Here is a 144179-nt window from a genome sequence, read left to right as displayed (position 1 = left end):
AATTTGCATTTCCTCTGAACATGGTGTGGATGATAAAAGTTCTACCCATTTTGACTTCAGTTCAAACATGGGAAGAATACATTGAAGCACTACTAAATTGCGTAAATGTTGCCTCGCTACTTTTATGTTTGAGATTTTCATATTTATTTCATGTTGGTCTTTTTTCTGATGCAGGACCAGTCTGCTACGGGGAATGGTCTCCCTGGTTTAATGAAAATACACCAACAATTTCCAACCCGAAAGATGTGGAACTTTTGGTCGCTATAAAGGATTGGTTGTGTCCTAATTCTGAAGATGTTGGAAACATTCAGTGTCAATATGTTGGTTACCCTGAGAAGCCAATAAGTGAATCAGCAGATCATGTGATTTGTGAAAGTGATCTAGGACTGGTGTGTAGAGTCTCAAAAGGATCTCCACAGAAAGTTTGTGATGACTACAAAATTCGCTTTTGCTGCAAAGCACCTGTGTTAGGGGCACCAACTACAATCAGTGAAACTACAGAGTCCGTTTTAACATCCGGTAAGGATGATGCTTTTACATGAGAAGATCTTTTTTGAGTAATTTGTCTATTTGATGACTCAATGTAGTATTCCTGCTTTCTCTCACTTCCCCTAAGTGCCTTTCAAATTTAAGAAATGATCTGTCACTTTTTTGAATGTATTCCATCATTTGGCGACCACAGCCTTCTGTGATATAAAATTCCATGAATTGAATTTATCAGTCACTCAAAAAACAGGAAACAGAGAGTGGAAATAAATATTTCCTTCAAAGTGGCAGGCAGTGACTGGTGAGATACCACAAGGGTCAGTGCTATAGCCTGGCAATTGGTGCCATAAGATGAAAGAAAGGTAAGTCAGTGTAATCTGACCCAACCCATTGGGCTGCTGTCTTGTTAGAGAGAAATCTGGTTGTAGTTTTACCAGAGGATCAACATGCCTCGCGAATTGGGGGAGGTAACCTGAGCCAGTACAGGAATTGAACCCATGCTGTTGGCAGTTTTGAGCACTGGCAGATGAGGTAACTTATTCATGATGTATATATTTTATTTGGATGAGGGAATCAAATGCAGCATTTCCAAATTTACTGGTGATAGGATTTTGTGCAGGATTATGAATTGTGAAATCATTGTGAGAAGGCTTCAAAGTATTGTAGACAAGGGAGCAGGCAAAGACATGGCAGATGCAGTACAGCATGTACACCTGTAAGGCTGTGCTCTTTGGTGTGGAAGCTGTACACATATATATGATTAACAGAACTGAAGAATATTGTTTAAATGGTGACATATTAGGATGTTTGGATGGACAAAGGGTTCTGGATGTGCTTGTACACCCTTCCATGAAAGTAGACAGGAAGAGCAGCAAGACATTCGGAAGTTAAATGGTATTTTGACTTTATGGCATGTAAATTTGATTTCAGAAGTATGGCTGCCTTTTTGGATTACATGGGTCCTTGTTGAGACCATGTCTGGAGTAATGTGTGGAGCTTTAGCTTCCCGATGTAGTAAAGGATACACTTGTTATAGACGGTGTGCATCACGGTTTCTCTGAGGTTGATTCGGATGATGACAGGCCTGTTCGAGGAAAAGTGATTTGTTTGCTACTCAATTTATTGAGCAGACATTGGAAGAATGTAAGTGAATCTGAATAACTGTATAAAATTCAAACAAGTGAGCTGGTAGTTTCCCTACATCTCTGCCAGGAGGACTCAGTTCCAAGTTAATCTCCTCCAGGGATGTGTAACCACATGACAGAACAGATTAATTAGAAAAGATCCAAAATTCCAGCAGGATCAGACATGCTATATGCAGGGCAGATATTTTGTGGAACTAGGGGCTTCCTGAATCAATTTCAATCCATGAAGGATAAAAATTGGGGAAAAGAGAAACCCTCACTTGGAAAGGGAAAGGTAGATCTCAGTGAAGATCATAAGGAGAACTTACCACAAGTTAAAAAGAATACTCTTGAAGGGGACAAAGAAGTTTAAAAAAGCTCCAATGTTTTCATTGTAATAACATAGGCCCCATGAAATCAGAGTATTGGTGGGCTAGGAGAAGCACAGGAAAGCCAGATGTAAGAAAGCAGGATAAGCCTGGATGGTTTGTTGGAATGGTAACAGAAAGCACAGTGGAATCTAGAAAGCTGCATCAGAGTGCACAAGCTGATCGGAGGCTATTTAAGGCGGAAGTGCCAGATCTACTTAAATAGTATCCATTCAAAGGTAAAGCTTATTCAAATAAGCCAGGAGTCGCAGGTAAAGAGTTTACAATAATAAAGGACACAGGACCCTCTTAGTCTGTGATGCTGAAGGATGAGGGGATATGTACTCCTGAAGGACTATTGCCAGAAATAGTGGCAGGAATTCATGGTGAGACAAAAAGTGTCCATTTATGTAAAGTGAGATTAGAGTATCCAGAAGAGAGTGGAGAATTTGTGGTAGGAGTACTGCACAAACTCTCAGCTCCAAGAATACAATTTGTCCTTGTGAATGATATAGCTGATTCATCGGTAGGCCTGCTGCCCACCCACCGCAGTTGAAAAGCCCGTTGGAGACTCAGGCAACTGAAGCAATGCAGGATTCTCATCCAGGAATCTTCACTGATTGTGTCACAATAAGGTCACAGAGTCACCAGTTGAACGAGGAGAGATTGAGGAGTACAGAAAGCACAGTGGTTGAGATCTTTCAAGAGTCACTGGAGTCAGGAAAGGTCTCGGATGATTGGAAGATGGCTGTAGTAACCCCCTTGTTCAAGAAAGGATCAAGGCAAAAGATGGAAAATTATAGGCCAATCAGCTTAACCTCGGTTGTTGGTAAAATTCTAGAATCCATCATTAAGGATGAGGTTTCTAAATTCTTGGAAGAGCAGAGTCTGATTAGAACAAGTCAACATGGATTTAGTAAAGGGAGGTCATGCCTCACAAACCTGTTGGAATTTTTTGAAGAGGTAACAAGTAGGTTAGACCAGGGAAACCCAGTGGATGTGGTCTATCTAGACTTTCAAAAGGCCTTTGATAAGGTGCCACACGGGAGGCTGCTGAGCAAGGTGAGGGCCCATGGTGTTCGAGGTGAGCTGCTGGGATGGATTGAGGATTGGCTATCTAACAGAAGGCAGAGAGTTGGGATAAAAGGTTCTTTTTCAGAATGGCAGCCGGTGACGAGCGGTGTCCCGCAGGGTTCGGTGCTGGGGCCACAGCTGTTCGCATTATATATTAATGATTTGGATGAGGGAACCGGGGCATTCTAGCGAAGTTTGCCGATGATACGAAGTTAGGTGGACAGGCAGGTAGTACTGAGGAAGTGGGGAGGCTACAGAAGGATCTAGACAGGTTGGGAGAGTGGTCCAGGAAATGGCTGATGGAATTTAACGTGAGCAAGTGCGAGGTCTTGCACTTTGGCAAAAAGAATAAAAGCATGGACTACTTTCAAAATGGTGAGAAACTTAATAAAGCCAAAGCACAAAGGGATCTGGGAGTGCTAGTCGAGGATTCTCTAAAGGTAAACATGCAGGTTGAGTCTGTGATTAAGAAAGCGAATGCAATGTTGTCTCTTATCTCAAGAGGGTTGGAATATAAAAGCAGAGATGTACTACTAAGACTTTATAAAGCTCTGGTTAGGCCCCATTTGGAGTACTGTGTCCAGTTTTGGTCCCCACACCTCAGGAAGGACATACTTGCACTGGAACGTGTCCAGCGGAGATTCACACGGATGATCCCTGGAATGACAGGTCTAGCATATGAGGAACGGCTGAGGATACTGGGATTGTATTCGTTGGAGTTTAGAAGATTAAGGGGAGATCTAATAGAGACGTACAAAATAATACATGGCTTTGAAAAGGTGGATGCTAGAAAATTGTTTTTGTTAGGTGAGGAGACTAGGACCCGTGGACACAGCCTTAGAATTAGAGGGGGTCATTTCAGAACGGAAATGCGGAGACATTTCTTCAGCCAGAGAGTGGTGGGCCTGTGGAATTCATTGCCACGGAGTGCAGTGGAAGCCGGGACGCTAAATGTCTTCAAGGCCGAGATTGATAGGTTCTTGTTGTCTAGAGGAATTAAGGGCTACGGGGAGAACGCTGGCAAGTGGAGCTGAAATGCGCATCAGCCATGATTGAATGGCGGAGTGGACACGATGGGCTGAATGGCCTTACTTCCACTCCTATGTCTTATGGTCTTATGGTCTTATAGATAAGGAAGCTGAAGTGACAATAGCAGAGACTGTGTTTAATCAGATAGTTTGGACAAAGCAAGACTAAACAAATAATCATACAAATATCTTTACCTCTGCAAAACCCATTGAGTTGCAGAAGAAAGATGAAAATTTAAAGCAGTTGTATTAAAAGACATCTCTCGAGAAGGAGTTTGAATGTAGTCCTGTGTGTTATTACCTGATAAATGGTGTCTTAATGAGGAAATGGAGACCATTATATACTCAAGCAGATGAGAAATGGGCAGAAATTCATCAAATTGTATTGCTAGTTGGGTATAGAAAAGAGGTGTTGCCAGTGGCACATGAGTTACCACATGGAGGTTGTTTAGGAGTGAGGAAAAAAACAGGCTAAAATACAAAGACATTTTTAATGGTCTGGACTGCACAAGGATGTGGTTGAATTTTGCCAGACGTGTCATATATGTCAGGTAATTGGAAAACCACTGGCAGTAATAAAAGCTGCACCTTTAATAATGATACCAGCATTTTAGGAACCTTGTATAAGAATCTTAATTGATTGCATAGGAACCCTACCTCAATAAAAAAGTGAGAATCAGTATTTGTTAACAATAATGGATGTATTGACGAGATTTCCAGAGGTCATCCCATTACACAATATCACAGCTAAAAGGATTGTAGAGACATTACGGAAATGTTTTTCTAGATACGGATTACCAATAAAGATATAGTCAGATCAAGGGTCAAACTTCACATCCAAACAATTCAAGAAAGTTATGGGCAGTTTAGGCATAAAACAATTCAAGTCCGCTGTGTACCATCCCAAATTGCAGGGAGCACTACAAAGATGTCATCAAACACTAAAGGCCATGTTGAAGGCTTATAGTCAGGATTATCCAGATGATTGGGGTAAGGGAATTCCATTTGTACTTTTTTCAATAAGAGTTGCACCAAAGGAATTGACTAAATTCCGTCCAATTCAATTAGTTTTAGGGCATGAAGTGAGAAGACCATTAAAATTGATTAAGGAGATATTTGTAAATCAGAATTCAGAGATCACACATTTGGATTATGGTTCAAATTTTAGAGAATTATTAAATACAGCTGAGGAGTTGGCTAGACAGCATTTAAAGGTATCGCAGCATGTAATTAAATAGGAAGCGGATAATAAATCAAAAATTTGCAATTTTGCTATGGGGGATAAATTATTAGTGTTACTTCTAGTAAGAGGCAAACCTTTAAAAGCCAGGTTCAGTGGACCTTATCAAATCAAAAGGAAATTGGGCAAGGTGAACTATTTGATAGGGACTCCAGACAGGAAGAAATCTCAGAGTGTGTCATCTGAATACGCTCAAAAGGTATTTTGGCAGGGAAGGAAAACAAGAGGAGAAGGTGTTGATGATTACAGCACAGAAGGAAAAAACAAATTCAGAGGATTCTGAATTGGACATTCCTCAAATCAAATTGGACAATGAGGACATTGTCAAAAATTGGGATAAATTATTGAGTTTTCTTCCTGAGAAAAATTGAAATGAGCTGAAAGAGTTATTAATATCACATGGGTAGATATCCAGAAATAAACTGGGAAGTACTAACCTAATTGTGCGTGATGTAATATAGGAGATTCTATTCCGATTAAGCAACATCCTCATAGGCATAACCCTTGAAAGTTGTCAGAGGTTCAGAAGGAGATAGAACACATGCTCCAAGATGGCATAATGAAGTAAGTTACAGTGACTGGAGCTCACCCATAGTAATAGTGCCAAAGCCAGATGTTACCCCACAGTTATGTGTGTACTATCACAAAGTCAATGCAGTTACAAGGACTGATGCATATCCAATTGGCGGGTGGAAGACTGTATTGAAAAGGTGGGACAAGCAACTTACATTCCTAAGTTGGACTTGTAGAGAGGCTACTGGCTGGTGCCTCTGTCAGAAAGAGCAAAGGAATTTGTTAAGGCCAAGTCACCTTCCTGGACCATGTCATTGAACATGGACAAATGACAACACAGGATGTGAAAATGAAAGCAATTGGAGAATTTCGCATACCATTGACAAAAAGAGCAGTATTACGGTTTCTAGGATTTAGTAGATTTTATGTAAAGTTTGTGCCAAATTTTAGCAGAGTGGCTGCTCCACTCACTGAATTGCTAAAGAAAGACAAGAAGTTTCAGTTTACCACGGACTGTCATGAGGCGTTAGACAACCCGAAAACTGTGTTCAGCATTACCTTGGTATTAGCCACACCTAATTGTACAAAGCCTTTCAAGGTAGCTATCGATGCGAGTGATGTGGGTGTTGGTGCTGTGCTCCTGCAGGAAGACGATGAGAAGATAGAAAGACCAATTGGGTATTTCTCCAGGAAATTGAATGTTCATCAGCAGAAATATTCAACAGTTGTGAAGGAGACTTTAAGCTTGGCATTAGCACTACAACATTTCAGTGTTTCCATTACAAGCAATGCATCTGAGACAATCGTGTACTGTGATCATAACCCATTGGAAAAGCACAGCAGATCACACAGCATCCGAGGAGCAGGAAAATCGAGAGATATCTCTCCACTCTGAAGGCTCCCTGCCTTCATTCCTGAAGAAGGGCTTTTGCCCAAAACTTCGATATTCCTGCTCCTCGGATGCTAATTGACACTGATGTCAAGTTATTTTTCACTCAATAAATGAATGATCAATATTGGTTGACAGACAGAGAACAGAGGGGGGAAATAAAAGTTTTTCCAAGTTGCAGGCAGTTACTGGTGGAATACAGTTACGTTTGGTAAATGTTGCCTTGCTAATTTTATGTTTTATCTTTTCATATTTAGTTCATGTAGGCCTCATATATCATCCATTTTTCCGCTACAGAGACAGTCTGCCATGGTGAGTGGTCTCCCTGGTTTAATCAAAATACACCAACAATTTCCAAACCGAAAGATGTGGAACTTTTGTTACAGATAAAGGATAAGTTATGTTCTCGCCCTGAATATGTTGGAGACATTCAGTGCCAATCTGTTGGTTACCCTGGGAAGCCATTAAGTGAATCAGAAGATGACGTGATTTGTGAAAAAGAGTTCGGACTGGTCTGTACAGTCTCTAAAGGTTCTTCAAGGAAATTTTGTGATGACTACAAAATTCGCGTTTGCTGCCAAACACATATGACATCAGCACCAACAACAATCAGTGGAATGATGAGGTCAGGTGAAACATCCACATCTGGTAAGAATAATGTTTACATATATGAAGATGTTTTTTAATCACCTTGTCTAATTGATAGAAGTGTCATGTTATGTTTCACTCAAACAATAAATGATCAATATTGGTAGGCAGATATGAAATAGAGAGTGGAAATATATCTTTTACCAAATGGCAGGCAGTGACTGGTGAGATACCATAAAGGTCAGTGTTTCAGCCAAATTATTCATGGTACAATATTTTTAAAAAGCTGTTGTGGATATATCACCACACCTTATTTTGAAAAAGTACCAACGATCATGTACTGTAACAATGATTTAAACTTTATTGCATGTAGCAACCAAAATAAGACCCTCAAGTAAGCAAGTTAACCTTGTAATTAAACTTTGTGTATTGCTTGATTAATGATGGAACAGAGTTATGATTCCAACCAACAGTGTCCATCTCTGGAAGTGTCCAGAGTTATATTGCTGTGAGTGTTGTTCTTTGAAGTTCTGCTGTTGAATTGTTCTTATACTGGATTTTTATACAAATTTCACTCTTTCAAGTTTGTGGTGTGACATAATTGATGATTCATTAGATCCTTTCGTCCTCAACATTGATTACACTTCTGGAGACCTCACGTCTAAATCTTGCCTTCTTATCAGAGGTAGTTCCTCTGTTCCTTGTTAACTTTTACCCTTCACTGTCTGTTTGAATCAGGATATTCCATCAGAAAGAAGTCTTAATTTTCCATTGGTAATGAGGCAACAGGTTATGAAGCCATGTAATTTCCTCTCTCCTCTGAAATAGCTTGTTCATGTTGCTTCATCCGAAGAATGGTTAACTCATGTGTTGCTTTTAATTTCTGTATAATACCTTTTTCCTGTTCCTTTCTTCTCAAGAAACAGTTTATATCAGGAAGTGTTATTGCTGAGTCTTTCAGTCCATGAAATTATCAAAGTATTGAGGTTTATATTGTCCCAAAGGCAAAATCAATATAGTCCTGCTGGAACATTGCATTTCAGCCTCATTAGAGAGGGACAACTGGTGATAGTTTAACCTGAGGACCACCATGCCTCAGGCGAGGGGAGAGGTAACCTCATCCAGGAATTGAACCCATGTTGTTGGCATGTTCTGCATCAGAACCTGGCTATTCAGGTATCTGAGGCAACTGATTCATGATGTATATAAATTACCCAGATGGGGGAACTAAAAGCAGCATTTCAAGTTTTCTGATTACACTAACCTGTGCGGAATTGTGAGTTGTGAGAACATTGCAAGGAGGGTCAAAGTGACATAGACAAATTGAGTGAATGGGCAAACTCATGGCAGAGATAGTACAAAATGCCGAACTGTTAGGTTATATACTTCTGTGTGAAAATGATACACTTTGATCTGAAAAATTGAAAGGAAGAGTTGTGCTTTTGTGTTGTGATTCTTGTGAGGAAACTGGGTGGCACGGTGGCTCAGTGGTTAGCACTGCTGCCTCACAGTGCCAGGGACCTGGGTTCAATTACAACCTCGGGCAACTGTCTGTGTGGAGTTTGCACATTCTCCCAGTTTGCTCCAGGTGCTCTGTTTTCCTCCCACAATCCAAAGATGTGCAGGTTAGGTGAATTGGCCATGCTAAATTATCCATTGTGTTAGGTGGGTCTGGGTGGGTTACTTTTTGCAGGGTTGGTGTGGCCTTGTTGGGCCAAAAGGCCTGTTTCCATACTGTAAGGAATCTAATCTAAGCCTAATCACTATTTTTGTGTAACTCTAACCCTCCAATCCCAGAAACATCCTTAAAAGTCTTCTCTGAACCCTTTCAAGTTGAACAACATCTTTCATATAGCAGGGAGACCAGAATTAACACAATGTTCTAAAAGTGCCCTCACAGTTGTCCCGTGCAGTCATAAAATGATGTCCGTTTTGCTGTACTCTCTATCCCAGTTCAGAGGAAGGATCACTGGACCTGGAATGTTCACTCTGATTTCTCTCCATGCTGGCAGACAGGCTGAGCTTTTCCAGCAATTTCTTTTTTTTGTTTCTAATTTCCAGCATCTGCATTTCTTTCAGTTTTTATCCTATACTCAGTGCACTGACCATTGAAGGCAAATGTGCCAAACATCACCCTCACCACCCTGACTACCCGCAATTCCACTTCCAAAGAAATCTGCATCTGCACCCTTAGCTCTCCTTGTTTGTTAAATGCTTCCCAGAGCCTTACCATTAACTGTAAATGTCTTGCCCTGGTATGGCTTATCAAAATGCAACACTTCACATTTATCTAAATTAAACTCCATCTGCCACTACTGGGCCTGTTGGCTGATGTGATCAAGGTCCTGTTCTACCCTGAGGTAATCTTTTTTCACTGTCCACTACATCTCCAATTTTCGTATCAACTGAAAATTTACTAATCGTACCTCCAGTAAAAATGAAATCCCTTCCATTCAATTCCTCCTCCTCTGCCGTATCTGCTCCCTGCAGGAGCAATTCCACTCCAGGACTTTCCAGATGGCTTCCTAGTTCAGGGACCGCAGTTTCCCCTCCCACATGATCAACAATGCCCTCCAGCGCATCTCCTCCACTCCCTGCATCTCCATCCTCAAACCCCATGCCTCCAACCTCAACAAGGGTAGGACACCCCCTCCCACCCCAGTTCTCACTTTACACCCCACTAATTTCCAATGCAGCGTATTATCCTCCACCATTTAGATCACCTACAGACAGTCCCCACCACCGATGATATATTTCCCTCCCCATCCCCATCAGCAACTCCTGTGTTAGGTTCACGCCCCCCAGCAGTTTCCTTTACCACCGCAGGAGATGTGAAACACGCACCTACACCATGCCTCTCACCTCTGTCCAAGGCCCCAAAGAGTCTTTTCACATCTGGCAGCAATTTTCCTGCACATTCACCTATGTCGTCTACTGTGTCCATTGCTCTCGATGTGGTCTCGTCTACGTTGGAGAGACAGGACACCAACTGTAGGAGCATTTCAGGAAACATCTCTGGGACACATGCACTAACAACTCCACTGCTCTGTGGCTGACCATTTCAATTCCTCCTCCCACTCCCACAAGGACATGCATGTCCTGGGCCGCCTCCTCCACCAAATTAAATCCTCCACCAACTGGCAGAAGAGCATCTCATCTTCTACCTTGGCACTCTTCAACCACAGGGCATCAACATCAACTTCACTAGATACCAAATTTCCCCTCCGTCTTCTTCATCCCAGATACAACCCTCCAACACGGCACTGCCCTCTTGACCTGTCCTACCCATCCATCCTCCTTCCCACATATCTGCTCCACCTTAACCACTGACCTATCACAATTAACTCCCACCTGCATTCACCTATTACATTCCCATCTACCTTCCCCCAGCCCTGCCTCAATCTCCCTATTTATCTCTCATTGCCATTCCCCCTCCACATTCCTGATAAAAGGCTTATGCCTGAAACATCAACTGTCCTGCTCCTTGGATGCTGCCTGACCTGCCGTGCTTTTCCAGGACCACCTTTTCCAACACAAAAATAATTGATTATCAAGCTTTACCAGATTGGTTGAGGACTTTAATCACTGTTGGAATCCAAGACAGACCTGTGTTGTAAAATGTTGAAAGGTTAGGCATTAGGAACAGAATATGCTCAAGTAGAAAATGTTGATTTTTCTGATTTGAAAGTTTTAAGTATCTTTGCTATATTTTTCTGAGTGTCTGGGTATCGTCAGGACCTCCTGAATTTTTTCCACCTGAACTGACTTTTATGGTGTTCAGTTGTGAAAACTGGTGCTGATTCCTGTCTCACTTGACCCAAACATGTTAAGATAGAAATGTAAAATATATTAATTACCAAATAAAAGCCATGTTGAAATTCTTGCTGAACGAAGGCAAAAGCTTGAAAGTAAACATCATAATAGAAACCAGGGATGACATGAAGGTGCAGTTCAAACCTTGAAATCTTTCCAGGTGAGGCAAAGTGAAGATCACTTAGTGTAACAGTACATCAACATGAGCATTGACGTGGATGTATTATGAATCAAGATATGTATGGGAGCAAAATCATTGATGTGTCTCTCAACAAGAAATCAATGCAATTGAAAATCTCCACTTGTGTTAGAAAATAGAAATATTGAGACATAAATTAAAAATATAATTTTAAAATGTCCAAAGTGATCATTCCAGCCTGCTGTGAATTAATAAATTATTTGCTTTTGTGAGCTAACTTGGGTAAACAGCAGCAAGATCAAACACTTCCCAGATCACCATCAATGGTGAGCATTGTTTGTCTCCTTGTCAAGTATAAACAATGATTTTTTGCAAAACCTGCATTAAAATTCCATAAATTTCCTCTGCTAATTATAATGTTCACCAAATACAATGACAGACATATTGGTTTTTTCTGCACCATCTGTACTGGTAAATAAATCTCACTTCACATCAACACATGTGGTCAATGGAATGCAATGTCAAAACTCTGTACTACTGATAATGTTCTTTGGTGTAGCTAGCCAATCCAGGACTAGTAATCATGTTACTCAGGTTAGTGGTGAGTAATAGTTTTCTCTTTATCACGAGCAATTTGTTGTCAAGTGCAAGAGCAGCAAGCTTCCGACTCTCAAGGGAAAACAGCCCCAGCCTGATCAGCCTCTCCCTACAGAACAAATCCTCCAACCCTGGCAACATTATTGTAAATCTTTTCTGAATCCTTTCAAGTTTCACAACTTCTTTCCTGTCATGTACATTGGTCCATCCTTGTGGAAAGGAATAAGGTATCTGCTCAGGAGAAGATCTCCATTGTTGTTTGTAAGCATATTGTTGATTGTGCATCTTGTGTCCTGAGTCCTGACATTATTTTCTGATGGGAAAGAAATGGAATGATAGAATGACTGTTAAAAGTGAATACTTGATAACATGCATCAAGGCATTCTCTGTGCCATATGGTATAAACTGTGCACACACAATACTGTATTGGTTTTACCTCACTTCATGTCTTATGTAAGTACGTGTGATACAAAAAATTGAAAGGTCAGTATAGCAGAGTTTTGCGATATTGACTTTTGGCTGACCTTCTATATTCCAAGCCCAATCATAATTGACTCTGTTGTTCTGCTGAAATTTGCAATCTGCATTTCCTCTAAACATGGTGTGATGATACAAGTTCTGCCCATTTCGACTTTGGTCGAAACATTTGGGAAGAACTCTTTGAAACACTACTAAATTCTGTAAGCGTTGCCTTGTTAGTTTTGTTTTACATTTTCACATTTACCTCAGGTGGGTCTCATAAATTGTCCTTTTTCCTGTTACAGTGCCAGTCTGCTCTGGTGAATGGTCTCCCTGGTTTAATCAGCATACGCCAACAATTTCCAAACCAAAAGATGTGGAACTTTTGTTCCATATGAGGAATAAGGTGTGTCGTCATCCTGAAGATGTTGGAGACATTCAATGCCAATATGTTCATTATCCTGAGAAACCATTAAGTGAATCAGCAGACATAGTGTTTTGTGATAAAGCTCTAGGACTGGTGTGTAAAGTCCGTAAAGGTTCTTCACGGAAAGTTTGTGCTGACTACCAAATTCGCGTTTGCTGCAAACCACATATGATAGGGACAGCAACAACAATCAGTGGAACTAGAAAATCTGTTAAAACAACCGTATCCGGTAAGGGTGATGTTTATATAAGACCTTTTTTGATTAATTTGTTAAATGGACACCAGTGTCAAGTTATGTTATCACTCAAACAATGAATGATTAATATTGGTTGACAGATTGGAATGTAAATATTTTTTTCCAAGTAGCAGGCTAAGACTGTTGGGATACCACAGGCCAGTGTTTCAGCCCAAATATTCATGATATAAGATGAAAGAGAAATGATAACCCAATATAGTCCAACCGAACGGTTGGGCTGCTCTCTCATTGGAGTATAACCTGGGTCATGTAACCGTAGGATCACTATTGCACAGCTGTGGAGAGGTTACCTCAGCCCGTGCAGGCATTGTTGTGCATTGCAACCTGGCTGTTCAAGCAGCTGACCTCAAGGATTCATGGTGTGTATAAGTAGACAAGGTAAGGAGACAAAGACTTTTCCCCAGTTCGGGGAGTCTAGAACTAGAGAGTATAGGTTTAAGGTGAGACAATAAAGATTTGAAAGGGTCCTGATGGGCAATGTTTTCACACAGAGTGTTGTACATATATATCATGAGCTGCCAGAGGAGTGATTAGTACAATTACAACACTCAAAAGGCATCTGGATGGGTACATGAATAGGAAGGGTGTAGAGGGATATGGGCCAAATGCTGGCAAAGGGAACAAGATTAATGTAGGATATCTGAATGGCATGGATGAGTTGGAACACAGGGTCTGCTCCCATGCTCTATGACATCTCTCTGACACTAAAATTCTTAAGGTGGTGGTTTCTAACAAGTTCTTGAAATGTTTGCTGTTAAGATTTTAATTTTGTTTTTCCTGCTTGCAGTCTAATTGGAATATGCAGGCAACTTCAGCCATGAATTCTTTCTCATGCTGACCATTGCATTGACTACGTATGGATTCCAATGCTAATTTGTGTGCACTTTGGGAATCTTCAAATGTTTATGAGCATATTAAAAAATTGTTTGTTCACACGGATCAATTGATGTAAATAGGTGAAACATGCCCAGAATGATCACACCAGCCTGGCATAAATTGGTAGTTTATAAACTTTTCTGTTTATTAACTTCACTCTGTTGTTCTGCTGAAACTTACAATTTGCATTTCCTCTGAACATGGTGTGGATGATAAAAGTTCTACCCATTTTGACTTCAGTTCAAACATGGGAAGAATGCATTGAAGCACTACTAAATTGCGTAAATGTTGCCTCGCTACTTTTATGTTTGAGATTTTCATATTTATTTCATGTTGGTCTTTTTTCTGATGCAGGACCAGTCTGCTACGGGGAATGGTCTCCCTGGTTTAATGAAAATACACCAACAATTTCCAACCCGAAAGATGTGGAACTTTTGGTCGCTATAAAGGATTGGTTGTGTCCTAATTCTGAAGATGTTGGAAACATTCAGTGTCAATATGTTGGTTACCCTGAGAAGCCAATAAGTGAATCAGCAGATCATGTGATTTGTGAAAGTGATCTAGGACTGGTGTGTAGAGTCTCAAAAGGATCTCCACAGAAAGTTTGTGATGACTACAAAATTCGCTTTTGCTGCAAAGCACCTGTGTTAGGGGCACCAACTACAATCAGTGAAACTACAGAGTCCGTTTTAACATCCGGTAAGGATGATGCTTTTACATGAGAAGATCTTTTTTGAGTAATTTGTCTATTTGATGACTCAATGTAGTATTCCTGCTTTCTCTCACTTCCCCTAAGTGCCTTTCAAATTTAAGAAATGATCTGTCACTTTTTTGAATGTATTCCATCATTTGGCGACCACAGCCTTCTGTGATATAAAATTCCATGAATTGAATTTATCAGTCACTCAAAAAACAGGAAACAGAGAGTGGAAATAAATATTTCCTTCAAAGTGGCAGGCAGTGACTGGTGAGATACCACAAGGGTCAGTGCTATAGCCTGGCAATTGGTGCCATAAGATGAAAGAAAGGTAAGTCAGTGTAATCTGACCCAACCCATTGGGCTGCTGTCTTGTTAGAGAGAAATCTGGTTGTAGTTTTACCAGAGGATCAACATGCCTCGCGAATTGGGGGAGGTAACCTGAGCCAGTACAGGAATTGAACCCATGCTGTTGGCAGTTTTGAGCACTGGCAGATGAGGTAACTTATTCATGATGTATATATTTTATTTGGATGAGGGAATCAAATGCAGCATTTCCAAATTTACTGGTGATAGGATTTTGTGCAGGATTATGAATTGTGAAATCATTGTGAGAAGGCTTCAAAGTATTGTAGACAAGGGAGCAGGCAAAGACATGGCAGATGCAGTACAGCATGTACACCTGTAAGGCTGTGCTCTTTGGTGTGGAAGCTGTACACATATATATGATTAACAGAACTGAAGAATATTGTTTAAATGGTGACATATTAGGATGTTTGGATGGACAAAGGGTTCTGGATGTGCTTGTACACCCTTCCATGAAAGTAGACAGGAAGAGCAGCAAGACATTCGGAAGTTAAATGGTATTTTGACTTTATGGCATGTAAATTTGATTTCAGAAGTATGGCTGCCTTTTTGGATTACATGGGTCCTTGTTGAGACCATGTCTGGAGTAATGTGTGGAGCTTTAGCTTCCCGATGTAGTAAAGGATACACTTGTTATAGACGGTGTGCATCACGGTTTCTCTGAGGTTGATTCGGATGATGACAGGCCTGTTCTAGGAAAAGTGATTTGTTTGCTACTCAATTTATTGAGCAGACATTGGAAGAATGTAAGTGAATCTGAATAACTGTATAAAATTCAAACAAGTGAGCTGGTAGTTTCCCTACATCTCTGCCAGGAGGACTCAATTCCAAGTTAATCTCCTCCAGGGATGTGTAACCACATGACAGAACAGATTAATTAGAAAAGATCCAAAATTCCAGCAGGATCAGACATGCTATATGCAGGGCAGATATTTTGTGGAACTAGGGGCTTCCTGAATCAATTTCAATCCATGAAGGATAAAAATTGGGGAAAAGAGAAACCCTCACTTGGAAAGGGAAAGGTAGATCTCAGTGAAGATCATAAGGAGAACTTACCACAAGTTAAAAAGAATACTCTTGAAGGGGACAAAGAAGTTTAAAAAAGCTCCAATGTTTTCATTGTAATAACATAGGCCCCATGAAATCAGAGTATTGGTGGGCTAGGAGAAGCACAGGAAAGCCAGATGTAAGAAAGCAGGATAAGCCTGGATGGTTTGTTGGAATGGTAACAGAAAGCACAGTGGAATCTAGAAAGCTGCATCAGAGTGCACAAGCTGATCGGAGGCTATTTAAGGCGGAAGTGCCAGATCTACTTAAATAGTATCCATTCAAAGGTAAAGCTTATTCAAATAAGCCAGGAGTCGCAGGTAAAGAGTTTACAATAATAAAGGACACAGGACCCTCTTAGTCTGTGATGCTGAAGGATGAGGGGATATGTACTCCTGAAGGACTATTGCCAGAAATAGTGGCAGGAATTCATGGTGAGACAAAAAGTGTCCATTTATGTAAAGTGAGATTAGAGTATTCAGAAGAGAGTGGAGAATTTGTGGTAGGAGTACTGGACAAACCCTCAGCTCCAAGAATACAATTTGTCCTTGTGAATGATATAGCTGATTCATCGGTAGGCCTGCTGCCCACCCACCGCAGTTGAAAAGCCCGTTGGAGACTCAGGCAACTGAAGCAATGCAGGATTCTCATCCAGGAATCTTCACTGATTGTGTCACAATAAGGTCACAGAGTCACCAGTTGAACGAGGAGAGATTGAGGAGTACAGAAAGCACAGTGGTTGAGATCTTTCAAGAGTCACTGGAGTCAGGAAAGGTCTCGGATGATTGGAAGATGGCTGTAGTAACCCCCTTGTTCAAGAAAGGATCAAGGCAAAAGATGGAAAATTATAGGCCAATCAGCTTAACCTCGGTTGTTGGTAAAATTCTAGAATCCATCATTAAGGATGAGGTTTCTAAATTCTTGGAAGAGCAGAGTCTGATTAGAACAAGTCAACATGGATTTAGTAAAGGGAGGTCATGCCTCACAAACCTGTTGGAATTTTTTGAAGAGGTAACAAGTAGGTTAGACCAGGGAAACCCAGTGGATGTGGTCTATCTAGACTTTCAAAAGGCCTTTGATAAGGTGCCACACGGGAGGCTGCTGAGCAAGGTGAGGGCCCATGGTGTTCGAGGTGAGCTGCTGGGATGGATTGAGGATTGGCTATCTAACAGAAGGCAGAGAGTTGGGATAAAAGGTTCTTTTTCAGAATGGCAGCCGGTGACGAGCGGTGTCCCGCAGGGTTCGGTGCTGGGGCCACAGCTGTTCGCATTATATATTAATGATTTGGATGAGGGAACCGGGGCATTCTAGCGAAGTTTGCCGATGGTACGAAGTTAGGTGGACAGGCAAGTAGTACTGAGGAAGTGGGGAGGCTACAGAAGGATCTAGACAGGTTGGGAGAGTGGTCCAGGAAATGGCTGATGGAATTTAACGTGAGCAAGTGCGAGGTCTTGCACTTTGGCAAAAAGAATAAAAGCATGGACTACTTTCAAAATGGTGAGAAACTTAATAAAGCCAAAGCACAAAGGGATCTGGGAGTGCTAGTCGAGGATTCTCTAAAGGTAAACATGCAGGTTGAGTCTGTGATTAAGAAAGCGAATGCAATGTTGTCTCTTATCTCAAGAGGGTTGGAATATAAAAGCAGAGATGTACTACTAAGACTTTATAAAGCTCTGGTTAGGCCCCATTTGGAGTACTGTGTCCAGTTTTGGTCCCCACACCTCAGGAAGGACATACTTGCACTGGAACGTGTCCAGCGGAGATTCACACGGATGATCCCTGGAATGACAGGTCTAGCATATGAGGAACGGCTGAGGATACTGGGATTGTATTCGTTGGAGTTTAGAAGATTAAGGGGAGATCTAATAGAGACGTACAAAATAATACATGGCTTTGAAAAGGTGGATGCTAGAAAATTGTTTCTGTTAGGTGAGGAGACTAGGACCCGTGGACACAGCCTTAGAATTAGAGGGGGTCATTTCAGAACGGAAATGCGGAGACATTTCTTCAGCCAGAGAGTGGTGGGCCTGTGGAATTCATTGCCACGGAGTGCAGTGGAAGCCGGGACGCTAAATGTCTTCAAGGCCGAGATTGATAGGTTCTTGTTGTCTAGAGGAATTAAGGGCTACGGGGAGAACGCTGGCAAGTGGAGCTGAAATGCGCATCAGCCATGATTGAATGGCGGAGTGGACACGATGGGCTGAATGGCCTTACTTCCACTCCTATGTCTTATGGTCTTATGGTCTTATAGATAAGGAAGCTGAAGTGACAATGGCAGAGACTGTGTTTAATCAGATAGTTTGGACAAAGCAAGACTAAACAAATAATCATACAAATATCTTTACCTCTGCAAAACCCATTGAGTTGCAGAAGAAAGATGAAAATTTAAAGCAGTTGTATTAAAAGACATCTCTCGAGAAGGAGTTTGAATGTAGTCCTGTGTGTTATTACCTGATAAATGGTGTCTTAATGAGGAAATGGAGACCATTATATACTCAAGCAGATGAGAAATGGGCAGAAATTCATCAAATTGTATTGCTAGTTGGGTATAGAAAAGAGGTGTTGCCAGTGGCACATGAGTTACCACATGGAGGTTGTTTAGGAGTGAGGAAAAAAACAGGCTAAAATACAAAGACATTTTTAATGGTCTGGCCTGCACAAGGATGTGGTTGAATTTTGCCAGACGTGTCATATATGTCAGTTAATTGGAAAACCACTAGCAGTAATAAAAGCTGCACCTTTAATAATGATACCAGCATTTTAGGAACCTTGTATAAGAATCTTAATTGATTGCATAGGAACCCTACCTCAATAAAAAAGTGAGAATCAGTATTTGTTAACAATAATGGATGTATTGACGAGATTTCCAGAGGTCATCCCATTACACAATATCACAGCTAAAAGGATTGTAGAGACATTACGGAAATGTTTTTCTAGATACGGATTACCAATAAAGATATAGTCAGATCAAGGGTCAAACTTCACATCCAAACAATTCAAGAAAGTTATGGGCAGTTTAGGCATAAAACAATTCAAGTCCGCTGTGTACCATCCCAAATTGCAGGGAGCACTACAAAGATGTCATCAAACACTAAAGGCCATGTTGAAGGCTTATAGTCAGGATTATCCAGATGATTGGGGTAAGGGAATTCCATTTGTACTTTTTTCAATAAGAGTTGCACCAAAGGAATTGACTAAATTCCGTCCAATTCAATTAGTTTTAGGGCATGAAGTGAGAAGACCATTAAAATTGATTAAGGAGATATTTGTAAATCAGAATTCAGAGATCACACATTTGGATTATGGTTCAAATTTTAGAGAATTATTAAATACAGCTGAGGAGTTGGCTAGACAGCATTTAAAGGTATCGCAGCATGTAATTAAATAGGAAGCGGATAATAAATCAAAAATTTGCAATTTTGCTATGGGGGATAAATTATTAGTGTTACTTCTAGTAATAGGCAAACCTTTAAAAGCCAGGTTCAGTGGACCTTATCAAATCAAAAGGAAATTGGGCAAGGTGAACTATTTGATAGGGACTCCAGACAGGAAGAAATCTCAGAGTGTGTCATCTGAATACGCTCAAAAGGTATTTTGGCAGGGAAGGAAAACAAGAGGAGAAGGTGTTGATGATTACAGCACAGAAGGAAAAAACAAATTCAGAGGATTCTGAATTGGACATTCCTCAAATCAAATTGGACAATGAGGACATTGTCAAAAATTGGGATAAATTATTGAGTTTTCTTCCTGAGAAAAATTGAAATGAGCTGAAAGAGTTATTAATATCACATGGGTAGATATCCAGAAATAAACTGGGAAGTACTAACCTAATTGTGCGTGATGTAATATAGGAGATTCTATTCCGATTAAGCAACATCCTCATAGGCATAACCCTTGAAAGTTGTCAGAGGTTCAGAAGGAGATAGAACACATGCTCCAAGATGGCATAATGAAGTAAGTTACAGTGACTGGAGCTCACCCATAGTAATAGTGCCAAAGCCAGATGTTACCCCACAGTTATGTGTGTACTATCACAAAGTCAATGCAGTTACAAGGACTGATGCATATCCAATTGGCGGGTGGAAGACTGTATTGAAAAGGTGGGACAAGCAACTTACATTCCTAAGTTGGACTTGTAGAGAGGCTACTGGCTGGTGCCTCTGTCAGAAAGAGCAAAGGAATTTGTTAAGGCCAAGTCACCTTCCTGGACCATGTCATTGAACATGGACAAATGACAACACAGGATGTGAAAATGAAAGCAATTGGAGAATTTCGCATACCATTGACAAAAAGAGCAGTATTACGGTTTCTAGGATTTAGTAGATTTTATGTAAAGTTTGTGCCAAATTTTAGCAGAGTGGCTGCTCCACTCACTGAATTGCTAAAGAAAGACAAGAAGTTTCAGTTTACCACGGACTGTCATGAGGCGTTAGACAACCCGAAAACTGTGTTCAGCATTACCTTGGTATTAGCCACACCTAATTGTACAAAGCCTTTCAAGGTAGCTATCGATGCGAGTGATGTGGGTGTTGGTGCTGTGCTCCTGCAGGAAGACGATGAGAAGATAGAAAGACCAATTGGGTATTTCTCCAGGAAATTGAATGTTCATCAGCAGAAATATTCAACAGTTGTGAAGGAGACTTTAAGCTTGGCATTAGCACTACAACATTTCAGTGTTTCCATTACAAGCAATGCATCTGAGACAATCGTGTACTGTGATCATAACCCATTGGAAAAGCACAGCAGATCACACAGCATCCGAGGAGCAGGAAAATCGAGAGATATCTCTCCACTCTGAAGGCTCCCTGCCTTCATTCCTGAAGAAGGGCTTTTGCCCAAAACTTCGATATTCCTGCTCCTCGGATGCTAATTGACACTGATGTCAAGTTATTTTTCACTCAATAAATGAATGATCAATATTGGTTGACAGACAGAGAACAGAGGGGGGAAATAAAAGTTTTTCCAAGTTGCAGGCAGTTACTGGTGGAATACAGTTACGTTTGGTAAATGTTGCCTTGCTAATTTTATGTTTTATCTTTTCATATTTAGTTCATGTAGGCCTCATATATCATCCATTTTTCTGCTACAGAGACAGTCTGCCATGGTGAGTGGTCTCCCTGGTTTAATCAAAATACACCAACAATTTCCAAACCGAAAGATGTGGAACTTTTGTTACAGATAAAGGATAAGTTATGTTCTCGCCCTGAATATGTTGGAGACATTCAGTGCCAATCTGTTGGTTACCCTGGGAAGCCATTAAGTGAATCAGAAGATGACGTGATTTGTGAAAAAGAGTTCGGACTGGTCTGTACAGTCTCTAAAGGTTCTTCAAGGAAATTTTGTGATGACTACAAAATTCGCGTTTGCTGCCAAACACATATGACATCAGCACCAACAACAATCAGTGGAATGATGAGGTCAGGTGAAACATCCACATCTGGTAAGAATAATGTTTACATATATGAAGATGTTTTTTAATCACCTTGTCTAATTGATAGAAGTGTCATGTTATGTTTCACTCAAACAATAAATGATCAATATTGGTAGGCAGATAAGAAATAGAGAGTGGAAATATATCTTTTACCAAATGGCAGGCAGTGACTGGTGAGATACCATAAAGGTCAGTGTTTCAGCCAAATTATTCATGGTACAATATTTTTAAAAAGCTGTTGTGGGTATATCACCACACCTTATTTTGAAAAAGTACCAACGATCATGTACTGTAACAATGATTTAAACTTTATTGCATGTAGCAACCAAAATAAGACCCTCAAGTAAGCAAGTTAACCTTGTAATTAAACTTTGTGTATTGCTTGATTAATGATGGAACAGAGTTATGATTCCAACCAACAGTGTCCATCTCTGGAAGTGTCCAGAGTTATATTGCTGTGAGTGTTGTTCTTTGAAGTTCTGCTGTTGAATTGTTCTTATACTGGATTTTTATACAAATTTCACTCTTTCAAGTTTGTGGTGTGACATAATTGATGATTCATTTGATCCTTTCGTCCTCAACATTGATTACACTTCTGGAGACCTCACGTCTAAATCTTGCCTTCTTATCAGAGGTAGTTCCTCTGTTCCTTGTTAACTTTTACCCTTCACTGTCTGTTTGAATCAGGATATTCCATCAGTAAGAAGTCTTAATTTTCCATTGGTAATGAGGCAGCAGGTTATGAAGCCATGTAATCTCTTCTCTCCTCTGAAATAGCTTGTTCATGTTGCTTCATCCGAAGAATGGTTAACTCATGTGTTGCTTTTAATTTCTGTATAATATCTTTTTCCTGTTCCTTTCTTCTCAAGAAACAGTTTATATCAGGAAGTGTTATTGCTGAGTCTTTCAGTCCATGAAATTATCAAAATATTGAGGTTTATATTGTCCCAAAGGCAAAATCAATATAGTCCTGCTGGAACATTGCATTTCAGCCTCATTAGAGAGGGACAACTGGTGATAGTTTAACCTGAGGACCACCATGCCTCAGGCGAGGGGAGAGGTAACCTCATCCAGGAATTGAACCCATGTTGTTGGCATGTTCTGCATCAGAACCTAGCTATTCAGGTATCTGAGGCAACTGATTCATGATGTATATAAATTACCCAGATGGGGGAACTAAAAGCAGCATTTCAAGTTTTCTGATTACACTAACCTGTGCGGAATTGTGAGTTGTGAGAACATTGTAAGGAGGGTCAAAGTGACATAGACAAATTGAGTGAATGGGCAAACTCATGGCAGAGATAGTACAAAATGCCGAACTGTTAGGTTATATACTTCTGTGTGAAAATGATACACTTTGATCTGAAAAATTGAAAGGAAGAGTTGTGCTTTTGTGTTGTGATTCTTGTGAGGAAACTGGGTGGCACGGTGGCTCAGTGGTTAGCACTGCTGCCTCACAGTGCCAGGGACCTGGGTTCAATTACAACCTCGGGCAACTGTCTGTGTGGAGTTTGCACATTCTCCCAGTTTGCTCCAGGTGCTCTGTTTTCCTCCCACAATCCAAAGATGTGCAGGTTAGGTGAATTGGCCATGCTAAATTATCCATTGTGTTAGGTGGGTCTGGGTGGGTTACTTTTTGCAGGGTTGGTGTGGCCTTGTTGGGCCAAAAGGCCTGTTTCCATACTGTAAGGAATCTAATCTAAGCCTAATCACTATTTTTGTGTAACTCTAACCCTCCAATCCCAGAAACATCCTTAAAAGTCTTCTCTGAACCCTTTCAAGTTGAACAACATCTTTCATATAGCAGGGAGACCAGAATTAACACAATGTTCTAAAAGTGCCCTCACAGTTGTCCCGTGCAGTCATAAAATGATGTCCGTTTTGCTGTACTCACTATCCCAGTTCAGAGGAAGGGTCACTGGACCTGGAATGTTCACTCTGATTTCTCTCCATGCTGGCAGACAGGCTGAGCTTTTCCAGCAATTTCTTTTTTTTGTTTCTAATTTCCAGCATCTGCATTTCTTTCAGTTTTTATCCTATACTCAGTGCACTGACCATTGAAGGCAAATGTGCCAAACATCACCCTCACCACCCTGACTACCCGCAATTCCACTTCCAAAGAAATCTGCATCTGCACCCTTAGCTCTCCTTGTTTGTTAAATGCTTCCCAGAGCCTTACCATTAACTGTAAATGTCTTGCCCTGGTATGGCTTATCAAAATGCAACACTTCACATTTATCTAAATTAAACTCCATCTGCCACTACTGGGCCTGTTGGCTGATGTGATCAAGGTCCTGTTCTACCCTGAGGTAATCTTTTTTCACTGTCCACTACATCTCCAATTTTCGTATCAACTGAAAATTTACTAATCGTACCTCCAGTAAAAATGAAATCCCTTCCATTCAATTCCTCCTCCTCTGCCGTATCTGCTCCCTGCAGGAGCAATTCCACTCCAGGACTTTCCAGATGGCTTCCTAGTTCAGGGACCGCAGTTTCCCCTCCCACATGATCAACAATGCCCTCCAGCGCATCTCCTCCACTCCCTGCATCTCCATCCTCAAACCCCATGCCTCCAACCTCAACAAGGGTAGGACACCCCCTCCCACCCCAGTTCTCACTTTACACCCCACTAATTTCCAATGCAGCGTATTATCCTCCACCATTTAGATCACCTACAGACAGTCCCCACCACCGATGATATATTTCCCTCCCCATCCCCATCAGCAACTCCTGTGTTAGGTTCACGCCCCCCAGCAGTTTCCTTTACCACCGCAGGAGATGTGAAACACGCACCTACACCATGCCTCTCACCTCTGTCCAAGGCCCCAAAGAGTCTTTTCACATCTGGCAGCAATTTTCCTGCACATTCACCTATGTCGTCTACTGTGTCCATTGCTCTCGATGTGGTCTCGTCTACGTTGGAGAGACAGGACACCAACTGTAGGAGCATTTCAGGAAACATCTCTGGGACACATGCACTAACAACTCCACTGCTCTGTGGCTGACCATTTCAATTCCTCCTCCCACTCCCACAAGGACATGCATGTCCTGGGCCGCCTCCTCCACCAAATTAAATCCTCCACCAACTGGCAGAAGAGCATCTCATCTTCTACCTTGGCACTCTTCAACCACAGGGCATCAACATCAACTTCACTAGATACCAAATTTCCCCTCCGTCTTCTTCATCCCAGATACAACCCTCCAACACGGCACTGCCCTCTTGACCTGTCCTACCCATCCATCCTCCTTCCCACATATCTGCTCCACCTTAACCACTGACCTATCACAATTAACTCCCACCTGCATTCACCTATTACATTCCCATCTACCTTCCCCCAGCCCTGCCTCAATCTCCCTATTTATCTCTCATTGCCATTCCCCCTCCACATTCCTGATAAAAGGCTTATGCCTGAAACATCAACTGTCCTGCTCCTTGGATGCTGCCTGACCTGCCGTGCTTTTCCAGGACCACCTTTTCCAACACAAAAATAATTGATTATCAAACTTTACCAGATTGGTTGAGGACTTTAATCACTGTTGGAATCCAAGACAGACCTGTGTTGTAAAATGTTGAAAGGTTAGGCATTAGGAACAGAATATGCTCAAGTAGAAAATGTTGATTTTTCTGATTTGAAAGTTTTAAGTATCTTTGCTATATTTTTCTGAGTGTCTGGGTATCGTCAGGACCTCCTGAATTTTTTCCACCTGAACTGACTTTTATGGTGTTCAGTTGTGAAAACTGGTGCTGATTCCTGTCTCACTTGACCCAAACATGTTAAGATAGAAATGTAAAATATATTAATTACCAAATAAAAGCCATGTTGAAATTCTTGCTGAACGAAGGCAAAAGCTTGAAAGTAAACATCATAATAGAAACCAGGGATGACATGAAGGTGCAGTTCAAACCTTGAAATCTTTCCAGGTGAGGCAAAGTGAAGATCACTTAGTGTAACAGTACATCAACATGAGCATTGACGTGGATGTATTATGAATCAAGATATGTATGGGAGCAAAATCATTGATGTGTCTCTCAACAAGAAATCAATGCAATTGAAAATCTCCACTTGTGTTAGAAAATAGAAATATTGAGACATAAATTAAAAATATAATTTTAAAATGTCCAAAGTGATCATTCCAGCCTGCTGTGAATTAATAAATTATTTGCTTTTGTGAGCTAACTTGGGTAAACAGCAGCAAGATCAAACACTTCCCAGATCACCATCAATGGTGAGCATTGTTTGTCTCCTTGTCAAGTATAAACAATGATTTTTTGCAAAACCTGCATTAAAATTCCATAAATTTCCTCTGCTAATTATAATGTTCACCAAATACAATGACAGACATATTGGTTTTTTCTGCACCATCTGTACTGGTAAATAAATCTCACTTCACATCAACACATGTGGTCAATGGAATGCAATGTCAAAACTCTGTACTACTGATAATGTTCTTTGGTGTAGCTAGCCAATCCAGGACTAGTAATCATGTTACTCAGGTTAGTGGTGAGTAATAGTTTTCTCTTTATCACGAGCAATTTGTTGTCAAGTGCAAGAGCAGCAAGCTTCCGACTCTCAAGGGAAAACAGCCCCAGCCTGATCAGCCTCTCCCTACAGAACAAATCCTCCAACCCTGGCAACATTATTGTAAATCTTTTCTGAATCCTTTCAAGTTTCACAACTTCTTTCCTGTCATGTACATTGGTCCATCCTTGTGGAAAGGAATAAGGTATCTGCTCAGGAGAAGATCTCCATTGTTGTTTGTAAGCATATTGTTGATTGTGCATCTTGTGTCCTGAGTCCTGACATTATTTTCTGATGGGAAAGAAATGGAATGATAGAATGACTGTTAAAAGTGAATACTTGATAACATGCATCAAGGCATTCTCTGTGCCATATGGTATAAACTGTGCACACACAATACTGTATTGGTTTTACCTCACTTCATGTCTTATGTAAGTACGTGTGATACAAAAAATTGAAAGGTCAGTATAGCAGAGTTTTGCGATATTGACTTTTGGCTGACCTTCTATATTCCAAGCCCAATCATAATTGACTCTGTTGTTCTGCTGAAATTTGCAATCTGCATTTCCTCTAAACATGGTGTGATGATACAAGTTCTGCCCATTTCGACTTTGGTCGAAACATTTGGGAAGAACTCTTTGAAACACTACTAAATTCTGTAAGCGTTGCCTTGTTAGTTTTGTTTTACATTTTCACATTTACCTCAGGTGGGTCTCATAAATTGTCCTTTTTCCTGTTACAGTGCCAGTCTGCTCTGGTGAATGGTCTCCCTGGTTTAATCAGCATACGCCAACAATTTCCAAACCAAAAGATGTGGAACTTTTGTTCCATATGAGGAATAAGGTGTGTCGTCATCCTGAAGATGTTGGAGACATTCAATGCCAATATGTTCATTATCCTGAGAAACCATTAAGTGAATCAGCAGACATAGTGTTTTGTGATAAAGCTCTAGGACTGGTGTGTAAAGTCCGTAAAGGTTCTTCACGGAAAGTTTGTGCTGACTACCAAATTCGCGTTTGCTGCAAACCACATATGATAGGGACAGCAACAACAATCAGTGGAACTAGAAAATCTGTTAAAACAACCGTATCCGGTAAGGGTGATGTTTATATAAGACCTTTTTTGATTAATTTGTTAAATGGACACCAGTGTCAAGTTATGTTATCACTCAAACAATGAATGATTAATATTGGTTGACAGATTGGAATGTAAATATTTTTTTCCAAGTAGCAGGCTAAGACTGTTGGGATACCACAGGCCAGTGTTTCAGCCCAAATATTCATGATATAAGATGAAAGAGAAATGATAACCCAACATAGTCCAACCGAACGGTTGGGCTGCTCTCTCATTGGAGTATAACCTGGGTCATGTAACTGTAGGATCACTATTGCTCAGCTGTGGAGAGGTTACCTCAGCCCGTGCAGGCATTGTTGTGCATTGCAACCTGGCTGTTCAAGCAGCTGACCTCAAGGATTCATGGTGTGTATAAGTAGACAAGGTAAGGAGACAAAGACTTTTCCCCAGTTCGGGGAGTCTAGAACTAGAGAGTATAGGTTTAAGGTGAGACAATAAAGATTTGAAAGGGTCCTGATGGGCAATGTTTTCACACAGAGTGTTGTACATATATAGCATGAGCTGCCAGAGGAGTGATTAGTACAATTACAACACTCAAAAGGCATCTGGATGGGTACATGAATAGGAAGGGTGTAGAGGGATATGGGCCAAATGCTGGCAAAGGGAACAAGATTAATGTAGGATATCTGAATGGCATGGATGAGTTGGAACACAGGGTCTGCTCCCATGCTCTATGACATCTCTCTGACACTAAAATTCTTAAGGTGGTGGTTTCTAACAAGTTCTTGAAATGTTTGCTGTTAAGATTTTAATTTTGTTTTTCCTGCTTGCAGTCTAATTGGAATATGCAGGCAACTTCAGCCATGAATTCTTTCTCATGCTGACCATTGCATTGACTACGTATGGATTCCAATGCTAATTTGTGTGCACTTTGGGAATCCTCAAATGTTTATGAGCATATTATAAAATTGTTTGTTCACACGGATCAATTGATGTAAATAGGTGAAACATGCCCAGAATGATCACACCAGCCTGGCATAAATTGGTAGTTTATAAACTTTTCTGTTTATTAACTTCACTCTGTTGTTCTGCTGAAACTTACAATTTGCATTTCCTCTGAACATGGTGTGGATGATAAAAGTTCTACCCATTTTGACTTCAGTTCAAACATGGGAAGAATACATTGAAGCACTACTAAATTGCGTAAATGTTGCCTCGCTACTTTTATGTTTGAGATTTTCATATTTATTTCATGTTGGTCTTTTTTCTGATGCAGGACCAGTCTGCTACGGGGAATGGTCTCCCTGGTTTAATCAAAATACACCAACAATTTCCAACCCGAAAGATGTGGAACTTTTGGTCGCTATAAAGGATTGGTTGTGTCCTAATTCTGAAGATGTTGGAAACATTCAGTGTCAATATGTTGGTTACCCTGAGAAGCCAATAAGTGAATCAGCAGATCATGTGATTTGTGAAAGTGATCTAGGACTGGTGTGTAGAGTCTCAAAAGGATCTCCACAAAAAGTTTGTGATGACTACAAAATTCGCTTTTGCTGCAAAGCACCTGTGTTAGGGGCACCAACTACAATCAGTGAAACTACAGAGTCCGTTTTAACATCCGGTAAGGATGATGCTTTTACATGAGAAGATCTTTTTTGAGTAATTTGTCTATTTGATGACTCAATGTAGTATTCCTGCTTTCTCTCACTTCCCCTAAGTGCCTTTCAAATTTAAGAAATGATCTGTCACTTTTTTGAATGTATTCCATCATTTGGCGACCACAGCCTTCTGTGATATAAAATTCCATGAATTGAATTTATCAGTCACTCAAAAAAACAGGAAACAGAGAGTGGAAATAAATATTTCCTTCAAAGTGGCAGGCAGTGACTGGTGAGATACCACAGGGGTCAGTGCTATAGCCTGGCAATTGGTGCCATAAGATGAAAGAAAGGTAAGTCAGTGTAATCTGACCCAACCCATTGGGCTGCTGTCTTGTTAGAGAGAAATCTGGTTGTAGTTTTACCAGAGGATCAACATGCCTCGCGAATTGGGGGAGGTAACCTGAGCCAGTACAGGAATTGAACCCATGCTGCTGGCAGTTTTGAGCACTGCAACCCAGCTGTTCTGGCTGATGAGGTAACTTATTCATGATGTACATTTTACATGGATGAGGGAATCAAATGCAGCATTTCCAAATTTGCTGGTGACAGGATTTTGCACAGGATTATGAATTGTGAAATAATTGAGAGAAGGCTTCAAAGTATTGTAGACAAGTTGAGTGAGTGGGTGGGCAAAGACATGGCAGATGCAGTACAGCATGTTCATCTGTAAGGCTGTGCACTTTGGTGTGGACACTGTACACATATATATGATAAACAGAACTGAAGAATATTGTTTAAATAGTGACATATTAGGATGGACAAAGGGTTCTGGATGTGCTTGTACACCCTTCAATGAAATTAGACAGGAAGAGCAGCAAGACATTCGGAAGATAAATGGCAATTTGACTTGATGGCATGTAAATTTGATTTCAGAAGTATGGCTGCCTTTTTGGATTGCATGGGTCCTTGTTGAGACCATGCCTGGAGTAATGCGTGGAGCTTTGGCTTCCCGATGTAAGAGAGCATATACAGTGGATCCTTGATTATCCAAAGGACATGGGCATGGAATACTTCATACAGTTAATCGAATGCTGGATAACATTGTTTAGCCAAGCAGTGGGACCTTGCAATCTTGCTGGATAATCTGATATCCGGATAATCAAATGCTGGATAATCAAGTTTCATCTGTACTTGGTATAGAGGGTGTGCATCATGAGTTCCCTGAGGCTGCGCTTTTCCAGCAACACTTTTTCAGCACAGATGATGGCATGTCTGTTGTCGGAGGAGAGATTTGTTTGCCTCTAGACATAAGCACAAGATGGAAAGATGAGAGCGAATCTGATTAATCGTGTAAAATTCTAACAAGTGCACTGGTAGCGTCCCTACACCTGTGCCAGGAGTACCCAGTTCCAAGTAAATCTGCTTCAGAGATGTCTGAATGTTCAGAGATGTTCAGTCATGTCTGAACAGATTAATTAGAAAAGATTCTAAATTCCAACGGGACCGGGCAAGTGACAAGCGGGGAGGAGATTTTCAGGCATCAAGGTCACAGTGTTCATACGTGGTGTAGACGATTTACGACAATTAACGAAAGACTTCGTACCTCAAAGAGTATTGAAATCATTGAATTCTCTATCATAGAAGGCTGTGGTAGACAGTTGATGGAATACATTCAAGAAAGTGACAGATTATTTCTAAAATTATAAAGGCATGAAGGGGAGGGAGATAAAGGTGTGATATTACATTGATGTGCAAAACAGCAATGGTATGGTATATCCTGAATGACAGGATTCTATTATGTCGATTGTGAATGAATATATTCATTCCTTCTGGCTTTTTAAGTTGAGTCAAGGGGGCCAATATTTTGTGACTAGAATCCACGACATTACACCATATTGAGAATTTGATGATAGATGTTAAGTAAGCATTTGGAATATTGTAGAGTCATACAGTGCTGATCACTATGTGGTAGGTGTCTGGAATGCGTTGCCAGTGTACGTGGTAGGGGCAGGCACAATAGCGTCCTATAAGAAGTACCTAGACAGACACATGACTTGGCAGGGAGCAAAGGGATATAGATCATTGGAAAATAGGCAACAGGTTTAGATAGACGATCTGGATGAGGCCAGGCTTGGACAGCTGAAGGGCCTGTTCCTGTGATGTAAGCTTCTTTGTTCTTTGATCCTTCCTGCATGCTGAGAATTAATAGTTTATTTTATTATCTTTTCTTTGCTGACTAGGGTTAACAGCAACAACAGGAATATCAAAAACTACACAGATTACCATCAGTGGTGAGTATTGTCCATCTCTTTATTGGAGTATCAAAGAAATTTTTCATAAAACCTGCATTAAAACTCCATAATGTTCCTCCACTCTTTAGCGCGTGGTCCAACTACAGTGATAGGTACACCGGTTTCTTCTGCAACCATCCATACAGGTAAGTAAAGCTCAGTTCATATTCATGCATGTGATCAATGGAGTGCAATGTCAGAATTCCATATTAATGATTCGTTTCTCTGTCACAAAGGGCCAAGTGCAGGCACCAACATACCCTGGACTCGTAGCCCTGTTACTCAGATTAAAGGTGAGAGTTAGTTTTCTCTTTGTGAAGAGCCATTTGCGTTGGAAAAGAGGGTCAGTGTAACAACCCTCTTTGCTGATGGAGAATGAATTTGTCCAATATGTCAGACCTTCCGTGTGGAAATATACAAGATAAAAGCTCTGGAAAAATTTCTTACTTTTGTTTGTGAGCATCTCATGTGTTGACTGAACATGTTTCATCCTGTGTCCTGATATTGTTGCCTGATGGGAAAGAAGTGGAATGATGGAATGACCGCTAAAAGGAATTGCTTGGTGTCACCTGTCAAGACATTTTCTATGCTGTATGTTATAAGCTGTGCACAAAAATATTGGCTTTACTTCGCTTCATGTCCTGTATATAGCAACACATGTCATGTGTAGGATTATTCACCATTTTGATTGTTCCCTTCTGGACTTTGAGAACTTTGCTTCTCAATATGTATTAGCAATAATAATTTTGTTTCACATATTTCAGTTGTTGTTGTGCTGAAATTTGCAATCTGCATTTCCTCTGAGAATGGCATGATGATAAAGGTTCTGACCATTTCTACTTTGGTTGAAACATTTGGGAAGACCTCTATGAGACACTACTTCATTCTGAGAATGTAGCCTTGCTACTTGGATGTTTTTATAGAATTAGCGTATGATATTCACTTCCGAGTGGTTTCATATATAGTGCTATTTTCTGTTCCAGAGCAAGTCTGCCACGGTGAATGGTCTCCCTGGTTTAATGAAAGTCATAATCAGGAATATGGATGATGTTGAGATGGATGATGGCATGTCTGTTCTAGCAGGAGAAATTTGTTTGCCGCAAGACTTATTCACAAGAAATTAGAAGGATGAGTGATTAATCTAATATAGTTCTAACAAGTACACTGGCAGTGTCCCTACACCTGTGCCAGGAGGATTCAGTTCCAAGTCAATCTGCTCAAGCTATATGTAATCACACGTCAGAACTGAATAATTAGAAACGATCCAAAATTCCCACAGAACCAGACAAGCTAAATGCAGGGAGGATGTTTTCAGGAATCAAGGTCACAGTGTTCGTACGTGGTGTAAATGGTTCATGACAGTTAACGAAAGACTTCGTACCTCAAAGGGTATTGAAATCATGGAATTCTCTATCACAGAAGGCTGTGGTAGCCAGTTGATGGAATACACTCAAGAAAGTGTTGGATCATTTCTAAAATTATAAAGGCATGAAGGGGGAAGGATATAATGGAGGAATATTATATAAATGTGGAAATCAGCAATGGTATGGAATATCCTGAATGACAGGATTCTATTATGTCGACTGTGAATGAATATATTCATTCCTTCGGGCTTTTTAAGTTGAGTCAAGGGGGCCAATATTTTGTGAGTAGAATCCACAACATTACTCACTATTGAGAATTTGATGATAGATGTTACGTAAGCATTTGGAATATTGTACAGTGCTGATCACCACGTTTATCAGAAGGATGGGGATGCTTTGGAAAGGGTGCAATGGAGGTTCACCAGGATTTTACCTGGTATGGAGGGTGCAAGCTAGGAAGTGAGCGAGAGTAGATTCAGATTATTTTCATTAAAAAGATGAAGGTTGAGGGGGACCTGACAGAAGTTAACAAAAACATGAGGTATACAGACAGGGTAGATAGCAAGATGCTTTTTTTCCCAGAGTGGGCTCTCAATTACTAGATATCATGAGGTCAAGGTGAGAAGGGAAAAGTTTAAGGCAGATATGTGTGGAAAGTTCTTTATGCGGAGGGTGGTGGGTGTCTGGAATGCATTGCCAGTGTAGGTGGTATAGGCAGGCACAATAGCGTCCTTTGAGAAGTACCTAGACAGATACATGACTTGGCAGGAAGCAAAGGGATATAGATCATTGAAAAATAGGCAACAGGTTTAGATAGACGATCTGGATGAGGCCAGGCTTGGACAGCTGAAGGGCCTGTTCCTGTGATGTCAGCTTCTTTGTTCTTTGATCCTTCCTGCATGCTGAGAATTAATAGTTTATTTTATTATCTTTTCTTTGCTGACTAGGGTTAACAGCAGCAACAGGAATATCAAAGACTACACAGATCACCATCAGTGGTGAGTATTGTCCATCTCCTTATTAGAGTATGAAAGAAATTTTTTACAAAACCTGAATTAAAACTCCATAATGTTCCTCCACTCTTTAGCGCGTGGTCCAACTACAGTGATAGGTACACCAGTTTCTTCTGCAACCATCCGTACAGGTAAGTAAAGCTCAGTTCATAGTCATGCATGTGATCAATGGAGTGCAATGTCAGAATTCCATATTAATGATTCGTTTCTCTGTCACATAGGGCCAAGTGCAGGCACCAACATACCCTGGACTCGTAGCCCTGTTACTCGGATTAAAGGTGAGAGTTAGTTTTCTCTTTGTGAAGAGCCATTTGTGTTGGAAAAGAGGGTCAGTGTAACAACCCTCTTTGCTGATGGAGAATGAATTTGTCAAATATGTCAGACATTTCGTGTGGAAATTTACAAGATAAAAGCTCTGGAAAAATTTCTTATTTTTGTTTGTGAGCATCTCATGTGTTGACAGAACATGTTTCATCCTGTGTCCTGATATTGTTGCCTGATGGGAAAGAAGTGGAATGATGGAATGACTGCTAAAAGGAATTGCTTGGTGTCACCTGTCAAGACATTTTCTATGCTGTATGTTATAAGCTGTGCACAAAAATGTTAGCTTTACTTCGCTTCATGTCCTGTATATAGCAACACGTGTGATGTATAGGATTATTCACCATTTTGATTGTTCCCTTCTGGACTTTGAGAACTTTGTTTCTCATTATGTATTAGCAATAATAGTTTTGTTTCACATATTTCACTTGTTGTTGCGCTGAAATTTGCAATCTGCATTCCCTCTGAGGGGAATGGCATGATGATAAAAGTTCTGACCATTTCTACTTTGGTTGAAACGTTTGGGAAGACCTCTATGAGACACTACTTCATTCTGTGAATGTAGCCTTGCAACTTGGATGTTTTTATAGAATTAGCGTATGATATTCACTTCAGAATGGTTTCATATATAGTGCTATTTTCTGTTCCAGAGCAAGTCTGCCACAGTGAATGGTCTCCCTGGTTTAATGAAAGTCATAATCAGGAATATGGATGATGTTGAGATGGATGATGGCATGTCTGTTCTCGCAGGAGAAATTTGTTTGCCGCAAGACTTATTCACAAGAAATTAGAAGGATGAGTGATTAATCTAATATAGTTCTAACAAGTACACTGGCAGTGTCCCTACACCTGTGCCAGGAGGATTCAGTTCCAAGTCAATCTGCTCAAGCTATATGTAATCACACGTCAGAACTGAATAATTAGAAAGGATCCAAAATTCCCGCAGAACCAGACAAGCTAAATGCAGGGAGGATGTTTTCAGGAATCAAGGTCACAGTGTTCGTACGTGGTGTAAATGGTTTACGACAGTTAATGAAAGACTTCGTACCTCAAAGGGTATTGAAATCATGGAATTCTCTATCACAGAAGGCTGTGGTAGCCAGTTGATGGAATACATTCAAGAAAGTGTTGGATCATTTCTAAAATTATAAAGGCATGAAGAGGGAGGGAGATAATGCAGGAATATTATATAAATGTGGAAATCAGCAATGGTATGGTATATCCTGAATGACAGGATTCTATTATGTCGACTGTGAATGAATATATTCATTCCTTCGGGCTTTTTAAGTTGAGTCAAAGGGGCCAATATTTTGCAAGTAGAATCCGCAACATTACACAATATTGAGAATTTGATGATAGATGTTACGTAAGCATTTGGAATATTGTGGAGTCATACAGTGCTGATCACCACGTTTATCAGAAGGATGGGGATGCTTTGGAAAGGGTGCAATGGAAGATCACCAGGATTTTACCTGGTATGGAGGGTGCTAGCTAGGAAGTGAGCTAGAGTAGATTCAGATTATTTTCATTAAAAAGATGAAGGTTGAGGGGGACCTGATAGAAGTTAACAAAAACATGAGGTGTACAGACAGGGTAGATAGCAAGACACTTTTTTTCCCAGAGTGGGCTCTCAATTACGAGATATCATGAGGTCAAGGTGAGAAGGGAAAAGTTTAAGGCAGATATGTGTGGAAAGTTCTTTATGTGGAGGGTGGTGGGTGTCTGGAATGCATTGCCAGTCTAGGTGGTATTGGCAGGCACAATAGCGTCCTTTGAGAAGTACCTAGACAGATACATGACTTGGCAGGAAGCAAAGGGATATAGATCATTGAAAAATAGGCAGCAGGTTTAGATAGACGATCTGGATGAGGCCAGGCTTGGACAGCTGAAGGGCCTGTTCCTGTGATGTAAGCTTCTTTGTTCTTTGATCCTTCCTGCATGCTGAGAATTAATAGTTTAATTTATTATCTTTTCTTTGCTGACTAGGGTTAACAGCAGCAACAGGAATATCAAAGACTACACAGATCACCATCAGTGGTGAGTATTGTCCATCTCCTTATTAGAGTATGAAAGAAATTTTTTACAAAACCTGCATTAAAACTCCATAATGTTCCTCCACTCTTTAGCGCGTGGTCCAACTACAGTGATAGGTACACCGGTTTCTTCTGCAACCATCCGTACAGGTAAGTAAAGCTCAGTTCATATTCATGCATGTGATCAATGGAGTGCAATGTCAGAATTCCATATTAAAGATTTGTTTCTCTGTCACATAGGGCCAAGTGCAGGCACCAACATACCCTTCACTCGTAGCCCTGTTACTCGGATTAAAGGTGAGAGTTAGTTTTCTCTTTATCAAGCGCCATTTGTGTTGGAAAAGAGGGTCAGTGTAACAACCCTCTTTGCTGATGGAGAATGAATTTGTCAAATATGTCAGACCTTTCGTGTGGAAATATACAAGATAAAAGCTCTGGAAAAATTTCTTATTTTTGTTTGTGAGCATCTCATGTGTTGACTGAACATGTTTCATCCTGTGTCCTGATCTTGTTGCCTGATGGGAAAGAAGTGGAATGATGGAATGACTGCTAAAAGGAATTGCTTGGTGTCACCTGTCAAGACATTTTCTATGCTGTATGTTATAAGCTGTGCACAAAAATGTTAGCTTTACTTCGCTTCATGTCCTGTATATAGCAACACATGTGATGTATAGGATTATTCACCATTTTGATTGTTCCCTTCTGGACTTTGAGAACTTTGTTTCTCATTATGTATTAGCAATAATAGTTTTGTTTCACATATTTCACTTGTTGTTGCGCTGAAATTTGCAATCTGCATTCCCTCTGAGGGGAATGGCATGATGATAAAAGTTCTGACCATTTCTACTTTGGTTGAAACGTTTGGGAAGACCTCTTTGAGACACTACTTCATTCTGTGAATGTAGCCTTGCTACTTGGATGTTTTTATAGTTTTAGATTATGATATTCACTTTGGAGTGGTCCCATATATAGTGCTATTTTCTGTTCCAGAGCAAGTCTGCCACGGTGAATGGTCTCCCTGGTTTAATCAAAATACACCAACAATTTCCAAACCAAAAGATGTGGAACTTTTGTTCCCTGTAAAGGATAAGTTGTGTCGTCACCCTGAAGATGTTGGAGACATTCAGTGCCAATATGTCGATTACCCTGAGAAGCCATTAAGTGAATCAGCAGACGATGTGATTTGTGAAAATGACGTAGGACTGGTGTGTGAGGTCGCTAAAGGATCTTCACGGAAAATTTGTGATGACTATAGAATTCGTGTTTGCTGCAAATCACATGTGATAGTGACACCAACAACAATCATTGGAACTGCAAAGCCAGGTGCAACATCTGTATCTGGTAAGGATGATATTTATATATGAGAAGATCTTTTTGATCAAGTTGTCTCATTGACAACTGTGTCAGATTATTTTTCAATCAAAATATCAATGATCAATTTTGGTTGACAGATAAGAAACAGAGAGTGGAATTAAATGTTTTGGCAGGCAGTGACTGGTGGGATACCACAAGGTCAGTGCTAAGACCAAATGTTCCTGAAACAAGGTTAGAAAAAAAGTAAGTCAGCAAAGTCCAATCTGACAAATGGGCTGACGTCTTGTTAGAGAGTGATCTGGTGGTAGTTTAACCTGAGGAACAACATGCATCACACGATAAGACAGGTTACCTCAGCCAGCACAGGAATTGAACCCACACTATTGGCAGTGCTCAGTATTGCAACTGAGCTGTTCAGGCAGCTGAGTCAACTGATTCATGAAATGTATCTATTGCTTGGATGAGGGAACTGAATGCAGAAATTCCAAGTTTGCTGATGACACAATTCTGGACGGGATTATGAATTGTGAGAATGTTGTAAGGAGGCTTCAAAGTGATGTAGAGAGGTTGAATCAGTGGGCAAATACATGGCAGATGCATGAGAGCATGTCCATCTTTGAAGTAATACACCTTGGTGTGGACATCATGCACTTCGATGCAATCAACAGAAAGGAAGAATATTGTTTAAGTGTTGTCTTATTGGGAAGTATGGATGTAGGAAAGGATTTGAGTGTGCTTGTACACTAGTCAATGAAAGTAGATGGGCAGAAGCAGCAAACAATTACAAAGACAAATGGTAAGATGTCCTTTATTGCAAACAAATTTGAGTTCAGAAGTATGGATGCCTTATTGCAGTTACATGGAGCCTTGGTGAGACTACGCCTGGAAGAATGTATGGAATTTTAGTTTCCCTTTGTATGAGAGGATATACTTGGTACCGAGTGGGTCTATCGTGGTGTCTCTGAGGCTGATATGGATGATTGGAGAAAGTGAGGCCTGCAGATGCTGGAGACCAGAGTTGAAAAATGTGGTGCTGGAAAAACACAGCAGGCCAGGCAGCACCCGAGGAGCAGGAGAATCGACGTTTCGGGCATAAGCCCTTCTTCAGGAATATGGATGATGTTGATATGGATGATGGCATGTCTGTTCTAGCAGGAGAAATTTGTTTGCCGCAAGACTTATTCACAAGAAATTAGAAGGATGAGCGTGCATGTGATTAATCTAATATAGTTCTAACAAGTACACTGGCAGTGTCCCTACACCTGTGCCAGGAGGATTCAGTTCCAAGTCAATCTGCTCAAGCTATATGTAATCACATGTCAGAACTGAATAATTAGAAAAGATCCAAAATTCCCACAGAACCAGACAAGCTAAATGCAGGGAGGATGTTTTCAGGAATCAAGGTCACAGTGTTCATATGTGGTGTAGATGATTTACGACAGTTAACGAAATAATTTGTACCTCAAAGAGTATTGAAATCATGGAATTCTCTATCACAGAAGGCTGTGGTAGCCAGTTGATGGAATACATTCAAGAAAGTGACCGACCATTTCTAAAATTATAAAGGCATGAAGGGGAGGGAGATAAAGGTGGAATATTACATTGATGTGGAAATCAGCAATGGTATGGTATATCCTGAATGACAGGATTCTATTATTTTGATTGTGAATGAATATATTCATTCCTTCTGGCTTTTTAAGTTGCGTCAAGGGGGCCAATATTGTGTGAGTAGAATCCACAACATTACTCACTATTAAGGATTTGATGATAGATGTTAAGTAAGCATTTGGAATATTGTAGAGTCATACAGTGCTGATCACCACGTTTATCAGAAGGATGGGGATGCTTTGGAAAGGGTGCAATGGAGGTTCACCAGGATTTTACCTGGTATGGAGGGTGCTAGCTAGGAAGTGAGCTAGAGTAGATTCAGATTATTTTCATTAAAAAGATGGAGGTTGAGGGGGGACCTGATAGAAGTTGACAAAATCATGAGGTGTATAGACAGGGTAGATAGCAAGATGCTTTTTTAACCAGAATGGGCTCTCAATTACTAGATATCATGAGGTCAAGGTGAGAAGGAAAAAGCTTAAGGCAAATATGTGCAGAACGTTCTTTATGCGGAGGGTGGTGGGTGTCTGAATGCGTTGCCAGTGGAAGTGATAGGGGCAGGTACAATAGCGTCATTTCATAAGTACATGACTTGGCAGGGAGCAAAGGGATATAGATCATTGAAAAATAGGCAGCAGGTTTAGATAGACGATCTGGATGAGGCCAGGCTTGGACAGCTGAAGGGCCTGTTCCTGTGATGTAAGCTTCTTTGTTCTTTGATCCTTCCTGCATGCTGAGAATTAATAGTTTAATTTATTATCTTTTCTTTGCTGACTAGGGTTAACAGCAGCAACAGGAATATCAAAGACTACACAGATCACCATCAGTGGTGAGTATTGTCCATCTCCTTATTAGAGTATGAAAGAAATTTTTTACAAAACCTGCATTAAAACTCCATAATGTTCCTCCACTCTTTAGCGCGTGGTCCAACTACAGTGATAGGTACACCGGTTTCTTCTGCAACCATCCGTACAGGTAAGTAAAGCTCAGTTCATATTCATGCATGTGATCAATGGAGTGCAATGTCAGAATTCCATATTAAAGATTTGTTTCTCTGTCACATAGGGCCAAGTGCAGGCACCAACATACCCTTCACTCGTAGCCCTGTTACTCGGATTAAAGGTGAGAGTTAGTTTTCTCTTTATCAAGCGCCATTTGTGTTGGAAAAGAGGGTCAGTGTAACAACCCTCTTTGCTGATGGAGAATGAATTTGTCAAATATGTCAGACCTTTCGTGTGGAAATATACAAGATAAAAGCTCTGGAAAAATTTCTTATTTTTGTTTGTGAGCATCTCATGTGTTGACTGAACATGTTTCATCCTGTGTCCTGATCTTGTTGCCTGATGGGAAAGAAGTGGAATGATGGAATGACCGCTAAAAGGAATTGCTTGGTGTCACCTGTCAAGACATTTTCTATGCTGTATGTTATAAGCTGTGCACAAAAATGTTAGCTTTACTTCGCTTCATGTCCTGTATATAGCAACACATGTGATGTATAGGATTATTCACCATTTTGATTGTTCCCTTCTGGACTTTGAGAACTTTGTTTCTCATTATGTATTAGCAATAATAGTTTTGTTTCACATATTTCACTTGTTGTTGCGCTGAAATTTGCAATCTGCATTCCCTCTGAGGGGAATGGCATGATGATAAAAGTTCTGACCATTTCTACTTTGGTTGAAACGTTTGGGAAGACCTCTTTGAGACACTACTTCATTCTGTGAATGTAGCCTTGCTACTTGGATGTTTTTATAGTTTTAGATTATGATATTCACTTTGGAGTGGTCCCATATATAGTGCTATTTTCTGTTCCAGAGCAAGTCTGCCACGGTGAATGGTCTCCCTGGTTTAATCAAAATTCACCAACAATTTCCAAACCAAAAGATGTGGAACTTTTGTTCCCTGTAAAGGATAAGTTGTGTCGTCACCCTGAAGATGTTGGAGACATTCAGTGCCAATATGTCGATTACCCTGAGAAGCCATTAAGTGAATCAGCAGACGATGTGATTTGTGAAAATGACGTAGGACTGGTGTGTGAGGTCGCTAAAGGATCTTCACGGAAAATTTGTGATGACTATAGAATTCGTGTTTGCTGCAAATCACATGTGATAGTGACACCAACAACAATCATTGGAACTGCAAAGCCAGGTGCAACATCTGTATCTGGTAAGGATGATATTTATATATGAGAAGATCTTTTTGATCAAGTTGTCTCATTGACAACTGTGTCAGATTATTTTTCAATCAAAATATCAATGATCAATTTTGGTTGACAGATAAGAAACAGAGAGTGGAATTAAATGTTTTGGCAGCAGTGACTGGTGGGATACCACAAGGTCAGTGCTAAGACCAAATGTTCCTGAAACAAGGTTAGAAAAAAAGTAAGTCAGCAAAGTCCAATCTGACAAATGGGCTGACGTCTTGTTAGAGAGTGATCTGGTGGTAGTTTAACCTGAGGAACAACATGCATCACACGATAAGACAGGTTACCTCAGCCAGCACAGGAATTGAACCCACACTATTGGCAGTGCTCAGTATTGCAACTGAGCTGTTCAGGCAGCTGAGTCAACTGATTCATGAAATGTATCTATTGCTTGGATGAGGGAACTGAATGCAGAAATTCCAAGTTTGCTGATGACACAATTCTGGACGGGATTATGAATTGTGAGAATGTTGCAAGGAGGCTTCAAAGTGATGTAGAGAGGTTGAATCAGTGGGCAAATACATGGCAGATGCATGAGAGCATGTCCATCTTTGAAGTAATACACCTTGGTGTGGACATCATGCACTTCGATGCAATCAACAGAAAGGAAGAATATTGTTTAAGTGTTGTCTTATTGGGAAGTATGGATGTAGGAAAGGATTTGAGTGTGCTTGTACACTAGTCAATGAAAGTAGATGGGCAGAAGCAGCAAACAATTACAAAGACAAATGGTAAGATGTCCTTTATTGCAAACAAATTTGAGTTCAGAAGTATGGATGCCTTATTGCAGTTACATGGAGCCTTGGTGAGACTACGCCTGGAAGAATGTATGGAATTTTAGTTTCCCTTTGTATGAGAGGATATACTTGGTACCGAGTGGGTCTATCGTGGTGTCTCTGAGGCTGATATGGATGATTGGAGAAAGTGAGGCCTGCAGATGCTGGAGACCAGAGTTGAAAAATGTGGTGCTGGAAAAACACAGCAGGCCAGGCAGCACCCGAGGAGCAGGAGAATCGACGTTTCGGGCATAAGCCCTTCTTCAGGAATATGGATGATGTTGATATGGATGATGGCATGTCTGTTCTAGCAGGAGAAATTTGTTTGCCGCAAGACTTATTCACAAGAAATTAGAAGGATGAGCGTGCATGTGATTAATCTAATATAGTTCTAACAAGTACACTGGCAGTGTCCCTACACCTGTGCCAGGAGGATTCAGTTCCAAGTCAATCTGCTCAAGCTATATGTAATCACATGTCAGAACTGAATAATTAGAAAAGATCCAAAATTCCCACAGAACCAGACAAGCTAAATGCAGGGAGGATGTTTTCAGGAATCAAGGTCACAGTGTTCATATGTGGTGTAGATGATTTACGACAGTTAACGAAATAATTTGTACCTCAAAGAGTATTGAAATCATGGAATTCTCTATCACAGAAGGCTGTGGTAGCCAGTTGATGGAATACATTCAAGAAAGTGACCGACCATTTCTAAAATTATAAAGGCATGAAGGGGAGGGAGATAAAGGTGGAATATTACATTGATGTGGAAATCAGCAATGGTATGGTATATCCTGAATGACAGGATTCTATTATTTTGATTGTGAATGAATATATTCATTCCTTCTGGCTTTTTAAGTTGCGTCAAGGGGGCCAATATTTTGTGAGTAGAATCCACAACATTACTCACTATTAAGGATTTGATGATAGATGTTAAGTAAGCATTTGGAATATTGTAGAGTCATACAGTGCTGATCACCACGTTTATCAGAAGGATGGGGATGCTTTGGAAAGGGTGCAATGGAGGTTCACCAGGATTTTACCTGGTATGGAGGGTGCTAGCTAGGAAGTGAGCTAGAGTAGATTCAGATTATTTTCATTAAAAAGATGGAGGTTGAGGGGGGACCTGATAGAAGTTGACAAAATCATGAGGTGTATAGACAGGGTAGATAGCAAGATGCTTTTTTAACCAGAATGGGCTCTCAATTACTAGATATCATGAGGTCAAGGTGAGAAGGAAAAAGCTTAAGGCAAATATGTGCAGAACGTTCTTTATGCGGAGGGTGGTGGGTGTCTGAATGCGTTGCCAGTGGAAGTGATAGGGGCAGGTACAATAGCGTCATTTCATAAGTACATGACTTGGCAGGGAGCAAAGGGATATAGATCATTGAAAAATAGGCAGCAGGTTTAGATAGACGATCTGGATGAGGCCAGGCTTGGACAGCTGAAGGGCCTGTTCCTGTGATGTAAGCTTCTTTGTTCTTTGATCCTTCCTGCATGCTGAGAATTAATAGTTTAATTTATTATCTTTTCTTTGCTGACTAGGGTTAACAGCAGCAACAGGAATATCAAAGACTACACAGATCACCATCAGTGGTGAGTATTGTCCATCTCCTTATTAGAGTATGAAAGAAATTTTTTACAAAACCTGCATTAAAACTCCATAATGTTCCTCCACTCTTTAGCGCGTGGTCCAACTACAGTGATAGGTACACCGGTTTCTTCTGCAACCATCCGTACAGGTAAGTAAAGCTCAGTTCATATTCATGCATGTGATCAATGGAGTGCAATGTCAGAATTCCATATTAAAGATTTGTTTCTCTGTCACATAGGGCCAAGTGCAGGCACCAACATACCCTTCACTCGTAGCCCTGTTACTCGGATTAAAGGTGAGAGTTAGTTTTCTCTTTATCAAGCGCCATTTGTGTTGGAAAAGAGGGTCAGTGTAACAACCCTCTTTGCTGATGGAGAATGAATTTGTCAAATATGTCAGACCTTTCGTGTGGAAATATACAAGATAAAAGCTCTGGAAAAATTTCTTATTTTTGTTTGTGAGCATCTCATGTGTTGACTGAACATGTTTCATCCTGTGTCCTGATCTTGTTGCCTGATGGGAAAGAAGTGGAATGATGGAATGACCGCTAAAAGGAATTGCTTGGTGTCACCTGTCAAGACATTTTCTATGCTGTATGTTATAAGCTGTGCACAAAAATGTTAGCTTTACTTCGCTTCATGTCCTGTATATAGCAACACATGTGATGTATAGGATTATTCACCATTTTGATTGTTCCCTTCTGGACTTTGAGAACTTTGTTTCTCATTATGTATTAGCAATAATAGTTTTGCTTCACATATTTCACTTGTTGTTGCGCTGAAATTTGCAATCTGCATTCCCTCTGAGGGGAATGGCATGATGATAAAAGTTCTGACCATTTCTACTTTGGTTGAAACGTTTGGGAAGACCTCTTTGAGACACTACTTCATTCTGTGAATGTAGCCTTGCTACTTGGATGTTTTTATAGTTTTAGATTATGATATTCACTTTGGAGTGGTCCCATATATAGTGCTATTTTCTGTTCCAGAGCAAGTCTGCCACGGTGAATGGTCTCCCTGGTTTAATCAAAATTCACCAACAATTTCCAAACCAAAAGATGTGGAACTTTTGTTCCCTGTAAAGGATAAGTTGTGTCGTCACCCTGAAGATGTTGGAGACATTCAGTGCCAATATGTCGATTACCCTGAGAAGCCATTAAGTGAATCAGCAGACGATGTGATTTGTGAAAATGACGTAGGACTGGTGTGTGAGGTCGCTAAAGGATCTTCACGGAAAATTTGTGATGACTATAGAATTCGTGTTTGCTGCAAATCACATGTGATAGTGACACCAACAACAATCATTGGAACTGCAAAGCCAGGTGCAACATCTGTATCTGGTAAGGATGATATTTATATATGAGAAGATCTTTTTGATCAAGTTGTCTCATTGACAACTGTGTCAGATTATTTTTCAATCAAAATATCAATGATCAATTTTGGTTGACAGATAAGAAACAGAGAGTGGAATTAAATGTTTTGGCAGGCAGTGACTGGTGGGATACCACAAGGTCAGTGCTAAGACCAAATGTTCCTGAAACAAGGTTAGAAAAAAAGTAAGTCAGCAAAGTCCAATCTGACAAATGGGCTGACGTCTTGTTAGAGAGTGATCTGGTGGTAGTTTAACCTGAGGAACAACATGCATCACACGATAAGACAGGTTACCTCAGCCAGCACAGGAATTGAACCCACACTATTGGCAGTGCTCAGTATTGCAACTGAGCTGTTCAGGCAGCTGAGTCAACTGATTCATGAAATGTATCTATTGCTTGGATGAGGGAACTGAATGCAGAAATTCCAAGTTTGCTGATGACACAATTCTGGACGGGATTATGAATTGTGAGAATGTTGCAAGGAGGCTTCAAAGTGATGTAGAGAGGTTGAATCAGTGGGCAAATACATGGCAGATGCATGAGAGCATGTCCATCTTTGAAGTAATACACCTTGGTGTGGACATCATGCACTTCGATGCAATCAACAGAAAGGAAGAATATTGTTTAAGTGTTGTCTTATTGGGAAGTATGGATGTAGGAAAGGATTTGAGTGTGCTTGTACACTAGTCAATGAAAGTAGATGGGCAGAAGCAGCAAACAATTACAAAGACAAATGGTAAGATGTCCTTTATTGCAAACAAATTTGAGTTCAGAAGTATGGATGCCTTATTGCAGTTACATGGAGCCTTGGTGAGACTACGCCTGGAAGAATGTATGGAATTTTAGTTTCCCTTTGTATGAGAGGATATACTTGGTACCGAGTGGGTCTATCGTGGTGTCTCTGAGGCTGATATGGATGATTGGAGAAAGTGAGGCCTGCAGATGCTGGAGACCAGAGTTGAAAAATGTGGTGCTGGAAAAACACAGCAGGCCAGGCAGCACCCGAGGAGCAGGAGAATCGACGTTTCGGGCATAAGCCCTTCTTCAGGAATATGGATGATGTTGATATGGATGATGGCATGTCTGTTCTAGCAGGAGAAATTTGTTTGCCGCAAGACTTATTCACAAGAAATTAGAAGGATGAGCGTGCATGTGATTAATCTAATATAGTTCTAACAAGTACACTGGCAGTGTCCCTACACCTGTGCCAGGAGGATTCAGTTCCAAGTCAATCTGCTCAAGCTATATGTAATCACATGTCAGAACTGAATAATTAGAAAAGATCCAAAATTCCCACAGAACCAGACAAGCTAAATGCAGGGAGGATGTTTTCAGGAATCAAGGTCACAGTGTTCATATGTGGTGTAGATGATTTACGACAGTTAACGAAATAATTTGTACCTCAAAGAGTATTGAAATCATGGAATTCTCTATCACAGAAGGCTGTGGTAGCCAGTTGATGGAATACATTCAAGAAAGTGACCGACCATTTCTAAAATTATAAAGGCATGAAGGGGAGGGAGATAAAGGTGGAATATTACATTGATGTGGAAATCAGCAATGGTATGGTATATCCTGAATGACAGGATTCTATTATTTTGATTGTGAATGAATATATTCATTCCTTCTGGCTTTTTAAGTTGCGTCAAGGGGGCCAATATTGTGTGAGTAGAATCCACAACATTACTCACTATTAAGGATTTGATGATAGATGTTAAGTAAGCATTTGGAATATTGTAGAGTCATACAGTGCTGATCACCACGTTTATCAGAAGGATGGGGATGCTTTGGAAAGGGTGCAATGGAGGTTCACCAGGATTTTACCTGGTATGGAGGGTGCTAGCTAGGAAGTGAGCTAGAGTAGATTCAGATTATTTTCATTAAAAAGATGGAGGTTGAGGGGGGACCTGATAGAAGTTGACAAAATCATGAGGTGTATAGACAGGGTAGATAGCAAGATGCTTTTTTAACCAGAATGGGCTCTCAATTACTAGATATCATGAGGTCAAGGTGAGAAGGGAAAAGCTTAAGGCAAATATGTGCAGAACGTTCTTTATGCGGAGGGTGGTGGGTGTCTGAATGCGTTGCCAGTGGAAGTGATAGGGGCAGGTACAATAGCGTCATTTCATAAGTACATGACTTGGCAGGGAGCAAAGGGATATAGATCATTGAAAAATAGGCAGCAGGTTTAGATAGACGATCTGGATGAGGCCAGGCTTGGACAGCTGAAGGGCCTGTTCCTGTGATGTAAGCTTCTTTGTTCTTTGATCCTTCCTGCATGCTGAGAATTAATAGTTTAATTTATTATCTTTTCTTTGCTGACTAGGGTTAACAGCAGCAACAGGAATATCAAAGACTACACAGATCACCATCAGTGGTGAGTATTGTCCATCTCCTTATTAGAGTATGAAAGAAATTTTTTACAAAACCTGCATTAAAACTCCATAATGTTCCTCCACTCTTTAGCGCGTGGTCCAACTACAGTGATAGGTACACCGGTTTCTTCTGCAACCATCCGTACAGGTAAGTAAAGCTCAGTTCATATTCATGCATGTGATCAATGGAGTGCAATGTCAGAATTCCATATTAAAGATTTGTTTCTCTGTCACATAGGGCCAAGTGCAGGCACCAACATACCCTTCACTCGTAGCCCTGTTACTCGGATTAAAGGTGAGAGTTAGTTTTCTCTTTATCAAGCGCCATTTGTGTTGGAAAAGAGGGTCAGTGTAACAACCCTCTTTGCTGATGGAGAATGAATTTGTCAAATATGTCAGACCTTTCGTGTGGAAATATACAAGATAAAAGCTCTGGAAAAATTTCTTATTTTTGTTTGTGAGCATCTCATGTGTTGACTGAACATGTTTCATCCTGTGTCCTGATCTTGTTGCCTGATGGGAAAGAAGTGGAATGATGGAATGACCGCTAAAAGGAATTGCTTGGTGTCACCTGTCAAGACATTTTCTATGCTGTATGTTATAAGCTGTGCACAAAAATGTTAGCTTTACTTCGCTTCATGTCCTGTATATAGCAACACATGTGATGTATAGGATTATTCACCATTTTGATTGTTCCCTTCTGGACTTTGAGAACTTTGTTTCTCATTATGTATTAGCAATAATAGTTTTGTTTCACATATTTCACTTGTTGTTGCGCTGAAATTTGCAATCTGCATTCCCTCTGAGGGGAATGGCATGATGATAAAAGTTCTGACCATTTCTACTTTGGTTGAAACGTTTGGGAAGACCTCTTTGAGACACTACTTCATTCTGTGAATGTAGCCTTGCTACTTGGATGTTTTTATAGTTTTAGATTATGATATTCACTTTGGAGTGGTCCCATATATAGTGCTATTTTCTGTTCCAGAGCAAGTCTGCCACGGTGAATGGTCTCCCTGGTTTAATCAAAATTCACCAACAATTTCCAAACCAAAAGATGTGGAACTTTTGTTCCCTGTAAAGGATAAGTTGTGTCGTCACCCTGAAGATGTTGGAGACATTCAGTGCCAATATGTCGATTACCCTGAGAAGCCATTAAGTGAATCAGCAGACGATGTGATTTGTGAAAATGACGTAGGACTGGTGTGTGAGGTCGCTAAAGGATCTTCACGGAAAATTTGTGATGACTATAGAATTCGTGTTTGCTGCAAATCACATGTGATAGTGACACCAACAACAATCATTGGAACTGCAAAGCCAGGTGCAACATCTGTATCTGGTAAGGATGATATTTATATATGAGAAGATCTTTTTGATCAAGTTGTCTCATTGACAACTGTGTCAGATTATTTTTCAATCAAAATATCAATGATCAATTTTGGTTGACAGATAAGAAACAGAGAGTGGAATTAAATGTTTTGGCAGGCAGTGACTGGTGGGATACCACAAGGTCAGTGCTAAGACCAAATGTTCCTGAAACAAGGTTAGAAAAAAAGTAAGTCAGCAAAGTCCAATCTGACAAATGGGCTGACGTCTTGTTAGAGAGTGATCTGGTGGTAGTTTAACCTGAGGAACAACATGCATCACACGATAAGACAGGTTACCTCAGCCAGCACAGGAATTGAACCCACACTATTGGCAGTGCTCAGTATTGCAACTGAGCTGTTCAGGCAGCTGAGTCAACTGATTCATGAAATGTATCTATTGCTTGGATGAGGGAACTGAATGCAGAAATTCCAAGTTTGCTGATGACACAATTCTGGACGGGATTATGAATTGTGAGAATGTTGCAAGGAGGCTTCAAAGTGATGTAGAGAGGTTGAATCAGTGGGCAAATACATGGCAGATGCATGAGAGCATGTCCATCTTTGAAGTAATACACCTTGGTGTGGACATCATGCACTTCGATGCAATCAACAGAAAGGAAGAATATTGTTTAAGTGTTGTCTTATTGGGAAGTATGGATGTAGGAAAGGATTTGAGTGTGCTTGTACACTAGTCAATGAAAGTAGATGGGCAGAAGCAGCAAACAATTACAAAGACAAATGGTAAGATGTCCTTTATTGCAAACAAATTTGAGTTCAGAAGTATGGATGCCTTATTGCAGTTACATGGAGCCTTGGTGAGACTACGCCTGGAAGAATGTATGGAATTTTAGTTTCCCTTTGTATGAGAGGATATACTTGGTACCGAGTGGGTCTATCGTGGTGTCTCTGAGGCTGATATGGATGATTGGAGAAAGTGAGGCCTGCAGATGCTGGAGACCAGAGTTGAAAAATGTGGTGCTGGAAAAACACAGCAGGCCAGGCAGCACCCGAGGAGCAGGAGAATCGACGTTTCGGGCATAAGCCCTTCTTCAGGAATATGGATGATGTTGATATGGATGATGGCATGTCTGTTCTAGCAGGAGAAATTTGTTTGCCGCAAGACTTATTCACAAGAAATTAGAAGGATGAGCGTGCATGTGATTAATCTAATATAGTTCTAACAAGTACACTGGCAGTGTCCCTACACCTGTGCCAGGAGGATTCAGTTCCAAGTCAATCTGCTCAAGCTATATGTAATCACATGTCAGAACTGAATAATTAGAAAAGATCCAAAATTCCCACAGAACCAGACAAGCTAAATGCAGGGAGGATGTTTTCAGGAATCAAGGTCACAGTGTTCATATGTGGTGTAGATGATTTACGACAGTTAACGAAATAGTTTGTACCTCAAAGAGTATTGAAATCATGGAATTCTCTATCACAGAAGGCTGTGGTAGCCAGTTGATGGAATACATTCAAGAAAGTGACCGACCATTTCTAAAATTATAAAGGCATGAAGGGGAGGGAGATAAAGGTGGAATATTACATTGATGTGGAAATCAGCAATGGTATGGTATATCCTGAATGACAGGATTCTATTATTTTGATTGTGAATGAATATATTCATTCCTTCTGGCTTTTTAAGTTGAGTCAAGGGGGCCAATATTTTGTGAGTAGAATCCACAACATTACTCACTATTAAGGATTTGATGATAGATGTTAAGTAAGCATTTGGAATATTGTAGAGTCATACAGTGCTGATCACCACGTTTATCAGAAGGATGGGGATGCTTTGGAAAGGGGGCAATGGAGGTTCACCAGGATTTTACCTGGTATGGAGGGTGCTAGCTAGGAAGTGAGCTAGAGTAGATTCAGATTATTTTCATTAAAAAGATGGAGGTTGAGGGGGGACCTGATAGAAGTTGACAAAATCATGAGGTGTATAGACAGGGTAGATAGCAAGATGCTTTTTTAACCAGAATGGGCTCTCAATTACTAGATATCATGAGGTCAAGGTGAGAAGGGAAAAGCTTAAGGCAAATATGTGCAGAACGTTCTTTATGCGGAGGGTGGTGGGTGTCTGAATGCGTTGCCAGTGGAAGTGATAGGGGCAGGTACAATAGCGTCATTTCATAAGTACATGACTTGGCAGGGAGCAAAGGGATATAGATCATTGAAAAATAGGCAGCAGGTTTAGATAGACGATCTGGATGAGGCCAGGCTTGGACAGCTGAAGGGCCTGTTCCTGTGATGTAAGCTTCTTTGTTCTTTGATCCTTCCTGCATGCTGAGAATTAATAGTTTAATTTATTATCTTTTCTTTGCTGACTAGGGTTAACAGCAGCAACAGGAATATCAAAGACTACACAGATCACCATCAGTGGTGAGTATTGTCCATCTCCTTATTAGAGTATGAAAGAAATTTTTTACAAAACCTGCATTAAAACTCCATAATGTTCCTCCACTCTTTAGCGCGTGGTCCAACTACAGTGATAGGTACACCGGTTTCTTCTGCAACCATCCGTACAGGTAAGTAAAGCTCAGTTCATATTCATGCATGTGATCAATGGAGTGCAATGTCAGAATTCCATATTAAAGATTTGTTTCTCTGTCACATAGGGCCAAGTGCAGGCACCAACATACCCTTCACTCGTAGCCCTGTTACTCGGATTAAAGGTGAGAGTTAGTTTTCTCTTTATCAAGCGCCATTTGTGTTGGAAAAGAGGGTCAGTGTAACAACCCTCTTTGCTGATGGAGAATGAATTTGTCAAATATGTCAGACCTTTCGTGTGGAAATATACAAGATAAAAGCTCTGGAAAAATTTCTTATTTTTGTTTGTGAGCATCTCATGTGTTGACTGAACATGTTTCATCCTGTGTCCTGATCTTGTTGCCTGATGGGAAAGAAGTGGAATGATGGAATGACTGCTAAAAGGAATTGCTTGGTGTCACCTGTCAAGACATTTTCTATGCTGTATGTTATAAGCTGTGCACAAAAATGTTAGCTTTACTTCGCTTCATGTCCTGTATATAGCAACACATGTGATGTATAGGATTATTCACCATTTTGATTGTTCCCTTCTGGACTTTGAGAACTTTGTTTCTCATTATGTATTAGCAATAATAGTTTTGTTTCACATATTTCACTTGTTGTTGCGCTGAAATTTGCAATCTGCATTCCCTCTGAGGGGAATGGCATGATGATAAAAGTTCTGACCATTTCTACTTTGGTTGAAACGTTTGGGAAGACCTCTTTGAGACACTACTTCATTCTGTGAATGTAGCCTTGCTACTTGGATGTTTTTATAGTTTTAGATTATGATATTCACTTTGGAGTGGTCCCATATATAGTGCTATTTTCTGTTCCAGAGCAAGTCTGCCACGGTGAATGGTCTCCCTGGTTTAATCAAAATACACCAACAATTTCCAAACCAAAAGATGTGGAACTTTTGTTCCCTGTAAAGGATAAGTTGTGTCGTCACCCTGAAGATGTTGGAGACATTCAGTGCCAATATGTCGATTACCCTGAGAAGCCATTAAGTGAATCAGCAGACGATGTGATTTGTGAAAATGACGTAGGACTGGTGTGTGAGGTCGCTAAAGGATCTTCACGGAAAATTTGTGATGACTATAGAATTCGTGTTTGCTGCAAATCACATGTGATAGTGACACCAACAACAATCATTGGAACTGCAAAGCCAGGTGCAACATCTGTATCTGGTAAGGATGATATTTATATATGAGAAGATCTTTTTGATCAAGTTGTCTCATTGACAACTGTGTCAGATTATTTTTCAATCAAAATATCAATGATCAATTTTGGTTGACAGATAAGAAACAGAGAGTGGAATTAAATGTTTTGGCAGGCAGTGACTGGTGGGATACCACAAGGTCAGTGCTAAGACCAAATGTTCCTGAAACAAGGTTAGAAAAAAAGTAAGTCAGCAAAGTCCAATCTGACAAATGGGCTGACGTCTTGTTAGAGAGTGATCTGGTGGTAGTTTAACCTGAGGAACAACATGCATCACACGATAAGACAGGTTACCTCAGCCAGCACAGGAATTGAACCCACACTATTGGCAGTGCTCAGTATTGCAACTGAGCTGTTCAGGCAGCTGAGTCAACTGATTCATGAAATGTATCTATTGCTTGGATGAGGGAACTGAATGCAGAAATTCCAAGTTTGCTGATGACACAATTCTGGACGGGATTATGAATTGTGAGAATGTTGCAAGGAGGCTTCAAAGTGATGTAGAGAGGTTGAATCAGTGGGCAAATACATGGCAGATGCATGAGAGCATGTCCATCTTTGAAGTAATACACCTTGGTGTGGACATCATGCACTTCGATGCAATCAACAGAAAGGAAGAATATTGTTTAAGTGTTGTCTTATTGGGAAGTATGGATGTAGGAAAGGATTTGAGTGTGCTTGTACACTAGTCAATGAAAGTAGATGGGCAGAAGCAGCAAACAATTACAAAGACAAATGGTAAGATGTCCTTTATTGCAAACAAATTTGAGTTCAGAAGTATGGATGCCTTATTGCAGTTACATGGAGCCTTGGTGAGACTACGCCTGGAAGAATGTATGGAATTTTAGTTTCCCTTTGTATGAGAGGATATACTTGGTACCGAGTGGGTCTATCGTGGTGTCTCTGAGGCTGATATGGATGATTGGAGAAAGTGAGGCCTGCAGATGCTGGAGACCAGAGTTGAAAAATGTGGTGCTGGAAAAACACAGCAGGCCAGGCAGCACCCGAGGAGCAGGAGAATCGACGTTTCGGGCATAAGCCCTTCTTCAGGAATATGGATGATGTTGATATGGATGATGGCATGTCTGTTCTAGCAGGAGAAATTTGTTTGCCGCAAGACTTATTCACAAGAAATTAGAAGGATGAGCGTGCATGTGATTAATCTAATATAGTTCTAACAAGTACACTGGCAGTGTCCCTACACCTGTGCCAGGAGGATTCAGTTCCAAGTCAATCTGCTCAAGCTATATGTAATCACATGTCAGAACTGAATAATTAGAAAAGATCCAAAATTCCCACAGAACCAGACAAGCTAAATGCAGGGAGGATGTTTTCAGGAATCAAGGTCACAGTGTTCATATGTGGTGTAGATGATTTACGACAGTTAACGAAATAGTTTGTACCTCAAAGAGTATTGAAATCATGGAATTCTCTATCACAGAAGGCTGTGGTAGCCAGTTGATGGAATACATTCAAGAAAGTGACCGACCATTTCTAAAATTATAAAGGCATGAAGGGGAGGGAGATAAAGGTGGAATATTACATTGATGTGGAAATCAGCAATGGTATGGTATATCCTGAATGACAGGATTCTATTATTTTGATTGTGAATGAATATATTCATTCCTTCTGGCTTTTTAAGTTGAGTCAAGGGGGCCAATATTTTGTGAGTAGAATCCACAACATTACTCACTATTAAGGATTTGATGATAGATGTTAAGTAAGCATTTGGAATATTGTAGAGTCATACAGTGCTGATCACCACGTTTATCAGAAGGATGGGGATGCTTTGGAAAGGGGGCAATGGAGGTTCACCAGGATTTTACCTGGTATGGAGGGTGCTAGCTAGGAAGTGAGCTAGAGTAGATTCAGATTATTTTCATTAAAAAGATGGAGGTTGAGGGGGGACCTGATAGAAGTTGACAAAATCATGAGGTGTATAGACAGGGTAGATAGCAAGATGCTTTTTTAACCAGAATGGGCTCTCAATTACTAGATATCATGAGGTCAAGGTGAGAAGGGAAAAGCTTAAGGCAAATATGTGCAGAACGTTCTTTATGCGGAGGGTGGTGGGTGTCTGAATGCGTTGCCAGTGGAAGTGATAGGGGCAGGTACAATAGCGTCATTTCATAAGTACATGACTTGGCAGGGAGCAAAGGGATATAGATCATTGAAAAATAGGCAGCAGGTTTAGATAGACGATCTGGATGAGGCCAGGCTTGGACAGCTGAAGGGCCTGTTCCTGTGATGTAAGCTTCTTTGTTCTTTGATCCTTCCTGCATGCTGAGAATTAATAGTTTAATTTATTATCTTTTCTTTGCTGACTAGGGTTAACAGCAGCAACAGGAATATCAAAGACTACACAGATCACCATCAGTGGTGAGTATTGTCCATCTCCTTATTAGAGTATGAAAGAAATTTTTTACAAAACCTGCATTAAAACTCCATAATGTTCCTCCACTCTTTAGCGCGTGGTCCAACTACAGTGATAGGTACACCGGTTTCTTCTGCAACCATCCGTACAGGTAAGTAAAGCTCAGTTCATATTCATGCATGTGATCAATGGAGTGCAATGTCAGAATTCCATATTAAAGATTTGTTTCTCTGTCACATAGGGCCAAGTGCAGGCACCAACATACCCTTCACTCGTAGCCCTGTTACTCGGATTAAAGGTGAGAGTTAGTTTTCTCTTTATCAAGCGCCATTTGTGTTGGAAAAGAGGGTCAGTGTAACAACCCTCTTTGCTGATGGAGAATGAATTTGTCAAATATGTCAGACCTTTCGTGTGGAAATATACAAGATAAAAGCTCTGGAAAAATTTCTTATTTTTGTTTGTGAGCATCTCATGTGTTGACTGAACATGTTTCATCCTGTGTCCTGATCTTGTTGCCTGATGGGAAAGAAGTGGAATGATGGAATGACTGCTAAAAGGAATTGCTTGGTGTCACCTGTCAAGACATTTTCTATGCTGTATGTTATAAGCTGTGCACAAAAATGTTAGCTTTACTTCGCTTCATGTCCTGTATATAGCAACACATGTGATGTATAGGATTATTCACCATTTTGATTGTTCCCTTCTGGACTTTGAGAACTTTGTTTCTCATTATGTATTAGCAATAATAGTTTTGTTTCACATATTTCACTTGTTGTTGCGCTGAAATTTGCAATCTGCATTCCCTCTGAGGGGAATGGCATGATGATAAAAGTTCTGACCATTTCTACTTTGGTTGAAACGTTTGGGAAGACCTCTTTGAGACACTACTTCATTCTGTGAATGTAGCCTTGCTACTTGGATGTTTTTATAGTTTTAGATTATGATATTCACTTTGGAGTGGTCCCATATATAGTGCTATTTTCTGTTCCAGAGCAAGTCTGCCACGGTGAATGGTCTCCCTGGTTTAATCAAAATACACCAACAATTTCCAAACCAAAAGATGTGGAACTTTTGTTCCCTGTAAAGGATAAGTTGTGTCGTCACCCTGAAGATGTTGGAGACATTCAGTGCCAATATGTCGATTACCCTGAGAAGCCATTAAGTGAATCAGCAGACGATGTGATTTGTGAAAATGACGTAGGACTGGTGTGTGAGGTCGCTAAAGGATCTTCACGGAAAATTTGTGATGACTATAGAATTCGTGTTTGCTGCAAATCACATGTGATAGTGACACCAACAACAATCATTGGAACTGCAAAGCCAGGTGCAACATCTGTATCTGGTAAGGATGATATTTATATATGAGAAGATCTTTTTGATCAAGTTGTCTCATTGACAACTGTGTCAGATTATTTTTCAATCAAAATATCAATGATCAATTTTGGTTGACAGATAAGAAACAGAGAGTGGAATTAAATGTTTTGGCAGGCAGTGACTGGTGGGATACCACAAGGTCAGTGCTAAGACCAAATGTTCCTGAAACAAGGTTAGAAAAAAAGTAAGTCAGCAAAGTCCAATCTGACAAATGGGCTGACGTCTTGTTAGAGAGTGATCTGGTGGTAGTTTAACCTGAGGAACAACATGCATCACACGATAAGACAGGTTACCTCAGCCAGCACAGGAATTGAACCCACACTATTGGCAGTGCTCAGTATTGCAACTGAGCTGTTCAGGCAGCTGAGTCAACTGATTCATGAAATGTATCTATTGCTTGGATGAGGGAACTGAATGCAGAAATTCCAAGTTTGCTGATGACACAATTCTGGACGGGATTATGAATTGTGAGAATGTTGCAAGGAGGCTTCAAAGTGATGTAGAGAGGTTGAATCAGTGGGCAAATACATGGCAGATGCATGAGAGCATGTCCATCTTTGAAGTAATACACCTTGGTGTGGACATCATGCACTTCGATGCAATCAACAGAAAGGAAGAATATTGTTTAAGTGTTGTCTTATTGGGAAGTATGGATGTAGGAAAGGATTTGAGTGTGCTTGTACACTAGTCAATGAAAGTAGATGGGCAGAAGCAGCAAACAATTACAAAGACAAATGGTAAGATGTCCTTTATTGCAAACAAATTTGAGTTCAGAAGTATGGATGCCTTATTGCAGTTACATGGAGCCTTGGTGAGACTACGCCTGGAAGAATGTATGGAATTTTAGTTTCCCTTTGTATGAGAGGATATACTTGGTACCGAGTGGGTCTATCGTGGTGTCTCTGAGGCTGATATGGATGATTGGAGAAAGTGAGGCCTGCAGATGCTGGAGACCAGAGTTGAAAAATGTGGTGCTGGAAAAACACAGCAGGCCAGGCAGCACCCGAGGAGCAGGAGAATCGACGTTTCGGGCATAAGCCCTTCTTCAGGAATATGGATGATGTTGATATGGATGATGGCATGTCTGTTCTAGCAGGAGAAATTTGTTTGCCGCAAGACTTATTCACAAGAAATTAGAAGGATGAGTGATTAATCTAATATAGTTCTAACAAGTACACTGGCAGTGTCCCTACACCTGTGCCAGGAGGATTCAGTTCCAAGTCAATCTGCTCAAGCTATATGTAATCACACGTCAGAACTGAATAATTAGAAAAGATCCAAAATTCCCACAGAACCAGACAAGCTAAATGCAGGGAGGATGTTTTCAGGAATCAAGGTCACAGTGTTCATATGTGGTGTAGATGATTTATGATAGTTAACGAAATAATTTGTACCTCAAAGAGTATTGAAATCATGGAATTCTCTATCACAGAAGGCTGTGGTAGCCAGTTGATGGAATACATTCAAGAAAGTGACCGACCATTTCTAAAATTATAAAGGCATGAAGGGGAGGGAGATAAAGGTGGAATATTACATTGATGTGGAAATCAGCAATGGTATGGTATATCCTGAATGACAGGATTCTATTATTTTGATTGTGAATGAATATATTCATTCCTTCGGGCTTTTTAAGTTGAGTCAAAGGGGCCAATATTTTGCAAGTAGAATCCACAACATTAGTTAACATTGAGAATTTGATGATAGATGTTAAGTAAGCATTTGGAATATTGTAGAGTCATACAGTGCTGATCACCACGTTTATCAGAAGGATGGGGATGCTTTGGAAAGTGTGCAATGGAGGTTCACCAGGATTTTACCTGGTATGGAGGGTGCTAGCTAGGAAGTGAGCTAGAGTAGATTCAGATTATTTTCATTAAAAAGATGGAGGTTGAGGGGGGACCTGATAGAAGTTGACAAAATCATGAGGTGTACAGACAATGTAGATAGCAAGACGCTTTTTTTCCCAGAGTGGGCTCTCAATTACTAGATATCATGAGGTCAAGGTGAGAAGGGAAAAGTTTAAGGCAGATATGTGTGGAAAGTTCTTTATGCGGAGGGTGGTGGGTGTCTGGAATGCATTGCCAGTGTAGGTGGTAGGGGCAGGCACTATAGCGTCCTTTAAGAAGTTCCTAGACAGATACATGACTTGGCAGGAAGCAAAGGGATATAGATCATTGAAAAATAGGCAACAGGTTTAGATAGACGATCTGGATGAGGCCAGGCTTGGACAGCTGAAGGGCCTGTTCCTGTGATGTAAGCTTCTTTGTTCTTTGATCCTTCCTGCATGCTGAGAATTAATAGTTTATTTTATTATCTTTTCTTTGCTGACTAGGGTTAACAGCAGCAACAGGAATATCAAAGACTACACAGATCACCATCAGTGGTGAGTATTGTCCATCTCCTTATTAGAGTATGAAAGAAATTTTTTACAAAATCTGAATTAAAACTCCATAATGTTCCTCCACTCTTTAGCACGTGGTCCAACTACAGTGATAGGTACACCGGTTTCTTCTGCAACCATCCGTACAGGTAAGTAAAGCTCAGTTCATATTCATGCATGTGATCAATGGAGTGCAATGTCAGAATTCCATATTAATGATTCATTTCTCTGTCACATAGGGCCAAGTGCAGGCACCAACATACCCTTCACTCGTAGCCCTGTTACTCAGATTAAAGGTGAGAGTTAGTTTTCTCTTTATCAAGCGCCATTTGTGTTGGAAAAGAGGGTCAGTGTAACAACCCTCTTTGCTGATGGAGAATGAATTTGTCAAATATGTCAGACCTTCCGTGTGGAAATATACAAGATAAAAGCTCTGGAAAAATTTCTTATTTTTGTTTGTGAGCATCTCATGTGTTGACTGAACATGTTTCATCCTGTGTCCTGATATTGTTGCCTGATGGGAAAGAAGTGGAATGATGGAATGACCGCTAAAAGGAATTGCTTGGTGTCACCTGTCAAGACATTTTCTATGCTGTACGTTATAAGCTGTGCACAAAAATATTGGCTTTACTTCGCTTCATGTCCTGTATATAGCAACACATGGTCATGTGTAGGATTATTCACCATTTTGATTGTTCCCTTCTGGACTTTGAGAACTTTGCTTCTCATTATGTTTCAGCAATAATAATTTTGTTTCACATATTTCAGTTGTTGTTGTGCTGAAATTTGCAATCTGCATTTCCTCTGAGAATGGCATGATGATAAAAGTTCTGACCATTTCTACTTTGGTTGAAACATTTGGGAAGACCTCTCTGAGACACTACTTCATTCTGTGAATGTAGCCTTGCTACTTGGATGTTTTTATAGAATTAGCGTATGATATTCACTTCCGAGTGGTTTCATATATAGTGCTATTTTCTGTTCCAGAGCAAGTCTGCCACGGTGAATGGTCTCCCTGGTTTAATGAAAGTCATAATCAGGAATATGGATGATGTTGAGATGGATGATGGCATGTCTGTTCTAGCAGGAGAAATTTGTTTACAGCAAGACTTATTCACAAGAAATTAGAAGGATGAGTGTGCATTTGATTTATCAAATATAGTTCTAACAAGTACACTGGCAGTGTCCCTACACCTGTGCCAGGAGGATTCAGTTCCAAGTCAATCTGCTCAAGCTATATGTAATCACACGTCAGAACTGAATAATTAGAAACGATCCAAAATTCCCACAGAACCAGACAAACTTAATGCAGGGAGGATGTTTTCAGGAATCAAGGTCACAGTGTTCATATGTGGTGTAGACGATATACGACAGTTAATGAAAAACTTCGTAGCTCAAAGAGTATTGAAATCATGGAATTCTGTATCACAGAAGGCTGTGGTAGACAGTTGATGAAATACATTCAAGAAAATGACCGACCATTTCTAAAATTATAAAGGCATGAAGGGGAGGGAGATAAAGGTGGAATATCACATTGATGTGGAAATCAGCAATGGTATGGTATATCCTGAATGACAGGATTCTATTATGTCGATTGTGAATGAATATATTCATTCCTTCTGGCTTTTTAAGTTGAGTCAAGGGGGCCAATATTTTGTGAGTAGAATCCACAACATTACTCACTATTGAGAATTTGATGATAGATGTTAAGTAAGCATTTGGAATATTGTAGAGTCATACAGTGCTGATCACCACGTTTATCAGAAGGATGGGGATGCTTTGGAAAGTGTGCAATGGAGGTTCACCAGGATTTTACCTGGTATGGAGGGTGCTAGCTAGGAAGTGAGCTAGAGTAGATTCAGATTATTTTCATTAAAAAGATGGAGGTTGAGGGGGGACCTGATAGAAGTTAACAAAAATATGAGGTGTACAGACAGTGTAGATAGCAAGATGCTTTTTTAACCAGAATGGGCTCTCAATTACTAGATATCATGAGGTCAAGGTGAGAAGGAAAAAGTTTAAGGCAAATATGTGCAGAACGTTCTTTATGCGGACGGTGGTGGGTGTCTGGAATGCATTGCCAGTGTAGGTGGTATAGGCAGGCACAATAGCGTCCTTTGAGAGGTACCTAGACAGATACATGACTTGGCAGGAAGCAAAGGGATATAGATCATTGAAAAATAGGCAACAGGTATTTGATAAACGTGGTGATCAGCACTGTATGACTCTACAATATTCCAAATGCTTACTTAACATTTAGATAGACGATCTGGATCAGGCCAGGCTTGGACAGCTGAAGGGCCTGTTCCTGTGATGTAAGCTTCTTTGTTCTTTGATCCTTCCTGCATGCTGAGAATTAATAGTTTATTTTATTATCTTTTCTTTGCTGACTAGGGTTAACAGCAGCAACAGGAATATCAAAGACTACACAGATCACCATCAGTGGTGAGTATTGTCCATCTCCTTATTATAGTATGAAAGATACTATTTACAAACCCTGCATTAAAACTCCATAATTTTACTCAACTCTTTAGCGCGTGGCCCAACTACAGTGATAGGTACACCGGTTTCTTCTGCAACCATCCGTACAAGTAAGTAAAGCTCAGTTCATATTCATGCATGTGATCAATGGAGTGCAATGTCAGAATTCCATATTAATGATTCGTTTCTCTGTCACATAGGGCCAAGTGCAGGCAACAACATACCCTTCACTCGTAGCCCTGTTACTCAGATTAAAGGTGAGAGTTAGTTTTCTCTTTGTGAAGATCCATTTATGTTGGAAAAGAGGGTCAGTGTAACAACCCTCTTTGCTGATGGAGAATGAATTTGTCAAATATGTCAGACCTTCCGTGTGGAAATATACAAGATAAGAGCTCTGGAATAATTTCTTATTTTTGTTTGTGAGCATCTCATGTGTTGACTGAACATGTTTCATCCTGTGTCCTGATATTGTTGCCTGATGGGAAAGAAGTGGAATGATGGAATGACTGAAAGGAATTGCTTGGTGTCAACTGTCAAGACATTTTCTATGCTGTACATTATAAGCTGTGCACAAAAATATTGGCTTTACTTCACTTCATGTCCTTTATATTGCAACACATGTTCATGTGTAGGATTATTCACCATTTTGATTTTTCCCTTCTGGACTTTGAGAACTTTGCTTCTCATTATGTTTCAGCAATAATAATTTTGTTTCACATATTTCAGTTGTTGTTGTGCTGAAATTTGCAATCTGCATTTCCTCTGAGAATGGCATGATGATAAAAGTTCTGACCATTTCTACTTTGGTTGAAACATTTGGGAAGACCTCTTTGAGACACTACTTCATTCTGTGAATGTAGCCTTGCTACTTGGATGTTTTTATAGAATTAGCGTATGATATTCACTTCCGAGTGGTTTCATATATAGTGCTATTTTCTGTTCCAGAGCAAGTCTGCCACGGTGAATGGTCTCCCTGGTTTAATGAAAGTCATAATCAGGAATATGGATGATGTTGAGATGGATGATGGCATGTCTGTTCTAGCAGGAGAAATTTGTTTGCCGCAAGACCTTTTCATAAGAAATTAGAAGGATGAGTGTGCATGTGATTAATCTAATATAGTTCTAACAAGTACACTGGCAGTGTCCCTACACCTGTGCCAGGAGGATTCAGTTCCAAGTCAATCTGCTCAAGCTATATGTAATCACATGTCAGAACTGAATAATTAGAAAAGATCCAAAATTCCCACAGAACCAGACAAGCTAAATGCAGGGAGGATGTTTTCAGGAATCAAGGTCACAGTGTTCGTACGTGGTGTAGACGATTTACGACAGTCAATGAAAGACTTCGTATCTCAAAGAGTATTGAAATCATGGAATTCTCGATCATGGAAGGCTATGGTAGACAGTTGATGGAATACATTCAAGAAAGTGACAGATTATTTCTATAATTATAAAGGCATGAAGGGGGAAGGAGATAAAGGAGGAATATTACATTGAGGTAGAAACAGCAATGTTAAACATCTTGTAAGGAAATACCGAATGACAGGATTCTATTATGTCGATTGTGAACAAACATTGTCATTCCCTCTGATTTTGTAATTTGAAGACTCAAATGGACTGATATTTTGTGACCACGTATCCACAACATTACTCAAATTCGAACATTTGATGACTGATGTTGAGTGAGCATTTTGAATGTCACCCTTTGTTATTTGAATTCCTGTAGTAAGCTCGTGGGTTCAAAAATAATTCTGGAAATGTTTGCTGTGAACTGTTCAATTTTTCTGCTCTCAAATGATTTTGAATTTGCATGCAACTTGAGTAAAGAATACCTCTACATGGTGACCATTGCATTTTCTTCAGACTTATTGAAGTTATATTTTGTGTACCTGTTGAAGATCTCCTTCAAATGTTTGTTTGCGCCATTTGAAATTGTTTGATTTTTCATGTCAATTAATTGTTGTGATAGATATAACATACACAAAATTATCCTTCCTGCATGCTGAGTATTAATAGTTTATTTTAAATCTGACTAGGGTTAACAACAACAGCAGCAACAGAAATACCAAAGACTACGCAGATTACCATCAGTGGTGAGTATTGTCCATCTCCTTATTAGAGTATGAAAAAATAATTTATATAATACGACTGCTTTATAAAATCCATAATTTTCCTCTGCTATTTAGAGCGTGGTCCAACTACAGTGATAGGTGCGCCAGTTTCTTCTGCAATCATCCATGCTGGTAAGTAAAGCTCAGTTCACATACATGCATATAATCAATGGAGTGCAATGTCAAAAATACATATTATTGATTCCTTTCTCTGTCACACAGGCACCAAGATACTCATGATCAGTAGCCCTGTTACTCGGATTAAAGACAAGAGTTAGTTTTCTCTTTGTCAAGAGCCATTTGTATTGGATAAGACGGCCAGTGTAACAACTGATTTAATTGAATTGAATTGAATTTATTGTCACATGTACCGAGGCTCAGTGAAAAGCATTGTCTTGCCAGCAATACAGGCAGATCACATAGTTAAGTAGCAGAGATAAGTAAATAACAAGTAAACAGCGGCAAAAACAAAAACACAGGTACAGGCCAATGTTAAGAATTTGTTCAGAGTCCATTCAGTATTTTAACACCAGTTGGGTAGAAACTGTTGCAAAACCTGCTGGTGCGTGTGTGCAGGCTTCTGTACTTTCTCCCATGGTAGAGGTTGTAGAACAACATTGCCAGGATTGAATGGACCTTTAAGAATGCTGGCAGTCTTTCCTTGATGGCAGTCCTAGTAGATGGATTCTTTAGATGGGAGGTTGGCCTTTGTGATTGTCCGGGCTGAGTTCACCACTCTGTGTTACCGTCTCCGATCTTGAATGGCACAGTTGCCATACCAGGTAGTGATACATTCAGACAAAATGCTCTTGATGGTGCACCTATAAAAGTTGTCAAGGGTGTTTGCCATCATGCCAAATTTCCTCAGCTGCCTGAGGAAGAATAAATGTTGTTGGGCCTTTGTAACCAGTGTGTCCACATGAAGAGTCCAAGAAAGCTTGTTGTGGATGACCACTCCCAGGAGCTTGACACTCTCCACTCATTCCACCTCTGTGCTGTTAATGTGTAGCTGGGGGTTAGTAACATCCTGCCGAATGTCAATGATGCATTCCTTGGTTTTGCTGGCATTGAGAGCAAGGTTGTTCTCAGTGCACCGTTTTTCCAGGTCTTCCATCTCCCGTCTGTAGTCTGTTTCATTGCGTTCTGAGATTCGGCAGACTATGGTGGTGTCATCAGCGAAGTTGTAAATGGCATTAGTCTGGTATTTGGTGACGCAGTCATTAGTATGCAGTGAGTACAGTAGGGGACTGAGTATGCACTGCTGGGCGACTCAAGTGTTGGGTGTTAGTGAGGATGGAATATTGTCCCCAATCTTCACTGATTGTGGCCTGTGGATCAGGAAACTGCGGATCCAGTTGCAGAGGGTGGGGCTTAGTCCAAGATCACTAAATTTAGTCATCAGTCTCGACGGGATAAAAGTGTTGAAATCTGAACTGTAGTCAATGAAGAGGATTCTTACGTCGCTGTTCTTGGTGTCAAGATGTTCTGGGGAGGAGTAACGGGCAAGTGATATGGCATCGGACGTGGATCTGTTGGTCTGATAAGCAAATTGGATAGGATTAAGAGTAGTGGGGAGGCTGGAGTTGATTAATGCCATGACCAGCCTTTTAAAGCACTTCATGACCACCGAAGTTAGGGCCACTGGGCAGTAATCATTGAGACATGCTGCATGAGCCTTCCTAAGCAAAGGGATGATGTTGGCCCTCTTGAAACAGGCAGGGACAGTGGCCTACTGCAGGGACAGGTCGAAGATGGTTGAGAAGACCTCTGCCATTTGATCTGCACATGCTCTGAGTGCACGGCCTGGTACTCCGTCTGATCCCATTGCTTTCCTTGGATTGCTGGTGGAAAATGAATTTGTCCAATATGTCAGTCTGTCAATGTGAAAATGTACAAGTTAGGAGCTCACATTTTAATTGTGAGCATGTTTCATCCTGTGTCCTGACGTTGTTTCCTAATGGGAATGAAGTAGAATGATAGAATGCCTGCTGAATGCGATTTGTTGATGTCATCAATCAAGACATTTTCTTTGCTGTTTGGTACAAGCTGTGCACTAAACTACTGGCTTTACTTCGCCTCATGACCTGTACAAATAGCAACAGTTATGATGTATAGGATTATTCTGCCTTTTTGATTCTTCCCTTTGAAAACTTTGAAATCTTTGTTTCTCATTATACATCAGCAATAATTCTTTTTTTTACATATTTCACTGCTGTTGTACTGAAATTAACAATCCTGTAAACATGGCACGATGATAAAAGTTCTGACCATTTCTACTTTGGTTTAAACATTTGTGGATGAGAGAACCGCATGCAGAATTTCCAAGTTTACTGATGACACAACTCTAGACGGGATTATGCATTGTGAGAAGGTTGTAAGAAGGCTTCAAAGTGATGTAGAGAAGTTGAATTAGCGAGCAAACACATGGCAGATGCAGTACAGCATGTCCACCCGTAAGGTATACACTTCAGTGTGCAAGTCATGCACTTTGATGTGATCAACAGAAAGGAACATTATTGTTTAAGTGTTGTCTAATTGTGAAGTGTGGATGTAGGAAGTGATCAGAGTTTGCTTGTACACCAGTCAATGAAAGTAGATTGGCAGGAGCAGCAAGCAATCAGAAAGACAAATGGTATTTTGGCCTTTTTATTGCAAACGAAATTGAATTCAGAAGTATGGATGCCTGATTGCAGTTACATGGGGCCTTGGTGAGACCATGCCTGGAATAATGCATGAAATGATAATGTGCTGCTGTAAGAAAGGATATATTTGGCATTGAGGGAGTCCATCATTGGTTCTCTGAGGCTGATATGGATGATGGCATGTCTGTTCTAGGAGGCGAGATTCATCTGCTTCCAAACTTGTTCAAGATATTGGAAAGATGAGAGTGAATCTGATTAATCAAATAAAATTTTCACAAGTATGCTGATACTGTCCCTACATCTGTGCCAGAAGGCCTCAGTTCCTAGACAAGCTGCTTCGGAGTTGTGTAATCACATGTCTAACAGAATAATTAGAAAAGATCAAAAATTCCAACAGGACCAGACAGACTACATGCAGGGAGGCTGTTTTCTGGAACCAGGGATCACAGTCTTCAGATACGGAGTAGACAATTTATGACAGTTAATGAAAGACATCTTACCTCAAAGGGTATTGAAATCATTGAATTCTCTATCATAGAAGAATGTCATAGCCCATTGATGAAATACATTAAAGAAAGTCACAGATCATTTCTAAAATTATAAAGGCATTAAGGGGAAGGGAGATAAAGCAAGAATATTACATTGAGGTAGAAACAGCAAAGGTAAGCCACTTGTGAGGAATATACTGAATGACAGGGTTCTATTATGTTGATTGTGAACAAATATAGCCAGTCCTTCTGGGTTTTTTTAAAGTTGAAGAGTCAAATGGACTGATGTTTTGCAACCAGAATCCATAACATTACACAATGTCGAGAATTTGATGATGGATGTTGAGTGAGTATTTTAAATATCTCCCTTTGTTTTTTGAATTCCTGCAGTAAGCTCGAAAATTAAACATGTTCTTTATCAAAACAAGTTGGTGTGCGTTCAAAAGAATTCTGGGAATGTTTGCTGTGAAATTTTCAATTGTTGTACTCTCAAGCCAATTTGAATTTGCATGCAACTTGATCCAAGAATACCTCTATATGGTTACCATTGCATTTTCTTCAGATTTATTGAGGTTATATTTTGTGTACCTGTTGAAGATCTCCTTCAAATGTTTGTTTGCGCCATTTACAATTACTTGATCATATGAATTAACTAATTATTGTGATAGGTGGAACATACACAAAATTATCCTTCCTGCGTGCTGAAAATTAATAGTTTTTTTCTTTAATCTTTTCTTTCCTTACTAGGGTTAACAACAACAGCAGCAACAGGAATACCAAAAACTACGCAGATCACCATCAGTGGTGAGTATTGTCTGTCATCTTATTAGAGTATGAAAGAACTATTTTGCAAAGACTGCTTTTTAAAAACCATAACTTGCCTCTGCTCTTTAGCGCATGGTCCAACTACAGTGATAGGTCCTCCAGTTTCTTCTACAATCATCCATACTGGTAAGTAAAGGTCGGTTCACATTCATGCATGTAATTAATGGACTACAATGTCAAAATTGCATGTTATTGATTCCTTTCTCTGTCACATAGGGCCCAGTCCAGGCACCAAAATATCCATGATTAGTAGCCCTGTTACTCAGATTAAAGGTGAGAATTAGTTTTCTCTTTGTCGAGAACCATTTGTGTTGGAAAAATGGGTCAGTGTAACAACTGATTGCTGATGGAGGATGAATTTATCCAATACATCAGTCCATCCGTGTGGAAAGGTACACATTAGGAGCTCGGGAGAAATTCCTATTTTCATTTGTGAGCATATTATGTGTTGACTATGCATGTTTCATCCTGTGTGCTGACATTATTTCCTGATGGGAAAGAAGTGGAATGATAGAATGACTGCTAAAAATGAATGCTTGATGTCATTGATCAAGACATTTTCTGTGCATTATGGTATATGTTGTGCGCAAAAATGTTGCCTTTACTTCACCTCATGTCCTGTACAAATAGTTTATATATGAGAAGGATGATGTTTATATATGAAAAGGTTTTTTTTGATCAACTTATCTCATTGACAACTGTTGAAAATGTGTTGCTGGAAAAGCCCAGCAGGTCAGGCAGCATCCAAGGAGCAGGAGAATCGACATTTCGGGCATGAGCACTTCTTCTTGGATGCTGCCTGACCTGCTGCGCTTTTCCAGCAACACATTTTCGGCTCTGATCTCCAGCATTTGCAGTCCTCATTGACAACTGTGTCAGGTTATTTTTCATTCAAACTAAAAATGATCAATATTGGTTTACAGACTGGGAACAGAGAGTGGAATTAAATGTATTTTTCTAAATGGCAGGCAGTCACTGATTGGATACCACAAGATTCAGTGCTTCAGCCTATATATTCATGATATGATTTTAGAAAAAAGTAAGTCAATGTAGATTGATCTGACGAATGGACTTCTGTCTCGTTAGAGAGAAATCTGGTTGTAGTTTGACCTGAGGAACAACATACCTCAGGTGATGTGAGAGGTTCCCTCAGTCAGTGCAGGTATTGAACCCATGCTATTGGCAGTGCCCAGCATTGTAACACAGCTGTTCAGACAGCTGAATCAACTAATTAGTGAGATGTATAAGTTGTGTGGATAAAGGAATGAATGCAGAATTTATAAGTTTGCTGATGAGACAATTCTGGATGGGATTATATTATCTGGTACAAGATAATACATGGCTTGAAAAGGATGGACGCTAGGAAATTGTTTCCGTTAGGTGAGGAGACTAGGACCTGTGGACACAGCCTTAGAATTAGAGGGGGTCAATTCAGAACAGAAATGCGCAGACATTTCTTCAGCCAGAGAGTGGTGGGCCTGTGGAATTCATTGCCACAGAGTGCAGTGGAGGCCAGGACGCTATATATCTTCAAGGCAGAGATTGATAGATTCTTGTTGTCTCGAGGAATTAAGGGCTACGGGGAGAGTGCGGGTAAGTGGAGTTGAAATGCCCATCAGCCATGATTGAATGGCGGAGTGGACTCGATGGGCCGAATGGCCTTACTTCCACTCCTATGTCTTGTGGTCTTATGGTCTTATTATGAATTATGAGAAGGTTGCATGGACGTTTCAAAGTGATGCAGAGACATTGAGTGAGTGGGGAAACACTTGGCAGATGCAGTAGAGCATGACCATCTGTAAAGTTATACACTTTGTTGTGGAAGTCATACACTTTGATGCAATAAATAGAAAGGAAAAGTATTGTTTAAGTGTTGTCTTATTGCGAAGTATGGACGTAAGAAGTACACTAGTCAATGAAAATAGACAAGCACAAGCAGCAAACAGTTAGAAAGGCAAATGGTATGTTGGCCTTTATTGCAAATTGATTTAAGTTCAGCTGCATGGATGCTTTATTGCAGTTACAAGGGACCTTTTATGAGACCAAGCCTGGAGTAATGCATGTAATTTTAGGTTGCCTCGCTAAGAGAGGGTATACTTGGCATAGAAGGAGTTCACCATTGGTTATCTGAGGCTGATAGCAGTGAGGGCATTGCTTGTCATAGGAGGACTGTTGCATTTGCCACTACACTTACTCACAAGACATTTGAAGGATGACAGCAGATCTGATTGATCTTATCAAATTCTAATGAGTGCAATGGTAGTGTACCTACATTTGTGCCAGGAGGACTAGGTTCCAAGTCATATTTGCTCCAGAGGTGTGCACAAACATGCCTGAACAGATTGGTTGGAAAAGGTCTAAAATTCTAAGAGAAGTAGACAGACTAAATGCAGGGAGGATGTTTTCTACATTTACGAGACATTCGAAGGATGACAGCGGATCTGACTGACCTTATCAAATTCTAACGAGTGCAATGGTAGTGTATCTGTTTCTGTGCCAGGAGGAGTGTGTTCCAAGTCACATCTACTCCAGTGGTATGCAAAAACATGTCTGAACAGGTTGGTTAGAAAAGTTCTAAAATTCTAAGAGAGTAGACAGACTAACTGCAGGGACGGTGTTTTCCCTAATGTGGAGTCTATAACCGGGGGGCACAGTCTCAGGATATGGGGTAGACTATTTATGACAGTTAAGGAAAGATTTCTTGCCTCAAAACGCAATGAAATAATAGAATTGTCTATGAATCAGCAGATGATGTGATTTTTGAAAATTATCTAGGACTGGTGTGTAAGGTCTCTAAAGGGTCTTCACAGAAAGTTTGTGATGACTACAAAATTCACATTTGCTGCAAATCACAAATGATAGGGACTTCACAGATTACTATCAGTGGTGAGTATCATTTATCTCCTTATCAGAAAGAATTTTGTTGCAAAAGCTGCATTAAAACTCCGTAATTTTCTTCTGTAATTTAGCACATGGTTCAACTACAGTGAAAGGTACACCAGTTTCTCCTGCACCCATCTGTGCTACTAAGTAAAGCTCGCTACACCTCAATGCATGTAGTCAATGGGGTGAAGCATGAGGATTCTGCATAATTGATTGAGTTCTCTGCTTTATTGCAAGCAGGAGCAACAAAATTGAAATCTTGATAAATTTCATTTTTTTAGACCACACCAAACTTGTTCCTATCAAGGACAAACTTAATTTTACAGCACCCTCAACAATTAAGATCCTTACAAATAGAAATAAGGAATATGCTACCTCCCACAATCCAAAGATGTGCAGGCCAGGTGAATTGGCCGTACTAAATTGCCCATAGTGTTAGGTGCATTAGTCAGAGGGAATGTGTCTGGGTGGATTACTCTTCGGAGGGTTGGTGTGGATTTGTTGGGCCGAAGAGCCTGTTTCCACACTGTAGGGAATCTAATCTTACTAGGGTCAATTCCAGGCACAAAAACATACTTGATTAGCAGCCCTGTTTCTTGGATTAGTGGTAAGTATACTGAGTTTACTCCTTGTCAAGAGCAAATTAATGTGGAAACGAAGGCCCGTGTAGTGATTTGATGCTGGTAGAGAATGAAATCTGTCAAAATTTCAATTTTGTTGCTCCTGCTTGCAATCCAATTTGAAGTTGCAGACAACTTGAATCAAGAATTCTTCTTTATGGTGACCACTGCATTTGCTACTTAATTATTCAAACGATGCTTTATGTGCATGTCAAATGTTTGTGAGCACATTTCGAAACTGCTTGATCACACGTATCATTTGATGTGAATAGCTGGATCATTTGCAGAATGATCATTCCAGCCTGTCAAGAATTGATAGTTTTCTTTTCTTTTCTTTTCTGTGCTAACTAGGATTAACAACAACAGCAGCATCAGGAAAACTAAGCACTTCACAGATCACCATCAGTGATTAGTATTGTTCATCTCCTTATCAGAATATGAAAGAAATTTGTTGCAAAACCTGCATTAAAGTTCCATATTTTTACTCTTCACTTTAGTGCGTGGTCCAACTACAATGAGAGGTCCACCTACAACCATCCATACTAGTAAGTAAAGCTCATTTTGCTTTAATGCATGTCGTCAATGGAGTGTAATGTGAGGATTCTATATGATTGATGGTGTTCTCCACTATATAGGGCCAAGCACAGAGATACCCATGACTAGTAGACCTGTCACTCTGATAAGTGGTAAGTATAAGTTTTCTCTTTGCCAAAAGTAATTTGCCATAGAAGCAAGAGCCAGTGTAGTGATTTCTTGTTGACAGAGAATGAAGTAGTCCAATATATCAGTCCATCTATGTAGAAATATAATAGGTATTAGATTAGATTAGATTAGATACAGTGTGGAAACAGGCCCTTCAGCCCAACAAGTCCACACCGACCCTCCAAAGAGCAAGCCACCCAGACCCATTTCCCTCTGACTAATACACCTAACACTACGGGCAATTTAGCATGGCCAATTCACCTAGCTTGCAAGAAAATCCACATTTCTTTTTGTGAGGCTCAAATTTGTTGGATTTGCATCTTTCATCCTGGGTTCTGCCATCATTTCTTGCTGGGAAAGAAGTGGAATGCTAGAATGTAAATTAAAATGCTTAATATCATCATTCAAGACATTTTCTGTGCCCTGTGGTATAAACTATGCACACAGATGATGGCATTATGTCCCCCACTGTGTTTTTTGAAGTATATGTGGTTTGAAACTGACAGATCAATACTTTGCAGAGCTATTGGAATGTTGACTTTTGGCTGACATTCCAAACCTCAAGGACAAACATGGATAGCTTTAGGAAAAGTTGAAAAGATGTGTATTGTTGTTTAAGCTTGATAATTTTCAAGGCTGCAGTCAGATGGGTTACACTTGCCAGAATCTGAGTACAAAATCAAGATTGATAATCAAAGTTGCTCACTGAACATACATCATCAATTTTTATACATTGAATACTGTTGTGGATTTTGGTAACAAAATATCAATCCATTTGACTTTACAACTATGAAATCCACAAGCAATTAATATAATAGTCCACAATCAAGATAACAGAATTCTTTCATTAATAATTCTTCTTATGAGAAGCTTTGCTCTCAAGACTTACAATCATTATAAGCAACAGTTTTGAGGTGTAATGAAATATTAGAACTTTTGATAAATTGAAAATATATTGAACAATGTAGAAGAGCAGTATATACAATGTTCATTTGTGGTTTACAATGTAAATTTGGGGATTACTAGGAGTTTACTTTTCTATCTTTGAAAAGCAGCAGTAGCTTGCTGCCAATTACTCTGGAAACCCTAATTCATTTTTTTATACAAAACAATTGTTTTTTCAAATCACAATTGTGTTGCTTATAATGATTGTAAACCTTGAGAGCAAAGCTTCTCAAGAAGAATTCTTAATGAAAGGATTCTGTTATCTTGATTGTGGACTATTATATTAATTGCTTGTGGATTTCATAGTTATAAAGTCAAATGGAACGATATTTTGTAAGCAAATTCCACAACAGTATTCAATGTGGAAAAATTGATGATGTGTTCAATTAGCAATTTTGATTATGAACCTTGAATTTTTTAAATCCTGTAGTATGCTTTAAAAATAAGTTTGTTGTTTATAGGAACAACTCGATGGGTTGTAAGGAATTCTGGAAATGTTTGCTGTTAAGATTTCAATTTTGTTGTACTGGCATGCAAATTCAATTTGAATTTGCTAGGCAACTTGAATCAAGCATTCCTCTTCACGGTGACCATTGTATTTACTACTTACTTATTCAAATGATCATTTATGTACATATTGAAGATCTTCAAATGTTTGTGAGCACATATTGAAATTGCTTACTCACATATATCAATTGATGTGAATCGGTGTGTCATTCCCAGAATGATCACTCCAGACTGCCGAGAACTGATAGTTTCCTTTATTTTCCTTTCTGTACTAACCAGGTTTACCATCAACAGGAAAGTCAAGCGTGTCACAAATTATGAACAGATGTAAGTATCGTTCATCTCTGTAACAGGGTATGAAAGAAATTTTTTTAAAAACCTGCATTGAAATTCCATATTTTTCCTCTGCTATTTAGTGCATAGTCCAACCACAATGAGAGGTACGCCATTTTCTCTTGCAACTATCCATACCGTTAAGTAAAGCTCACTTCACCTTAATGTGTGTAGTCAATGAAGTGCTACATCAGAATTGTAAAGATTTATTGTGTTCTGTTCTATGTAGGGCCAAGTCAAGGCACAGAAATAACCATGAGCGGTAGCCCTGTTACTCAGATTAGTGGTGAGTAAAAGTTTTCTCTTGTGAAAAGAGCAATTTGCTATGGAAAAAAGGGCCAGTGTAGTGATTTGTTGCTGGCAGGGAAAGAGGTAGTCCCTTATATCAGTCCTTCCATTGGGAAATGTACCAATTGAGAGCTTGGGAGAAATTCCACATTTTTGTTTGTATGGACCTTATTTGATGAGTGTGCTTTAAAATTAAGTTTGTTCTTAACTGGAATATGTTGGTGTGTTCTGATTAGTTCTTGAAATGTTTGCTGTTAAGATTTCAATTTTGCTTTTCCTGCTCACAATCTAACTTGAATTTGCAGGCAACTTGAATTAAGAATTCCTCTTCATGGTACCCATTGCGTTTACTACTTACTTAATCAAACAATGCTTTATGTGCATTTTGAAGACCTTCTAACATTTGTGAGCACATTTTGAAATTGGATGATCACATGTATCAATTGATCTGACCAGCTGTAACACTTCCAGAATGATCATTCCAGTCTGCAGAGAATTGATAGTTTCTTTTACTTCCTGTGCCAACTAGGGTTAACAGCAACAACAGGAAGAACAAGTACTTCACTGATCACCATCAGTGGTATTAAAAATGTGCCCCCTAGTCTTGAAATCCCCCATTCTAGGGACAAGACACGTATCATTAACCCTATCTATACACCTCATGATTTTATAACCTTCTCAATATCCTACATTCCAGTGGAAAAAAGGAGCACATTTTTAACATGAGAGATTTTAAAAAGACATGAGGGGCAATGTTTTTACACAGAGGGTGGTTTGTATGTAGAATGAACTTCCAGAGGAAGTGGGGAATGTAGGTACAATTGTAATGTTTAAAAGACATTTGGGTAAGTATATGAATACAAAAGGTTTGGAGGGGGATGGGCAAGGGGGATGGTGGAACTAGTTTATTTTGGGATTGTAGTCAGCAAGGACTAGTTGGACCAAAGGGTCTGTTTCCATGCTGTATGCTCTATGACTCTATAAATGTTCTGCTATTTATTCCTTAATAATGGATTCTAGTGTTTCTCAGGTGCCAGATTAACTGGCCTATATTTTCCTGCATTCTGTCTCCCTTCCCACTTAAACAGGAGTGTCATATGGGTTTACCAGTTCCCCGGAAGCCTCATAAAATCCAGAGTGTTTAGCAATATTTTGACCAATGCCTTCCCTATCTCTACAATCTTTCCTTTAAAGTGTTAGGATAAATGCCACAAGATCAGTACTGGAACCTCAAGTAAATATGTTTTATATCAATGGCTTGGTTGCTAAATTTGCTAATAGTTAGGAAAGTAAGTTGTGAAGAGGGTATAAAGAATCTATAAAGGAATATAGATAAATTAAGTGATTGGCAAATACAAGGCAGATGGAGCATTATGTCAGAAAATGTGTATTTGTCCAATTCAGCAGGAATAAGGGAAAAGCAGGATATTATTAAAATGGAGAGGGGTTGCAAATGGATTTGGATATACAGTTACTTGAATCTTAAAAGGTTAGTATTTAGAAACAGCAAGTGATTGAAAAGACAAATTGAAGGTTGTCACTTGTTGAAAAGGCAATTGAATACAAAAGTATGCACGTTTTGTGACAATTGTAAAGTGTATTGGTAAGGCAACAGACTTTGGTGAAACTATCCTGCTTTGCCTCCTTAGGATATAATTATCTTTGAAGTGGTTCAGAGGAGGTTCACATGATTGATTTTTGGGATAAAGGGGTATTTTTGTGAGGATTTTTTGACAAACTAGGTCTGTATCCACCAGAGTTGATATGAATGAGAGGATGATCTTACTGATGTTCATGACATGATGTGTGAGAGACTCAAAGGGTTTTCTCCTGCTCCTAATTTTGTGTCTTCTTAGTTTGTGACTTCATTGCTTTGTGGTATGTTTTCTGCTATATTGGGTCAACAGGTTCTATGCAGTCCACCAGACTTGCCTTTTTGAATATTATGACTACAGATGAGCAATTGTTTTCTTATTGGCGCATAAAATCTGGTCAGCCAAATATGATGAGTGAAGCTGAAAATGTGTTGCTGGAAAAGCGCAGCAGGTCAGGCAGCATCCAAGGAGCAGGAGAATCGACAGTTCGGGCATCAGGAATTGGCATGAAGCCTCTTGTTATTGGCATTGAATTGCAATTCTTCATATATTCAGTCCATTGATATTGTGATGAAAATTTTATAAGATATTATTATTATTATGGAACTTGGATTCTAAATTAGGGATTTTGTTTTGGTTTTATTTCATTAAGGATGAATTTGTTATTTATATTGTGCCTAAAAGCACGTACAAAAAAAATCTGACTCACACTAAATGGCTGGATATCACCTGATTCATTAACTGTTCAAGTATGTTAAGTTTGGTCTCTACAGAAATGAGGCTAAGGGTCACAAGCAGGTTCAGCTCAGAAGAAACAATCTATGCCTGCAGAAGGGCAATTCAGTTGTGATGGTCTCCAAGCCATCAGAGCTGGAAAGGTATCTTACGATGTTTTAAGGTCATTTCATATATACCGCAGGTTTTGTTTTATATTTTCTTGTCTATTAAACATTAGTCTTTTATATTTTCAATAATTACTCACATTGGCAGCATGTGAATATTTTCAGTGACTAACTATTATGGTGGTCAAATTGCTAATACTAAAATTATAGTCTATCAAGCTTGATTTATCTCTGGAATCTGACCTGTCCAGTATTGCCTTCAACTGGTTTCATACATAAAAATATGGAAGTGTGAAATCAATAGAATGACAGGAAATAGTGAATGCTTGATGTCATGTTTGAAACATTTCCCGTGCCCTATGGTGGCTAATGTGGACACAAACATGTTGAGTTTTGCCTTCCTCTCTGATGACTGATGCACTTTAATTCTGGGATTGAATGAATTTTGAATGAAATAGCTTTCATAAACATGGATGTTATCTGATATTTTTTACATAGAAAAGGGTTGGAAACTCAAAGTCAGAGTTCAGCCGATATGATGTTTCAGTAGTTGATTCGTTCCAACTACTCTCTCCCACAGGACTAAGCATTCAATTCTGGGAAGGAGTGAAAGCTCATTCATTCTGCTTTTGCAATACTGTAGGTTGTAGTCTTTGGTTTCCTATTTCAGTACAGCAGTCCTTTATGTGGATTGTCTTTCTTGTCATGCTCTGTTTGGCTGACAACTCTTTCTCTCTTATGGTGACTCTGAGTTTTTCTCGGAGTGCAAACGAAATACTATCTCACAGTCTGCTATAAAGAATAGATAGCTGTGATAAAGATAGCTGTGATGCTAACTTTGCTGAATTGTTGTTTGAACCAGTAAAGTCAATTATGCTGTTTTTCCAGTGCTCCCATTTTCTCAGAAGTTTTGACTGTCTCACCTTTAGAAGGACCAAAAGGTTAATCAAATTCTAAAAGTCTCCCTTTATGAATTATACTGAAATAATGCATCAGGCTGACAGTGCACCAATAAAACCAGTCTTGAGATTTCTGGGAGCCATTTTGTAGGATGCCATGTCTATTTCAAAAAGACAAATAAACTTTTATCATGTTGTTGGTCCTTGATCTGCCCTCTAGGCATTTAGGGATGGGCAGTAAATGCTGGCTGAGCTAGCGACACCCTCACCAAGTAAATGAATAAATAAAAGTTTAACTGCATGGTTGTGAGAGCTGTATTACTGATTTGACTACTATGTTCATAAGAGCATTTATGACTCAATATTTCAGTTGTGATGAAGTAAAAATAATATCTAAAATATATGTAATATTTCACTTAGAATGTGAATGAATGTTCTCTAACATTTTTCTCTATTATTAAGGGTCAAAATCAACTGCAATAACAGGAATATTGGCATTATCTGAGACCTCCTCAACTGGTTAGTACAGCTAATTTTCTCTCCAGCAGTTGAAATTAAGTTACTGAAATTGGATTTTTATTAATCAGAATATCTTGTCTGTTTTGTTACGAAGAGCTGACAGGAATTATGAAGACAGCCATATCTACATTTTCTGAAATGACCAATACAAGGGAGTATTGGTTTTCTCATTATCACTTGGAATCTATCTGGGGTTTCCTTAGCCTTGTTTATACATTGACATTGATTTGTGAAGGACCTGAGGAAGCTGAAAGTGATAAGTTATAATGCTGAAAATGAATAAGTGTCCAGACACAGCAAAGTTAATTTCTTGGTAATAAAACAGAGACATATAGATGCTGGAAATCTGAAACAAAAACTGGAATTACAGGAGAAACTCAGCCAGTCTGGCAGCATTTGTGGAGAACAGACGGAGTCAATGTTTTGATTTCAATGACCCTTCGATTCTGCTTGCTATGCGAGAACCTGAAATATAGTGTGATCTCCTGAGCCAAAATATGAATTTTCCTGAATCTTCAAGAAGGTTACATAATAACATAAGAAATAAGAACAGGAGCACGTCTTCATGCATGCCTCAGCATTCAACGAAGTCAGGGCTGATCCATTTCAACCCTTAACTGCTCTTACATGCCAGCTCAGCATAGCCACCAACTTCCCCGAAACTTCAGAAATCTAACACCTCTTTGAATACTTGCAGTGATCTCGCTCCATAACTCTCTGAGATAGAGAATTCCAGACATTAACTACCAGCTCAGAGAAGAAATTCCTTTGCCTCTGTTTTAAATAAATGTCCACATATACTGTAACTCTGACAGTTTGAGATTCCCCAACTAATGGAAATATCTTCTCAATATTGGCAAACACACTCAGAAAATCATGTACTTTTCAATAAATTCATTCCTTATTTCTCTAAACTCTCATGAATAAAGGCCTAACCTGTTTAACCATTAATGATAAGCTAATTCCTTCATCCTAGGAACCCAGTGAATCTCTTTTGAACAGCCTCCAATGCAAGTCCATCCTTTTTTAAATACAGGGACCAAAACTGTATACTGTACTTCAGGTTTGAGAATAGAATGGAATCCCTACAGTGTGGAAGCAGGCAATTTCGCCTATCGAGTCCACACTGACCCTACAAACAGCATCCTACCTAGATCCATCCCCCTACCCTATCGTCGTTACCCTACATTTCCCATGGCTAATGCACCCAACCTACACATCCCTGAACACTATGGGTAATTTAGCATGGCCAATACACCTAACATGCACATCTCTGGACTATGGAAGGAAACTGGAGCACCGGCAGAAACCGACACCTCACCAAGATCCATATAGTTTATGAAAATCTCCCTTCCAGATCTCTCTTAGGATTGTGCTAAGCTCCCATTGATCATTTGTGTTGAAGTGCAGTATTCATAGACATAACTGCAAGGAAATATTTTTTAAAATATACTGAGTTGAGATACCGTAGTGTCTGGAAATCTGTTGGGAGATTTCTGAATCTCACGCATTGCTGCCTCTAGATCCTGAGATCCAAGTCAATGGAATATAAGGTGATGTAGAAGATCTTATACCTTTGATCGTGTGGATATATCTTAAACCATCCTTCTAGCAGAACCTAAATGTGACTTAAAATAGTCAATCTACTCTCTTCCCTGAATTCTGTTCAAAATCTATTGGGTTTAATTCCTATCAAAGCATCAAAACTTCAGATACTTTCTTGGTTACTGTTTGAACATTTTTTTTTCTTAAGGTGTCACCCTTTCAACACTTTTAAGTCCTACACTTGAAACTGTAGCACCCACATGTAAGGTATGTCATATTTATGCAGTTAATTTATAGGTTCCTGTGTAAGAACCTGGTTTTTTCAGACAAATAAATAAAATATACTGCTTGTAGTCTGTCCAGATAGTTTAAGTGAATGAATGAAGAGCTGGCAAATGAAGCACAACAATGGGAAAGTGTAAAATTGCCCTTTTTGCAAACAGAATAAAAAGGAAGCATATTATCTAAATGGTGAGAGGTTGCAGAGAGATGTGGGTTCCCCAGTGCATGATTCACGGTACAGCAAGTAATGAGGAAAGCTCATAGAATGTCACGTTTTATTGCAAGGGAAATTGAATGCAATAGGGAAGTTATGCTTCACATCTGAAATACTCATTGTTTCATGAACTCACTTATGCAACAGAACATTTGTGAAGCCTAAGTGTTATGAAACAAGCTCTTTCAAATAGATTCACACCACTACAGGATCCTTGCATCTCTCCCAATTTATTGTTGATAGCTGTGCTGACATTTTTGTTTAACAAAACTCTCATTAAAAGCTATATAAATATAAAGTACAAATTAGAATTTAGAATTAGGTTTTATTGTCACACGTACTCAAGTCCAAGGATTCAGGAGTAATAAGTTTACAATGTCCCATTCACAGCATTATCTTAGGTACAAGGTACCGAGGTACATAATCTTAGGTAAAATGTCAAAAAATATAGGAATAAAAGTTCAACATTGCAGTTTTTGTTAATATAAAGTAGTAAATAAGAAATAAAGTTAGAAGTTCCAAATTATAGTGCTTCTTTAGACATAAGCCTGCAGTCATTCCATGCTGGGCTCCCCATGTTGGGTTCAATCTCTCTCCCAGACTGGATTTAATCTCTCCCCCATGCTGTGCTCAATCTCTCCCCTACACTGGGATCAATCACTCCCCACACTGGTCTCAATTGCTCTCACATTGGGCTCAATCTCTCTCACACTCGGCTCAAAGTAAACCTCCACACTGGGATCAGTCTCTCCCCACATTGGGCCCAATCTCTCCCCCGCACTGGGCTCAATCTCTCCCCCGCACTGGGCTCAGTCTCTCCCCACATTGGGCCCAATCTCTCCCCCGCACTGGACTCAATTTCTCCCCCGCACTAGGGCTCAATCTCTCCCCCGCACTGGGCTCAATCTCTCCCCAACACTGGGCTCAGTCTCTCCCCACATTGGGCCCAATCTCTCCCCTGCACTGGGCTCAATCTCTCCCCATCCACTGGGCTCAATCTCTCCCCCACACTTGGCTCAGTCTCTCCCCACATTGGGCCAAATCTCTCCCCCGCACTGGGCTCAATCTCTCCCCTGCACTGGGCTCAATCTCTCCCCATCCACTGGGCTCAATCTCTCCCCCACACTGGGCTCAGTCTCTCCCCACATTGGGCCCAATCTCCCCCCCGCACTGGGCTCAATCTCTCCCCCGCATTGGGCTCAATCACTCCCCCACATTGGGCTCAATCTCTCCCCCAAACTGGGCTCAGTCTCTCCCCTGCACTGTGCTCAATCACTCCACACATTGGGCTTAATCGCTCTCACACTGGGCTCAATCTCTCCCCTATACTGGGCTCAATCTCTCCCCCACATTGGACTCAATCGCTCTCCCCAGCACAGAGCTCAATCTCTCCTCACACTGGGCTCAATCTCTTCCCCACACTGGACTCAATCGCTCTCCCCAGCACTGAGCTCAATCTCTCCCCATCCACTGGGCTCAGTCTCTCCCAGGCACTCGGTTCAATCTCTCCCCCACACTGGGCTCAATCTCTCCCCATGCACTGGGCTCACTCTCTCCCCTGTACTGAGCTTAATCTCATCCCCTGCACTGGGCTCGATCTCTCCCCCTCACTGGGCTCAATTTCTCCCCTGCACTGGGCTCAATCACTCCACACACTGGGCTCAATCGCTGTCACACTGGGAACAATCTCTCCCTGCACACTGGACCCGATCTCTCCCCCAAACTGGGTTCAATCTCTCTCACACTGAGCTCAATCTCTCCCCTGCACTGGGCTCGATCTCTCCCCTGCACTGGGCTCAATCACTCCACACACTGGGCTCAATCGCTGTAACACTGGGCCCAATCTCTCCCTGCGCACTGGATCCGATCTCTCCCCCAAACTGGGTTTAATCTCTCTCACACTGGGCTCAATCTCTCCCCCACACTGAGCTCAATCTCTCCCCCACACTGGACTCAATCGCTCTACCCCGCACTGAGCTCAATCTCTCCCCACACTAGGCTCAATCACTCCCCCACAATGGGCTCAGTCTCTCCCCAAGCACTGAGCTCAGTCTCTCCCCTGCACTGGGCTCAATCTCTCCCTCGCACTGGGTTCAATCTCTCCCCTGCACTGGGCTCAATTTCTCCCCCGCATTGGGCTCAATCTCTCCCCATGCACTGGGTTCAATCTCTCCCCATGCACTGGGCTCAATCTCTCCCCCACACTGGGCTCAATCTCTCCCCATACACTAGGCTCAATCTCTCCCCATACACTGGGCCACATCTCTCCCCCACACTAGGCTCAATCTCTCCCACACTGGGCTCAATCTCGCCCTGTTCACAGGGCTCAATCTCTCCCCACGCACTGGGCTCAATCTCTCTCCCGCACTCAGCTCACTCTTTCCCCTATACTGAGCTTAATCTCATCCCTCGCACTGGGCTCAATCTCACTCACACTGGGCTCAATCTCTTCCCCCACTCTGGGCTCAATCTCTTCCCCCACTCTGGGCTCAATCTCTCCCCCATGCTGGGCTCAATCTCTCTCCCACACTGGGCTTAATCTCTCCCACACTGGGCTCATTCTCTTCCCCGCACTGAGTTCAATTTCTCCCCTGTAATGGGCTCAATCGCTCCCCACGCACTGGGCTCAATCTCTCCCACGCACTGGGCTCAATCTCTCCCCATGCACTGGGCTCAATCTCTCCCCATGCACTGGGCTCAATCTCTCCCCCACACTGGGCTCAATCTCTCCCCATGCACTGGGCCACATCTCTCCCCCAGACTGGGCTCAATCTCTCCCACACTGGCCTCAATCTCGCCCTGTCCACAGGGCTCAATCTCTCCCCACGCACTGGGCTCAATCTCTCCCCTGTACTGAGCTTAATCTCATCCCTCGCGCTGAGCTCGATCTCTCCCCCCACAATGAGCTCAATCTCTCTCACACTGGGCTCAATCTCTCCTGACGCACTGGGCTCAATCTCTCCCCATACACTGGGCTCCATCTCTCCCCCGCACTGGGCTCAATCTCTCCCCATACACTGGGCTCCAACTCTCCCCCTGCACTGGGCTCAATCTCTCCCCATGCACTGGGCGCAATCTCTCCCCTGCACTGGGCTCCACCTCTCCCCCACACTGGGCTCAATCTCTTCCCCACACTGGGCTCAATCTCTCTCACAATGGGCTCAGTCTCTCCCCACGCACTGGGCTCAATCTCTCCCCACGCACTGGGCTCAATTTCTCCCCCACAATGGGCTCAATCTCTCCCCCTGCAGTAGGCTCAATCTCTCCCCACGCACTGGGCTCAATCTCTCCCCACGCACTGGGCTCAATCTCTCCCCCTGCACTGGGCTCAATCTCTCCCCATGCACTGGATTCCATCTCTCCCCCACACTGGGCTCAATCTCTCCCCCACACCAGGCTCAATCTCTTCCCTGCACTGAGATTAATCTCATCCCCCGACTGGGCTCGATCTCTCCCCACACTGGGCTCAATCTCTCCCCACCCTGGGCTCAATGTCTCCCATGCACTAGGCTCAATCTCTCCCCTACAATGGGCTCAATCTCCCCCTCACCGGGCTCAATCTCTCCCCTGCACTGAGCTTAATCTCTTCCTCCACACTGGGCTCAATCTCTCTCAAATTGGGCTCAATTTCTCCCTGCCCATTGGGCTCAATCTCTCCCCCTGCACTGGGCTGAATCTCTACCCCACACTGGGCTGAATCTGACCCCCACACTGGGCTGAATCTCTCCCCCCACACTGGGCTCAATCACTCCCCCACAGTGGGCTCAATCTCTCCCCACACTGGGCTCAATCTCTCTCACACCGGGCTCAATCCCTCCCCTGCACTGACCTTAATCTCTTCTCCCGCATTGGGCTCAATCTGTCCCCACACTGGGCTCAACCTCTCACATGGGGCTCAATCTCTCCCCCACAATGGGCTCAATCTCTCCCCACGCACTGGGCTTAGTCTCTCCCCCGCACTGGGCTCAATCTCTCCCCCACACTGGGCTCAGTCTCTCCCCACATTGGGCCCAATCTCTCCCCCGCACTGGACTCAATTTCTCCCCCGCACTGGGCTCAATCTCTCCCCCGCACTGGGCTCAATCTCTCCCCAACACTGGGCTCAGTCTCTCCCCACATTGGGCCCAATCTCTCCCCTGCACTGGGCTCAATCTCTCCCCATCCACTGGGCTCAATCTCTCCCCCACACTTGGCTCAGTCTCTCCCCACATTGGGCCCAATCTCTCCCCCGCACTGGGCTCAATCTCTCCCCTGCACTGGGCTCAATCTCTCCCCATCCACTGGGCTCAATCTCTCCCCCACACTGGGCTCAGTCTCTCCCCACATTGGGCCCAATCTCCCCCCCGCACTGGGCTCAATCTCTCCCCCGCATTGGGCTCAATCACTCCCCCACACTGGGCTCAGTCTCTCCCCTGCACTGTGCTCAATCACTCCACACATTGGGCTTAATCGCTCTCACACTGGGCTCAATCTCTCCCCTATACTGGGCTCAATCTCTCCCCCACATTGGACTCAATCGCTCTCCCCAGCACAGAGCTCAATCTCTCCTCACACTGGGCTCAATCTCTTCCCCACACTGGACTCAATCGCTCTCCCCAGCACTGAGCGCAATCTCTCCCCATCCACTGGGCTCAGTCTCTCCCAGGCACTCGGTTCAATCTCTCCCCCACACTGGGCTCAATCTCTCCCCATCCACTGGACTCAATCTCTCCCCAGGCACTTGGGTCAATCTCTCCCCCACACTGGGCTCAATCTCTCCCCATGCACTGGGCTCACTCTCTCCCCTGTACTGAGCTTAATCTCATCCCCTGCACTGGGCTCAATTTCTCCCGTGCACTGGGCTCAATCACTCCACACACTGGGCTCAATCGCTGTCACACTGGGAACAATCTCTCCCTGCGCACTGGATCCGATCTCTCCCCCAAACTGGGTTCAATCTCTCTCACACTGAGCTCAATCTCTCCCCTGCACTGGGCTCGATCTCTCCCCTGCACTGGGCTCGATCTCTCCACCACACTGGGCTCAATTTCTCCCCTGCACTGGGCTCAATTTCTCCCCTGCACTGGGCTCAATTTCTCCCGTGCACTGGGCTCAATCACTCCACACACTGGGCTCAATCGCTGTAACACTGGGCCCAATCTCTCCCTGCGCACTGGACCCGATCTCTCCCCCAAACTGGGTTTAATCTCACTCACACTGGGCTCAATCTCTCCCCCACACTGAGCTCAATCTCTTCCCCCACTCTGGGCTCAATCTCTCCCCCATGCTGGGCTCAATCTCTCTCCCACACTGGGCTTAATCTCTCCCACACTGGGCTCATTCTCTTCCCCGCACTGAGTTCAATTTCTCCCCTGTAATGGGCTCAATCGCTCCCCACGCACTGGGCTCAATCTCTCCCACGCACTGGGCTCAATCTCTCCCCATGCACTGGGCTCAATCTCTCCCCATGCACTGGGCTCAATCTCTCCCCCACACTGGGCCACATCTCTCCCCCAGACTGGGCTCAATCTCTCCCACACTGGCCTCAATCTCGCCCTGTCCACAGGGCTCAATCTCTCCCCACGCACTGGGCTCAATCTCTCCCCTGTACTGAGCTTAATCTCATCCCTCGCGCTGAGCTCGATCTCTCCCCCCACAATGAGCTCAATCTCTCTCACACTGGGCTCAATCTCTCCTGACGCACTGGGCTCAATCTCTCCCCATATACTGGGCTCCATCTCTCCCCCGCACTGGGCTCAATCTCTCCCCATACACTGGGCTCCAACTCTCCCCCTGCACTGGGCTCAATCTCTCCCCATGCACTGGGCGCAATCTCTCCCCTGCACTGGGCTCCACCTCTCCCCCACACTGGGCTCAATCTCTTCCCCACACTGGGCTCAATCTCTCTCACAATGGGCTCAGTCTCTCCCCACGCACTGGGCTCAATCTCTCCCCACGCACTGGGCTCAATTTCTCCCCCACAATGGGCTCAATCTCTCCCCCTGCAGTAGGCTCAATCTCTCCCCACGCACTGGGCTCAATCTCTCCCCACGCACTGGGCTCAATCTCTCCCCCTGCACTGGGCTCAATCTCTCCCCATGCACTGGATTCCATCTCTCCCCCACACTGGGCTCAATCTCTCCCCCACACCAGGCTCAATCTCTTCCCTGCACTGAGATTAATCTCATCCCCCGACTGGGCTCGATCTCTCCCCACACTGGGCTCAATCTCTCCCCACCCTGGGCTCAATGTCTCCCATGCACTAGGCTCAATCTCTCCCCTACAATGGGCTCAATCTCCCCCTCACCGGGCTCAATCTCTCCCCTGCACTGAGCTTAATCTCTTCCTCCACACTGGGCTCAATCTCTCTCAAATTGGGCTCAATTTCTCCCTGCCCATTGGGCTCAATCTCTCCCCCTGCACTGGGCTGAATCTCTCCCCCACACTGGGCTGAATCTGACCCCCACACTGGGCTGAATCTCTCCCCCCACACTGGGCTCAATCACTTCCCCACAGTGGGCTCAATCTCTCCCCACACTGGGCTCAATCTCTCTCACACCGGGCTCAATCTCTCCCCTGCACTGACCTTAATCTCTTCTCCCGCATTGGGCTCAATCTGTCCCCACACTGGGCTCAACCTCTCACATGGGGCTCAATCTCTCCCCCACAATGGGCTCAATCTCTCCCCACGCACTGGGCTCAGTCTCTCCCCCGCACTGGGCTCAATCTCTCCCCCACACTGGGCTCAGTCTCTCCCCACATTGGGCCAAATCTCTCCCCCGCACTGGACTCAATTTCTCCCCCGCACTGGGCTCAATCTCTCCCCCGCACTGGGCTCAATCTCTCCCCAACACTGGGCTCAGTCTCTCCCCACATTGGGCCCAATCTCTCCCCCGCACTGGGCTCAATCTCATCCCCACACTGGGCTGACTCTCTCCCACACTGGGCTCAATCTCTCCCTCGCATTGGGCTCAATCTCTCCCCATGCACTGGGCTCAATCTCTCCCCACACTGGGCTCAATCTCTCCCCATGCACTGGGCCACATCTCTCCCCCAGACTGGACTCAATCTCTCCCACACTGGGCTCAATCTCGCCCTGTCCACAGGGCTCAATCTCTCCACACGCACTGGGCTCAATCTCTCCCCTGCACTCGGCTCACTCTCTCCCCTGTACTGGGCTTAATCTCATCCCTCGCACTGAGCTCGATCTCTCCCCCCACAATGAGCTCAATCTCTCTCCCACTGGGCTCAATCTCTCCTGACGCACTGGGCTCAATCTCTCCCCATGCACTGGGCTCCATCTCTCCCCCACACTGGGCTCAATCTCTCCCCACGCACTGGGCTCAATCCCTCTCATACTGAACTCCATCTCTCCCTGTCATTGGGCTCAATCTCTGTCACACTGGGCTCAATTTCTCCCTGCCCACTGGGCTCAACCTCTCACATGGGGCTCAATCTCTCCCCCACAATGGGCTCAATCTCTCCCCATGCACTGGGCTGAATCTCATCCCCACACTGGGCTCAATCCCTCTCATACTGAACTCCATCTCTCCCTGTTATTGGGCTCAATCTCTGTCACACTGGGCTCAATTTCCCCCTGCCCACTGGGCTCAATCTCTCCCCCACACTGGGCTCAATCTCTCTCACACTGGGCTCAATCTCTCCCCCACACTGGGCTCAGTCTCTCTCACACTGGGCTCAATCTCTCCCATTCACTGGGCTCACTCTCTTCCCACGCACTGGGCTCAATCTCTCACCCACACTGGGCTCAACCTCTTCCCCCACTCTGGGCTCAATCTCTCCCCCATGCTGGGCTCAATCTCTCCCCCACACTGGGCTCAATCTCTTCCCCCACTCTGGGCTCAATCTCTCCCACGCACTGGGCTCACACTGTCCCTGCACTGGGCTCACTCTCTTCCCCCACACTGGGCTCAATCTCTCTCCCATACTGGGCTCAATCTCTCACCCACACTGGGCTCAATCTCTTCCCCCACTCTGGGCTCAATCTCTCCCACACTGGGCTCAATCTCTCCCCCGCATTGGGCTCAATCTCTCCCCATGCACTGGGCTCAATCTCTCCCCTGCACTGGGCTCAATCTCTCCCCACGCACTGGGCTCAATCCCTCTCATACTGAACTCCATCTCTCCCTGTCATTGGGCTCAATCTCTGTCACACTGGGCTCAATTTCTCCCTGCCCACTGGGCTCAACCTCTCACATGGGGCTCAATCTCTCCCCCACAATGGGCTCAATCTCTCCCCATGCACTGGGCTGAATCTCATCCCCACACTGGGCTCAATCCCTCTCATACTGAACTCCATCTCTCCCTGTTATTGGGCTCAATCTCTGTCACACTGGGCTCAATTTCCCCCTGCCCACTGGGCTCAATCTCTCCCCCACACTGGGCTCAATCTCTCTCACACTGGGCTCAATCTCTCCCCCACACTGGGCTCAGTCTCTCTCACACTGGGCTCAATCTCTCCCATTCACTGGGCTCACTCTCTTCCCACGCACTGGGCTCAATCTCTCACCCACACTGGGCTCAACCTCTTCCCCCACTCTGGGCTCAATCTCTCCCCCATGCTGGGCTCAATCTCTCCCCCACACTGGGCTCAATCTCTTCCCCCACTCTGGGCTCAATCTCTCCCACGCACTGGGCTCACACTGTCCCTGCACTGGGCTCACTCTCTTCCCCCACACTGGGCTCAATCTCTCTCCCATACTGGGCTCAATCTCTCACCCACACTGGGCTCAATCTCTTCCCCCACTCTGGGCTCAATCTCTCCCACACTGGGCTCAATCTCTCCCCCGCATTGGGCTCAATCTCTCCCCATGCACTGGGCTCACTCTCTCCCCTGTACTGAGCTTAATCTCATCCCCTGCACTGGGCTCGATCTCTCCCCCTCACTGGGCTCAATTTCTCCCCTGCACTGGGCTCAATCACTCCACACACTGGGCTCAATCGCTGTAACACTGGGAACAATCTCTCCCTGCGCACTGGACCCGATCTCTCCCCCAAACTGGGTTCAATCTCTCTCACACTGAGCTCAATCTCTCCCCTGCACTGGGCTCGATCTCTCCATACACTGGGCTCAATCGCTGTAACACTGGGCCCAATCTCTCCCTGCGCACTGGATCCGATCTCTCCCCCAAACTGGGTTTAATCTCTCTCACACTGGGCTCAATCTCTCCCCCACACTGAGCTCAATCTCTCCCCCACACTGGACTCAATCGCTCTACCCCGCACTGAGCTCAATCTCTCCCCACACTAGGCTCAATCACTCCCCCACAATGGGCTCAGTCTCTCCCCAAGCACTGAGCTCAGTCTCTCCCCTGCACTGGGCTCAATCTCTCCCTCGCACTGGGTTCAATCTCTCCCCTGCACTGGGCTCAATTTCTCCCCCGCATTGGGCTCAATCTCTCCCCATGCACTGGGTTCAATCTCTCCCCATGCACTGGGCTCAATCTCTCCCCATGCACTGGGCTCAATCTCTCCCCATGCACTGGGCTCAATCTCTCCCCCACACTGGGCTCAATCTCTCCCCATGCACTGGATTCCATCTCTCCCCCACACTAAGCTCAATCTCTCCCACACTGGGCTCAATCTCGCCCTGTTCACAGGGCTCAATCTCTCCCCACGCACTGGGCTCAATCTCTCTCCCGCACTCGGCTCACTCTTTCCCCTATACTGAGCTTAATCTCATCCCTCGCACTGGGCTCAATCTCACCCACACTGGGCTCAATCTCTTCCCCCACTCTGGGCTCAATCTCTCCCCCATGCTGGGCTCAATCTCTCTCCCACACTGGGCTTAATCTCTCCCACACTGGGCTCATTCTCTTCCCCGCACTGGGTTCAATTTCTCCCCTGTAATGGGCTCAATCGCTCCCCACGCACTGGGCTCAATCTCTCCCCCGCATTGGGCTCAATCTCTCCCTGTGCACTGGGCTCAATCTCTCCCCATGCTCTGGGCTCAATCTCTCCCCCACACTGGGCTCAATCTCTCCCCATGCACTGGGCCACATCTCTCCCCCAGACTGGGCTCAATCTCTCCCACACTGGCCTCAATCTCGCCCTGTCCACAGGGCTCAATCTCTCCCCACGCACTGGGCTCAATCTCTCCCCTGTACTGAGCTTAATCTCATCCCTCGCGCTGAGCTCGATCTCTCCCCCCACAATGAGCTCAATCTCTCTCACACTGGGCTCAATCTCTCCTGACGCACTGGGCTCAATCTCTCCCCATACACTGGGCTCCATCTCTCCCCCGCACTGGGCTCAATCTCTCCCCATACACTGGGCTCCAACTCTCCCCCTGCACTGGGCTCAATCTCTCCCCATGCACTGGGCGCAATCTCTCCCCTGCACTGGGCTCCACCTCTCCCCCACACTGGGCTCAATCTCTTCCCCACACTGGGCTCAATCTCTCTCACAATGGGCTCAGTCTCTCCCCACGCACTGGGCTCAATCTCTCCCCACGCACTGGGCTCAATCTCTCCCCACGCACTGGGCTCAATCTCTCCCCACGCACTGGGCTCAATCTCTCCCCCTGCACTGGGCTCAATCTCTCCCCATGCACTGGATTCCATCTCTCCCCCACACTGGGCTCAATCTCTCCCCCACACCAGGCTCAATCTCTTCCCTGCACTGAGATTAATCTCATCCCCCGACTGGGCTCGATCTCTCCCCACACTGGGCTCAATCTCTCCCCACCCTGGGCTCAATGTCTCCCATGCACTAGGCTCAATCTCTCCCCTACAATGGGCTCAATCTCCCCCTCACCGGGCTCAATCTCTCCCCTGCACTGAGCTTAATCTCTTCCTCCACACTGGGCTCAATCTCTCTCAAATTGGGCTCAATTTCTCCCTGCCCATTGGGCTCAATCTCTCCCCCTGCACTGGGCTGAATCTCTACCCCACACTGGGCTGAATCTGACCCCCACACTGGGCTGAATCTCTCCCCCCACACTGGGCTCAATCACTCCCCCACAGTGGGCTCAATCTCTCCCCACACTGGGCTCAATCTCTCTCACACCGGGCTCAATCTCTCCCCTGCACTGAGCTTAATCTCTTCTCCAGCATTGGGCTCAATCTGTTCCCACACTGGGCTCAACCTCTCACATGGGGCTCAATCTCTCCCCCACAATGGGCTCAATCTCTCCCCACGCACTGGGCTCAGTCTCTCCCCCGCACTGGGCTCAATCTCATCCCCACACTGGGCTGACTCTCTCCCACACTGGGCTTAATCTCTTCTCCCGCATTGGGCTCAATCTGTCCCCACACTGGGCTCAATCTCTCCCCCACACTGGGCTCAATCTCTCCCCATGCACTGGGCCACATCTCTCCCCCAGACTGGACTCAATCTCTCCCACACTGGGCTCAATCTCGCCCTGTCCACAGGGCTCAATCTCTCCACACGCACTGGGCTCAATCTCTCCCCTGCACTCGGCTCACTCTCTCCCCTGTACTGGGCTTAATCTCATCCCTCGCACTGAGCTCGATCTCTCCCCCCATAATGAGCTCAATCTCTCTCACACTGGGCTCAATCTCTCCTGACGCACTGGGCTCAATCTCTCCCCATGCACTGGGCTCCATCTCTCCCCCACACTGAGCTCAATCTCTCCCCACGCACTGGGCTCAATCCCTCTCAAACTGAACTCCATCTCTCCCTGTCATTGGGCTCGCTCAATCTCTGTCACACTGGGCTCAATTTCTCCCTGCCCACTGGGCTCAACCTCTCACATGGGGCTCAATCTCTCCCCCACAATGGGCTCAATCTCTCCCCACGCACTGGGCTGAATCTCATCCCCACACTGGGCTCAATCCCTCTCATACTGAACTCCATCTCTCCCTGTTATTGGGCTCAATCTCTGTCACACTGGGCTCAATTTGCCCCTGCCCACTGGGCTCAATCTCTCCCCCACACTGGGCTCAATCTCTCTCACACTGGGCTCAATCTCTCCCCCACACTGGGCTCAGTCTCTCTCACACTGAGCTCAATCTCTCCCCCACACTGGGCTCAATCTCTCCCATTCACTGGGCTCACTCTCTTCCCACGCACTGGGCTCAATCTCTCACCCACACTGGGCTCAACCTCTTCCCCCACTCTGGGCTCAATCTCTCCCCCATGCTGGGCTCAATCTCTCCCACACTGGGCTCAATCTCTTCCCCCACTCTGGGCTCAATCTCTTCCCCCACTCTGGGCTCAATCTCTCCCACGCACTGGGCTCACACTGTCCCTGCACTGGGCTCACTCTCTTCCCCCACACTGGGCTCAATCTCTCTCCCACACTGGGCTCAATCTCTCACCCACGCTGGGCTCAATCTCTTCCCCCACTCTGGGCTCAATCTCTCCCACACTGGGCTCAATCTCTCCCCCGCATTGGGCTCAATCTCTCCCCATGCACTGGGCTCAATCTCTCCCCATGCACTGGGCTCAATCTCTCCCCATGCACTGGGCTCAATCTCTCCCCCACACTGGGCTCAATCTCTCTCACACTGGGCTCAATCTCTCCCCCACACTGGGCTCAGTCTCTCTCACACTGGGCTCAATCTCTCCCCCACACTGGGCTCAATCTCTCCCATTCACTGGGCTCACTCTCTTCCCACGCACTGGGCTCAATCTCTCACCCACACTGGGCTCAACCTCTTCCCCCACTCTGGGCTCAATCTCTCCCCCATGCTGGGCTCAATCTCTCCCCCACACTGGGCTCAATCTCTCCCACACTGGGCTCAATCTCTTCCCCCACTCTGGGCTCAATCTCTCCCACGCACTGGGCTCACACTGTCCCTGCACTGGGCTCACTCTCTTCCCCCACACTGGGCTCAATCTCTCTCCCATACTGGGCTCAATCTCTCACCCACACTGGGCTCAACCTCTTCCCCCACTCTGGGCTCAATCTCTCCCCCATGCTGGGCTCAATCTCTCACCCACACTGGGCTCAACCTCTTCCCCCACACTGGGCTCAATCTCTCCCACACTGGGCTCAATCTCTTCCCCCACTCTGGGCTCAATCTCTCCCACGCACTGGGCTCACACTGTTCCTGCACTGGGCTCACTCTCTTCCCCCACACTGGGCTCAATCTCTCTCCCCAGCACTGAGCTCAATCTCTCACCCACACTGGGCTCAATCTCTTCCCCCACTCTGGGCTCAATCTCTCCCACACTGGGCTCAATCTCTCCCCCGCATTGGGCTCAATCTCTCCCCATGCACTGGGCTCAATCTCTCCCCATGCACTGGGCTCAATCTCTCCCCATGCACTGGGCTCAATCTCTCCCCATGCACTGGGCGCAATCTCTCCCCCACACTGGGCCACATCTCTCCCCATGCACTGGGCCACATCTCTCCCCCAGACTGGGCTCAATCTCTTCCCCCACTCTGGGCTCAATCCCTCTTCCACACTGGGCTCAATCTCACCTGTCCACAGGGCTTAATCTCTCCCCATACACTGGGCTCCATCTCTCCCCCGCACTGGGCTCCATCTCTCCCCCACACTGGGCTCCATCTCTCCCACACACTGGGCTCAACCTCTCCCCAACACTGGGCTCAATCTCTTCCCCACAATGGGCTCAATCTTTCTCACAATAGGCTCAGTCTCTCCCCATGCAATGGGCTCAGTCTCTCCCCACACTGGGCTCGATCTCTCCCCCCACATTGGGCTCAGTCTCTCCCCCGCACTGGGCTCAATCTCTCCCCACGCACTGGGCTCAGTCTCTCCCCCGCACTGAGCTCAATCTCATCCCCACACTGGGCTGACTCTCTCCCACACTGGGCTTAATCTCTTCTCCCGCATTGGGCTCAATCTGTCCCCACACTGGGCTCAATCTCTCCCCCACAATGGGCTCAATCTCTCCCCACGCACTGGGCTGAATCTCATCCCCACACTGGGCTCAATCCCTCTCATACTGAACTCCATCTCTCCCTGTTATTGGGCTCAATCTCTGTCACACTGGGCTCAATTTGCCCCTGCCCACTGGGCTCAATCTCTCCCCCACACTGGGCTCAATCTCTCTCACACTGGGCTCAATCTCTCCCCCACACTGGGCTCAGTCTCTCTCACACTGAGCTCAATCTCTCCCCCACACTGGGCTCAATCTCTCCCATTCACTGGGCTCACTCTCTTCCCACGCACTGGGCTCAATCTCTCACCCACACTGGGCTCAACCTCTTCCCCCACTCTGGGCTCAGTCTCTCCCCCATGCTGGGCTCAATCTCTCCCCCACACTGGGCTCAATCTCTCCCACACTGGGCTCAATCTCTTCCCCCACTCTGGGCTCAATCTCTTCCCCCACTCTGGGCTCAATCTCTCCCACGCACTGGCTCACACTGTCCCTGCACTGGGCTCACTCTCTTCCCCCACACTGGGCTCAATCTCTCTCCCACACTGGGCTCAATCTCTCTCCCACACTGGGCTCAATCTCTCACCCACGCTGGGCTCAATCTCTTCCCCCACTCTGGGCTAAATCTCTCCCACACTGGGCTCAATCTCTCCCCCGCATTGGGCTCAATCTCTCCCCATGCACTGGGCTCAATCTCTCCCCATGCACTTGGCTCAATCTCTCCCCATGCACTGGGCTCAATCTCTCCCCCACACTGGGCTCAATCTCTCTCACACTGGGCTCAATCTCTCCCCCACACTGGGCTCAGTCTCTCTCACACTGGGCTCAATCTCTCCCCCACACTGGGCTCAATCTCTCCCATTCACTGGGCTCACTCTCTTCCCACGCACTGGGCTCAATCTCTCACCCACACTGGGCTCAACCTCTTCCCCCACTCTGGGCTCAATCTCTCCCCCATGCTGGGCTCAATCTCTCCCCCACACTGGGCTCAATCTCTCCCACACTGGGCTCAATCTCTTCCCCCACTCTGGGCTCAATCTCTCCCACGCACTGGGCTCACACTGTCCCTGCACTGGGCTCACTCTCTTCCCCCACACTGGGCTCAATCTCTCTCCCATACTGGGCTCAATCTCTCACCCACACTGGGCTCAACCTCTTCCCCCACTCTGGGCTCAATCTCTCCCCCATGCTGGGCTCAATCTCTCCCCCACACTGGGCTCAATCTCTCCCACACTGGGCTCAATCTCTTCCCCCACTCTGGGCTCAATCTCTCCCACGCACTGGGCTCACACTGTTCCTGCACTGGGCTCACTCTCTTCCCCCACACTGGGCTCAATCTCTCTCCCCAGCACTGAGCTCAATCTCTCACCCACACTGGGCTCAATCTCTTCCCCCACTCTGGGCTCAATCTCTCTCACACTGGGCTCAATCACTCCTGACGCACTGGGCTCAATCTCTCTCCCCAGCACTGAGCTCAATCTCTCACCCACACTGGGCTCAATCTCTCCCCCCACAATGAGCTCAATCTCTCTCACACTGGGCTCAATCTCTCCTGACGCACTGGGCTCAATCTCTCCCCATACACTGGGCTCCATCTCTCCCCCGCACTGGGCTCAATCTCTCCCCATACACTGGGCTCCAACTCTCCCCCTGCACTGGGCTCAATCTCTCCCCATGCACTGGGCGCAATCTCTCCCCTGCACTGGGCTCCACCTCTCCCCCACACTGGGCTCAATCTCTTCCCCACACTGGGCTCAATCTCTCTCACAATGGGCTCAGTCTCTCCCCACGCACTGGGCTCAATCTCTCCCCACGCACTGGGCTCAATCTCTCCCCACGCACTGGGCTCAATCTCTCCCCACGCACTGGGCTCAATCTCTCCCCCTGCACTGGGCTCAATCTCTCCCCATGCACTGGATTCCATCTCTCCCCCACACTGGGCTCAATCTCTCCCCCACACCAGGCTCAATCTCTTCCCTGCACTGAGATTAATCTCATCCCCCGACTGGGCTCGATCTCTCCCCACACTGGGCTCAATCTCTCCCCACCCTGGGCTCAATGTCTCCCATGCACTAGGCTCAATCTCTCCCCTACAATGGGCTCAATCTCCCCCTCACCGGGCTCAATCTCTCCCCTGCACTGAGCTTAATCTCTTCCTCCACACTGGGCTCAATCTCTCTCAAATTGGGCTCAATTTCTCCCTGCCCATTGGGCTCAATCTCTCCCCCTGCACTGGGCTGAATCTCTCCCCCACACTGGGCTGAATCTGACCCCCACACTGGGCTGAATCTCTCCCCCCACACTGGGCTGAATCTCTCCCCCCACACTGGGCTCAATCACTCCCCCACAGTGGGCTCAATCTCTCCCCACACTGGGCTCAATCTCTCTCACACCGGGCTCAATCTCTCCCCTGCACTGAACTTAATCTCTTCTCCAGCATTGGGCTCAATCTGTTCCCACACTGGGCTCAACCTCTCACATGGGGCTCAATCTCTCCCCCACAATGGGCTCAATCTCTCCCCACGCACTGGGCTCAGTCTCTCCCCCGCACTGGGCTCAATCTCATCCCCACACTGGGCTGACTCTCTCCCACACTGGGCTTAATCTCTTCTCCCGCATTGGGCTCAATCTGTCCCCACACTGGGCTCAATCTCTCCCCCACACTGGGCTCAATCTCTCCCCATGCACTGGGCCACATCTCTCCCCCAGACTGGACTCAATCTCTCCCACACTGGGCTCAATCTCGCCCTGTCCACAGGGCTCAATCTCTCCACACGCACTGGGCTCAATCTCTCCCCTGCACTCGGCTCACTCTCTCCCCTGTACTGGGCTTAATCTCATCCCTCGCACTGAGCTCGATCTCTCCCCCCATAATGAGCTCAATCTCTCTCACACTGGGCTCAATCTCTCCTGACGCACTGGGCTCAATCTCTCCCCATGCACTGGGCTCCATCTCTCCCCCACACTGGGCTCAATCTCTCCCCACGCACTGGGCTCAATCCCTCTCAAACTGAACTCCATCTCTCCCTGTCATTGGGCTCGCTCAATCTCTGTCACACTGGGCTCAATTTCTCCCTGCCCACTGGGCTCAACCTCTCACATGGGGCTCAATCTCTCCCCCACAATGGGCTCAATCTCTCCCCACGCACTGGGCTGAATCTCATCCCCACACTGGGCTCAATCCCTCTCATACTGAACTCCATCTCTCCCTGTTATTGGGCTCAATCTCTGTCACACTGGGCTCAATTTGCCCCTGCCCACTGGGCTCAATCTCTCCCCCACACTGGGCTCAATCTCTCTCACACTGGGCTCAATCTCTCCCCCACACTGGGCTCAGTCTCTCTCACACTGAGCTCAATCTCTCCCCCACACTGGGCTCAATCTCTCCCATTCACTGGGCTCACTCTCTTCCCACGCACTGGGCTCAATCTCTCACCCACACTGGGCTCAACCTCTTCCCCCACTCTGGGCTCAATCTCTCCCCCATGCTGGGCTCAATCTCTCCCACACTGGGCTCAATCTCTTCCCCCACTCTGGGCTCAATCTCTTCCCCCACTCTGGGCTCAATCTCTCCCACGCACTGGGCTCACACTGTCCCTGCACTGGGCTCACTCTCTTCCCCCACACTGGGCTCAATCTCTCTCCCACACTGGGCTCAATCTCTCACCCACGCTGGGCTCAATCTCTTCCCCCACTCTGGGCTCAATCTCTCCCACACTGGGCTCAATCTCTCCCCCGCATTGGGCTCAATCTCTCCCCATGCACTGGGCTCAATCTCTCCCCATGCACTGGGCTCAATCTCTCCCCATGCACTGGGCTCAATCTCTCCCCCACACTGGGCTCAATCTCTCTCACACTGGGCTCAATCTCTCCCCCACACTGGGCTCAGTCTCTCTCACACTGGGCTCAATCTCTCCCCCACACTGGGCTCAATCTCTCCCATTCACTGGGCTCACTCTCTTCCCACGCACTGGGCTCAATCTCTCACCCACACTGGGCTCAACCTCTTCCCCCACTCTGGGCTCAATCTCTCCCCCATGCTGGGCTCAATCTCTCCCCCACACTGGGCTCAATCTCTCCCACACTGGGCTCAATCTCTTCCCCCACTCTGGGCTCAATCTCTCCCACGCACTGGGCTCACACTGTCCCTGCACTGGGCTCACTCTCTTCCCCCACACTGGGCTCAATCTCTCTCCCATACTGGGCTCAATCTCTCACCCACACTGGGCTCAACCTCTTCCCCCACTCTGGGCTCAATCTCTCCCCCATGCTGGGCTCAATCTCTCCCCCACACTGGGCTCAATCTCTCCCACACTGGGCTCAATCTCTTCCCCCACTCTGGGCTCAATCTCTCCCACGCACTGGGCTCACACTGTTCCTGCACTGGGCTCACTCTCTTCCCCCACCCTGGGCTCAATCTCTCTCCCCAGCACTGAGCTCAATCTCTCACCCACACTGGGCTCAATCTCTTCCCCCACTCTGGGCTCAATCTCTCCCACACTGGGCTCAATCTCTCCCCCGCATTGGGCTCAATCTCTCCCCATGCACTGGGCTCAATCTCTCCCCATGCACTGGGCTCAATCTCTCCCCATGCACTGGGCTCAATCTCTCCCCATGCACTGGGCGCAATCTCTCCCCCACACTGGGCCACATCTCTCCCCATGCACTGGGCCACATCTCTCCCCCAGACTGGGCTCAATCTCTTCCCCCACTCTGGGCTCAATCCCTCTTCCACACTGGGCTCAATCTCACCTGTCCACAGGGCTTAATCTCTCCCCATACACTGGGCTCCATCTCTCCCCCGCACTGGGCTCCATCTCTCCCCCACACTGGGCTCCATCTCTCCCACACACTGGGCTCAACCTCTCCCCAACACTGGGCTCAATCTCTTCCCCACAATGGGCTCAATCTTTCTCACAATAGGCTCAGTCTCTCCCCATGCAATGGGCTCAGTCTCTCCCCACACTGGGCTCGATCTCTCCCCCCACATTGGGCTCAGTCTCTCCCCCGCACTGGGCTCAATCTCTCCCCACGCACTGGGCTCAGTCTCTCCCCCGCACTGAGCTCAATCTCATCCCCACACTGGGCTGACTCTCTCCCACACTGGGCTTAATCTCTTCTCCCGCATTGGGCTCAATCTGTCCCCACACTGGGCTCAATCTCTCCCCCACAATGGGCTCAATCTCTCCCCACGCACTGGGCTGAATCTCATCCCCACACTGGGCTCAATCCCTCTCATACTGAACTCCATCTCTCCCTGTTATTGGGCTCAATCTCTGTCACACTGGGCTCAATTTGCCCCTGCCCACTGGGCTCAATCTCTCCCCCACACTGGGCTCAATCTCTCTCACACTGGGCTCAATCTCTCCCCCACACTGGGCTCAGTCTCTCTCACACTGAGCTCAATCTCTCCCCCACACTGGGCTCAATCTCTCCCATTCACTGGGCTCACTCTCTTCCCACGCACTGGGCTCAATCTCTCACCCACACTGGGCTCAACCTCTTCCCCCACTCTGGGCTCAGTCTCTCCCCCATGCTGGGCTCAATCTCTCCCCCACACTGGGCTCAATCTCTCCCACACTGGGCTCAATCTCTTCCCCCACTCTGGGCTCAATCTCTTCCCCCACTCTGGGCTCAATCTCTCCCACGCACTGGGCTCACACTGTCCCTGCACTGGGCTCACTCTCTTCCCCCACACTGGGCTCAATCTCTCTCCCACACTGGGCTCAATCTCTCACCCACGCTGGGCTCAATCTCTTCCCCCACTCTGGGCTAAATCTCTCCCACACTGGGCTCAATCTCTCCCCCGCATTGGGCTCAATCTCTCCCCATGCACTGGGCTCAATCTCTCCCCATGCACTTGGCTCAATCTCTCCCCATGCACTGGGCTCAATCTCTCCCCCACACTGGGCTCAATCTCTCTCACACTGGGCTCAATCTCTCCCCCACACTGGGCTCAGTCTCTCTCACACTGGGCTCAATCTCTCCCCCACACTGGGCTCAATCTCTCCCATTCACTGGGCTCACTCTCTTCCCACGCACTGGGCTCAATCTCTCACCCACACTGGGCTCAACCTCTTCCCCCACTCTGGGCTCAATCTCTCCCCCATGCTGGGCTCAATCTCTCCCCCACACTGGGCTCAATCTCTCCCACACTGGGCTCAATCTCTTCCCCCACTCTGGGCTCAATCTCTCCCACGCACTGGGCTCACACTGTCCCTGCACTGGGCTCACTCTCTTCCCCCACACTGGGCTCAATCTCTCTCCCATACTGGGCTCAATCTCTCACCCACACTGGGCTCAACCTCTTCCCCCACTCTGGGCTCAATCTCTCCCCCATGCTGGGCTCAATCTCTCCCCCACACTGGGCTCAATCTCTCCCATACTGGGCTCAATCTCTTCCCCCACTCTGGGCTCAATCTCTCCCACGCACTGGGCTCACACTGTTCCTGCACTGGGCTCACTCTCTTCCCCCACACTGGGCTCAATCTCTCTCCCCAGCACTGAGCTCAATCTCTCACCCACACTGGGCTCAATCTCTTCCCCCACTCTGGGCTCAATCTCTCTCACACTGGGCTCAATCTCTCCTGACGCACTGGGCTCAATCTCTCTCCCCAGCACTGAGCTCAATCTCTCACCCACACTGGGCTCAATCTCTCCCCCCACAATGAGCTCAATCTCTCTCACACTGGGCTCAATCTCTCCTGACGCACTGGGCTCAATCTCTCCCCATACACTGGGCTCCATCTCTCCCCCGCACTGGGCTCAATCTCTCCCCATACACTGGGCTCCAACTCTCCCCCTGCACTGGGCTCAATCTCTCCCCATGCACTGGGCGCAATCTCTCCCCTGCACTGGGCTCCACCTCTCCCCCACACTGGGCTCAATCTCTTCCCCACACTGGGCTCAATCTCTCTCACAATGGGCTCAGTCTCTCCCCACGCACTGGGCTCAATCTCTCCCCACGCACTGGGCTCAATCTCTCCCCACGCACTGGGCTCAATCTCTCCCCACGCACTGGGCTCAATCTCTCCCCCTGCACTGGGCTCAATCTCTCCCCATGCACTGGATTCCATCTCTCCCCCACACTGGGCTCAATCTCTCCCCCACACCAGGCTCAATCTCTTCCCTGCACTGAGATTAATCTCATCCCCCGACTGGGCTCGATCTCTCCCCACACTGGGCTCAATCTCTCCCCACCCTGGGCTCAATGTCTCCCATGCACTAGGCTCAATCTCTCCCCTACAATGGGCTCAATCTCCCCCTCACCGGGCTCAATCTCTCCCCTGCACTGAGCTTAATCTCTTCCTCCACACTGGGCTCAATCTCTCTCAAATTGGGCTCAATTTCTCCCTGCCCATTGGGCTCAATCTCTCCCCCTGCACTGGGCTGAATCTCTCCCCCACACTGGGCTGAATCTGACCCCCACACTGGGCTGAATCTCTCCCCCCACACTGGGCTGAATCTCTCCCCCCACACTGGGCTCAATCACTCCCCCACAGTGGGCTCAATCTCTCCCCACACTGGGCTCAATCTCTCTCACACCGGGCTCAATCTCTCCCCTGCACTGAACTTAATCTCTTCTCCAGCATTGGGCTCAATCTGTTCCCACACTGGGCTCAACCTCTCACATGGGGCTCAATCTCTCCCCCACAATGGGCTCAATCTCTCCCCACGCACTGGGCTCAGTCTCTCCCCCGCACTGGGCTCAATCTCATCCCCACACTGGGCTGACTCTCTCCCACACTGGGCTTAATCTCTTCTCCCGCATTGGGCTCAATCTGTCCCCACACTGGGCTCAATCTCTCCCCCACACTGGGCTCAATCTCTCCCCATGCACTGGGCCACATCTCTCCCCCAGACTGGACTCAATCTCTCCCACACTGGGCTCAATCTCGCCCTGTCCACAGGGCTCAATCTCTCCACACGCACTGGGCTCAATCTCTCCCCTGCACTCGGCTCACTCTCTCCCCTGTACTGGGCTTAATCTCATCCCTCGCACTGAGCTCGATCTCTCCCCCCATAATGAGCTCAATCTCTCTCACACTGGGCTCAATCTCTCCTGACGCACTGGGCTCAATCTCTCCCCATGCACTGGGCTCCATCTCTCCCCCACACTGGGCTCAATCTCTCCCCACGCACTGGGCTCAATCCCTCTCAAACTGAACTCCATCTCTCCCTGTCATTGGGCTCGCTCAATCTCTGTCACACTGGGCTCAATTTCTCCCTGCCCACTGGGCTCAACCTCTCACGTGGGGCTCAATCTCTCCCCCACAATGGGCTCAATCTCTCCCCACGCACTGGGCTGAATCTCATCCCCACACTGGGCTCAATCCCTCTCATACTGAACTCCATCTCTCCCTGTTATTGGGCTCAATCTCTGTCACACTGGGCTCAATTTGCCCCTGCCCACTGGGCTCAATCTCTCTCACACTGGGCTCAATCTCTCCCCCACACTGGGCTCAGTCTCTCTCACACTGAGCTCAATCTCTCCCCCACACTGGGCTCAATCTCTCCCATTCACTGGGCTCACTCTCTTCCCACGCACTGGGCTCAATCTCTCAGCCACACTGGGCTCAACCTCTTCCCCCACTCTGGGCTCAATCTCTCCCCCATGCTGGGCTCAATCTCTCCCCCACACTGGGCTCAATCTCTCCCACACTGGGCTCAATCTCTTCCCCCACTCTGGGCTCAATCTCTTCCCCCACTCTGGGCTCAATCTCTCCCACGCACTGGGCTCACACTGTCCCTGCACTGGGCTCACTCTCTTCCCCCACACTGGGCTCAATCTCTCTCCCACACTGGGCTCAATCTCTCACCCACGCTGGGCTCAATCTCTTCCCCCACTCTGGGCTCAATCTCTCCCACACTGGGCTCAATCTCTCCCCCGCATTGGGCTCAATCTCTCCCCATGCACTGGGCTCAATCTCTCCCCATGCACTGGGCTCAATCTCTCCCCATGCACTGGGCTCAATCTCTCCCCCACACTGGGCTCAATCTCTCTCACACTGGGATCAATCTCTCCCCCACACTGGGCTCAGTCTCTCTCACACTGGGCTCAATCTCTCCCCCACACTGGGCTCAATCTCTCCCATTCACTGGGCTCACTCTCTTCCCACGCACTGGGCTCAATCTCTCACCCACACTGGGCTCAACCTCTTCCCCCACTCTGGGCTCAATCTCTCCCCCATGCTGGGCTCAATCTCTCCCCCACACTGGGCTCAATCTCTCCCACACTGGGCTCAATCTCTTCCCCCACTCTGGGCTCAATCTCTCCCACGCACTGGGCTCACACTGTCCCTGCACTGGGCTCACTCTCTTCCCCCACACTGGGCTCAATCTCTCTCCCATACTGGGCTCAATCTCTCACCCACACTGGGCTCAACCTCTTCCCCCACTCTGGGCTCAATCTCTCCCCCATGCTGGGCTCAATCTCTCCCCCACACTGGGCTCAATCTCTCCCACACTGGGCTCACACTGTTCCTGCACTGGGCTCACTCTCTTCCCCCACACTGGGCTCAATCTCTCTCCCCAGCACTGAGCTCAATCTCTCACCCACACTGGGCTGAATCTCTTCCCCCACTCTGGGCTCAATCTCTCACCCACACTGGGCTCAACCTCTTCCCCCACTCTGGGCTCAATCTCTCCCCCATGCTGGGCTCAATCTCTCCCCCACACTGGGCTCAATCTCTCCCACACTGGGCTCAATCTCTTCCCCCACTCTGGGCTCAATCTCTCCCACGCACTGGGCTCACACTGTCCCTGCACTGGGCTCACTCTCTTCCCCCACACTGGGCTCAATCTCTCTCCCATACTGGGCTCAATCTCTCACCCACACTGGGCTCAACCTCTTCCCCCACTCTGGGCTCAATCTCTCCCCCATGCTGGGCTCAATCTCTCCCCCACACTGGGCTCAATCTCTCCCACGCACTGGGCTCACACTGTTCCTGCACTGGGCTCACTCTCTTCCCCCACACTGGGCTCAATCTCTCTCCCCAGCACTGAGCTCAATCTCTCACCCACACTGGGCTCAATCTCTTCCCCCACTCTGGGCTCAATCTCTCCCACACTGGGCTCAATCTCTCCCCCGCATTGGGCTCAATCTCTCCCCATGCACTGGGCTCAATCTCTCCCCATGCACTGGGCTCAATCTCTCCCCATGCACTGGGCCACATCTCTCCCCCAGACTGGGCTCAATCTCTTCCCCCACTCTGGGCTCAATCCCTCTTCCACACTGGGCTCAATCTCACCTGTCCACAGGGCTTAATCTCTCCCCATACACTGGGCTCCATCTCTCCCCCGCACTGGGCTCCATCTCTCCCCCACACTGGGCTCCATCTCTCCCACACACTGGGCTCAACCTCTCCCCAACACTGGGCTCAATCTTTTCCCCACAATGGGCTCAATCTTTCTCACAATAGGCTCAGTCTCTCCCCATGCACTGGGCTCAGTCTCTCCCCACACTGGGCTCGATCTCTCCCCCCACACTGGGCTCAGTCTCTCCCCCGCACTGGGCTCAATCTCTCCCCACGCACTGGGCTCAATCTCTCCCCCTGCACTGGGCTCAATCTCTCCCCCTGCACTGGACTCCATCTCTCCCCATGCACTGGACTCCATCTCTCCCCATGCACTGGGCTCAATCTCTTCCCCCACTCTGGGCTCGGGTTTTCCCCCTGCACTGGGCTCAATCTCTATCCTGTGCTAGGTTCAATCTCTCTCTTGTAGTGGGCTCGATCTCTTGATCCCCACATCTCCACACTGCTGTCTTGCTGCTGACTGCTACTGGGGTTCACTAGTTGCTTCGTCACAGACTGTTAGAGACATAGTTTTGTGGTTCTTGTCCAATTTATTGCCAAATACCATTAATACCTATACTTTACAAAGTCTAGCACCCTTACATACTTACATCATTAATTATTTTAAACCTAAAATATGAAAATCCTATCAGTTCATTAACATTTAATAAATCATATGTTTTTATATTGTTAACATTTTCATACCATCACAATTGTTTTCATCTCTTCTTTTCTAGACTGGACTGGATCCAAATAACTCGTGTATTTCCTACAGCTGTGAGAAGAATATGCAAATAGTTAATAAAATGGAATGTAAAATGACCCCAGAGTGTCCTGAGGTTAGTGTTGTGAAAGGGGACATGCTTGCTGTTTTACAAAAGTCAGATTTGATTTGCAGGCTCAATTTTGCCTTGTCATCATATTATCTGTTGGTTAATCAATATTTGTGTCAAAAAACAATGTTCTGTCCATTTTGACCCTTTTTTCATGCTATATATGTGAATTTCTCTAATAAGTAACTTGTAAGACACCTAGTTTTAAACGTTTTAAACATTACAGACATTTGTTTTCTAACTTTCCAGATAGTCACCTAATCAAATCTCTCATATGTATATTTTAAATTTATTTTATCTTAAAAAAAGTATACGTAATGTCTCTAAATAACACAAGTATTTCTCACCATTGATCTTGTGTTTATTTATTGTTTCCTCAAATTAGATCATAAAAGACTTCTTGGATTACTGTTACCTTATATATCATCCTATTTAATGAAGATATTCTTCATATACAATCATTCAATTTTTATAGTTAATGAAAATTAAAAAATTCTAGCTAGAACTATTTCTAGGTTTGGTAACTTAGAGTTAAAAGTTTCTATGCCTGATGATCTCAGCGACTTAATCTCATTCCAGAAATTGTTTTTTGCAGAATCAGTTCCTTTTCTACAATTTAAAAAAAAATCAATTTTTACATATTGTTACCACTGAAAGCAACTGACCTCATTTAATCAGAAACACAAACAGAAATTGTTGGAAAAACTGAGCAGGTCAGGCAGCATCTGTGGACAGAAAGCAGAGTTAATGTTTTGGGTCCAGGGATCAAACTTCAAATTCCTCATTTAATCACCAGTTTTTAAAAGTACTGCCATAACTTGACCCGAACAATTCTACCCTTTCATAGAATCCCTACATTGTGGAAACTGGCCATTTAGCCCAACAAGTCCATACTGACCCTCTGAAGAATATTCCGTCCAGACCCACTCCCCGACCCTGTCACTCTACATTTACCACTGATGAATGCATGTAACCTATACATCCCTGGACACTATGGGCAATTTAGCATAGCCAATCCACCTAACCTGCACATCCTTGGACTGTGGGAGGAAAGTGAAACACCTGGAGGAAACCCACCCTGGGAGAATGTGCAAACTCCACACAGTCGTCGAGGTTAGAATCGAACCACCACTGAGCCATCATGCAACTCTTTCTTTAAATGTTACTTGACTTCTTTTATGTGTGTAAAATCCCTTAGTTATTTCCTGATTATAGTAACTAATCATCTTTTTTATATTGGTATTTAGTCATTCCAAATGACATTACCTAAATTTTTTATGTATACAATAGTGTTACATTGTTAAATACTTAGCCCTTTCTCATATGCCAGTCGTTTATTTCGAAGCTTAGATGTTATCTCTGTATCCATTGTGTTTTTGTGGTTGCTCATTTTTAAGCCACATTAAATGTCATAGCAAATTCAAGACAATGGGCTGAATATTGCCCCTGCTGGGTATGTTTTGGCTGGCAAGGGAGGGGTGTGGGAGGAGGTAAAACAGGTTAGGTGGCTAGCCCAATACCATCACTTCTATCCCAGTAATATGGAGGGTGGATGTGTTCCAAAGTCAGCAGCCCACCCACATCATATACATAAAAAGAATTGAGCTTGTTAAAAGCTCAATTGACCCCAATATTAACCCGCCCACATCATTACAGTTGGTGTCGGCAGGTGGGCACAAGAGAAAAGCTGGGCACAGGCAAGCCAACAAAATCAGCAGGAGGAAAGGTTGTCCAGTATTTGCTGAGTTCCCTTTTCTCTTTGTAGCACCCTATGAAAAGAAAGTCAGCCCGTTCCTTTCTACACATTCATCAAAACCTATCTCCCGACCCCATCACCCCTCTTCCCTAAAGTGGGCAAACTCTCTCTGTCCATGCCAACCAATTTACTGAGATCCATGCATTCTATCAAGCCTCTTCCATGGTTCTTCCTAGAGTGTCAACAGCACCCATTATAGTATTCTGGTCAAATCAGAATGACAGGCAGTTCCTGAGGAGGGGAAAGGCTGGCTCATAACTCCCCAGCACTTGAACACATCCACAGCATACTTTGGATAGACTGCAACATACCTGCAATTAATTTTCACATCTTAACATGTCTATGTGGTTAGTGCTTTTCTAAACACAGTTACTGCTAATGTTCTGACTTATACATTAGTCACATGGACTCCTTAATGATTCAAAAATTAAATGAACCAATTGGTGTATTACTAAGGTCCAAGGTTTAACCACTCATTTATGCTGAGACTGTTTAGTTCATAGTATTGATTACTTTGATTTCCCACAATGCTCCTAAGATAATGAAAAGAAAATTCTCCTGGCTTCCCACATTTCTTGTCATATTCTAGGCATTCTTGCTAAAGTCCAAACCTATATCAGCATTAGATCAGAATAGGTATTGATACCATCTGGTGAGTAACTTGTAAAAATCACCATATCATCTCACACTTGACATATGGTTGAGCTTCCAAAAAGAATGAAAGTAATAAAAAAAACCACATTTGAATGATATGCATGTTAATTATGCATTTGTTTTTCCATTGTTAGTCTGAAAAAATCTGGGATGAATTTCATTGCTGTTATTCATGTCCTAAAAAAGGTAATTATCTAATATTTGCATATTGCAATTAATTTGCTTGTTATTCTTCACTAAAGAATCATTATCATTATACGGCAAAGTTAAAGGAGACATTTAAAATGAAATCATGTTGTAAAGGTCCATATTTATGACAGAGGACAATAAGGATGAAAAAAAAGTGTTTTTTTTATTCACTTGTGAGACATGGATGTCACTGGCTAGCCAGCATTTATTGCCCATCCCTGGTTACCCTTGAGAAGGTGGTGGTGAGCTGCCCTTCTTGCACCACTGTAATCCACATGCTGTAGATTGACCCTCAATTAGCTGAGGGAGCAAATTCCAGGACTTTGACCCAGCAACAGCAATTATATTTCCAACTATTCTGAAGTTCTTTTATTAAAAAATTTCATTAACTGATTGGTCAGTTGGCAGCTCAGCTGGTTCTTGAAGTAGAGTGATGCCTACAGCATTGGATCATTTCCTGCAGCAGCTGAGGTTATTATAAATAACTTTTTCTCAACCTCTCCCCTAACCTGAGGTACGGTGATCCTCAGGTTAAATAAGACTAAAGTAACATTTTTTTAACCCGTGCAATGGGAATTATACATTCTGAAGTTGAAGGTGGGCTCTCTATTTTTTCCCTAAATTACCATCTTCACAGTATTTGTCTTGAAAAGTATTTATAGCAATATTATTAAGAATCATGCTTCTTAGTTAAAATATCAAATATTTAAGTTAGTTAATGCAATTAATGCAGTTAATGCAACTGGGGTAGGTTGAATTAAACAGTGAAACACATACATCCTGTCAAGTTTTCTTATGATTACTGCTTATTTTATTGTTAATTCCAACTATTTTTTTCACAGCCAATGTATGTGAACCTGTCCCTTATAATACAACTATTCAGAAGGAATCCTGTAAACCAGTTGTTCTTGATCTAAGAAGATGTGAAGGATATTGTAAAGGAGCAGCTGAGTAAGTAGCACTTTTCTGAAAGTTCGCAAATTATATAAGGAAATATTATCAAATGCTGAACAGTAAATAATTCAAAGAAAATTAATATACTTTTAAATTAGTGAGTTATGTATGTCTTATAACCAGACACTACGTGTGAAAAGATGGAAACAGTCATTTTAGTGAAATGATGGAAACAAATGCTGAATGGGTGCTCGGTTAATATAACATGTGCCTGATTAAATTTGATATTAGAATCATAGAGTTGTACAGCATCAGAGAGGCCCTTTGACCAATTGAGTCTGCACTGACTTATCTATACTAATCCTACTTTGTAGCACTTGGCCCATAGATATGGCTGTTATGACGTTTTAGGTGCTTGTCCAGATACTGTTTCAGGGTTGTGAGGTTTCCCATCTTTACTACACTGCATTCCTGATTATGCATTCCTGATTACCGCAAACTCTGGGTCTAAAATACTTTCTTCAAATAACCTGCTCGATGATATAAAACAAAGAACTGCAGATGCTGGAGATCTGAAACAAAAAGAGAAATTGCTGGCAAAATTAATTACGCCTGGCAGTATCTGTGGAAAGACAACAGAGTTAACATTTTGATTCTCGTGACTATTCATCCAGTGACTCAAGGTTGGGAATCCATGAGGTGCTGTATGCCATCAGCAACAGCAGACTTGTACTCCAGTACAAGCTGCAACCTCATGTCCTGGCATATCCCCACTCAACCATTACCATCAATCAAGGAGATCAACCCTGATTCAATGGAGAATAAAGAAGGGCATGCCAGGAGCAGCACCAGGTATCAACTGGTGAAACTACCAAATAGGACTTCTTGCTTGCCAAACAACATAAGCAGCAGGTGATAGAGCTAAGCAATTCCACAACTGTAGAGTCATAGAGATGTACAGCACGGACACAGACACTTCAGTCTAAGTCGTCCATGACAACTAGATATCCGAAATAAAACTAGTTCCATTGGCCAGCATTTGGCACATATCCTTCTAATACTAGATTAGTGGTGCTGGAAGAGCACAGCAGTTCAGGCAGCATCCAACGAGCAGCGAAATCGACGTTTCGGGCAAAAGCCCTTCATCAGGAATAAAGGCAGTGAGCCTGAAGCATGGAGAGATAAGCTAGAGGAGGGTGGGGGTGGGGAGAGAGTAGCATAGAGTACAATGGGTGAGTGGGGGAGGAGATGAAGGTGATAGGTCAAGGAGGAGAGGGTGGAGTGGATAGGTGGAAAAGGAGATAGGCAGGTTTGACAAGTCCGGACCAGTCAAGGAGAGTGTGCTGAGCTGGAAGTTTGAAACTAGGATGAGGTGGGGAAAGGGGAAATGAGGAAGCTGTTGAAGTCCACATTGATGCCCTGGGGTTGAAGTGTTCCGAGGCGGAAGATGAGGCGTTCTTCCTCCAGGCGTCTGGTGGTGAGGGAGCGGCGGCGAAGGAGGCCCAGGACCTCCATGTCCTCGGCAGAATGGGAGGGGGAGTTGAAATGTTGGGCCACGGGGCGGTTTGGTTGATTGGTGCGGGTGTCTCGGAGATGTTCCCTAAAGCGCTCTGCTAAGAGGCGCCCAGTCTCCCCAATGTAGAGGAGACCACATCGGGAGCAACGGAATATTTCCCTCCCCACCCCTTTCCACCTTCCGCAAAGACCGTTCCCTCCGCGACTACCTGGTCAGGTCCACACCCCCCTACGACCCACCCTCCCATTCTGGCACTTTCCCCTGCCACCGCAGGAACTGTAAAACCTGTGCCCACACCTCCTCCCTCACCTCTATCCAAGGCCCTAAAGGAGCCTTCCACATCCATCAAAGTTTTACCTGCACATCCACTAATATCATTTATTGTATCCGTTGCTCCCGATGTGGTCTCCTCTACATTGGGGAGACTGGGCGCCTCTTAGCAGAGCGCTTTAGGGAACATCTCCGAGACACCCGCACCAATCAACCAAACCGCCCCGTGGCCCAACATTTCAACTCCCCCTCCCATTCTGCCGAGGACATGGAGGTCCTGGGCCTCCTTCACTGCCGCTCCCTCACCACCAGACGCCTGGAGGAAGAACGCCTCATCTTCCGCCTCGGAACACTTCAACCCCAGGGCATCAATGTGGACTTCAACAGCTTCCTCATTTCCCCTTTCCCCACCTCATCCTAGTTTCAAACTTCCAGCTCAGCACACTCTCCTTGACTGGTCCGGACTTGTCAAACCTGCCTATCTCCTTTTCCACCTATCCACTCCACCCTCTCCTCCTTGACCTATCACCTTCATCTCCTCCCCCACTCACCCATTGTACTCTATGCTACTCTCTCCCCACCCCCACCCTCCTCTAGCTTATCTCTCCATGCTTCAGGCTCACTGCCTTTATTCCTGATGAAGGGCTTTTGCCCGAAATGTCGATTTCGCTGCTCGTTGGATGCTGCCTGAACTGCTGTGCTCTTCCAGCACCACTAATCCAGTAATTGCTTTCCAGCATCTGCAGTCATTGTTTTTACCACATATCCTTCTAAACCCTTCCTACTCATATGCCCATCCAGATTTTAAATGTTGTAATTGTTCTAGCCTCTACCACTTCCTCTGGCAGCTCATTCATTGCATGCACCGCCCTCTGCATGAAAAAGTTGCCCCTTTTGAATCTTTCTGCTCTCACTTTAAACCTATGACCTCTATTTACCCTATCCATGCCCCTCATGATTTTATAAACCTCTATAAGGATTTCAATAAAAGTGAAACTTGGCTAGAATCATAAATTGGTAATGTTGTTGGAAATGTTGTCGTCTTTGAATGTTTCCCCCTTCAAGAGTAGCTTCCTGCTAATTTTCACTTATTGGCTCACTTGAAGTCATATTTCCAAACATATTCATGGTAGCAAATAAAAAATATCATTAATAGTCTTTGATTAAATTGTTCTTTTAAGTAAAATGTTTTGATGTTAATATTTACTTTCCTGTGATGGATAATTTGGTTTTCTTTCAGGTATGATGTTGATCTAGGTGGTATAAAGCACTCATGTACATGTTGTCAAGAAGATGAGATAGAAGAAAGAGAGATCAAGCTTCAGTGTGGCACTGCACAGAGCACCATTAAATATACTTACATCAAGTCATGTGTATGCAAATAACATCATCAGAAGCAGAAATTAATAGTGTGACGATGGATTTACTCACTCATGTATTCAACTTATGTAGATGATTTGGAAGTATGAAATTAAACTGAGAAAATTTCTTTAACAATATGGCAGTTATCTTGATCAGAAAATTATGCTGCATGACAACACGGTGGCACAATGGTTAGCACTGCTGCAACAGCGCCAGAGATTCACAGTGGTTCAATTCCCACCTTAGGCAACTCAATGTGTGGAGTTTGCACATTCTCCCCGTGTCTGCGTGGGTTTCGTCCGGGTGCTCCGGTTTCCTCCCACAGTCCAAAAATGTGCAGGTTAGGTGAATTGAATATGCTAAATTGCCCGTAGTGTTAGGTGAAGGGGTAAATGCAAGGGAATGGGTCTGGGTGGGTTGCGCTTTGGTGGGTCAGTGTGGACTTGTTGGGCCGAAGGGCCTGTTTCCACACTGTAAGTAATCTAATCTAAAATGAAACTCTAATTTCAAGTAAAATACTCTGTTGTCATGGGTTTGAAGAATCTTTCCTTTTTGTTGCAACCACACCAACTTTTATGTGATACTAAATTATAATAAATGTTTTCACAAATGATATATTCCATTTTGTCTTTCTCTTATGGAAGTTTGATGTATTTTAGCACAGAATTACAACAGTGCAGATATTTCCTAGCACATCAAGAGTCCTCTGCAAAGACTTGAACAAATAATCTATGCAGAGGCAAACATTCGGAGTCTATAATGCTGACAATTTTCTACAGCAATCTCTTCAATGCTGGCATACATTTACAATATGCTGAAGTGGCATACGCATTGGAAAATTAATGAATGCCTTTGACTTCTCATATTTCAGGACCATTTAATTCCTAACAGCAGCTTTTAAATAATTTTCTCACTGAGCATTATTTTGGGCATTGAGAAACTGTCAGCACTTTGCAGATCTTCGGTTCTCCTCAACACAGATCGATTTTTGTTTCTCCATTCACTCTTCTGGAGCTGTTTTTCTTTGACTATGCTCTCCCCATTCCTTACTGATCATGATTTTGGTCTCTCCTCTCCATTACACTTTCCTTCAATTCTTTTCATGTCCTCTTCTTCAAAAACCTGGAGTTCCCTCCCTAAGGGCATTGAAGGTCAAAATACAGCATGTGAACTGCAGTGGTTCAAGAAGGCAGCTCACTACCACCTTCTCAAGGGTAACTAGAGATGGGCAATAAATGCTGGCTAGCCAATGCTGCTTACATTCAATGAGTGAACAAACTGTACAACACATGTTCAAACACCCAGATAAACAAACAAAGATGTCCAGTGGGTGGATAGAAAAATACTGGAAAACACAGTTCAAGAGAACCTGTCTGCAAGATTTGATGAAGTGCTCTTTTTGCTTCTTCCAAGTCTTTCTGATCATGAATCTCCTTATTTCAAGATTTTTTTTTGCTTCTTTGCTAAGATATAGCATGGGTAACGCATTAAATGATCAGTTTTTCAGGGTCTGGTTAGAGGCAACAACTTGAAGTAAATGAATGGATGGACAGCCATTTTTCTCTTTTTGGTTACTTCACATTTAGTGTGAGGGTGAGAGAGAGAGAGAAATACTCAATCTTTTTTGCATCTGGAGGCTTCTACCTCCTTATTGTTCACGCTGGCGACCAGCTCAGGATGAGACAAGACCAGAGAATGAGTTATCATGTGCATAAGTTTTGGTCTCCACAATGGTCCTGACTTCACAAACTCCTCAATAATCTACATCTTGGTGAAGCTTTCTCTTTGAAACTTACCTCACCTGCTTGAGCCAGTAAACACAACACACAATGAGTTCCAGTAACATGCTTTTCAAAATGCAGCAACTCCTTTCAAAGCAAGATTTGAAAAAAGCTCCCGAAAAAGCACTGCCTTATTTCAATGGGAAAACGATGACAGAATTTTGAGGTTTTCGGTGTGCTGGTGCAGATCCGTTCTGAAGACAGGTCACTGGGTCCAAAACATTAACTCTGATTTCTCTCTGTAGAATCTGCCAGATCTGCAGATTTTTTCCAGCAATTTCCATGTTTTTTGTGTAAAATGTGGTAAAGATTAGGGGGAAGTCAGAGGATTGGGATAACTTTAAAAACCAGCAAAAGATAACTAAAAATGAAATAAGGGGAAAGAAGATGAAATATGGGGGTAAGCTTGCTAGTAACATAAAAGAAAATTGCACTTTTTTTTAGATATATGAAAGGTAAGAAAGAGGCAGGAGTGAACATTGGACCACTGTAAAATGAAGGTGGGAAACAAAGAAATGGCAGATAAAATTAGGAGGTGCTTTGCATCAGTTTTCACATTGGAAAACGCCAGCTGCATATCAGAACTTCCAGAGAGTTAGGGCAGAGATATGGCAGTGGCCTTCACAGAGAAGTGAGGGAGGGTCCTGGAGGACTAGAAAGTGGCTTTTGTAACATGCTTGTTTCAGAGGGGAGGGAGGCAGAGAAAAAGAAATTATAGACCAGTTAACATGGTCTGAGTAAGTGGTAAGATTTTTAAGTCCATTATTAAACAGGAGAATGTGGAGTACTTAGAAGTGCATGGTAAAATAGGCCTGAGCTAGTTTGGCTTCGTCAAGGAGAAACCACGCTTATTAGATCTGTTCAAAATCTTGAGGAGTTAACAAGCAAGTTAGACAAAGGAGAACCAGTGGACATGATCTATTTGAATTTCCAGAAGGCCTTTTACATGGTGTTGCACATGAGGCTGTGATATAAGATAAAAATCCATGGTATTCAGGGCAAAGTACTGACATGGATAGAGGACTGGCTGACTGGAAGAAGGCAGAGAGTGGGGATAAAGGGTCTTTTTCAGGTTGGCAGCTGGCGACTAGTGGAGATCAAAAAGGGTTAGTGTTGGCACCAAAACTATACATGTTATACATTAACAATTTGGACGAAGGAACTGAGGGCTCTGTTGCTAATTGTGCAAATGACACAAAGGTAAGTAGAGGGACGGGCAGTTTTGAGGAAGTGAAGAGGCTGCAGAAGGACTTGAACAGGCTAGGAGAGTGGGCAAAGAAGTGGCAGATGGAAAAAAAATTCAGAAAATATGAGGCTTCGGTTGGTATACTTTGGTGGAAAAATACAGGCATTGTCTATCTTCTAAACAGGGAAAATATTTGGAAATTTGGAGCACAAAGGTACTCAGAACTCCTAGTTCACGCTCTCAAAGTTAACATGTAGCTGAGTTGACAGTTAGAAAGGCAAATGCAATGTTGACATTCATTTCAAGAAGGATAGAATACCGTAAGACCATAAGTCATAGAGGCAGAAATTAGGCCATTCAGCCCATTGAATTTGCTCTGCCATTCAATCATGGCTGATAAGTATTTCAACCCAATTCTCCTGCTTTCTCCCCATAACCCTCAATCCCCTTGATACTCAAGAACCAGCTATCTCCACCTTAAATATTCTCAGTGACCTGGCCTCCACCGCCTTCTGTAGCAGTGAATTCCATAGATTCACCACTCTCTAGCTGAAGAAGTTTCTCCTTCCCTCCATTCTAAAAGGCCTTCCCTTTACTCTAAAACTATGCCCTTGGGACCTAGTCTCTCCTAACAATGGAAACATCTTTCCAACAATTACTTTGTCTAGGCCATTCAGTATTCTGTATGTTTCAATTAGGTCCCCCACATCTGTCTAAATGCCATCAAGTATAAACCCAGAGTCCTCAAACGTTCCTCATACTTTAAGTGTATTACCAGGACCATTCTCCTCTGAACACACTACAGGGCCAGAACATCCTTGCTGAGATATGGGGCCCAGAACCGCACACAATACTCTAAATGTGACCTGACCAGAGACTCGTAGTGCCTCAGAAGTACATCTTTACCTTTACATTCAAGTCCTCTCAAAATAAATGCCATCACTGCATTGCCTTCCAAACTACTGACTCAACCTGCAAATTTACCTTGAGATAATCCTGGACTAGAACTCCCAAATCTCTTTGCACTTCAGACTTCTGAATTTTCTCCCCATTTAGAAAATAATCCATGCCTCTATTCTTCCTACCAAAGTGCATGACCTCACACTTTCCTCATATTGTACTCCATCTGCCATTTCTTTAGCCACTCTCCTAATCTATCCAAATCCTTCTGCAGTCTGCTCAATGCTACCGATACGACCATACAAGAGCAGAAGTGTACTGCTGAAGCTGTAGAAGGCTCTGGTTAAACTGCAAATTATGAGCAGTTTTTGGCCCTGTATGTAAAGAAGGATATGTTGGCATTGGAGAGGTTCAACAGGAATTTTACAGTAGTGGTCCTGGGGATGAAGTGATTGACATATGAAAAGTGGTTGAGGACCCTGGGTCTGTACTCAGTGGAGTTTAGAAGGATGAATGGAGATCTGATTGAAACATATCAGATAATGAAAGGTCTGGATAGAGTGCATGTGAAGATGATGTTTCCACAAGTAGAGAGACGAGGACCTGAGGGCACAGTGTTAGTGCGGATGAAATGATATCAGTCCAAGCCCAGAGTGCGGTTCAACAATCGGTAACGTTTATTGATACAGTAACACCGGCGGCGACCAACCGAGGTCTGAATCTCAGCTGTTCTGCTGTTCCCGCACGCTGCTGCACATTATATACCTTTCTTTGTCAGGATGTGAGGATTTTGAGTATGAATGGGATGATAGTTCCCCATCATCGCTGGAGTAGGTGCAAATGGTAGGTTTCCTGCCGTCCCAGGAGAGTTACAGTGTACACACAATAGGGTGCTAATTGGATTATGTAAACGGGTCTGGGTACTATCTGCTTGTCTCTCTCTGTGAGGGCTGGAGCTAGCACCCCCCTTTGTTCCCTTGGGGTGCTGGTGTGTATTATAGTCTGTTCGTTCCTGTCTGGTGGATGCCTGTCCTTTGTGTCAGGATGGTTCTGTATTGATGAATATGGGTGTGTTTCAGTCAGTCTCTTGATTTGATTCGGAGATGGGTCTCCATATTAATTAGCTCCGGAGTTTCGGTCTATGAGTCATGGTTAGTGTATGGCCTAGTGTGGATTTGATCTGTCCTCTGGCTCCCATCTCCCGGTTACGTGGGTGGACCGGCAGCTGCTGAGTTCTGTGGGTTTAAGCTGCGGCTGACGTTTAAAACACAAAATGAATTCCTATAGTTTTACCGATGTAGGCATAGTCCCGTGGCAAATGCGGGGTGGCTCTGATGCCCGCTTGCAACAGTCTCACAATGAATTGATGTTCCTTTACAATTGAAAGGAGGAGGAATTTCAGCTGGAGGGTAGTGAATCTGTGAAAATCATTGTCACACAGACCTGTGGAGGCAACGTCATTGATTATATTTAAGTAAGAGATAGGTCAGTTCTTGGAAGAGGTGTAAGTGAGGACTGCAGATGCTGGAGATCAGAGTCAAGAGTATGTTGCTGAGCAAGCAAAGCAGGTCAGGCAGCATCCGAGGAGCAGGAGAATTGACGCTTCGGACATAAGCCATTCCTTCATCAGGAATGAGGCTTGTGGGTTGGGGCTGAGAGATAAATGGGAGGGGGGTGGGGTTGGGGGAGGGGGATGAGGTTGGGGGAGGTAGCTGGGAAAATGATAGGTGAGGGTGAAGGTGATAGATCAGAGGGGACAGTGATGGACAGATCCAGAGGTTGGTGCTGGGTTGGAGGCTTGGGATAATGTGGGGGGAGGGGAAATGAGGAAACTGTTGAAATCCACATTAATCCTGTGTGGTTGCAGGATCCCCAGGTGGAATATGAGGTGTTCCTCCTCCAAGTGTCAGGTGGTAATGGTTTAGCGGTGGAGGAGGCCCAGGACCTGCATGTCCTTGATGGAGTGGGAGGGCAGCTACATTGATGACGGAATCGGTGCCACCTCATGCTCCCACGAGGAGGTTGAACAGTTCATCAACTTTACCAACACCTTCCACCCCAACCTCAAATTCACCTGGACCATCTCAGACACCTCCCTCCCCTTCCTCGACCACTCCATCACCGTTTCCAGCAACCAATTAACGACAGACATCTACTACAACCACACCGACTCCCGCAGCTATCTAGACTACACCTCCTCCCACCCTACCTCCTGTAAAATCGCCACCTCTTATTCCCAACTCCTCCACCTCCACTGCATCTGTTCCCAGAACGACCAATTCTACCTCAGAAAGTCCCAGAACATCTCCATTTTCCATGATCATGACTTCCCTTCCCATGTGGTTGACGCCGTCTTCCAGTGCATTTTCTCCACTTCAGGCACTACCGCCCTTGTACCCTACCCCTTCCAATGCAACAAGGCCAGAACTCCACCCCAGTCTTTACCTTCCACCCCACCAAACTCCGCAGACAACGCATCATCCCCTGCCACTTCCAAACAGAACCCACCACCAGAGATAAATTTCCCTTCCCTACCTTATCAGTGTTTGAAAAGACCATTCCCTCAGTGACTCCCTCGTCAGGTCCACACCCCACTCCTGGCACCTATCCCTGACACCGCAGCAAGTGCAAAACCTACGCCCACACCACTCCCCTCACCTCCGTCCAAGGCCCCAAGAGATCATTCCACATCTGTCAGAAATTCACCTGTATCTCGAACAATGTCATCTATTGCACCCTCCACCCAATGTGGTCACATCTACATCGGGGAGACAAGACACTTTCTTGCAGATCATTTCAGAAAACATCTCTGGGATACCCACACCCACCAACCCTACTGCCCCAGGGCTGAACACTTCAACTCACCCTCCTACTCCATTGAGGACATACAGGTCCTGGGCCTCCTCCACCGCCAAACAGTTACTACGCGAAGCCTAGAGGTGCAATGCCTCATATTCCACCTTGGGACCCTGCAACCACACGGGATCAATGTGGATTTCAACAGCTTCCTCATTTCCCCTCCCCCACATTATCCCAGGCCCAATCTTCCAACTCGGCACCATCCTGCGGACCCGTCCATCACCCCCCTCTACCTATCACCTTCTCCCTCACCTTCACCTACCTATCGTTTTTCCACCCCCCTCCCATTTATCTTTCAGCCCTGACCCACAAGCCTCATTCCTGATGAAGGGTTATGCCCGAAACATTGATTCTCCTGCTCCTTGAATGCTGCCTGACCGGCTGTGCTCTTCCAGCACCACACTCTCGACATAGATACGTTCTTGATCATAAGGGTTACAGTGGAGAAAGCAGGAGAATGAGATTGTGAAACATACCAGCCATGATGAAATGGTGCAGTACACATGATGGGCCGAATTGCCTAATTCTGCTCTGTAGTTTTATATAATAAGATGTGCTCTTTTCATGAGTTAATGATAGATAATAAGGAAATGGCAGATGAAATTAACAAACATATTGCTTCTATCTTCAGTCTTGAGTATGCAAAAGCCATTCCAATAATAACTGCAAGCCAGAGGTTAACAGGAGAGAGGAACTTAGCAAAATCAAAATGTCAATGGAAATGGTACAAGTAAACTGATGTAGCTGCAGGCTGACAAGTGTCTAGGTTCAGATGGACTACAAGTTAAAAACAATGACTGCAGATGCTGAAAACCAGATTCTGGATTAGAGTGGTGCTGGAAAAGCACAGCAGTTCAGGCAGCGACCGAGGAGCAGGAAAATCGACGTTTCGGGCTTAAGCCCTTCATCAGAGATACAGGCAGAATACCTGAAGGGTGGAGAGATAAATGAGAGGCGGGTGGGGGTGGGGAGAAAGTAGCATAGAATACAATAGATGAATGGGGGTGGGGATGAACGTGATAGGCGGGGAGGAGGGACGGGGAAGGTAGCAAAGAGTACAATGGGTGGATGGGGGTGGGATGTAGGTGATAGGTTAGAAAGGAGGGTGGAGTGGATAGGCAGAAAGGAACATAGGCAGGTAGAACCAGTCATGGGGACAGTGCTGAGCTGGAAGTTTGGAACTGGGGTGAGGTGGGGGAAGGGGAAATGAGGAAACGAGGAAACTGGTGAAGTCCACATTGATGCCCTGGGGTGAAATGTTCTGAGGTGTTCTTACTCCAGGCATCAGGTGGTGAGGGAGCTGTGGTAAAGGAGGCCCAGAACCTCCATGTCCTCGGCTGAGTGGGAGGGGGAGTTGAAATGTTGGGGCACAAGGCGGTGTGGTTGATTGGTGCGGGTGTCCCAGAGATGTTCCGTAAAGTGCTCGAGGTGTCCAGTTTCCCCAATGTAGAGGAGACCGCATCGGGAGCAACAGTTACAATAAATGATATTGGTGGATGTGCAGCTAAAACCTTGATGGTTGTAGAAGGCTCCTTTAGGGCCTTGGATGGAGGTGAGGGAGGAGATGTGGGTGCAGGTTTTGCAATTCCTGCGGTGGCAGGGGAAGGTGCCAGGACGGGAGTTTGGGTTGGGCATGAACCTGACCAGGTAGTCACGGAGGGAACGGTCTTTGCGGAAGGTGGAAAGGGGTGGGGAGGAAAATATATCCCTGGTGGTGGGGTCTTTTTGGAGGTGGTGGATGATTTGGTTTATGCGAAAGTTGGTAGGGTGGAAGGTGAGCACCGGGGGGTGGTCTGTCCTTGTTACGTTTGGAGGGATAGGGTCTGAGGGTGGTGGTGCGGGATGTGGATGAGATACGTTAGAGGGTGTCTTTAACCACGTGGGAAGGGAAATTGCGGTCTCTAAAGAAGGAGGCCATCTGGTGTGTTCTGTGGTGGAACTGGCCCTCCTGGGAGCAGATACGACGGAGGCGGAGGAATTGGGAATATGGGATGGCATTTTTGCAAGAGATAGGGTGGGAAGAGGTATAATCCAGGTAGCTGTGGGAGTCGGTAGGTTTGTAAAAAATGTCGGTGTCAAGTCGGTCGTCATTAATGAAGATGGAGAGGTCCAGGAAGGGGAGGGAGGTGTCAGAGATGGTCCAGGTAAATTTAAGGTCAGGGTGGAATGAGTTGGTGAAGTTGATGAATTGCTCAACCTCCTCACGGGAGCACGAGGTGGCGCCAATGCAATCATTAATGTAGCGGAGGAAGAGGTGGGGAGTAGTGCCAGTGTAATTATGGAAGATGGACTGTTCTACATAGCCAACAAAGAGACAGGCATAGCTGGGGCCCATACGGGTGCCCATGACTACCCCTTTGGTCTGGAGGAAGTGGAAGGTTTCGAAGGAGAAATTGTTAAGGGTGACGACCAGTTCGGCCAAACGAATGAGTGTGTCGGTGGAAGGGTACTGTTGGGGACTTCGGGAGAGGAAGAAACGGAGGGCTTGGAGGCCCTGGTCATGGCAGATGGAGGTGTAGAGGGATTGGATATCCATTGTGAAGATGAGGCGTTGGGGGCCGGGGAAACAGAAGTCTTGGAGGAGGTGGAGGGCGTGGGTGGTGTCTCGAATGTATGTGGGGAGTTCCTGGACTAGGGAGGATAGGACAGTGTCGAGGTAGGTAGAGATGAGTTCAGTGGGGCAGTAGCATGCTGAGACAATGGGTCAGCCAGGGTGGTCAGGCTTGTGGATCTTGGGAAGGAGGTAGAAGCAGGCAGTGCGGGGTTCCCGGACTATGAGGTTGGAAGCTGTTGGTGGGAGATCTCCTGAGTTGATAAGGTTCTGTTTGGTCTGGGAGATGATGGTTTGGTGATGGGGGGTGGGTTCATGGTCATAGTCGAGGGGGTGGTAGGAGGAGGTGTCCTCGAGTTGGTGTCTAGCTTCAGCAGTGTAGAGGTCAGTGCACCAGATTACCACTGCGCCCCCTTTATCTACTGGTGATGTCAGGATTGGAGCAGGGGGAGTGAAGGGTAGTGCGTTGTGAGGCTGAGAGGTTGGAGTGGGGGAGGGGTAGACAGGTTGAGGCGGTTAATGTCCCGGCAGCAGTTGGAAATGAAGAGGTCGAGGCCAGCATGGGGTGTCCAGGTTGATGGAGTGTGTGGGAGGCGGGCGAAGGGGTCCTCAGAAGGTGGGCGGGAGTCCTGATTGTGAAAGTAAGCTTGGAGGCAGAGGCGACAGAAGAAGTGTTCGACGTCACGGCGTGTATTAAATGCATTGATACGTGGGTGGAGGGCGATGAAGGGGAGTCCTTTGCTGAGGACTGATCGTTCGTCCTCAGTGAGGGGTAGGTCTGGGGGGGATGATGAAAACTTGGCAGGGCTGGGAGCTTGGGCCTGGTGTGGGTGTGGAGCTGGGAGTGGGGGCTGAGCCTTTAATTGGATTGGTGTTCCCCTCAGGGTTCTGGGGGGCAGGATGGTGACAGTGAAATCTGTGGGGGACGTGTCAGCAGAATGCAGGTGAGTGACATTGGTGGGGGTGGCAAACATGGCAGTGGGTGGGGGGGGGGGCGCGGAAGTCATCGATGATGTGAGGGGCAGAAGTGATGTCACGTGTGGTGCATGAGGAATTGTGAGGGGTGGAAGTGGCTATGATGGGGGTGGAAGTGGCATCATCAATCAGCGTGGGGATGGTAGCTGATGGACTACAATCGAAGATTTTTAAATATTTTGCTAATTAGGTTACAGATGCATTGATGCCAATTTCCCAAAATGCCCTACATTCAGGAAAAGCTCCACTTGACCTGAAATTGTCAAATACCATTGCTCAATTCAAGGGAGGCAGAAAACTGGATACTATGGTCCAGTTAGCTTTTAGAAACTGTTAGAATTAATCATTAAAGAGATTATAGGTATAAAAAGTCAGCATGGTTTTGTTAAATGGAAAACATGTTTAAACAATTTATTGGAGATTATTGAGAGAATAACATCATGGACATAGTATAATTATATTCCCAGAAGGCATTTCATGAAGTGCCATATCAAAAGTTATTATGGAAAATAAAAGCTCATGGTAATAAATTTGTATTGATTAAAAAAAAAAGAATCTTTGTCTGATGGGCGAGATCTAATGAGTAGAATCCTACTTGGGTCTGTGCTGGGGCCACACATATTTATATTTATGATTTAGATAGGGGAAGGAAGGCATGGTAACTATATTTGAGAATAATACCAAAATAGTTAGGAAAGTATGTTGTGAAGAAGACAGGAGATTGCAAGCAGATATCGATAGGTTGAATGAATGGACAAGAGCCTGGCAGATGTGGGAAATTGTAAAGTTATTCACTTTGGCAGGAAGAATGAAAAGGAATTTAAAGAGAATGACTGCAGAATTTTGAGGTGCTCAGGGATTTAGGTGCCTGTTGCACACATCACAAAAGGTTAGCATGTTGATTCAGCACATAATCAAGAAGGCTATGAGGCATTATCCTTTATTTCAAGAGGTTTGAATATAAAAGTAAGGATGTTACACAGTTATATACTGATACTGCACATCTCTTGAATACTATGTGTAGTTGTAGTCTCCTTCATTAAGGAGGAGAAAATGAGGACTGCAGATGCTGGAGATCAGAGCTGAAAATGTGTTGCTGGAAAAGCGCAGCAGGTCAGGCAGCATCCAAGGAGCAGGAGAATCGACGTTTCAGGCATGAGCCTGAAGAAGGGCTCATACCCGAAACGTCAATTCTCCTGCTCCTTGGATGCTGCCTGACCTGCTGCGCTTTTCCAGCAACACATTTTCAGCTCTCCTTCATTAAGGAAGGACGTAAATGCTTTGGAGGAAGATATTTACCAGAATGATATCTGGAATAAATAGATTTTCTTATAAAGTTTCGACAGGATGGGTTTGTTTCCACAGGAGTTCAGAACAGAGAAGTGTGGATTGATTGAAGTATTTAAAATCCTGAATGTTCCTGTCAAGGTGGATGTGGAAAGGATGCTTCCTCTTGTGAGCCAGTGCTGAACTAGGAGGGCACTTTCAGGATAGGGAAAGGGAGGTTTTTTCTCTTGCTCTTATGTGACTTTGAAATTCTTAGCCTCAGAATGCAGTAATTGAATATTGAATATAGCATCAAAGGTTAGTGAGAGTTGATGTGGATGTAGAATTCAAATATATTTGCTTTAGTGATGGTGCATTGAATGTTCACCAGATTGATTTTGGGATGTGAAATTTGTGCTATAATAAAGAGGTAGAGTTGACTGGGTCTACACTGCACTTGAGAAGAATTACAGGAGATCTTATCAAGGGATGTGAGATTCTGAGGTAGCATGACAGGGTAGATGTTATTAAGATGAGAGGTTATTTCCCCTGTTCTGAGAGTCCAGAATTTAAAATTTTTGTGACAAAGAAAATGTGTCAATCAGCTTATCATGTCAGTGCAGTAGATATTGAGGGCCTAGTATCATGGTAGGCTTGTCAGCTGAAGCAACGTAAATGAAATGGTAAAAGTTTAAAGGGGATACAGGAGCAGAGGATAACATAAACTGGTTATTATGTATTTATGTAATATTATTAATTTATGAAAACTAATCTTTGAAGGGACAGGATAAGTTGAGATGGCTGTTAGAAAAGCATAGAGTTGATAAGCAAAAAGGTTTTGTATGGCATTTCTTGGGGGGGGGGGGGTGGGAAAAGAGAGAGAGAGAGAGAAAGCAAGAAAGAAAAGAAAGAATGCTAATCCCGGAGTTCTATCCCTTTCCCAGGAGTACCTTGCACCGTTGACTCAGCAGCCCACCCTTTCTACCCCATCTAACTGAGCTGGGAACAGAGGGTCTCGATGACCTTATGCTTACTCCTGAAGTGGCTTCTTTTGGTTCAGATGGCGGAGGATGTTTCTGGCGCTGCCCCAGTCAATATCTTGGCTCTCCAATCACGTGAAGGTTCATGGATGAGAAAATCGTTTGCTCTCCTTTTCCTGAGTCTGTGATACACTGACTGGCTGTGGCTGATCCTCTCCACTCTGGCCTAACCTCTCGCTGAATCCACCCCTTAGAGGTTGGGTTCCCCAGTTATACTGACTATCCGTTCCCCTTGTCTCCTGCCCAATCTGGATTTGATCACTGAGCTGTTGTTCCTCCTCTCGGGGCTGAATGAGCCTCCTGTTTATTAGTTGTGGCGTGGAAACTGGTTTAGCTCAGTTGGCTGGGTTGTTAATTTGCAGAGGAAATGTGATACTAACAGCGTGGGTTCAATTCCAATCACTGGTTTGAGGTTACCATGAAGGACGTTCCTTTAGCTGAGATGTTTGTGGAGATCTTCCCTTAGCTTTACAATCTAAACCCCTATTCCAGACAACTGCCTCTATGCTTTTGTAATGCCTTCCGAGGACCCCTTCGCCTGCCTCCAACACACTCCATCCACCTGGACACCCTGTGCTGGCCTATTACCTGCCCTCAACCTCTTCATTTCCAACTGCCGCCGGGACATAATCCGCCTCAACCTGTCTATCCCCCCCTCCCCCCCCCTTCACAACACGCTGCCCTCCACTCCCTCTGCTCCAATCCCGACCTCACCAGCAGATAAAGAGGGCGCAGTGGTAGTCTGGCGCACTGACCTCTACACCGCTGAAGCCAGATGCCAACTAGAGGACATCTCCTCCTACCGTTCCCCCGACCATGACCCCACCCCCCATCACCAAACCATCATCTCCAAGACCATAGAGAACCTCATCACCTCAGGAGATCTCCCACCCACAGCTTCCAACCTCAGTCAGGGAACCCCGCACTGCCCGGTTCTACCTCCTTCCCAAGATCCTTCCTGACCATCCTGGCCGACCCATGGTCTCAGCATGCTCCTGCAAGGAGGTTTAGCAATTCATCAACTTCACCAACACATTCCACCCTGACCATAAATTTACCTGGACCATCTCTGACACCTCTCTCCCCTTCCTGGACCTCTCCATCTCCATTAATGACGACCGACTTGACACCAACATTTTTTTTTACAAACCCACAGACTCCCACAGCTATCTGGATTACACCTCTTCCCACTCTACCTCCTGCAAAAATGCCATCCAGTATTCCCAATTCCTCCGCTTCCACCGTATCTGCTCCCAGGAGGACCAGTTCCACCACAGAACACACCAGATGGCCTCCTTCTTTAGAGACCACAATTTCCCTTCCGACATGGTTAAAGATGCCCTCCAACGCATCTCGTCCACATCCCGCACCTCCGCCTTCAGACCCTACCCGTCCCACTGTAACAAGGACAGAACCCCCCGGTGCTCACCTTCCACCCTACCAACCTTCGCTAAACTAAATCATCCGCTGACATTTCCGCCACCTCCAAACGGACCCCACCACCAGGGATATATTTCCATCCCCACCCATTTCCACCTTCCGCAAAGACAGTTTCCTCCGTGACTACCTGGTCAGGTCCACACCCCCAACAACCCACCCTCCCATCCTGGAACCTTCCCCTGCCACCGCAGGAATTGCAAAACCTGCACCCACACCTCCTCCCTCACCTCCATCCAAGACCCTAAAGGAGCCTTCCACAGCCAAAGTTTTACCTGCACATCCACCAATATCATTTATTGTATCTGTTGCTCCCGATGCGGTCTCCTCTACATTGGGGAGACTGGACGCCTCCTAGCAGAGCGCTTTAGGGAACATCTCTGGGATACCCGCACCAATCAACCACTCTGCCCTGTCGCCCAACATTTCAACTCCCCCCTCCCACTCTGCTGAGGACATGGAGGTCCTGGGCCTCCTTCACTGCCGCTCCCTCACCACCCGACGCCTGGAGGAAGAATGTCTCATCTTCCGCCTTAGAACACTTCAATCCCAGGGTATCAATGTGGACTTCAACAGTTTCCTCATTTCCCATTTCCCCACCTCACCCCAGTTCCAAAGTTCCAGCTCAGCACTGTCCCCATGACTTGTCCTACCTGCCATATTTCTTTTCCACCTATCCACCCCACCCTCCTCCCTGACCTATCACCTTCATCCCCACCCCCACTCACCTATTGTACTGAACCTACTTTCTCCCCATCCCCACCCTCCTCTCATTTATCTCTCCACCTTGCAGGCACTCTGCCTGTATTCCTGATGAAGGGCTTTTGTCCGAAACGTCAATTTTCCTGCTCCTCGGATGCTGCCTGAACTGCTGTGCTTTTCCAGCACCATTAATCCAGAATTTTATAATGCCGAGCCTGGGCGGCACGGTGGCACAGTGGTTAGCACTGCTGCCTCACAGCACCAGAAACCTGGGTTCAATTCCCACCTCAGCTGACTGACTGTGTGGAGTTTGCACATTCTCCCCGTGTCTGCGTGGGTTTCCTCCGGGTGCTCCGGTTTCCTCCCACAGTCTAAAGATGTGCAGGTTAGGTGAATTGGCCATGCTACGTTGCCCGTAGTGTTAGGTGCAGGGTTATATATAAGGGAATGGGTCTGGGTGGGTGCGCTTCGGTGGGTCGGTGTGGACTTGTTGGGCCGAAGGGCCTGTTTCCACACTAAGTAATCTAATCTAATCTGTGTCAGCCAGAGAGCTCAGTGAATCTTAGTTCAAACGTGAATTCCACAAACTCATGTCCCAGATTCGGAGCGTTTTGGTCCAGGGTTTCTGATGGGGACTTTTGCCCCAGTTTACAGTATTTAATATTATTACTGTCCTTTGTACAGTTGATTGTGACAATTTCTGTGTTTTATTACATTTACCTACAGTTCTTGTATTATACTTAGTTTAAAAGGAGAGATAAATAAGCGGAGAGATTCTTTTGCTTTGAAATACCTGTCTATTGCCTTCATATTTTACATACCCTAACTAAGTCCAGTGTCTGGATGATTCGAGCCACTTAAAAATCAGAAAATAACTGATTGCAAACCAGAACCCTACATGTTACACATATATCTCTCAACACATCACCTTCCCCTTCCAGGTTCTGTTGGCTTCCCATTGCTGCATACTCCACCCTCTGTTTTCCACATCATTCACCAACATGGCTTTGTGCTGATCTGAACTAGGACACACTAACAGCACTGCTTTCATGAGTGATTGTGATCAAATGCTGTTCAGTGTAGAAGAATTTATTCTGGTAAGGAGCTTACAACTGAAGAGGGAGATGGCACAGGGCAGGGTGACACTGGCATATGGACACACAAGACAGCCGCTGAGCCATCAGTTGGCCAACTTGACACATAAGATGGCCGCTGGATCACAACATGGAAAGAAAGAACAGAGCAAATACAGACACTGCCTGAGGCCACCAGAATGCCAGCACAATGCACTTGATTAGATTAAGGCAGTGGGGGAGAGAATACACATGAGTAACGAACATTGCCTGTCAAAGTGTCTGGGTCCAGCCACCACCACTTGTAGAAATGCTAACAACATGATACAGACTCAATACGAAATTTTAATGACCAAGGCTGCAGTAATTGTCCTTTTCAGGAAGAGCGATTAGCACCCATTAAAACAGCAATGGATTTCCGTGCAGGCGTTGAAACTGACATTGCCAGTTTCAGTGTAAACAATGACCACACAGAAATTAACAAAGGCTGCACTAGGACTGACAAAGACTGTATCAAAACGATCAATGAATCTGTAATGATTACTATAAACAAACCATGTATAAAGACAGTATTCATGAGGGTAAAGGAGAGGGGAGAATCTAAGTACCCGCAGTAATAAGAGGGAGGAAATGTGAGATGCCAGTGGACACAGGAGCTGCTGTGTCCATGACAAACCTACCCTTACCCCACACAAACAAAATGATTCACTTAGCTGGGTAGAAGGGGATAAAACACCAGCTTCCCTAAGCGAAACTATCCTTGTAGGAATAAATAATCCCCATGAGATTTTATGTATGCCAAAAAAGCGAGGGCACAATAATGGACAATGATCTCATGAAATAATATAATATTCTAATTGACTGTGCAAAGGGGAAATTGATTTGGCCCAGACAGGATGGTCGGAAGACTGAGATTGGGGAAATTACAAATCACCTTGAAACTATTAAAGTGGCTACAGTCACTAGTAGGGACTGGAGCCTCAAAAAGGGGGATTCAGAGCCATCCATGCTTCCATTCCCAGAGCATGGGCAGGAAAAAAGTTAAATGCAGGTCGTGTTAACATAGACTTGATAAGGGTTCCCAGACCGGAGCACAAGCCCCACCAATAATACCCAATAAAACTGGAAGCAGAACAAGCAATTGTAAAGATAGTGCAAGGACTAGTGAAACGGGGAATCCTGAAAGCAATCACAAATACAACTAACTCCCTGACGTGGCCAGTAATAAAGCCTGATGGGAGCTACAGGCTCACCACTGACTATACAGGACTAAATAAGATCACCCCAAATTGCACCCCATTGTAGCAGACCCCTCCACCATTTTAAATGGCTTAGCCCCCGAGCACAAGAGTTTTACTGTTCTAGATATAGCCAATAGCTTTAGGTCTATTCCGTTACACCCTGAGTCCCAGAAGAAATTTGCTTTAACAGTAAGGGGCAGACAGTACACATGGACTTGCCTGCCACAAGGGTTCCACAACAGCCCCACTATTTTTCACAGGGTGATGAGTGACATCTTAAAGAGAGTAGATTTACCAGAGGGTGGCACTGCCCTTCAATATGTAGATGATATCCTAATTGCCTCAGAGTCCGAATCAGGACACCAGGAAGCTTTAAGGCTAGTATTACAGGAATTGCCAACCACAGGGTTGAAAGTCAGCCCCACAAAGACACAGACTGGCAAAACACAAGTCTTAAAGCTGAGAGACCTCATATCCCAGGGACTCAAAAGAAATTCCCAGTGACCGCAAGAAGGCAATCCAACAGATGCCTCAACTTGCCACTGTCAGGGGAGTAAGGAAGGTCACAGGGCTATTCAACTATAGTTGGAGCCCCATACCTGAATTTGCAAAATTGGCTGAACTGATCCAGAGACTAATTAAAGGAGGCAAGCTCGCCTTGGAACTTTAATCTGGAGGCCAGAACAGGAGGAGGCATACAGCCATCTTAAGATGTAACTCATATCCCGGGCTAGGGTAGCTAGACCCCAGCAAGGATTTTCACATCCACTGTAGTAATGAGGGACGATTTTACTCCACAGTGGTCACCCAAGACCAGGGTAGCAGAAGAAGGCCATACTACTCAACTACAGAAGGGCCAGTAGTCACTGGATTGCCCAGGTGCATAGTAGCCTTAGACTGTGGTGCTTGGGCCCTCGGGTTAGCGATCCCATAGTAATGACAGGGAATGTCATCTCCACACTAAACGCACCCCAGTGGAAATGCCAAACACAGGGAAACTGAGGGCCGTTTCCAATATGAGAAAGGCAAGTGGGAGGCAGTTCTTTTACCCCCAAATCGTTCTGTGGTAATAGTCAGGGATATGGGAGAAAACCTAACTGAGGAATTCTAGACATAGGAGGAACTGCATAAGTGTGGAGATATAGATGGTGATGAGAATAGGAGGCGAGTAAAAGATACCTCCCTCGTCACAGCAGAGAAGACCGTCTTCATGGAGGGGTCATGGACATTATGTCCAGGAGAAATGATGGAGGTTAGTCCGCACAGGTAACACTCACTAAAGCACTGGACTAAAGGCCCATCAAAAAGAGCCAATAAAAGAGACCCCAAATTGGCTACAATTCAAAGGAAACCAGACAGCAGACCAGGTAACTCAGAAAGCCCTAGAACAAGAAGACACTAACGAGACTGCAATAGTCACTATTGAATTAGCAAAGGACGCTATCCAAATTCAGCAACTAGAGGAGGATGGGGCACGTCCAAATACCACCTCGAACACTGCGAACCACGGGAGTCCCAAGGTCAGCAGAGCTGACAACCAGCTGCCCCCACTCGTGAGAGTAAGGGAGAGGGGAGAATCTACATACCTGCAGCAATAGGAGGGAAGAGAAAGAACAATGGGAACTGCAGGGGGCATTCAAAAGGGAGGATGATGTCTGGAGGCAAGCAGGCAAAGTGGTAGCACCATTATGTATACAGAAGCATTCCCAACCAAAAGCTGTACAGCAACCACTGTGGCCAGGATATTAGCAGAGGAGATAATCCCTAGGTGCAGGGTATCCCTCCAGAACGATTCTGACCAAGGGACACATTTTATAGGAACAGTCATGAAGGCATTATGCCGATTGCTCGGCATTAGACAGAAATTTCACATCCCCTATCACCCCCAGAGCTCAGGGATGGTAGAGAGAATGAATGGAAACTGAAAAATGCTTTAGCTAAGGTTATGCAAGCCCCAGGCAGATCATGGGCTGAGCTGCTGCCGACCATACTAATGAAATTAAGAGCCACTACGAATAAGGCAACTATGTTAACATCATATGAATTAATGACCGGGCAAGCAATGCAATTGCCAGAGACAATAATCAGAGGTGACACCAATGTGGGTCCACTAAAAGACAGAATTCGGCGATATGTCAGAGTTAAGCACCCTTTGAAAGGGATGCGGAAATCTGTAATTAACAAACAGGACAAAAAGTACAGAGCAGGGGAACTTGAAATTTTCTGAGGTCCCAGCAGCAGGAGGTTGTGTCCTGGTGCGAGCATTACCTGACAAACCAAGCTCTACCCCAAAATGGAATGGGCCAGACGACATGGTAATAGGTCAGGACATTTGTGCCTGCCTGGATATTAAAGGGAAAGGCACATGGAAGCATTGGACCCAACTGAAACCGTTTAAAGACTCCTGTGCCCAAACTAATGTCACTGACCATTCCCCAGGTGCAATCTGCAAAAATGGATAAGACAGTCATCCCAGGGAGAGTACTGAAAACACACAGAACAAACCACACAGGAGCATGACTGCAGCTCCTGAAAAAGATAGACTTTTTACTGATAACTTTACCTTTAACTACAGATGTATATGTTTATATGTATTTCATTGCATTTAAGTGTCACAATTGTCGGGAGCATGTCAGGATCTGTAATGTGGCCTGACCATCATAGGCAATAGTACCTCAAAAGCTATGGAAGCAATTAACACAGAGCTGGCTGAACTTAAACTCTATACACAGCAGACACATTACGCGGTGGATTATCAATTAGCACAGCAGGGCGGAGTTTGTACAATTATTGGTGACAATCGTATTACCCATGACATTGATGCCTCTTATAATATACAGAAGCCATCAAAAATATCTGAGACCAGCTGGACAGCTTCCGACAGTTTACAGAATCCCTACATAATGTGGAAACAAATCCTTTGGCTCAACAACTCCACACCTACCCTCTAAAGAGTAACCCAGCCAGACCCATTCCTCTACCCTATAATGATGCATTTACCCCACACTAATGCACCTAACCTACAGAACACAATAGGACAATTTCCCATGGCCAACCCACCCTAACCTACACACCCCTGTGCAGTATGGGGCAATTTCCCATGGCCAATCCACCCTAACCTACACACCCCTAGGCAGTATGGGGCAATTTCCCATGGCCAGCCCACCCTATTCTACACAGCCTTGGACTGCGGGAGGAAACCCATACAGAAACGAGGGGAGATGTGCAAACATCAGACAGACAGCTGCTCGAGGCCGGGTCCCTGGCACCGCGAGGCAGACCACTGAGCCAATGTGTCACCCCATTGCCAAAGTTCCTCAGAGAAGCGCCTTCCGAACCCCGCCACCCGAGCCCCCTGGGAGGACGGTGGGGCAGCAGATACGTGGGAATGCCACATGCCGGCATGTTCCACTCCCCCCTCCCCAACTTGGAAAAGATACCTGCCATTCCTTCGGGATCAGAAACCCTGGAAGTCCCTTCCCTCCTCACGGGAGGTCGCAGTTCGGGCCGCCAAAGACGTTCAAGATGGCAGCAGTCCCCCTGGGCTAGGGGTGAAACCAGGGACACGCGCGACAGGCAGGTCTCTGCAGCCAGGCAGAGGGTGGACATATCGCGAGGAGGACCTTAACGTCCCTCGACCTCACGTGCGCCCGGCTCCCACCCCGCGAGACAGAAGACTCACCCAGCAAGTGGGCCACCACAGCTGGTCAGATTCTTAGCGTGGCCGATGCTCATCTTCTTTAGGATGTGGTAACATCAGGAGGTCCGGAGAAAAACAACTGTTAGACAGGGAGCCACAATTACAGGCAGCTGGCTAATTGGTTGATAGATAAATCTTGGGGACCCTATTTGGCAGATGGGGCAGTTTTCCTCATTGCACTCATGCTAGTATTCTGTGTGGGCCTCTGCTGTAAGGCATTACTGACAAAAACTGTGCCAGCAGTGAGTGTGTCACCATCAGTTGACCAACTTGACACATAAGATGACCACCGGATCACAAGATGGAGAGAAACATAAAAGCAGATACAGACACTGCCTGAGGCCACCAGAATGCACTTGATTAGTTTAAGGCAGGTGGGGGAGAGAATACACATGAGTAATGAACACTGCCTGCTGAAGTGTCTGGGTCTAGCCAGCACCTCTTATTGAAATGCTAATGACTTAATACAGACTCAATATGAAATGTTAATGGCCAGGGCTGCAGTAATCGACCTTCTCAAGAGCGATTAGCACCCATTAAAACAGCAATAGATTTCCATGCAGGCATTGAAACTGACATTGTTTACAGTGGAACTGACAATGACTGCACGGAAATTAACAAAGGCTGCCCTGGGATTGACAAAGACTGTACCAAAACTATCAGTGATTCTGTAATGATTACTATAAACAAACTATGTACAAAGACAATAATGTCATCACTGACCTACTGTATCACAAGCAGCATAAAAATTTCTCCACGTGCTCCAGGAGGAGAGAAGACTCGCAGCTGACATCTGTGCTATTCGTGTCTTTCTCTCTCTGGAGCTCTGATATTTCTTTGTGCAATAAACTGTCATAGAGATGTACATTCTGGATTAGTGGTGCTGGAAGAGCACAGCAGTTCAGGCAGCATCCAAGTAGCTTCGAATTCGACATTTCTGGCAAAAGCCCTTCATCAGGAATAAATGATGAAGGGCTTTTGCCCAAAATGTCGATTTCGAAGCTACTTGGATGCTGCCTGAACTGCTGTGCTCTTCCAGCACCACTAATCCATCTGGTTTCCATCATCTGCAGTCATTGGTTTTACCTCAGAGATGTACAGCATGGAATCAGACCCTTCAGTCCAACCCGACCAGCTATCCCAACCCAATCTAGTCCCACCTGCCAGCACCCAGCCCATATCCCTCCAAACCCTTCCTATTCATATACCTAACCAAATGCCCCTTAAATGTTGCAATTGTACCAGCCTCCACCACATCCTCTGGCAGCTCATTCCATACACATACCACCCTCTGCGTGAAAAAGTTGCCCCATAAGTCTCTTTTATATCTTTCCCCTCTCACCCTAAACCTATGCCCTCGAGTTCTGGACTCTCCGATCCCAGGGAAAAGACTTTGTCTATTTATCCTATCCATGCCTCTCATAATTTTGTAAACCTCTATAAGGCCACCCCTCAGCCTCTGACCCTCCAGGGAAAACAGCCCCAGCCTGTTCAGCCTCTCCCGATAGCTCAAATCCTCCAACCCTGGCAACATCCTTGTAGATCTTTTCTGAACCCTTTCAAGTTTTACAACATCTTTCCAATAGGAAGGAGACCAGAACTGCACGCAATAGTCAAACAGTCGCCTAACCAATGTCCTGTACAGTCACAAATTGAACTCCCGACTCCTTTCGGAGAAGGTGAGGACTGCAAATGCTGGAGATCAGAGCTGAAAATGTGTTGCTGGAAAAGCGCAGCAGGTCAGACAGCATCCAAGAAGCAGGAGAATCGACGTTTCGGGCATGAGCCCTTCTTCAGGGATGAGGAAAGTGTGCCAAGCAGGCTAAGATAAAAGGTAGGGAGGAGGGACTTGGGGGAGGGGCGTTGGAAATGTGATAGGTGGAAGGAGGTCAAGGTGAGGGTGATAGGCCGGAGTGGGGGTGGGGGCGGAGAGGTCAGGAAGAAGATTGCAGGTTAGGAAGGTGGTGCTGATTTCGAGGGTTGGGACTGCGACAAGGTTGGGGTTTGGGGGGGGGGTGGCGCGGCGGGTTGTGGTTGGAAGGTTCCTGGCCGGAAGATGAGGCGCTCTTCCTCCAGCCGTCGTGTTGCTATGGTCTGGCGATGGAGGAGTCCAAGGACCTGCATGTCCTTGGTGGAGTGGGAGGGGGAGTTGAAGTGTTGAGCTACGGGGTGGTTGGGTTGGTTGGTCCGGGTGTCCCAGAGGTGTTCTCTGAAACGTTCCGCAAGTAGGCGGCCTGTCTCCCCTATGTAGAGGAGGCCACATCGGGTGCAGCAGATGCAGTAAATGATGAGTGTGGAGGTGCAGGTGAATTTGTGGCGAATATGGAAGGATCCCTTGGAGCCTTGGAGGGAAGTAAGGGAGGTGGTGTGGCGCATGTTTTGCATTTCTTGCGGTTGCAGGGGAAGGTGCCGGGAGTGGAGATTGGGTTGGTGGGGGGGGGGGGTGTGGACCTGACGAGGAAGTCACGGAGGGAGTGGTCTTTTCGGAACGCTGATAGGGGAGGGAAATATATCCCTGGTGGTGGGGTCCGTTTGGAAGTGGCGGAAATGATGACGGATGATACGATGTTTATGGAGGTTGCTGGGGTGGTAGCTGAGGACCAGTGGGGTTCTGTCCTGGTGGCGATTGAAGGGCCGGGGCTCAAGGACAGAGGAGCGGGAAGTGGAGGAGATGCGGTGGAGAGCATCGTCGATCACGTCTGGGGGGAAATTGCGGTCTTTGAAGAAGGAGGCCATCCGGATTGTAGGGTATTTGAACTAGTCCTCCTGGGAGCAGATGCAGCAGAGACGAAGGAATTGGGAATATAGGATGGTGTTTTTACAGGGGGCAGGGTGGGAGGAGTGGGTAGCTGTGGGAGTCAGTCGGTTTATAGTAAATGTCCGTGTTGATTTGGTTGCCCGAGATAGAAATGGAGAGGTCTAGGAAGGGGAAGGAGGAGTCTGAGACGGTCAGGCTCACCGGTCTACAGTTCCCTGGCTTATCTTTACCACCCTTCTTAAACCATGTTTGCCAAACTCCAGTCTTCCGGCATCTCACCTGTGACTATTGAGGATACAAATATCTCAGCAAGAGACCAGCAATCACTTCTTTAGCTTCCCACAGAGTTCTCCAGTACACCTGATCAGGTTCTGGGGATTTATCCACTTTTAACCGTTTCAAGACATCCAGCACTTCCTCCTCTGTAATCTGGACATTTTGCAAGATGTCACCATCTATTCCCCTACAGGCTATATCTTCCATATCCTTTTCCACAGTAAATACTGATGCAAAATATTCATTTAGTATCTCCCCCATTTTCTGCGGCTCTACACAAAGGCCGCCTTGCTGATCTTTGATGGGCCCTATTCTCTCCCCAGTTACCCTTTTGTCCTTAATATATTTGTAAAAACCCTTTGGATTCTCCTTAATTCTATTTGCCAAAGCTATCTCTTGTCCCTGTTTTGCCCTCCTGATTTCCCTCTTAAGTATACTCCTACTTTCTTTATACTCTTCTAAGGATTCACTCGATCTATCCTGTCTACACCTGACATATGCTTCCTTCTTTCTCTTAACCAAACCCTCAACTTCTTTAGTCATCCAGCATTCCCTATACCTACCAGCCTTCCCTTTCACCCTGACAGGAATCTACTTTCTCTGGATTCTTGTTATCTCATTTCTGAAGGCTCCCCATTTTCCAGCCATCCCTTTACCTGCGAACATCTGCCTCCAATCAGTTTGCGAAAGTTCTTGCCTAATACAGTCAAAAATTGACTTTTCTCCAATTTCTGAAGAAGGGCTTATGCCCAAAATGTCGATTCTCCTGTTCCTTGGATGCTGCCTGACCTGCTGCGCTTTTCCAGCAACACATTTTCAGCTCCTTTCTCCAATTTAGGACTTCAACTTTTAGATCTGGTCTATCCTTTTCCATCACTATTTTAAAATGAACCCCATCTTCCCAACATAGCCGAAGAAACCAATTGGAAAGCAGCACAGTCAGTCAGAGAAAATTGTCTCTTTTACCATATCTGCTCTGTGTTAACAATTCCACCTGTCATTCTTTTCTGTCCTTCATTCTCCATTCATTCCACTGATTTCATTCAATGCATCCAATCATTGGCATGGACAAAGCAGTCAACTTGTCTGTCCTCCTTTTCCCTCCACCATTCAGTTCCTATGTTTAACTGGCATGTACTTTTTTTTTGTATACTCATGCGTATGAGTCATAGAGTTATATAGTATGGAAGCAGACCCTTTAGTCCAACTCATCCACATCAACCAGATATCCCAATCTGACCTAGTCCCATTTGCCAGGTCTTGGCTCATATCCCTCTAAACCCTTCCGATTCATATTCCCATGCAGGTGATTTTTAAATGTTGTAATTATACCCGCCTCTGACAGCTCATTTCATACACTCAGCACACTGTGTGAAAAAGTTACCCCCCCCAGATCCTTTTTCAATCTTTCCCCTCTCACCTTAAATCTATACCCTCTAGTTTTGGACTCTCCCACTTTGCAGAAAAGACCTCGACTATTTACCCTTTCCATGCCCCTCATGATTTTATAAATCTCTATAAAGTCACCTCTCAGTTTCAAGAAACATGTTTTATATTAAGTAGCATAGATTGGACTGTGAGTTCTCAGAGAACAAGTGTATTAGATCAAATTGTTGCCACAGAGCAGTACATTTTTAGGCTGGAATTCCTCTACATGGGGGTGTGTTGAACCAATAAAAACCAGCAGGTCTCTTTGACCTTTAACGTTTTGGAGCAGAGGGAACAACCTGATTTATTTGGGAGCCTGAGCGTCTGTCAGCAGAATGTGTCTACTCAGATCAAGGAACCAAATACCATAGACATGTTTGGAAACCATAACCACATTACGCATTTATTGTCATGGAATACGTTATACATTTATCATCATTAAATAGAGACAAAAGAATAGAGTCTATTTATCTACGAATATTAACACTGACCTTGTGGTACTGCTGATGTAATTCTCTCTTTTTAAATTTTAGTTATGCATTGCAATTGCGTCCACAGCAACTTTCTAGGAGGACAATAAAAATGAGTCAAATATTAGAGAGCTCAGCAAGTATTTGTCTCTGCCTATCTAACTCTCCTTCCCAATGAAGTGCTAACAGATGTGAATTGAGAAGCAGCAGAACTGGCATCCAAGATGAGAGGGAAAGGTTTTCTTAGCATGTTAATCCATGGTAATTTATGTCAGTGTTCTAGAGTTATCACTTGCATTAACTGAAATTATCCGCATTAAAGAACGTGGCAGCAGGAATGTCATTCTTTACATTGAACTTCAGAGTTAAGTGTAGAATGGTTTTCTTTCTCCTTCATTATCTTCATCTTATTAGTGAACTAAATGTCATTTGAATTGGTTTCTAGGGGTGGTGCTTTGGAGAGATGACGGCATAGTGCTAATGCCACTAGATTAAATAAAACCTAGAGGCCAAAGCAAATGCGGTGTGGATGTGGTTTCAAATAGAGTTGTTCAGCATGGAAACTGACCCTTCAGTTCAACTGGTCCGTGCAGACTAGATATCCTAAATTAATCTTGTCCCATTTGACAACACTTGGCCCACATCCCTTTAAACCCTTCCTATTCATATACCAAACTATATGCCTTTTACATGTTATTGTGCCTGCCTCCACCACTTCCTCTGGAAGCTCGTTCCATATATGCACCACCCTGTGCACAAAAAACAATTGTCCCTTAAGTCCCCTTGAAATCTTTCTCCTTTCACCTTAAAAACTTATGTCCTCAAGTTTTAGACTCCCTCATCCTGGGGAAAAGACCGAGGCCATTCATCCTATCCCTGCCCCTCATGATTTTATAAACTTCCATATGGTCACTCCTCAGCCTCTGACGTTCCAGGGAAAATAGCCCCAGCCTATTCCTCGGATGCTGCCTGAACTGCTGTGCTTTCCCTTGGGTGTTGCCTGAACTACAGTGCTTTTCCAGCACCACTAATCCAGCCTATTCAACCTCTCCTTATAGCTCAAATTCTCCAACCCTGGCAACATCCTTGTTAATCTTTTCTGAACCCTTTCAAGTTTCACAACATCTTTCCTGTAGCAGGGAGACCAGAATTTTATGCAGTATTCCAATATTGGCCTAACCAATATCCTATACAGCTGCAACATGACCTCTCAACTTCTACACTCAATGCACTGACCAATAAATGCAAGCATACAAAATTCCTTCTTCACTATCGTATCTACCTTTGACTTCACTTTCAAGGAAATTTGAACTGCACTCCAAGTTTTCTTTGTTCAGGACATTACCATTAAGTGTATTAATCCTGCCCTGATTTGCCTTTCCAAAATACAAAACCTCACATTTATTTGAATTGAATTCCATCTGCCATTCCTCGCCCCATTGACCCATCTGATCAAGATCCCATTGTACTCTGAGGTAGCCTTCTTCGCTGTCCGCTACACCTCCAATTTTGCTGTCATCTGCAAACATCCTAACTATACCTCTTATGTTCATACCCAAAACATTTATATAAATGATGAAAACCAATGGACCCAGCATGAATCATCGTGGCTGGTCACAGTTCTCCAGTCTGAAAAGCAACCCTTAACCACCACCCTGCATACAGTTGGCATAATTTAACTGAAAAGAAATAAAGCTCGTCAATTGTCTTAAAAAAAAGGCCCATCTACTTCACCAATGTCTATTAGGAAAGGAAGCCTGTCCATCTTGGTGAGCATTTGACTCCACACCCACAAAAATCTGACTTAGGTTTACAGCCTTTTAAATGACCCTGCAAGTCACTCAATTCAATGGAATTAGGGATGGGCACAAATGTGAGCCTTGCCAGTAACAACACCCATGAAGAGTAACGTAAACATTTGCTTAATAAATGTTACACTGGTTTGGAAACTTGTGCATATTTCTAAAGCAATGCCACAGGAAACAGTCACAGAGATCAAGAAGTTTTTTTCATCTGTCAAGATGTGGGTATCTTGTTCCAGGCTGTTACTACTGGAGATTTGTGCAAAGTTATGCACAGCTGGCTATCCCAATCCATGAATTACTGTGGATATTGGGGAAGTGGTTGGGAAAAAATATACGAGATATAATACTTAACATAGCGTTGCAAGAAGTTGGATACTTCCATATGACGACTTCTTTTGCACCTCAAGCAGACTTAGGTTTTCATGTCCTTTTCACACTGGAGTCCCTGGGAGTGATGTGGGTTCAATGGCAGAAAAGAGTGTTTATTATTTGTGCTATTCAAGCCAAATGAAAGGAATGTGGAGAGTCAACAGTATGAAGCTCAAGCTGTTAGTTTTGAGGTGAGCTTTATTTCAGAAAGTTCAGAGACATTCTAAACAGTGCAGAATTTTAAGTATTTACCAACAAGCCACTCAGTTTTGAATGTCTGCCAAGCTGGGACCAGCAGAGACCCAGTCAACTATTGATTTGTGCAGTTTCAATTCCTGATCCGGTACAAATCAGGCAAAGGCAATATAACTGCTAATGTCCTTCATTGGAAGGCTGACCACAGATGGGAACCCTCTCCTGCCCGGGTGAAGGGAGCTATGGTTGATGCTATGCCTCAAGTCAAAGGAGGCATTCCAATCCTGCTTCCCTGTGACATTCAGACTAAGATTTACCAGAGTGTGACCAAAACACTTATAAATGAGATCCAAGTCCATTCCAGACAGGTAACGTCAAGTGTGGTTTCACCTTTGCCATCTCTCAAGAGAATTTCAGACAGCTTCAACTGATTGATGTGGACAACAGTAGACTGTATCATTACTAGAAGGTCCAACCTGCAGCAGATAGTGCCATCTGATAAGGGAGTCCAAACCAGCACGGTAACTGGTGAGGTGGTGAAAGAGGATTAGAGAAGAGGATAAAGTCTCTTAGCTGCTTCATGACAATGAGAGGTAAAGCAACTCATCTTCTCAGCAGCCTCAAGTGTCTAGTCTTGACACCAAGTGATGGAAGAATGACTGCACTGACCAGAGAGCAGTATTACTGGCTTGTGATGGTTGCTGATATTGATAACGACTTTCAAAGTTGTGAGAGGTTTACTTTGATTAAAGCATGGAAGTATCTTCGCCCCAGCATAGAAACCCTAGTGACCAAGTGACCTCTACAGCTCTTTGCAATAGATTTCATGATCCTTGACTCCAGTCATATCAGGGCTGAGCTTGTTCTCGTACTTATGTATGTCTTCATTAAGTTCATGTAGGGCTATCCCACCCATGACCAAAAGGCTTCAACTACAGCCAGAGAGTTAATGTGATTGATTTGACTATTTTGGTGTTCACTGTTAGGTTCACTGTAATCAGAGACCCAACTTTGAGAACAAGATTCTGTAGGAGCTTCACAAAATCTATGGTACTGCTAAGAGGCACACGACCCTCAATTATCCAGAGGCTAATGGTCTGAATAAATAATTCAACCATACTCATGTGGCCATCTCTGCATCTTGCCTCCTGAAAGTAATTTAAAATGGCCTAATTATCTTCTGGTTTATGCTTAAATAGCAGACCACACTCATCCATGGACTATTGTCCATATTATCTCATTGAGTGTCCTTCCTAAGGACCATTTCTGAGGGCTTAGCATATATTCTGGTGAGAATTGCCAGGTCAATGACTGGATAGCTGAGCATCACACAAGGCCAGATCAGGCATTTGACAGAAACACTTCTCAGAAAAATTTTGACTAATTAGAAGGCTGATAGGACTGATCGTGGTGCAAGGGTATTCCTCTGAAACTGGAATATCAGGAGTTTGGTTAAGATACAGGATGTGTGGGATCCTCAAAGTGGCTGGATGCAGGTGGCCACGCTTTAGACTTTTGAACCAATATCTGGAGTGAAGCATTGGAAAATGATTCACTGAGGGGAGTTGCTTGGGGTCAAGTGGATAAATGGAGCCTAGTGGATGATGTGGAGGTAAGCAGCTCACTCTGTGGTGCTGTAGAACTTGAAGTTTTGTTGCGTGATAACGTGGGTGAAGTGGAGTCAGTTGGAAACCTGGAGAGATCTGTACAAAATTCAGGGGTACATACAGTGTTGGATAGCACCCCAACCCTTACCATTTGCCCAGATCAGTGACACAAAATGAGAATGTTGTCACTAATATGGATGCGAACACTATAGGCACTAGGATACAACTAAACCTGCTAATCACAGAACTGCTCAGCACATGATCACTGTGCGCTAGGTGTAGAGAATGAGATGGCAAATTTCAAACAGGCAACTGCATAAAGGTACTTCCAGTGGCAGTTGGCAATTGTGGTGGAGGGCACTGAGTAGGAGTGTTGGGCAGTTCATGGACACCTCTGCCAACAGGTATTAACAGTAAGGCAGGGCAACAGAAGCAGTCAAACTCTTGCTGGGGAAAATAAAAAGGTATCTTTATGGAAGGAGGGAAGAGAGAATGGACAAAGGATTCCTCAACTCAAGGTAAACCACAGACTTCATTCATTTATACGTACCGTAAATAGTTCCTTGCTTACCCTATTTTCCCTGCCTTTTTTGTAATGACCTGGTGCTCATGGAACAGAGTCACTGATTCATGATCTACATGTGTTCTAATCCAATGTTACACTCAGCACCCCTTGATGTTGAGAAGCCCCTTATTCAGTTGTAAGGGTTAAATTTAATGATATACCAGAAGGGGAACCCTAGTTGAAGGCCAAATCATATACCTAAAAATAGAATTTAAAAAACTATTGAGTTTTGTCTGAAACCACCAGAGACTAGCACATTCCCCAAAAACCTGCAGCCTTTCAGCTCACCTGTTTCACAACATAGGCTGAATTTTAGGCTACCGGAGGTCTTGACAATGAGGAAGATAGATAAGTTGAAAGGCACCAAGGCCTCTTGATGGACTTCCAGCCATATATCAAACTAACTGACAGCTAATTAGATGTTGCCAGGGTTTCTGTCCCATTAGAGGATGGGAACATGCCACCAGGATCTAACAGACAATCAGAATGCCAGTAGTTCATCAGCTTCAACAGTGCAACTGCGCACAGTGGCTATTTCTGGGACTGTTAAGAGTCAAGAGGAAGCAAGAACATACTTGCTCTTAGAGATGCAATTGAGGTCATTGGGGCCATCAGGCAGTGCTTGGTGAATGGGAAGAGGATGGTGAATGGTGTTGGAGTGGCTGCATGGCTGTTGAGAGATCCCTTGATGTCCCTCTGATCAATTACCAGAATTTGTTATGTATAAATTTATGTATCTTGAATGCTGTAACACAGCATTTTGGTACAACCAATGAGCAGAACTTACACAAGTGATGGTAGGCCTTGGCTAGTTTTATAGAGTTACCTAGCGGTTCAGTGACATAATTCTTTGAAGTTTGCTTCACATATTGACAGGCTGGGGTTAAAAAGATGTTGAGCACACTTGCCTTCATTGCCAGTCCTTTGAGTAAAAGAGTTGACAAGTCATATTGATGTTCTACAGACATTGGTGAGGCCTCTTCTGGAATACTGTCTAGTTCTGATCATCTTGTCATAGGAAGGATATAATTAATCTAGAGCAGATTCAGAAGAGATTCACCTGGATGTTGCTGGGTGTGGAAGGTTTGAGTTATAAAGAAAGGCTGAATAGGCTGGAACTTTGTTCACTGGTGCAAACAAGGTTGAAAGGTGACTTTATAGAGGTTTATAAAATCATGAGTGCCATAGGTAGGATTAATGGCCCTAAATCTATACCCTAGGATGGAGAATTTCAAGATTAGGGGGCATATTTTTAAGGTGAGAGGAGAGAAATTTAAAATGATATGAGGGTCATTTTTTTTTCTTTTACACAGCAGGTGGTTCGTGTATGGAAGGAAAGAGGAAAGAGTGGATGGCAGCACAGTTACATTGTTTAAAAGACACTTAGATAAGTACATGAATAGGAAAGATTTGGAGAGATATGAGCTGACAGGTGGGACGAGTTTAGTTTGGGGTTATATTTAGCATGGACTGGTTGGACCAAAGGTCGGTTTCTTTGACTGTATGACTATTGATGACAAAGGTGAGGTGTACAAGAAGAATGTTACTAATTGATTATAGCAAGAAATATAGATAATTATAAAGAGATATATTCAACCGAAACTCTGGGTCAGATATGTGGACAACACCTTTGTAATCATTAAAAACACAAATAGAGAACACACACCGGCCGAACGATGCCAGACTCTCAGGAATCAGATTCACCAGAGAGGAAGAAAAGGACAACCAACTCCCATTCCTAGACGTGATGGTACAGAGAACACCGAACGGAGAATTCACCACAAAGGGTTACAGGAAAGCCACACACACAGACCAAGTCCTGAACTACGAAAGCAACCATCCCAACACACACAAAAGAAGTTGCATCAAGACACTGTGTTCAAAAGGGCCATAACACACTGCAGCACACTAGAACTGCAAGAGGAAGAAGAACACCTCTACAATATATTCGCCCAAAATGGATACCCACTAATTTCATCAACAGACCCTAAGGGAAAGACAACAGAATGAGGACATGCCACAACCCAAAGGACTAGCCACACTGCCATACATCAAGAACATTTTTGAACTGACAGCCAGACTACTACGACCACTAGGACTCAAAACAGCACACAAGCCAACAGCCACTCTCAGACAACAACTCACCAGGACAAAGGACCCAATACCCAGCATGAGCAAAACCAACGTAGTATACAAAATCCCATGCACAAAACACTACATAGGACAAACAGGAAGACAGCTAACTATCCACATCCATGAACACCAACTAGCCACGGAACGACATGACCAGCTATCCTTAGTAGCCACACACGCAGAAGACAAGCAACATGAGTTCGACTGGGACAACACTACTATTATAGGACAAACCAAACAGAGAACAGCCAGGGAATTCCTAGAGGCATGGCACTCATGCACAGATTCAATCAACAAGCACATCGACCTGGACCCAATATACCGGCCACTGCAGCGGACAGCTGGAACTGACAACCGGAAGCTGCAGATTCAAACCGCTATAAATGCCGGAGAAAAGATCACAGAAGCCCTTCACAGGAGGCTCCCAAGCACTAAGGATGTCACCTAGACAGGGGACGAAATATCTGCAATACAAATCTCCAGCTCGGCGAATACAACCACAACAAAGAGATATATGTCACTATTTTGCTAGAAGGAATGGGGAGTGGCAACATATAAGTAATAACAATTATGAAGAGTGTGCAGGGACAGATTGACCAGGGTCCCAATACATAGATTGTTGGAAGTGGTATGAACATAAATTATTTGTTACCTTTGTTCCATTTTAAACTCTCATTTCTAACATGACATTGGGATTTGTTGATAAAAGCTTGTCACTTTGATAGTGAAATCCATTAGCAGGTTCTGTAAGCTTTCTGCTACTCCATTATATTTTTATTTGTTCCAATATCTTATTAGTGAAAACATGAATTTTAACATCCTTAATTGAAAAAGGATTAAATAATTACATATTTTAGAAATGCATAATTTCCCTCAAAGCACTCATTAATGGGGTTTCTCAAATCTTCAGCTCCTCTCTTAGCCCCAAGTCTTAAAGTTGATAATGTTAGCTAGAGCAGTGACAGCATAGAACTAATTTTGCAGTATGCAGTCTGAATTTGTGCAATTTACCTAAATTACTGGGATGTATGTATTATTACCAGTCAGTTATTTTTGTTCACGCTCTTTATAAATCAAATGAAGGAATTCTGACTGAATTTTACCTTTGAAACATCAAAGAGATAACATAATTTCTCTTTTTAAGAAAAGATTTGTTTTGTGCAAGAGTGACCTCATTTAGATAGTGTAAAGAGAACTTAAGTCATGCAGGGAGAATGTGATATATGGACACATTCTGTGATTCCTGTATGAAATTGTTGGGTGGCTCTAAAATTTCCCTGAGAAATACTTGAAGATGCAATCCACATCTTGCAGAATCTTATCAGCTGCGATGATGGTTACCACGACTCTAAAATTCCGCCATCGTAAAAGTCAACAGCTTCAGCGACTAAGAGTGGGACTGATGGCATCCATATGACATTACATATGCAATTACTGA

General features: G+C 44.3%; 1 protein-coding gene across 1 annotated transcript; it reads left to right on the top strand.

Moving 5' to 3' along the window:
• The first annotated feature begins 61988 nt into the window (after positions 1 to 61988).
• LOC140466593 (uncharacterized) lies at positions 61989 to 106476 on the top strand. The gene is made up of 17 exons (XM_072562044.1): positions 61989 to 62001; positions 62640 to 62696; positions 62790 to 62846; positions 62937 to 62987; positions 66592 to 66648; positions 66739 to 66795; positions 66886 to 66942; positions 70670 to 70717; positions 70808 to 70858; positions 72606 to 72653; positions 72743 to 72766; positions 72889 to 72945; positions 76746 to 76802; positions 78556 to 78614; positions 103688 to 103789; positions 106328 to 106379; positions 106436 to 106476. The coding sequence occupies exons 1-17, from the start codon at positions 61989 to 61991 to the stop codon at positions 106474 to 106476; spliced, it is 888 nt and encodes a 295-aa protein (XP_072418145.1).
• Positions 106477 to 144179: the final 37703 nt, after the last annotated feature.

The sequence above is a fragment of the Chiloscyllium punctatum genome, chromosome 44 (genome assembly GCF_047496795.1).
Source record: "Chiloscyllium punctatum isolate Juve2018m chromosome 44, sChiPun1.3, whole genome shotgun sequence".
Classification (NCBI taxonomy): domain Eukaryota; kingdom Metazoa; phylum Chordata; class Chondrichthyes; order Orectolobiformes; family Hemiscylliidae; genus Chiloscyllium; species Chiloscyllium punctatum.
Note: the sequence above shows the minus strand (reverse complement) of the source record. Positions and strands in the feature narration are given on the sequence as shown.

Coding starts and splice junctions, on each gene's coding strand:
- LOC140466593 (XM_072562044.1), top strand. Junction 72,654..72,742: donor GTCACAAATTATGAACAGAT/GTAAGTATCGTT, acceptor TCTGCTATTTAG/TGCATAGTCCAACCACAATG. Junction 72,946..76,745: donor CCCTGTTACTCAGATTAGTG/GTGAGTAAAAGT, acceptor TCTATTATTAAG/GGTCAAAATCAACTGCAATA.